The sequence below is a fragment of the Brachypodium distachyon genome, chromosome 1, assembly GCF_000005505.3.
Source record: "Brachypodium distachyon strain Bd21 chromosome 1, Brachypodium_distachyon_v3.0, whole genome shotgun sequence".
Lineage (NCBI taxonomy): Eukaryota > Viridiplantae > Streptophyta > Magnoliopsida > Poales > Poaceae > Brachypodium > Brachypodium distachyon.
The window spans coordinates 34,367,279-34,507,651 of record NC_016131.3 but is presented as its reverse complement, the minus strand read 5'-3'; the positions used below and the strand labels follow the sequence as shown (position 1 = coordinate 34,507,651).

The 140,373-nt window shown below is 45.8% G+C and overlaps 13 protein-coding genes, 5 long non-coding RNA genes, 2 other non-coding genes and 1 pseudogene across 28 annotated transcripts in view; 11 read left to right on the top strand and 10 right to left on the bottom strand.

The window, feature by feature from the left end:
* Positions 1–3,111, bottom strand: part of LOC106866548 — a 7,721-nt gene extending 4,610 nt beyond the window's left edge. For 2 of the 5 annotated variants that reach the window (XR_002965415.1, XR_002965422.1), the window contains exons 1-2: positions 1,343–3,110; positions 1–1,198 (exon numbers count right to left, since the gene is read on the bottom strand). The exon at positions 1–1,198 is cut by the window's left edge. This is a non-coding gene — a long non-coding RNA (uncharacterized LOC106866548). Of the gene's footprint in view, positions 1,199–1,342 lie in introns of all 5 variants that reach the window. The other 3 variants (XR_002965421.1, XR_001407082.2, XR_002965432.1) reach the window with 3 other exon arrangements.
* Positions 220–319, top strand: MIR399A (microRNA MIR399a). Its single transcript, NR_126832.1, has one exon. It is a non-coding gene; the product is annotated as a microRNA MIR399a (primary transcript).
* A 1,817-nt stretch (positions 3,112–4,928) lies between the features above and the next one.
* LOC100824781 (ras-related protein RIC2) lies at positions 4,929–7,588 on the bottom strand. The gene is made up of 2 exons (XM_003563728.4): positions 7,169–7,588; positions 4,929–5,633 (listed from the first exon to the last, which is right to left on the bottom strand). The coding sequence occupies exons 1-2, from the start codon at positions 7,390–7,392 to the stop codon at positions 5,204–5,206; spliced, it is 654 nt and encodes a 217-aa protein (XP_003563776.1). The 5' UTR covers positions 7,393–7,588; the 3' UTR covers positions 4,929–5,203.
* A 10,583-nt stretch (positions 7,589–18,171) lies between these two features.
* LOC106865774 lies at positions 18,172–19,167 on the top strand. Its single transcript, XM_014896566.2, has 2 exons — positions 18,172–18,772; positions 18,858–19,167. The coding sequence occupies exons 1-2, from the start codon at positions 18,479–18,481 to the stop codon at positions 18,876–18,878; spliced, it is 315 nt and encodes a 104-aa protein (XP_014752052.1). The 5' UTR covers positions 18,172–18,478; the 3' UTR covers positions 18,879–19,167.
* Positions 19,168–19,405: 238 nt separating this feature from the next.
* Positions 19,406–19,477, bottom strand: TRNAQ-CUG. Its single transcript has one exon. It is a non-coding gene; the product is annotated as a tRNA-Gln (tRNA).
* Positions 19,478–19,540: 63 nt separating this feature from the next.
* Positions 19,541–21,994, top strand: LOC106865796. Its single transcript, XR_002964957.1, has 2 exons — positions 19,541–20,040; positions 21,796–21,994. It is a non-coding gene; the product is annotated as an uncharacterized LOC106865796 (long non-coding RNA).
* A 276-nt stretch (positions 21,995–22,270) lies between these two features.
* Positions 22,271–25,117, top strand: LOC100824164 (annotated as a pseudogene).
* A 10,510-nt stretch (positions 25,118–35,627) lies between these two features.
* On the top strand, positions 35,628–39,059 carry LOC100823855 (protein BZR1 homolog 3). Its single transcript, XM_003563726.4, has 2 exons — positions 35,628–36,071; positions 37,766–39,059. The coding sequence occupies exons 1-2, from the start codon at positions 35,820–35,822 to the stop codon at positions 38,579–38,581; spliced, it is 1,068 nt and encodes a 355-aa protein (XP_003563774.1). The 5' UTR covers positions 35,628–35,819; the 3' UTR covers positions 38,582–39,059.
* An 834-nt stretch (positions 39,060–39,893) lies between these two features.
* Positions 39,894–44,895, bottom strand: LOC100823549. Its single transcript, XM_003563725.4, has 5 exons — positions 44,555–44,895; positions 43,033–43,896; positions 41,793–41,993; positions 41,506–41,701; positions 39,894–40,382 (listed from the first exon to the last, which is right to left on the bottom strand). Exons 1-5 carry the CDS (start codon positions 44,684–44,686, stop codon positions 40,201–40,203), a joined length of 1,575 nt encoding a protein of 524 aa, XP_003563773.1. The 5' UTR covers positions 44,687–44,895; the 3' UTR covers positions 39,894–40,200.
* Positions 44,896–47,776: 2,881 nt separating this feature from the next.
* Positions 47,777–49,282, top strand: LOC100840986 (aquaporin NIP1-4). The gene is made up of 4 exons (XM_003560625.3): positions 47,777–48,062; positions 48,164–48,388; positions 48,475–48,672; positions 48,749–49,282. Exons 1-4 carry the CDS (start codon positions 47,904–47,906, stop codon positions 49,013–49,015), a joined length of 849 nt encoding a protein of 282 aa, XP_003560673.2. The 5' UTR covers positions 47,777–47,903; the 3' UTR covers positions 49,016–49,282.
* Positions 49,283–52,147: 2,865 nt separating this feature from the next.
* On the top strand, positions 52,148–53,149 carry LOC112270085 (zinc finger CCCH domain-containing protein 43-like). The gene is made up of 2 exons (XM_024457766.1): positions 52,148–52,468; positions 52,568–53,149. The coding sequence occupies exons 1-2, from the start codon at positions 52,148–52,150 to the stop codon at positions 53,147–53,149; spliced, it is 903 nt and encodes a 300-aa protein (XP_024313534.1).
* Positions 53,150–55,265: 2,116 nt separating this feature from the next.
* Positions 55,266–57,554, bottom strand: LOC100823239 (protein FLOWERING LOCUS T). The gene is made up of 4 exons (XM_003563724.4): positions 57,359–57,554; positions 57,045–57,106; positions 56,850–56,890; positions 55,266–55,930 (listed from the first exon to the last, which is right to left on the bottom strand). The coding sequence occupies exons 1-4, from the start codon at positions 57,548–57,550 to the stop codon at positions 55,704–55,706; spliced, it is 522 nt and encodes a 173-aa protein (XP_003563772.1). The 5' UTR covers positions 57,551–57,554; the 3' UTR covers positions 55,266–55,703.
* Positions 57,555–61,571: 4,017 nt separating this feature from the next.
* Positions 61,572–66,071, top strand: LOC100840375. Of its 2 annotated transcripts, none has more exons than XR_001405989.2 (3): positions 61,572–62,084; positions 62,308–65,256; positions 65,330–66,071. It is a non-coding gene; the product is annotated as an uncharacterized LOC100840375 (long non-coding RNA). The 2 variants fall into 2 exon arrangements; XR_729526.3 differs by having other exon boundaries at positions 61,572–62,074; positions 65,330–66,070.
* Positions 66,072–75,869: 9,798 nt separating this feature from the next.
* LOC100822722 (heat stress transcription factor C-2b) lies at positions 75,870–77,180 on the bottom strand. Of its 2 annotated transcripts, none has more exons than XM_014900308.2 (2): positions 76,835–77,180; positions 75,870–76,745 (listed from the first exon to the last, which is right to left on the bottom strand). In XM_014900308.2, exons 1-2 carry the CDS (start codon positions 77,081–77,083, stop codon positions 76,200–76,202), a joined length of 795 nt encoding a protein of 264 aa, XP_014755794.1. In that variant the 5' UTR covers positions 77,084–77,180; the 3' UTR covers positions 75,870–76,199. The 2 variants fall into 2 exon arrangements, with proteins under 2 accessions (XP_014755794.1, XP_003563770.1); XM_003563722.4 differs by having other exon boundaries at positions 76,871–77,180.
* Positions 77,181–84,039: 6,859 nt separating this feature from the next.
* On the bottom strand, positions 84,040–85,372 carry LOC100822414 (protodermal factor 1). Its single transcript, XM_003563721.4, has 3 exons — positions 85,152–85,372; positions 84,865–85,012; positions 84,040–84,620 (listed from the first exon to the last, which is right to left on the bottom strand). The coding sequence occupies exons 1-3, from the start codon at positions 85,249–85,251 to the stop codon at positions 84,290–84,292; spliced, it is 579 nt and encodes a 192-aa protein (XP_003563769.1). The 5' UTR covers positions 85,252–85,372; the 3' UTR covers positions 84,040–84,289.
* Positions 85,373–99,727: 14,355 nt separating this feature from the next.
* Positions 99,728–100,677, bottom strand: LOC112270110. Its single transcript, XR_002962438.1, has 3 exons — positions 100,605–100,677; positions 100,008–100,117; positions 99,728–99,866 (listed from the first exon to the last, which is right to left on the bottom strand). It is a non-coding gene; the product is annotated as an uncharacterized LOC112270110 (long non-coding RNA).
* Positions 100,678–115,257: 14,580 nt separating this feature from the next.
* Positions 115,258–116,238, top strand: LOC112269916. The gene is made up of 2 exons (XR_002962173.1): positions 115,258–115,410; positions 115,601–116,238. It is a non-coding gene; the product is annotated as an uncharacterized LOC112269916 (long non-coding RNA).
* A 3,308-nt stretch (positions 116,239–119,546) lies between these two features.
* Positions 119,547–120,807, top strand: LOC100839772 (dehydration-responsive element-binding protein 3). Its single transcript, XM_003560622.3, has one exon. The coding sequence runs from the start codon at positions 119,695–119,697 to the stop codon at positions 120,637–120,639; it is 945 nt and encodes a 314-aa protein (XP_003560670.2). The 5' UTR covers positions 119,547–119,694; the 3' UTR covers positions 120,640–120,807.
* Positions 120,808–130,827: 10,020 nt separating this feature from the next.
* On the bottom strand, positions 130,828–131,849 carry LOC100839159 (cucumber peeling cupredoxin). The gene is made up of 2 exons (XM_010231519.3): positions 131,550–131,849; positions 130,828–131,433 (listed from the first exon to the last, which is right to left on the bottom strand). Exons 1-2 carry the CDS (start codon positions 131,746–131,748, stop codon positions 131,030–131,032), a joined length of 603 nt encoding a protein of 200 aa, XP_010229821.1. The 5' UTR covers positions 131,749–131,849; the 3' UTR covers positions 130,828–131,029.
* A 201-nt stretch (positions 131,850–132,050) lies between these two features.
* On the top strand, positions 132,051–136,638 carry LOC100822208 (mitogen-activated protein kinase kinase kinase 1). Of its 3 annotated transcripts, XM_024457348.1 has the most exons (4): positions 132,051–132,449; positions 132,933–132,965; positions 133,147–133,264; positions 134,213–136,638. In XM_024457348.1, exon 4 carries the CDS (start codon positions 135,631–135,633, stop codon positions 136,432–136,434), a length of 804 nt encoding a protein of 267 aa, XP_024313116.1. In that variant the 5' UTR covers positions 132,051–132,449; positions 132,933–132,965; positions 133,147–133,264; positions 134,213–135,630; the 3' UTR covers positions 136,435–136,638. The 3 variants fall into 3 exon arrangements, with proteins under 3 accessions (XP_024313116.1, XP_014755560.1, XP_024313115.1); XM_014900074.2 differs by lacking the exon at positions 132,933–132,965 and having other exon boundaries at positions 132,052–132,449; positions 135,008–136,638; XM_024457347.1 differs by lacking the exon at positions 132,933–132,965 and having other exon boundaries at positions 132,053–132,449.
* A 3,197-nt stretch (positions 136,639–139,835) lies between these two features.
* The window catches only part of LOC100821901, a 1,144-nt gene continuing 606 nt past the window's right edge, over positions 139,836–140,373 (bottom strand). The window contains exon 1 of the mRNA XM_003563720.3: positions 139,836–140,373. This exon is cut by the window's right edge and continues 606 nt beyond it. Coding sequence (XP_003563768.1) covers positions 140,181–140,373 — 193 coding nt within the window. The 3' untranslated portion in view covers positions 139,836–140,180.

Here is a 140,373-nt window from a genome sequence, read left to right as displayed (position 1 = left end):
CCTCTTGAAAGCATTCTCCTGATCTGAAAGCATATCCAGTAGAATATCCATATTTTTCTTGCCCATCTCTGCCCTTTATATATTTGCCACAGTAACATACAGTGCATAGCAAGAAACAGATTTCGCATGAAAGAGCAGTTAAAAACATACCAACTGTCTTCCTCCCACACCAAGAACAAAAGATCCATAAAGGCTATGGAGTGTTGAGGGTGAGAATCGCAGTGCAGTTCTCCTCTGGCATGGATGCTAATGTAGCAGGCCCTGCACAATGGACTATGCTATCACTGTCCCTGCCAAAGGAGAATTACCCTGCCAGTGCCATTCAGGATCAACCCTATACAAATGAGTGTTTGGTTGCAATGCCCTATTCTTAGGCTTGTAGAGAACTCAATCTATCAATGAAATGAGACACAAAGCTTGTGCACTTTCTGGAGAAAAGGGGGCTAAACTCTGCTTTGATATTCCTCTTTGTAAAAGCACAATGCCATTTGCAAATCCTCTGTGTGAATCAAATAATTACTATAAAATGTGTTCTTAATAGTACTGTATATGGTTCACCCAGGATTAGAATAATGGGGGCAGGGCAGGTGGGCAGCATTTCTTGAATATGACAGTTCGTACTAGAAATGGTATTAAGTTAAGCTAGTCGAAGTGAGTGCTCTAAAAGTGAGTGAAAATAATTTTAAATGGAAAGCTTAAGTAATCCCTTAAACAAAATAAAATAAAATAAAATAAAATTTTATTAGAGTAGTTTGCCATGTGTAGTGACACAAACAGAATCTCGTTTGTCCCGTTTAAATGACTTGCTAGTTCAATTTTTTGCTCTAGTAAATTTGAAGATTTACTTATATATGGGATAAACGAGATATCAACAAGCAAGAGGTTGGTGATGAGAATAATAGTCATAGGAAAAGGGCATTTGCCTTGCAAAATTTTGTTTTGATTCCCATCGAGTGCCTTCCATCTTCCTTATGTAGCCGGTGCAACAACACTCACTTGGGCCGCCGCCCATTGTTGCTCCAGGTTCATGGAGTAGCTCATCTCAAAGCATGCCCTGTAATTGTAAACATCGTCGGTTGCAGTCGTAGTCGTGGCATTTCCCCTTCTTTAAAAATCGGCTTGCCCCAAGCCGATCCAAAGATGTCACCAAGATCCCAGCATACTGACAATTCTCTGATGCCCTCAGTCATCACATATCCTGCAGAACCAGTATCCGGTAGCTTCATGAATGACCAGTGCAGTTAAGATCAGGCTCATCTTACATACTTAGTGTGCATGTTAACTACTAAGTACACAACTGGAAGTTCTAGAACAATCGAAAATCCAAGCCGGTGTGGTCTACCTGTAGTGGCAGCATAACTCCAGGAATCATCACAAACCCATCTTTGATATGCCCATGGTCCAGTGATAGCACAGCCTTCTCTCCAATATGCCCTTTATGCTTAGCCGTCATGTTCTTAGTGCTTCTTAGCTGCCAAGTATGGGCTGTATGAACACACCATGGCACCACCGATTTCCTTGACATCTCCCAGACCAACAGGTACTCATTGTGCACATTGTGTCAATGCACTAGAAAGTGTCGGAGCTCTTGCTTGATGAGGAGGCCATGGCAGGATCAGATGTAAACTACAAATCACTTCGGATATTGCCATCCAACAAGGCCAGATGGAAATTATAACATTGGCCTGCTCTACTCTAAGATTTGAGGTCAATACTCAATACCACCAAGCTTCTGGTACGGCCTGTTGCACATAGTTGCTTCCCAGACTGTACCCCTGGTTCTGATAAACACCCAATGCTCTAGAACATGCATAACATCTCTTCCTCGACGTGGACCGTGGTGAGCATGGTGTTGGTGTTCCTTGAGGTGTCAGAACAATAGTTAGGAGGATAAAAGGTGGCGGCCATGGCTCCCTCAATTGTCGGTTGCCCTGACAGTAACCAAATGATGGCCGTGGTGTTGGCCGGGGAAAATCTCCTTTGTCTGCCATCTGCAGTTGCGCAGCTGGCAGGCTTGGTTGTTGTTTGAGCATCTTTACATGCGAGGGCTGCAGCACAGATGTACTTCTGGCAAGCACATCGCCGAATACCTTGTATCTCCTGGCGGACATCAGCTTGACAAGCTTGGGGATGACAGGCCATGATGGTACGCGTCATAATGAGGGTACAGAGGGCATGGGAACAACCCGCGATACCTGGGAAGCACACACTCAGCGGCATGGCATCGAGTAGGTGGCACACTTCGCCATGTGAGGCTAGTAGTGTCATTGGCGACCATGTCTGGCTTGGTGTAGATGTTGCTGGGCGGCGTAATGGTCATGGTAGATACACCCAGCAGCTTATGGAGGTCACCCTGTTGGTGGAGTCGTCGGAGCATTCCGTTGAACATCTGGCAGGCGCCGCCGTGACAAGCTCGGGAACAACGAACGGCAGAGGCAAGTGAGTCTTCAGGGCCTCTGCTGGAGTTGTAGAAGCGAGGAACGTGCCAAGCTGGGACGCAGCGGCACCCTGGACGCGATCGGTGTGGCAGTCAGGGCCGGGAATCGAACACCTTATGGGCGCCGACAAATCCAACTCGGGGATGACGAACAGAGGCGACACAAGGCTTGTTGAGTTCTCCGTGGATCCTGGAGCAGTCGGGAGCCCGGGAACACGTCCCCTTGAAAGCAAGGAAGGAAGGATTCGCAACCATCAACATGGACGCCATAGATGTCGGGATCGAGGCCCGACGCCGAACACCTTGCGTGCGACTCTCTTTGACCGAGGTGGCGTCGACGCGAGCAGATAGGTTTGAAGAGATACAAATCAGCAGCAAGCAACTGGGAATTAGAGAACGGAGCCGAAAACTGGGACGAAGATATATAGGGCTTATTCGTCGACGCGAGCAGATAGGTTTGGAGAGATACAAATCAAAGAACTTGGGAATCAGGGAAGGGAGATTAAGATTTCTAAAATTCATAGATCACACAATAGTGTTAGTCATGATTTAGCAGTATTTGCTAGGTCAGGTCAAACGTACGGCTTGTTGGCTTTCGAGTAATCCGCTCGTGGATTCTCCTGATGTAACAGTTTTGTGATCAATGAAATCTACTTTTCTCGAGAAAAAAAGAGAATGGAGCGGGAAACTGGGACAAAAAAATATAGACCTCGTTCGGTTTGTATGATTTTCAGAGGATTTTTACACGATTTTAAACCTTAGATTTTTTTTTCTATGTGTAGAATTCATTTCACAGGAATTAAGATGCTAGATTTAAATTGATCTAATTTTAAAGGATTCTAAACCTTAGGTGAGATCTCATGAAAAATTCATAATCGAGGTGTCCATGACATCTCAATTCTTTATTTTTCATATTCTTACAATTTTAAAATTCTATAAAACTGAATAAGCTCATAATCTAGGATTGCGATACAACAAGAGGTTGAGAATGAGAAGATTGGTCATAAAAAGGTACCTTTCCGTTAGGCCACCGCGTAACGTCTCTCCAGGTTTATCCGTTCATTGTGTAGTCCCGCCCAAAGCCCTGTTGTTGCGAACATCGTCAGGATGTACTTGTGCAAAAGAAAACCTACAACTCGTTCGGTTTCCATCATCTGTGTTGAAATTCTGTAATGTATTTTAGATTCCAAGAACCGACATGTTATGCTGGCATGCAATTGGGTATAGGAGTTCAATAAAATTGTGTTCAGATTGACTTAATTCGTAAGTTTTCTTTAACTTAGATTCCCTCCATGGCAACCGTGAGCACAATCACTTGACTTTTAGTTGCTGACATGTGGATCACATGACAAACCGACCCACATGAATCCATTCAAAATCAGTTTACTTAAAGTTACTGAACCTGAGATCTTAGAAGACCCCTTATATGTGCATCCCTTAAAAGCCGTTTAATGTAGACCGAAGAGGTGTTATACGGTTTTGGAATGTGCTATCCGGGAAAAGAAACTAGAAATTCGTACTGCAAACTTTTAAAAAAGGAGTTCGCGAGATATTTTCAACATTGGGATCATATATAGACGATGTAGGGTGGGGTTGCCCGGCGGGCAGCAATGATGGGCTCGGAACCCTCCGCAAGCCTGACCTAGCGGTTTCTGGCGAGAGCGTCGCGTTTCCGCATGCCTTTCGACCAGACTTGCCGATGGCGCTCTTCTCCTTGATGACGGAGAGTGCTTCATGCCTGCGCGGCCATGGCGACGGGGAGCGACCTCCACGACCTCGCCTTGCACCGATAGAGCTGTTGATCGGCCACATCTTGCTACAGGGGCGCTAGATCTGGTGGTGGTGTTGGCCAGAGGTGGTTAGCGGTGTCGGATTTGGAAGAAATCGACACGACGAAGGAGGTGGAGGAAATGAAGATTTATCCTTAAAATCGCAGTCTATTTGCGGTGGCATATATAATTTGTACAAACTGTAACATCTCCCCCCCCTTCCCCGCCTCTTTTTTATATATTGGCTGGAACGATATAACGCACATACTACATCGGAATTGTCCAGCCGACGACCTGGACGCCCTCGCCAAAAACCTTGTGCGGCAGCATAGAACCCAATAAGGCCCAGTTCAGTTACTCCCATCCTAAGGCCATCCCCACCAGGATTGACAGGGATTGATGCAATTTTAGTTCAATTTTCCCCTAATCCCTGTCAATCCCTTCAGGGATTGTTGCAACCGAACTAGCCTAATGGGGATTGGAAGGGATTGACGAGATTTCAGCTCAAATTCCCTCCAATCCTCTCTAATCCTACAAGGATTTCACAGGACTAGGCCTAAGGGATTGTTCGGTTGCTGATCATTTCCCCTGATGGATGGGGATTTTAGGAATAGAGAAAAAGATGAACTACAATCCCTCTCACCCTGGATTGGAGGGAATAGGGTTCAAACAAACAGGCCCTAATACAGTTCCCTGGACGGGAATCGGCAATTGGCAAAGCATATTTCAATTTAGCTGAAAAGTTCAGCTTCTTTTTGCAGGTAAAGAGAAGTTCAAACATGGTTGCATAAGATTGACATGAAAAATAATACCATGCCGATTGCCCCAGAGACCATACAACAATAGAAACGTCTAAACTGATCTAGACAAACTTCTCGGTTCAGCAACAAACTTCTCTAGGTAACATAATAGTTGCTACTGCTACTAATAATTTCCGGTCGCTGGAAAGGCGATAGCACAAGCTAACATCACACGAGCCCAAAAAATACAGCGTGCCTCAGCTAGAGCAGCAGCCGCCCTTCTTCACTGCCGAAACATCATCCTTCATATTGATCTTTTCACCCTTACCAGGACCAGAAGCTGAGTCCTCACCTGCTTCAACTGCCCTCTTGCTCACAATTCGGTAAATCTGAGTCAAGACCTCGGCAAATGCGTCTTCCACATTAGTGGACTCGAGCGCAGAGGTCTCCATGAAATAAAGTGATTCCCTCTCAGCAAATGCTTTCCCTTCATCGGTTTGGACAGCTACAAGATGACGGAGATCAGACTTGTTGCCAACAAGCATAACAACTATGTTGGGATCCGTATGGTCCCTCAATTCCTTCAACCAGCGCTCAGCATTCTCAAAGGTTGCGTGCCGAGTGACATCATAGACGAGCAACGCTCCAACAGCACCACGATAATATGCACTAGTAATAGCACGGTATCTGCACCATCATTCAGATCAGAATTTCAATGTGGTAAGTTAAGACAGAAGTGAACCAAATACACAACACTCTCACAAGCAAGAACCCTAAAGAGTTCGCCAAAAATTATTGATAGGGTATATATGCAATGTTTGAGATAACTTTACACGCATGTATCTCCAGCATGGGATTCCAATTTTAATTAATGAGACAGTGTGTGTTCACTGGAGAAGATTGCTTATCTACATGTCCGAGCAACACAATTAACACTGTGACAGGCACAGAGCCGTACCAAGACATTTTTTGATGAAAAACACTGAACTGAAAGTTCAGAACTATCATCAAGTCGATCTAATTCATAACCCATATAGTTAAAAATCAACATCATTAAAGGCATTCATATAATCATATGTATAGAAGATAAAAAAATAATGAACAGCCAAGCATTACATCATTCTCATGCTTTATTCTTCACATAAGATCAAAGTGTAATGGGAAAAATAAGGAAAAACAAGCATAGGTTTACCAGAAATGGTTTTGTCAGAAATGTTGTATGTGTAAAGAAATGCATAGCAGAACTACTGCAACAAATATACTCCCTCTGCTCCAAAATAGATGACGTTTCAGATTTAGCAGTCTGCTTTCTAGTTAGCCATGCAATTTGAGAGGTTTATGTTTTTGGGATGCAGAAGACTATGACCAACAATAAGCATTTCTAAAAATAGCCTATCAGAGAGAGGAACGCTGGTGTGGAGGGATAAGACTCTGGAGGATTTGAGCCTGGGCATGCAAGCACACCAGCCGTGAATCTCGCCAGTAACCAATATGTGTACACGATCTACGATCACGGTAGACTACTATGCAAGTTATCTGGACTTCAGAACAGGAATCAAGTATGACAAAATTAACTACCGTTACTGTTGTGATGTCACTAACTCTGGATGTCAAAACTATGATCCTCATTGCAATTAGGAAGATGAACCCACAGAGCACCAAGTTCTATGCAGATTAGATGAGCATAATTTAGCTAACCAAGCGTATGCATGTCCTGGCCTAACTCTACGAGGGGCGCTAGGTCATTTCGCGCACCAAATCATTACCAACACCACCGGGAACAGATCAAGCGAGGCTAGTTCCGAAAGCCACCACATCGTACACCCACTTAACGGTAGGACCTCTAAATTTTTTGAGCACAAAGAGGCTAAAAAAGATTTAAACTTACTGAAGCAAGCAACTGATACCTGCAGTCAGATCTTATGATTAACAGGACCGAATCGCTGAACCCAGAACGGAAGAACCATTCTCAAACCCTACACCAGCTAGCTGCAGCGGCACGCACCATAATTCGGCGGCGAGATCGAACCCACAAAAGCCTGACAGCCAACACACTTACAGATGCGCACCATGCAGTGAGATCGGATGCTAGTAGACACCAAATTGAACACAGATCTGTATATCGCCGCGCAGATAGAGAGACCAGACATAGATCTACCAACTGCCGAGTAGGGATGCGGAAAGAGAGACAGGAGATTGAGGTGAGGGAGCTCGTGTCGTACCGTTCTTGGCCGGCGGTGTCCCAAATCTGGGCCTTGACGACCTTGCCGTCGACCTGGAGGGAGCGGGTGGCGAACTCGACCCCGATGGTGGACTTGGACTCGAGGCTGAACTCGTTGCGCGTGAAGCGGGAGAGCAGGTTGGACTTGCCGACGCCGGAGTCGCCGATCAGGACGACCTTGAAGAGGTAGTCGTAGTCGTCCTCCGCCCGGTAGCCCGACGCCATTGCTCCGGCTCGTCACGTCGCCTCGTCGATCTGGTGCTGGGGGTGGCGAGAGGGAGGGAGGGAGGGGGACGGGGGGGATGGAGAAGGTGGGGGAGGCGGTGTAAAAGAGGAGAGGGGGGAAAAGGAAGGAAGGAAGGGAGCACGGGCACGGCAACGAGCACGGGTGTCGCGGGGCGGTGCAGCGTGGTGACCGCGTCTGTCGCGGGGAGTGCGGCGGATTGGGGATTTTGGTCGGCTCGGGTCGAGCCCGCCTGCCGTTTTACGTTTTTGTTTGGCAGTTGCTGTAGTCCACTCCATAGTCAAAGATGGCCATGGATTGCTGTAAAAATAAAATAAAAATCCATTTTGAACCCTCAACTTGTATAACTTGTCTGAATCAAACCTTGACCTTTCAATTTCGAGTTTTAGCCCCTGACTTATCTAATCCCGGTCAATTTAAACCTTAGCCTGAAATTTCTTGTTTGACTAGGTCGGGATAATGATGTGTCTTTAGATAGCATTGTATGTGGGTCCCGCTACTTATTCTTATACGGTTATACCTGTGAAATTATCAAAAAAATTACCCACAACTTTTTTAAAAAAAAACTACCAGCCATTCGGTGAGAACATCAGCATTCTTTCCTCGAAGCGAGCCCTCCCGACCTGGAGAGCAGTGACCTGGGCAGCAGTAGCGGAGCATACGCGAAGAGAGTGCCAGTTCTGGTGAGCAGGGAGCCAAGCCGTCGCCCCGCCTAAGAAAATATATCAGAAGACCTTAGCCAACATAGTTAAAAATATACCAGAAGACGCTCTAAGTAAATTAGTAACGGTTATTCTCGTTAGTTATTTCCTAAACATAATTAAAAATATCAAAATTAAAAAAATAAGAGATACGAGCATCATTTGGGTCCTTCCTCTAGTCTTAGCCATCAATGCCGGTGTTACGTCAACAAAATCAGTCTGCCAAACACCATTTTCGACATTAAGGGGCTTAATTGACCGGGATCAGTAAGGTCAGGGTCTGAAATTCAGGAATTCAAATGTTAAGGTCTAATTCAGACTTTGTCTACAAGTGCATGGTTGAAAATAGATTTTTTCAAAAAAAAAAGATGGGCATGAACTCGGTTGAATCCAATACAATACATTTGCTTTTGGTGATAAAATTTTGGCACAATTTACGAGAGCAAGCAATTTATACACGACTCTTTGACATGGGTCATTTGAATCTAAAATTCCAAAATTTATTTTTATTTTGGGTTTCAGTAATTAACTTGTTTGGTCAACATGGGATTACTAAATGAATTCAATCAAAAAATTCATGAAATCACGCTGTAACTAACATATATTTCCTCCAATGTCCTCACTAAAAGCTCTATATTAGACAAATTGAATTAGTTAACGTTGAGTAGCTCTATAAGGTGCGGTAGCTCTGTTTGAAGCTGGCTCACATTTAGTGATGCTGGTATCCTTTTTGCATAGGCAGAGCACTGGAACAATGTTCTCTCTCACCTTGACAATTCCATTAATGATTAGGTCAATGGTTGCAATGCTCTAGGGAGCTTGAAAGCTGAACAAGGATAAACACAATGTAGTGAGGCACAGAAGACAAGCGGACGATGACCCGAAGACGGTGATAGGAGCGGACGACATGTTTATGTTAGAGTATAGACTTAGTCGGCCTGTTATTGTTCTGAACTGCCCACGTTCTGCACTTTTCCCACTATTGCAGTTGTTCTGCTGCACGTTCTGCTATTCTATATATACGTTTATAACCTGTACTCTCAACAATCAATCACAATTACTTTTCCTACATCAGCTTCCGCATACAAACTATCATGGTATTAGACGCCTAGGTTCCGATCCATGGCTCCGCCCACACCGCCGCCGCTGCCGACCTTCGGCGTCGTCACCAGCGCCGGCCAGGCCTCCGGCTCTGGATCTGGTCCTCCACCCTCTACCCAAGCCATCTCCGACTTTATCCAACCTCCCAACTCCTCTACCCCAATTCCTCTCGGTGATACAATTGCCGATGTTAGCCCGTTCATCTCTGTCGTCCTTGATCTGCCCGCCCACAACTATTATCACCGGCGCCATCTCTTCAATATCCACCTCGGCCGCTGCGGCCTTTGTCACCACATCACCGACGGCAAACTACCTTGTCCAAGCGACCCTAGATGGGTCAAAGATGACCTCACCATCATACAGTGGATCTACACCCGCATCTCCTCTGAGCTTTTCAGTTTGGTGGCTCGTGATGGTGCAACTGCTCAGGATCTCGGGGCCGATCTTCGTCAACTTTTTCAGGACAACAGCGATGCTCGGATTAATGCGCTGCACGTCGAACTGCGCACAATCTCGCAGGGCGACACCCCCGTCAGCGTCTACTGTCATCGCATCAAGGCCATCGGCGACGAACTGCACAAGCTCGGTGACCGCGTCGAGGACCGCACCCTGATCAACGCCCTCCTCATCGGCCTCAACGAGTGGTTCGACAAACAGCGCTCCTTCATCCCGATGATCAAGCCGCCGCCTTCTCCGTCCGAGGTTCGATCCATGCTGCAATCGGAGGATATGACACAAAGCTGCAAAGGAATTCGTCCTCAGCTGTACCACGCCGCCAGTCCGTATCCTGCGGCCCCGGCTCCACCACTAGCGGCTCCTCCTCCACCAGCAGCAGCTCCTTCCCCACCACCTGCGGCTCAACCTCCTCCTGGATGGCGCCCTAGTCCCAATTACAAGGGCAAAAATCCGACCTACAGGCCGCCCACTCCGCGCCAACCGACCACGACTACGACCACGCCGCCGTCTGCGCTACCACCTGCGCCACCAACTACTCCAGTGGCCGCTTGGTGCCCACCTGCCCACGATCCTTGGACTGGGCTGGTCCAAGCGTGGCCCATGCCGTGGACTGCTGCGGTGCCTCCTCCGGCGCCACCTCCGGCATGGGTCACTGCACCACGCCCCCATACTGGATCGCCAGATCTCCTCGGTCCATGGCCTCCGGCTCAAGCCTACACTGCCTACGCTCCGACGTATCAAGCTCCCTCGGCTACACCAGCGCTCCAGTACCAGCCGGCGCCCTCGTTCCAGTACCAGCCGGTGCTCCCGTACCAGTACCAGATGGCGCCTCCGTACCAATATCAGCCGACGCCCCTACTTCAGCCGTCACCACACCATGATCATGGATCCTCATCGGCTTCCACTACTGCTCCACCGTCAGCATCAACCTCCGCGGCACCTGCTTGGGACCAGGCTGCTTTCATCGCCGCCATGAACAACTATACTGCCCAGGGAGAAGGTACCGAGTGGATTTTTGATTCTGGTGCATCTCAGCATATGTTTGTTCATTCACGTGCGCTGTCTTCGTGTCATCCTCCTTCCATTTTCTCTTCAATCACATTAGGTGATGGTTCTACAATTCCTATTTACTCTGTTGGCCACTCCTTTCTTCCTTCAACCAGCAAACCTCTAGCTCTTCGTGATGTTCTTGTTGCCCCTCACCTAATAACAAACCTAATTTCTATTCGCAAACTTTCTACTGATAACCAAGTTTCTGTTGAGTTTGACCCCTTCGGTTTATCTGTGAAGGATCTTCTAACCATGGAGGAGATCGCCAGGTTCAATAGCTCCGGTGCCCTGTACTCTCTACCACGACCACCCACTGTCGACCCGCCCATCGCCCTCCACGCCTCCGTCGACACATGGCACAAGCAGCTTGGCCATCCCAACAACGCCACTCTATCTAGTTTGCTTCAGAATTTTAAAATTCCATGTGATAGGGATTCTCATGATCCCAGTCTTTGTACATCCTGCCAAAGGGGCAAACATGTTCGGCTTCCTTTTAGCGAGTCTGTAACCCAAACCTATTTCCCTTTCTCCTTGTTGCATTGTGATGTGTGGACCTCCCCTACACAAAGTATTTCTGGTTTCAAGTATTATCTTGTTGTGCTAGATGATTACACTCACTATATCTGGACTTTTTCTCTTCGCAACAAATCAGATGTGTCACTCATTTTTCAGAACTTCCAACGTTATGTGTCCACCCACTTCTCCCTCCCCATTCGCTTCATTCAATGTGACAACGGGCGTGAATTTGATAATTCTCAGAACCATGAATTCTTTCTTTGCCATGGCATTCTGCTTCGTTTTTCATGTCCCTATACTTCTCCTCAAAACGGCAAAGCTGAACGCTCCTTACGTACCATTAATGATATTATGCGAACCCTTCTTATCCAAGGCAATATGCCCTCTAGATTTTGGGTCGAAGCCCTTCGCCACGCCACTTATCTCCTTAACACTCGTCCCACCAAAACATGCCCCTCCTATACACCCTTCCACTCCCTTTTTCATGCTTCCCCAAACTATTCTGACCTTCGCACCATTGGATGCTTATGCTTTCCTAACACCTCTGCCACCTCACATGACAAATTGTCTCCCCGCTCCACTCCCTGCATCTTCCTTGGCTTATCAGACGATCACAAAGGTTTTCGCTACTTTGACCCAGTCTCCAGTGGTGTTCATATTTCTCGCCATGTCACATTTGATGAATCCATTTTTCCTTTCTCTATTCCAGCCAGCCCCTCCACTCCTCCTTCCAATTCATGTCGATCTGCTCTTCTCCCCGTCACGTTGCATGTTCCTGTAGACCACCCTGCTGATCAACCAAGCCTCCACCACTCACCACCTGCCACACGTCCATCGCCTCCACCACAACCAGCTAGCCCCACCACACGTTCACATCACGAGACATGCTCATTCTCCCCCGCTCACTCCACCAGCCAGGACTCCTCGTCTGACTCTTCACCTCAGCCTCAAAGCCCCTCTTCCACTGACACAAATTCGTCCCCAGCCTCCACCCCACCGAGTACACCACCAATTCCTGTTGACGCTGTTCCTGTACCAATTCCGACAAATGACCACACTATGAGAACTCGCGGCAAATCTGGTTTTCATCTCCCTGTCCGACGCCTCAACCTGCATGCTGCTGCAACCATTTCTCCTCTACCCAAATCCTACAAAACTGCGCTCCTTGATACTCACTGGCTCCAAGCCATGCGTGATGAACACCAAGCTCTCATCCAAAACCAAACCTGGACCCTAGTTCCCCGTCCTGCCGGCACAAATGTTGTCTCCGGCAAGTGGGTTTTCAGACACAAGTTTCATGCCGATGGCTCTCTATCTCGCTATAAGGCTCGTTAGGTTTGTCGAGGCTTCTCTCAGCAAGCTGGAATTGATTTTGAGGAGACATTCTCACCGGTGGTTAAACCTAGCACCATACGAGTTGTTCTTAGCATAGCTATCTCCTCTGCCTGGCCAATTCGACAGCTTGATGTCAAAAATGCCTTCCTCCATGGCTCCTTACAAGAGACTGTTTACTCTCAGCAGCCTAAGGGCTTCGAAGACCCCTCTAAACCTAACCACGTCTGCCTCCTTCAAAAATCCCTTTACGGCCTCAAACAAGCTCCTCGTGCTTGGTTTCACAGATTTGCCACTTTCATCAAAACAATCGGTTTTGTTCCTTCTCAATCCGACACCTCCCTTTTCATTTTTCACTCAGACGACCACATTGCCTATCTTCTTCTCTATGTTGACGACATTGTTCTTACAGCCAACTCCGACACCTTTTTATCTCACATTATTTCTTGGTTAGGCGATGAGTTCTCCATGACTGATCTCGGTGAGCTTCACCACTTTCTTTGCACTAATGTGTCTCGTTCCAACAATGGCCTGTTTCTCTCCCAACGTCAGTACACTCTTGACATCTTATCCAAAGCCGGCATGCTTGACTGCCATTCCTCTCGCACCCCAGCCGAAACTGGAACCAAATTATCTTCTACCGGCGATGTTATTCCAGATGCCACATTATATAGAAGTCTCACCGGCACTCTGCAATACCTGACCATCACCCGCCCTGAGCTTGCTTATTCTGTTCAACAAGCCTGTTTATTTATGCATGATCCTCGAATTCCACATCTCAATCATGCTAAACGCATTCTTCGTTATCTCAAAGGTACCCTTGATCACTGTCTCCACATAAATACCTCCAGTCCAAACACGTTGACAACGTATAGTGATGCAGACTGGGCTGGGTGCCCGGATACTCGAAGATCTACCTCTGGTTACTGTGTATTCCTGGGTGATAACCTTGTTTCTTGGTCGTCCAAGCGACAACTAACAGTTTCCAGGTCTTCTGCTGAGGCTGAATACAGATCGGTTGCACACACCGTTGCTGAAACTGTGGCTTCGACAGCTCCTAGCTGAACTTCATTGCCCAGTTGGACAAGCTACTTTGGTGTACTGCGACAACATCTCCGCCGTTTACATGGCGTCCAATCCAGTTCAGCATCGACGAACCAAACACATAGAGATCGACATACACTTTTTCGCGAGAAGGTTTCTTTGGGACAGGTCCGTGTGTTTCATGTTCCTACAAGTGCACAGTTTGCAGACATTTTCACCAAAGGACTCCCTCCATCAAGCTTCATTGACATACGATCCAGCCTCAACCTCGTCGAGCCTGACGTTGACACTACGGGGGGTGTTAGAGTATAGACTTAGTCGGCCTGTTGTTCTTCTGAACTGTCCACGTTTTGCACTTTCCCCACTATTGCAGTTGTTCTGCTGCACGTTCTGCTGTTCTATATATACGTTTATAACCTATACTCCCAACAATCAATCACAATTACTTTTCCTAAATCAGCTTCCGCATACAAACTATCAGTTTATATGCATACAAGTTGCAACCAGGAGATTCTAGGTTCAAACCTCGGAATAAACACTCAAGGAGCACTACTGTCATTGCTCACAACATAGATCTAAAGGAGGGACTCACATGAGCAGAAGTGTTGTAATATATAATGCACTCTTTCCGTTCACAAATAAATATACTTTTATGTTTGTCCAAGTCAAATTTTTAAAATTTGACCAGCTTTGTTGAGAAGAGTAGCAATACATATGACATTAAATCGGTATATTATGAAACTACATTTCAAAACGGATCTAATGATACTAGTTTCGTGTCATAAAATGTTGCTACTTTTTCAATAAAATCGGCTAAACTACAATATTTTTGACTTAGAACAAAACCTAAAAATACACTTATTTGTGGACGAAGGAAGTACCACCCTTTATCTCATCTTAAACTTTTGGACCAACGGACTTAATGCCTGATGTTCAATATTAAATTACCATTGGTTAGGGCAACCGTTGGCAGGGGCGGGCCCACCTTATGCAATGGTATTCAGTTGAATACCAATTATTTTTGGTATAAAAACTAGGTATATACGGTGTATGTAGTATATTATACATAACAAAGCGAAAAAAGTGAAATGAAAGGCAATAAAGTTCAGCGCAAAACTAAAAAAAAGTTATACGTAGTACAAAGCTTAATTAAGTACTCTTCAGGGTTGACTGTGGAAAAAGAATGCTAACTCAATTGGTTAAGTAAAGTTCGACCATGTACACCAACAATATATAGTTAGCTTATCACAAAACATATACTCGGTCCGGAAATAAGTGACGTGAAATCCAGATCACTTATTTTGAGATAGAGAGAGTACTATTATTCATTTTTTTCAAAAATCTTTTCAGTGATATAGATCGATTTTACGCCATTTAACCCACACATTGTTTTTACAGCTGATATTCAGAGTTAATTTCTAAAATGCGCGTCCCCCACAAAAAATAATACTCCCTCCGGCTTTTTTGCAAAGAAACCCCTATAAATTTCCGGAATAAACCTGCAGTCCACGTTCTATTGGAAGTTTTGCGAAAAAAAACCTGTAAATTTTTGAAATTAACGCGCAGTCCACATTTAATTGAAGATGTGGACTGCAGATTTATTTCGGAAATTTACAGGGGTTTCTTTGAAAATGGCCGGCGCCAATTAATTAGGAACGGAAGGTCTAAAACTCGTGTAAACCCCACGGTCAGGGGACGGAGGTGAAACCGTACTTGGATGAGTCAGGATGGCAACGGGGCGGGTCTGGACGGGTCGACCAAATCCATATCCATATCCATATCCATATCCATCACTAGACCAACTATCCATCCATAAAAATATCACTGGATGCAAAACAATATCCACATCCATATCAACCGGGTATCCAGGTATCCATGGACTATCCATATCCATGCAATATACTCCCTCCGTCCAATATTAAGTGACTCAAATTTATGGCGGACCCAGGATAAATTTTAAGGTGTGGCGGAGTTTACACGGCAAAAAATCATATCATAACTATGCGAAAGCTCATTGGATTACTAGATATATACTTATATTACTTTGTGTTCAACAAAAATAATAATAATCCAAAAATAAGATATTGCTGCTTTTTGTAGAATAAAAAAATAAGATATTGCCGCTCAAAATACCTCAATAGATGGCACTTACGTGGATGACCGATCACACGATTTATAATCTATATTAACCAAAAGACCATATAAATACTCCCTCCGTCCCGAAATAAGTAACGTGGATTTCTATAAGAATCTATACAAATCCACGTCACTTCTTTCGGGACAGAGAGAGTACTTTATTGCAGCAACAGAAGATACATCTATCGAGCAGTGGATCCACATATCAGTAATTTTTTTATTTTAATAAATACCGGCTATCCATGGATATCCATGGATCAAATATGATATTCGTGCCCGCTCCATGAGTTGGCGGGTATCCATTTGTGGATATCCATATCTGCGATCCATGGGCTGGATATCCATGGATATACACATTTTGACTATCCATTGCCATCTTGATGGATGAGCAACGCAATTACTCTTTTCTTGCGCAAATATTTAATTAACAACCAACGCCAGTCACATCTCCCTTTTTGGCAAAAAGTTACGGTTAATTCTAAAAAAAGCTGCAATTAATCGATGATCTCTTAAATTAGAGTAATTATCACAAAACACCTAGTTTCTTACGAACTATATCATAGAACTACATCTTTTGTTTTTTTGATCACTTAACCCGTATTCTTGGACTAAACCGTATCGCAAAACCCTAAATCTTGCTGTCAGCGACACTAACAGGAAAACTGACTCCGGGCCCCACCTGTCGATCTCTGTTACTTGGACTGGCTTAACCGGTCGGTTTTTAGACCGGTTCGGGACGGTTCGGGCTGGTTCGCTGCGCCTGTGTATGCCATGGCATGCATGGTCCACTTCACCGCCTGGGCGCTCGTCGCCGCCGTCCCATGCCCGGACCGCTCCAGCGGGGCGGCTCGGCGTAGTCCGCCGCTTCGAGCGCCTCGCCGACATCGCCGCATCCGTGCTGCTGGCGCCCGGGGAGATCCACGAGGGCTAGCTCCGCCGCGCGTGCAAGGCCATCTCCGACCTCTCCGTGCTCCTCGTCGACGAGACAGGGTCCTCGGCCAGCGGGGGCGTGGCTTCCTTCCTCGCGTCACCCCGCAACCGCTCCTTCGGTCACGCGCGCCTCCCCATCTCGCGCCAGCGGCTCCTCCTCCGCCTCCGCCTCCCATTTCCGCTCCCTCTCCTGGAGCGTGTCCCGCACATGGTCCGCGTCGTGCCAGCTCCAGGACATCGGCGCGCGGCTCACTGTGCCACGCGCGCACGAGGGCGGGCTCGCTGCGCCCGTGTACGCCATGGGATGCATACTCCACTTCACCACCTGGACGCTCGTCGCCGCCGTCCCGTGCCACTCCCGGGTCCCACTAGCCCGAACCGGCCTAAAAACCGACCGGTTAAGCCTGTCCAAGTAATAGAGACCGACAGGTGGAGTCCGGAGTCAGTTTCCGTGTTAGCGTCGTTGACAGCGTGATTTAGGGTTTTGCGATACGGTTTAGTCCAAGAATACGGGTTAGGTGATAAAAAAAACAAAAAGTGTAGTTCTGTGATACAGTTCATCAGAAACTAGGGGTTTTCTGATATTTACTCCTTAAATTAACTGGAGTGTGCGTGCAAATCTAACACGTCCTCACAAAGTGCCCACATCGCCCAGTGATCCGTGATCCCCACCACGATCGATCCCTCTAATATACTCCAGCGTCGAAAGACAGGCGCCGGGACGCGGACAGATCAGATTATCCGCCGAAAAGGAGCACGGAAATTAGCTGGAAACTTTCGCTGTTTAATTTCCCCCTCCAAACTGGTTAGATCTTGGATCTAAATGAGCCCCACCACAGATCGATCGACCTAATTAATCTCGAAAGACCAACCTGCGCAGATCGATTTGGGTAGGTAGTAGTTCACGATGCGTCGTTACCCCAACGTTGGCCTGCCGGCTGCTGTGCCGAGATCCCCCTCAACTTATACGGAAAAGCTCAGCTTGATTGCTCCATCTTTGGTGAGCCCTAGCTAGCTTGGCCAACAGAAGAGCCGGATCAAGATCCGTTCTAAAGCCGCTCATAATTGCCGGTGAATTATGTGAATCTAGTATGGGGAGCAACGTTGTCAGTAAAGACCAAACAGTAGTACTCCCTCCGTCCAACAAAAGATGTCTCAAGTTCGTCAAAATTTGGATGTATCTAGACACGACTTAGTGTATGGATGCATTCAAATTTAGTCAAAATTGAGACATTCTTTGTTGGACGGAGGGAGTACCACAGATGATCGGAGAGGTACTACGAGCGAGCACAAATTTTGTGGGTGTTGATTTGCTGTAGCTAATTAACGTGGCGTGGCACGTCGTTGCAATGAAAACCGTCTTTTGCATTGCATCCCGGTGCATGAATGGCTTGGTAGATCATACAAGACGCTTGAGGTTTCTGTCTATACAGAAGCATCGCCACATGATTTGGATGTGTATGGTCGGTCGGTTTCTAGAGAGGGAGGGATCATCAGCTCACTAGCTCAGCCGTGCTTGTTGCAAGAGGTGGGAGGAGAGAGGCCAGTCTACCATTAAAGAAAAAGAAAGGAAGAGGGGAGATGGCCTTGTCGTGGCCCCCCTCAACACAGCGATTCCGAACTTGCAGATGGAGGGGAGGGGGTCCAAACTGAAGTCATTTTCTCTCCCTCCAGCCTCAACTCAACGACGGCAAATTCTTTCTCCTTGTCAGCGCAAACAAGGAGGCACTGCAGCTCCTACAGCAGCCCACCAGTCATGCATCTCTCTGTTTGATTCATTGATCGACCCTAGCTAGCTAAAATGCCATCGTCACCATCTTCTGGGTCCCCGGAGATCACGAGCTTCTCGTCCGATTCAGAGGAATCGGCGCCCATGATGATGATCCACGGCGGGTTCCTCGTGCAGCTGGTCTCAAGGGATGTCTCTGACGGACTTCTGGGCAAGTTCGCGGACACCAGCGAGTTCGACTTCGACTACGAGAAGAGCGGCCTCTGGTCGCCGCTGGTGCTGCGGCCCGAGGTCCTGCTCCTCGCTCAGGCGGCGGCGTCGGCCCGGCGACGGCAGCGGCGGTGGCGCTGGCGGAAGCGGAGGAAGGTAATTAAGCTAGCACTGAACTGATTGATGATCCAAATTGGCAGTGGAGCGTGCAGGGATTTTATCTGTTTCTCTTCTGGTGCAGATGCTTTGCTGCTGCTTCTGAAGATGGTGATATTCGTCTCGTGCATGTGTTCATCTTCTGGAAAGGAAAAATTCCTTGTGGTTTCGTGTATCTCCGTGTGTACCTGACGATGATATCAACGTAGTTGCAGTACACGGCTTAATTTGTGTGGTTGATCATGAATTGATGATCCTGACTAGTACCCTGTGTCCGCTGTAATTACCATTTGGATTTTGTGGGATCTGTACTGTCGTTCCACCTGATATTGTTCATCTGCTGTATCTACTCATCCAAAACAAATCCACGGTCTCGTTTCCTTGTGATGGTATTATTCTGCAGATACCGTCCACTTTTTGGCGCAGGGAAAGTAAGACTAGCTTTATCATGGAATGCGGGAGAATGTTTTCGTCTTTTATTAATCCAGCGGAAACCAATTGCAAAGTGCCCAAAAGGGACCTCCGCACAGCAAATCAAGTCAAAAAACAATGATACGGAACATCACGAATTCGAACTTTTGAAGGATTTGTTTGGGATTTTAAGTACGGGGTACAGAAAAGAAAATAAATATTAGGTCCCACCGAGACTTGAACTCGGGTTACTGGATTCAGAGTCCAATGTCCTAACCACTAGACCATGGGACCTTTTACGTCTTATTTTCTCTTTTATTTATCTATCAACTAAGTAACCAAACGATTATTTTCCCATGCGACCTTCAGGGGCCGCGTTCCACTGTGAGATAACAGAACAAAAAAAAACAGACACCCAAACGAAGTTACAGTTGCCACGCGGAAGTGCTCTGGAGTCATCCAGGGCTAGCTCCGGCGGCCGGTCGGCCGGAACATTGGCAACGACTTGCGCTTTGAGTTGATGACTTCTAGCAATAGCAGGCATCCAGGATTCCAGGGAAACGTCTGCCTCCGCCGCTTGTCTGGCCTGCGATGCGGCAGGTGCCCAGAACCTGTTCGACGAAATGGGCCGGGAGAAATCCGGCAGCCTTTTGATTAAGTATCGTGATGCTATGCTCTCCTTATACCTGCATTTTTCATTGTTTTTGTTCTCTTGGTTCCAGTGGCATACACGCATTGCAATGCCATGGCCTGGCAGACAGGCGATGAAGAGTCAAAGGATTTTGGTGCATCTGAAATCGGGTGTTTGTTGTGGATAAGGTTATGCTAGTTTTGCATGCTAGCCATCAACTTGCTAGGTGACACCCCGGATTTTTCTAACCTCTTTAAATTTGCGAAATATAGTGAACAATGTACGTAGGGACTCTCAAATGTTATCCAAAAACATGGCCAGTGTTGATTGTGCAGAAAACAAAATATATAAGAGAATATACTGTATTGCAGTTTAAAGTGCTTGCCTCTTTTTGTTCGTGTGGCAAGAAATGGCCTCTTTTTTTTTAAAAATGCTTGCAGATTGATATGTTATACTATGCATTAATCCACAATTATTTTCATAAGTTTTGAAACATTCCCAAACACTTACTTCAGGATGCCTGAACCTAACCCTTACCCACGCTCATATAATCCGTTCTAGCTAATGAAACACTAACTAGTTGTGCTTCAAGACAATAATCCTACCACAACAGTCAATTCACTGCAGTATCTGTCACTCATTAGATTAGTCAAATACCTATAGTGGTGCTACTGCTAGAAATGTTGCCTAAGGACAATGCCGTCGGTGCCTGATAATGTCAAGTTTTCTCCATGCCTACTTTTCCTTGTATCTATCTGTCTTCAGAGCTTCTGACATGGCTCTCAGTGTCCTAGAGGGTTGTATCATCTGCACAATATCTAGATTATCTGCTCCGTAGGTGTGCCCTTTATATAGATTAATCAATTTCAGGTTTACCAATCTTCATGATATTCTTTTGTACTCCCTCCGTCCAACAAAAGATTTCTCAAGTTTGTCAAAATTTGGATGTATCTAGACATGACTTAGTGTATAGATGCATTCAAATTTAGTCAAAATTGAGATATCTTTTGTTGGACGGAGGAAGTAGTTTGGGACTCTTTCATATCTTTTGAGTTTAAATATGTTGCAGGTATCTAATAGTTATGGATTACCAATAATTAGGACTCACTAGATTGAGGCTCCATATTTTTTTCCTCCGTTTTTATAATTTCTAGCATATCTCTTTGGGAAATTAACCTTTTCATGCAAACTATTTGGGAGGGTTATTACTATCTTCATTTGAATTGTAGATGTATTTTCAGTCAGGGAGAAGGAATTTTTTATTACCGTTGCCACAACCCTTTGACCAAATTGCCGCCACAAGTTAGGCATATCTTTTAAAAAATTCGAATCTTTGTTGTGGCAGTGATCTAACCGTGTCTTAAGTATTTCTCTTCTAACTAAGGCCTGTTTAACACGCGGGAAAGGAAAACAAGAAACATGGAGACCGCAGTAAAAATAATGATTAACGTAGTATAAAACAAATGACTGGAAAGCACACAAAACCTGCAGTGTAGCCGTTTGAATCGGTGGTTGGAAAAGCACAGCAATTTTATGAGGCAGTAACAAGAACGGCAGTCTCACTTTGCTCCCTTAGTTGGCCTCCTTCGTTGAATTCAATTGTGATTTTATATAAATAGCAGCACAGCGACTTGTTGCCTCATCTCTAGGATCTTTTTTGCTTCACTCCACCTTTTTTTAAGTCGCCGGTGCACATTCTTCTCTGAATCATTTTGAAGTTCACGCGAATCGCAATACAATGGCTTGTTGGTTCCACTCATGAACTGAAATTTCTATGAAAGTACAAGCTGCAGAAACTTTCCTAAGGAATTTGAACTGCCATTATCTTTTTTCTTTCAGACGTCCCCCAAAAGCATTCCAAACCTATGTTTTCTGTTTTCTACAATTCCTTGATTAAAACCGGCTGATGTGTTCACCAGACTATATTAAATTACTACGGGTCAACAAAATCACAAAATATTTATTTTTATTTTCTGTGTAGGCAACTCATTGCGCCGTCGAGATCGGCATGCGGGTGCGGTGTCGTCGGTTGTAAGACGGAGTAGGAGAACTCGTGCGGGAGGAAGAAAAAAAAACAGGCAGTAGCATATTGGTTGTAATTTTAATGAAGTTAACCTACGTTGGCGACTGTATCACCACCACCAACTCCAATTTAATATATTGGTTATAGATTAACCAAACCCAGATTATTCAAAGCAATCAATGGACCTAGTTCTGTCTGGTCAATGAAGAAAAGAGGTTGGTTTCTGGGCCCAATGATTTAATGTAAAAATTTTAGGTGCAGAACAGGGAGCCTTCAGGAACCTGCACGGTTCTCATTTTTCTCATTTTCCTCATTGTGTCACTGTCATCTATCTTTTATGCTAGTGGTGTATACTATACAGCTCATCTCAAGTTCCCAACTCACAGACATAGTTTTAAAAGTTGCCTCTGCCAACATGAACCCATCTATCTCAACCATACCGCTCTTGTTCAACCAGTTCCTCTCCTTCTCTCCAATAATATTCTGTTCTTGCCCACCTTGTCTTCATCGTCCTGCTGCTTGCGCCAACAAGTGTGCCCAGGCCAGCATGGTGGCTGCGCCATGGTAGCATGCTTGGTGTCCATGGTCGGGGAGAATAGCAGTGACCAGAGCAGAGGGTGGCGCGGTTCTGTAATATAGAACCGACTGTGTGAGTTCAATTATTGGTGCGGCCATGTATCCTTCAAAATTCTTAATCCTCCTCTTTACTCTCCTTGTAAATTTGTCCAAACTTGCCATGAACAAATCATTTGCTCTGCATGTTGAGCTTGGCACCATATGGCGAAATAATCCCTCCCTTCCCCACAACAATTCTCCAGAACATAACTTTTCCTTGCGCATCATCCTCCTTAAGGCTGCCAGCACAACTTTTGGTATCAACACAGCTCTTGATAGCGTTCCTTCAATTGCATGTGGCTTCTTCTGTGCTGGACCGGCGTCTACCTGTGACGACTACACTTTTTCCATCTTTGTTGTCAGTGCCACGAGAATAGGTGCTTTTGTGTACTGGCACTCACCCCAGGTGATCTGGTCTGCTAACCGTGATCGCCCAGTCAGAGAGAATGCTCTTGTCCAACTTACTGAACTTGGGGACTTGGTGCTCTATGATGCTGATGGAACACTGGTTTGGTCTACCAATACTGCAGATAAATCTGTTGCTGGTATGAACCTTACCAGTACAGGCAATCTGGTGCTGTTAGATCATTCAAATACGGAGCTCTGGAGGTCCTTTGATCACCCAACGGACACACTTGTCACTGGGCAGATTCTACAAGAGGGGCAGAAGCTCATTGCAAGCACCTCATGGCAAATTGGGCTAGTGGAAAATTTTATCTCACCGTCCTCGCTGACGGCATGTATGCATTTGCAGGAACTGATACTCCTCTAGCATACTATCGGAGCCCCACTGGTGGAACTGTCATGACAAACAGGTCAGCATACGTGGCACTCAAGAATGGTAGCCTAGAGGTGTTCACTTATTTCCGGGGAACAGCTGCACCGGATTACGAGATCCAGTTTCCCAAGAATGATTATGGGCTAGTGTTTTCAGGTTAGATTTTGATGGGCACCTGAGGCTATATCAGTGGGGCAACAATAGCTGGGTGAGTTCAGATGTTTTTGATATAACTGGTCCTTGTTCTTACCCTCTAGCTTGTGGAGAATATGGTATTTGTTCGAATGGACAGTGCAGTTGTCCTGATGCTTCCATTGGGCAATCCGGATTATTTGAATTAATTGATCCAAGGGAGCTTAATCGTGGATGCTCACCAATAGGTTCAGTATCCTGTGATTCGGCACAGAAGCCTAGGCTTCTTTCCCTTCCAAACATCACTCATTTCAATGGTGTCTACAATTGGACAACAAGCAAAGAACGGTGCAAATTATCATGCTTGAATGATTGTTCATGCAAGGTTTCCTTTTTCAAGCATTACAGCACCTCTATTGGCTTCTGTTTTCTGGCATCTGACATCTTCTCCATGATAAGTGTAAGTGTGGGGAATTATGCAAGTAATTTTAGTTCTCTGGCATTTGTTAAGGTTCACGGATCTACCCACAATTTTGTTCTATCTAAAGGAAAAACAGCCATTGTCTCAGCCGTTGGGTCTTCAAGTTTGGTTGCTTTAGTTGCTGTTGCCGTGCTTATAGTTTTACGAAGAAAGAGAGCAGAAACATTAGAAAATGAGGACATTATGGATCAGTTACCAGGGCTACCCACAAGATTTTTGTTTGTGGAACTGAAATTAGCAACTGAAGAATTTTCGAAAGTGATCGGGATAGGAGGGTCTGGTTCAGTTTTTGAAGGACAGATTTGTGATAAGCGGGTTGCTGTGAAACGATTGGATGGCATTTATCAAGGGAAAGGGGAATTTTTAGCAGAGGTCCAGACCATTGGAAGCATCAACCACATACATTTGGTGAGGCTAATTGGATTTTGTGCTGAAAAATCACATAGGCTTCTTGTCTATGAGTACATGCCCAATGGATCTTTGGATAAGTGGATTTTTCAAAAGCACCAAGAAGCCCCACTTGATTGGAAAACCAGATCGAGGATCATCACTGATGTAGCAAAGGGACTAGCTTACCTTCACAATGACTGCCGGCAAACAATCGTTCATCTAGACATCAAACCACAAAATATCCTTTTGGATGAGCAATTCACTGCCAAGGTATCTGACTTTGGTCTTGCCAAGCTAATAGATCGCGACCAGAGCAGTGTCATGACTAGATTGAGAGGCACACCAGGTTACTTAGCTCCTGAGTGGTTGACATCTGTGATCAATAAAAAAGCTGATGTGTATAGCTTTGGAATTGTTGTCATGGAAATTCTTTGCGGTAGAAGTAATTTGGATTACTCGCAGCCTGAAGAAAGCCGTCATCTTGTCAGCATGCTGCAAGACAAGGCTAAAAATGACCAGTAGATGGACCTTATTGATCCACGCTCCACTGATATGCAACATCATTTGGATAAAGTGTCGCATATGATGAATTTGGCAATTTGGTGTTTGCAGGTTGATAGCCGTCGAAGGCCTTCCATGACTGCAGCTGTCAAAATCCTGGATGGTACAATGGATGTTGACACCGAGCTTGACTTGGACCTTGTAAATATAGACCTAATGGTGGCAAATAGAGCAATTCGTGGGGAGATTGCTGCAACTCTGCAGATAGACTCTGTACTTTCAGGACCAAGGTGAAGCTCAAGCTCAAGATTTTGAACATGAAGTCGCTATGTCCTGTGCAAACATCATTTAGAGCCTAAAGCTTTCATATAGTGATTTCAAAAGTTTCTTTCTCCAGTCAAATGATCTTATATTAGTTACTTATAATGGCAAAATCTTGTACGTCCAGATTAAATTACTTTTTCTTTTAACACCGGAAGTGCCTGAAGTTTGATCTCTCTATATTTGCACTCAATTTCCAATCATTTCAATGAACATAGGAAGTGTCTCAAGTTTCTTTCTCCAGTCAGGTGATCTTATATTCGCACTTATGTTGCAAGTTCCTCTTGAATAATTCTTTTGTTGCATGCTAGTGTCTCCCCAGTCTCTTATTCTACATGTAAACTTGCTCCAGGTTAACACATCATTGGTATCAATGAATCTATGTGAGCAAGCCTGAAATCTGTAGCATTTGCTTTTCTTCGAGATTTTATTGACGGTTTTGTTATATCTAAGTTGTCTGATTTTAGTTAGAGATAAGTTGATTCCTCAGCCATTAGATATGCTGTGTGCTTTAAGATTCGGGACAAATGATGGAAAGAAGAGGGTAGAAGGACATTTACTTCCTCCGATCCTAAATTCTTGTCTCAAATTTGCTCAAATATGGATGTATCTATTCATAAAAAGTGTCTAGATACATGTAATATTTCGACAACAATTTAGGATCAGAGGTAGTAGATATTAATCCAACGGTTCCGATACGTTAACTTAAATTTAAGCCTTTTTCTTAAAAACAACAACGTATAGGAATCAACTTTATCTCCGCCACGAGCTGACTTGTAGGTTGTTGTTCTTGACATCTAGCTGCAACGATCACTGGAATCTGGATTGTTCATGTATTTCTTCTTCTTTTTCTTTCGTCAAAACGTGATCGGTGAAAATGGAGCACGAGACACGCCTTCTGCGATGGAAAAGATCGAGGAAATTTCTTGTGAAGTTTTGATTAAGGGGCTGTTTGGCCAAATTGTGTCCAACCAATTTTTTGATCATGACCAAATAGTTGGTCTTTATTTGAATTGTTGCCAATTATTTGGCATGCCAATACTTCCTTTGCCATTCTAGTTCATTTTTCTTGCAGATGTTGGCCAAATCTTGGGCAAACAAAAGCATGACCAAAAAATTGACTAGCCAACTTTTGGTAGGGCAAACCTATGGTAAATCCAAGCAGCCCTTAACTGATGACTACGGCCTATGGGGGTCGCCTCTTTGTTTGTATTAAGCAAAAAGAAAATGAGACGATTTTGTTTCACTGATTTATTGAAGCGCGCCGAGCTAGCTCAACTCTCAAGAAAGGCGTCCAGCCCATTCTAGTGCATGCTAACTCTTGAGAAAATGAGTAATAACACTGTACATAGGGATGGCAGCCACAGGTTATGGGTACGGGTTGAGCCTTCCCATACCCTTACCCGTACTCTTTGAGCTTACCCGTTACCTGTACCCATACCCGGCAACGGGTATAACTTTTTTCCATACCCGTCACCCGTCAGGGTAGACGGGTACCCATGGATAAAAATACGCTTAATAAAATTTGATCAACAAGAACATGTTCCTTAGAAACAGCATCATATTTCTCAAAACCACAACAATTTTGTCATCAACAATACTATATTAACACATTATAAATAACAACAACACATAAAAAGATAATACTATATCGTTTAAAACTGTAAATGGCAACACATCGCACATGTATGAGTTTATTATACAGGCAAAAGGTTATGGGTTATGCATTCCCATACCCGTACCCGCTCTACCCGATGGGTATGAAGTATTTCCCATTTGCGTACCCGCGGGTTAAAATTCTATCCCAAACCCGTATCCTAATGGGGATTTACTAGCCGGGTATGCGGGTAATGGGTACCCATTGCCATCCCTATATGTACAAGAACTTGTCTCGCGCAATCAATTTAATACAACAACTTGCAAAATGAGGTCAGGTGGTACAAAACCTTGACTTGCCGGTGCATTTTTGTCAGATTAGCCACGTCAGTGTTACGTGAAGTTCAGACTGGTTTGTACATTTGCGTATAAACCTTTCCCTATGCTTTTTAGGTACTTTGTTTCTTAGACAAGTTGTATTTTTGCAAAAGAAACACACATTATAAGATTAATTTCTCTCGTTTCGCTCCCAGTCCCTTGGATTACTTCCTCTACCCCTTCGTACCTCTCCCCCGCGTGACGTGGTTATGACCAATCGGGTCCTCACCTTGAGGATACCCACTACGGCCTGGCTAGAGGTCCATACAGAAGTCCACAACATCACTAGAAGCCCGGGTACCTGAACGTGTGGCTCGAGACAAGAACAGATAAGAAAACCGACTTAGGGTTTAAAGACAAACTGTAACCTACCCGGATTAGGTACCCTGAGACCTAGCCTCCTATATAAAGACTAGGAGGGGGCATCGAGGCGGAATAGCCAATCTCTCATAGAGGATCAATCTCATACACAGCACGCCAGATCTCATCTGCACACCCTAGCCTCTACGGGAAACTTGTAATCTCTCCATCAATGCCATATCAAACGAGCAGGACGTAGGGGTATTACCTTTCGAGGGCCCTGAATCTAGGTAAATCCTTGCTCCTGTTACTTGTTAGTCGACGGAATCGTCAACACACACATACATTGCTCTCATAAAACACAAGCCCCTCAACATCGCATTGCCAAAGTACAACTTCGTCACCGCACACGAACCAAACCGTTCCATCTTCCACCACCGGCCTCGAGGCCGTCGCGGGCGATCACTATGGAATCGGCGGCGGCACAACAGTGACGATGGGCTTTTTGCAAAAGTGAATAAGCATGGGGGCCTTTCCGTGAAACGAACAAGTCATCCGGCGTATGCCAAATCTAGCGTGACAAGCTAAGTGTGCCCTCCCCCCCCCCCCCCCCCGCCCCCACCACCATCATTGGTTCTGAACAAAAATGCACCCGCAAGTCAAGTTCTTGTAGGTTCCATTTTGCATGCTGTTGTACTAAACTGCTCACGCTGGACAAGTTCTTGTACCCGTGTTATTACCTCGAATTACCGGTATGCGTGAAATTTCGTCCAAAGCAATGTAACGCCTCAGCGTCACTCCTGTCAGCTCTCTAGGCTTCAAGACTGGTTCCACAAACCAACACATGTCTTTCCAGCGCACTTTGTCCTCACTCATGCACTCCCGGAAGAAACTTTCCGGTCGGTCACCAATCCTCAAAGTGCTCTCAACCAAGCACGCTTAACTTTTGAGGTTCCTTTCGGATGGCCTCCTAGAAAAAAAGGTATATCTGATTGATATGAGTATTTTATCAATCCTATTAAGCCGTCACAAGCAAAAGATACAACTCCGTAGCAGACTACTAGTACTACTCCCTCTGTCTGCTTTTATGAGGCGTGATTCATAATTCATTTTGCTAGTAGTCCACAAATATCAGGCGCATAGTGAAGCCATCGAATCAAAAAGATATGAATGCAAAAGTGGTACAATCAATACAAGAGCAGGAGCTTTCTTTGTTTTGGTACCGGTGAAAACACTATTCACGTCGGTAAGGACTGAGAGAGTAGTACTGCAGTACACTGCCACGGTAAAAAAGGGCTAAAGGCAAACGCGGAACAGTCACATGTGACATGACTCCATCCTGGTAAAATTTCGTAGTCGCAACTAAAAATAAAAACATACTCCGTATAGCGCGAAAAGACGTATCCCAACATGCGGATTATAGCAGTGACAAGGCGAATAAAACAGGCAGTAAACGCAGACATGGGTGTCGTCGCCAAATCCCCAGGATAGCCAGCCGGCCCAGCCCCAGGGCCTCTACTCTTGACCGAAGGTGCGCGAACAAGCGTTGCTGGCGTCGCCCGAGTCCCGCGGGTTCACCGTCGTCTCACGCACGCGATCGCTTTTCCTCCCTTGGAGAGTTGAGACGGAAGGGGGGGACGTACTACGGGGTGGATCGGCCGCCAAAGTCCGTGCCCGTGCCACCGTCTGTGCGTGCATTCTGCTCTGCGCATCGGTCGTGCCAACCCGCCGACAAAGATCGGACTTCCAAGCAAAATCACAGTGCAAATCACCCCATCTGCATTCAGAGGAGCGAGTACTAATGGAGCACGTACGTACCCCTCTCCCCTGAACCAACTGGAGTACCTCTCATTTTTCTCGGCGGGGGCCCAACTTGTCAGAGATAACCAACATTTGTTCTAAGGGCCTCCACAGTGTGTGCCAAATAAAGGTGCCAAATTGCAAATTTGACTTTTGGCACCGCATCCCTCCACCGTGAAACCGGTGCCAAATTCAAAAAGTTTGGAACCGGAACAAGTAGCTGCTCCGATGCTAAATTTCGTTGGAGAATAAACAAATCGACCGAGACTACACCACCTCGCGCCATGGCCACGGAATCGCTGCCCGACGACGCGAGGCGCTGGGCAGAGGCGTGCGGAGGCGCCACTCGACGGGGCGCTGGGTGCAGGAGGAGGCCGTGCGGAGGAGGTGCTGGGCAGACGAGCTGGACCGGAGGTGCTGGGCCGGAGGAGGCGCTCATCTTGCCCATGTCCACTTCTCTTTCTCCAATCCCTTGAGCCCCCGATTTAGCTCGAGACTAGACGCATGCTGATGAAACTTGAATGGTCGCGGAGCTCGTCAAATGGTGGTTCCATTTTTATGACATGCAGGAGGAGATTTTGAATGCTTGGAGTCGATTTGAAAAGAGATCTGGAAGAGAAGTTCTACAGAGCTGCTGTATTGAGGGGAGAAGATGGACGACGTTCTGTCACTACGGCAGTTGACTGGAGAGAGGAAGAAGAGAGGACAATATAATTTTTTACTAGCATTGTGGGTCCCATCAGAACAGATATTTGGCACCAGTCACATTGGAGTAAAAATAGTAATTTGGCATTGATGCCAAATACTGCTTTGTTGGCACATTTGCATTTGACACACTGCGAAGTGAAGGCCCTGACCATGCATGGCCTTGCCACGAACACTCACATGGGCGTGCCGCCTCTCCGTAGACCCGGACGGCGGACATGTTTGGTGGCACTTATAATTTCTCTTGGCTACCGATCATGCATGCATACGAATTGCGAGGGCCAACCGTAGTCGGGCCAGAGGGAACAACTGCACTTTAAAGGTAAAACAGTCCAGGCTAGGACATAAACTGGCCGTTCATTCCATCAACTCGATTGACAATTATAGGAGTACTAATAAATTAGCCGGTCGTCTCCCGGAACAATAAAAAGACAATGGAGCAGCAGCGCGATGCGGCGAGTTGGTACCTGCCCCTGTGGCCCGACCAGCATTGCATTGCAAATCCATCTGCTCTCACGCTGCTCGCTGTCATGTATGGTTTGTTAATTTAAATTTGGCCAAGATCTTGGATTGGTGTTCCGTGGAGTATATACATTTGACGGGCAACGGGCATCGTATCGTTTCTGCGCTCCTTGCCTGGCCTGCTCGTGCATGTGCGCTAGCTACCTAGCACCAGGTCGCCTCCTAACATGTGGGCGCAAATGATGTGTTGGTACTTCAGTCGTACCACCTTGGCCCTTGGGTTTTTGTTATGATTGGGATTTGAGGTCTCTGAAAATCCAAGAATATACGGTGTGGATATGATGCAACGCATCACCATGCCAAGGATCGACCAAGCAGCATCAATTTTAGTACTATATCAAGAAACACCGTATCATCCGGAGGAAATCAGGAAAAGGAACATACAGATCGAGTAGCATGTGCATGATGAATTTTGAGGGATGCAGTTCTCCAGTAATCTCTATCATGGCTCGTGAGCACAACCACACATTACAGAACGTACTAGTACTGTTCATGCACCACCACCCTCGTGATCTGTTCCTTTGCTGTTACCAGATGAAGCTGATGGCAGGGGCAACAGAAAAAGAGAACTGGCCATGCAAGACAAGTCCCCAGTGGGCCTCGAGAGAGAGAGGAGCAAGTGAGCAACGGGCAACGGCAAAGGAAACAAGAGAGCATCCCGTTGTTCCATGGGTTGGAATCCGAAGGAGCAAAGCGTGCGGGCTTTGGACCATCGTGGTCGGGGAACGACAACGATGTTTCATTTCCGCGATTGAATCTGCGGTGGTACCGAAAGCTCGTCGATTTATCAACATGTTCTGCGAACCTGCTTTTACGTTGCATGGCGTGTCTGGTTCTTGGAGTACCCGAGTACGTGGTCGACGAGTCGAGGGAAGGACAGTGATGCGGTTCTGGCTTCACAGGATGATGGCGTTCACAAGCAGTTTTGGCTTGTCATTAACTCGAATTGATCTCGCAAACATGCATGCCCGAATTGCAGTTCTTAGATTCCCAGATTACAAAGGCGTACATATAGCTGCGGCAGGTTCTGAGAATGATGTTTATGTCACTAAAATTTTGGTGTTTAGTTTAAAACTTGAACTAAATACCCAAATTTTATAGGGAGTGTTTATTTTCCGGTCGACAATCGTAACCATTCAATGAAGATTTTTTATCCATCTAACCTACATTAATCTTACACCATTCTCAAAGGTTGTTATTATTAACTTAGAATAGTTATTTCTCACCCACTTAAGAAATAACAAAACCGAATGGAGGGAGTATAAAACTCTCTCTTGCGGACAGGACATTAAGAATTTCCAACAAGGAGTTTACAACAAAAGGAGATAAATACAGAAATGTATCTTCATCCACTTAAGTACAGAGGATGCAACAACAGCTTAACTAAGGGAATTACTGCACAGGGAATTGAGTCTGTGTGATCGCATCAGACAAAGATATAAATGACTTTTTGCAACAGCTTTTACTCATTCAAAGGAGTAGTAGGAAGAAATCCATTAACTAGTGAGTAGTCTCCATTAGCTTCATCATAGCGAGGATTAGGCTGGTAAGTGTTTGTCCTGTTTTGCTTGTCAGCACCTGAGCCTTGACAAATGGACACTCACACTGAGCTAGCTAGGCGGCGGCTGCATAGAAGAACGCGGAGGTGGTGCACCTCCATATTTGGTTCTTACCTTCTTTTTTCCTGTTAGTTAATTTATCACACTTTAAATTTAACGGGGATTAGAAGTCTTACCGGCTGACAAGTTTTGATTCTCTCTCTTCTCTCTCTTTCACTTTTAAGTACATTATGGTACACGACATGTTTATAAGTACAAATTTTGGTACATTAAGGTATGTGTATTGTACCTTCACAGATTTTAAGTACAAATTATTGTGCGTGACATGTACCTTATCAGTTTTTAAGTATTTCGTGTACATGAGATTATGATACAAATACATCATGTGGTACATCACATGTACCTTAACAGTTTTTAGGTACCTGGACAGATCAAATTATGTACATCATGTACCAAGACAAAATTACAACATAAACATTTATTAAAAACTAGCACCTCGTCATGTACCCATGGTAGATGATGGTACTCAAAATCACGGTACCTCGTCAATCACAGTACCTTTCTAAGTACCTCATCAATCATCTCATTAATCAAAGTACCTCATGGATCAATCAAAGTACATGCACCTCTCAATTCGAAGAGAAACCGCAGGGCGCCGCCATCCTTGAGGGATTCGGCCTCCCAAAGCGCTCCTGCTTCTTCTGTCCGGCGTCCGCGAGGAAGCAAAACAGCGGTACAGCAGCGGCGGAGCGCTCCGAGGCACGCAGGGGCGGGGTGAGGAAACAGCGGCCAGCGGGGGCGGGGCAGCAGGCGGTCGGACCGGTAAGGTGCAGCAGCCATGCCGGCGGCAACGCTGAAACAGTGGATTCGCGTTAGACTGAAAGGAAGCGAGAGAGAGAGAGAGGAACCTGGAACCAACCACCCATCTGCGGAGTACTAATCAGATGGGCAGAGGATTAAGAAAAAACAGTGTACACGTGGTTGGTGAATACGATAGGTGTACATAGTGTGGGTGGTATCAGGAGGTTTGGCCTACATAGAAGAAGAGATAGCTAGTACAGTATAGACAGTGAAGTGGAGTAACTAGACTACTAGAGTAGCATGCAGACGAAGAGGTCCTTGAATTCATCAACCTGTCTGAATCATCACGTAACTGCTTGTCTTATTTACTCCGTAGTGCATATGCAGTTGGATATTCAGATTAATTTGACATGGTAAATTTGTAGGGCTATTAACATTGGTCTGAACCCTTTATTTATTTTTTCCTACTCAGAAGTTGCTCAAATGCTCAAATATGCCATAACCCTGAATGCACTAAAATTGACAATAATCACAGAACGTTTTTTCTCCTTCAAATTGTACATTTCCGAATCAATGAAAGGGTGTTACCTTTTGGGTACACCCCATTTTTTGGTAAGATAACGAAGACAGCACAGATGAACAGACACGACACCTCTACTCGCAAAAGGCTAATCCCCCTTTGTACACACAAAGGCCTATCTTCGTTAATGGCTCAATCAGCAGAGATCATCCCATTAAAAACCCACGGGGCGTTAACCATCGCTGAAAGAGTGAAAAAAGAAAAGAAAAGATTGCATACCAACAACGAAAAGGAAGGACGGAAAGCGGAAAACATGAGCACCCAGGAGCACTACGATGTCCGTCACGCAACTGAAAAGTCAAAACCACGGGCCGAGAGCACCGAGACCCGGCCAGAGCCAGGCCACAAAGATTTCCGCTCCAAGTCCCAACACGACAGAAAGCCGAGAAACAGAAAAGAAAGAAGAGAAATTTGAAGCAAACGCGTATACACGGGCGTCACACCGAGCCGCGTCCGCCGCGCTCGATGCCCAGAAATCGCGCACGAAACGCCCCGAGACGGACGGACGGACAGACAGACGTGTATCCCATTCATTCTGCCCTGGACGAGCGAGGGGAAGGAAACGAACATCACCTAGCAAGCAGGCTAGCCGCGGGAGGCAAAGGCGAGCTAGTCAGTCCAGCCGGCAGCGTGACTGTGCGAGCTACACTGCCGCTGCGGTCTGCGGCACGCACTGCACTGCAGTGTTGCCTGGCCGAGTGACGACGGGCCGTACGTACTAGGCCTGTGCCGCCGCGAATCCCAAAGCCGTTGCAGCCGCCGGGTGGTCCCCCTCCCCATGCACGCAAGAATTCTCTGGGACCGTTTCATGCTTAACCGCGATGGAAATCAACAGGCCGTGGAATACCGTGCCTGCCCGTCGCGACGTGGCAGGCCGCGGACACAAAGGACGGAACGGCAGCCGGAGGAATGGGACGACATCGAGGGCTCCGGTTTGTAGGAATTTTAAAGGATGTTATCGTAGAAATTGAGTTGCTAGATTTTTAAGAATTGTCGTCAAATGTGTCGGATTTCTAAGGATTCTAAATAATAGGTGGTGAGATCTCATGAAAATACTAAAGATTGAAGTGTGTTTGACATCCTAATTCACTAATTTTCCTATTCTTATGCTCCAAAATCCGACAAACCGGAAAAAAACTCACTGTACTCAAATAAGAAGAAAAAACAATGTACTAAAGATTGTGCGCGAGAGAGGGAGTAGTGAAGAAAAAACGACTTTTGATGAGGAGTCAGACTCTTACCAAAGAATTACATCCGCGAAGGTCCACTCTCAGAGGACTCTTATATAAAAGAATGTTGATGTGAAAGAGAGACAAAAGAAATTCAACTTTTTTACGAAGAGTAATTAGGGTTATTACCCCAATCCACCATCAAAATTGTAATGCCAACTAGTCATGTAGATTTAGCTTAAGACACAACCAATTGTACGGGTGAATTTACCGTTGTCGGGATACTCAGCTACCTTTATGAATGCCCTTAGAATTGAGAAAAGTAAGTGACAAAGCTTGCACACCGAAAGCATATACTCACTATAGATTCTAACATAATTGATTAGAGACGATGTAAGGGCATGTAGAATGGTAGAGAATGATGCTTTCTTTTATGTGTTCCACGATATTTAGAGAAGAAGATAAAACATACTCACAGTAGATTATATTTTAATGTCATATCTTGCAACTAATGCTTGAATATATAAAGTGAATTAGAGTAATTAAATAAATATGAGGAAAAGTTTAAATCAACTACAATGGAGAATTTTTTTATCTTTCTTACAAAAAGATTATTTCTTAGTTAAGAAAAGGCTCACATCGTGAATAAGACTAATTAAATAAATAGGCAAAATAGTTTAAATCTACAACAGTGGAAAAACAGTCTTATCTTTCTTAATTAAGAAAAAGCTCACATCCTTGTTTTGATTTTTTTTTCTCTTCCACATCATGAATCATCCTATGTGGCATTGTTACAAAAATACTAACGTCACCGTACAAGTCTTAAGTATTACATATTTTTTGTCTCTTAAATTTGAACATGGATAGCTCTAGCAACTTAGGTATTTTAATTTGTTATGTGTTAAACTCCAAACTTATAAAAAGTTTAACAACACCTATGATACTGAATCAATACATAGTAAAAATATTTATAATCAATCTTCTTTTTTGCGGGGGATAATCAATCTAATTATATTGATTTGGTATTGCAGGTTTCGATATAGCGATCATGCAGAATCCAGAATTACTGTAACGCAGGGTGGGGGGTAAAACGGGAAGACGCTGGTGGTAAACGGTAACTCTCGAAGCGTGACATTTCCCACTCGCGAGCTGAGCAGCGGCAGTAGCAGCAGCTGCGTTCAGACTGCTAATTCCTCCTTCCTCTTCTTCCTTCTCACAAATACTAAACAAACCCAGGAAACAATCCAGCGAGAGAGAAAGCAGCGGCCGCAAGAAACAGCGAAGCAAACACATCAATCAAATCCCGAGCCCCTCGCAGATCCAGCGCCGGCGGGGGTCTCCGGCGGGCGTGCCGATGACACACGGGGCCGGGGGAGAGAGTGGCGGCGGCGGCCTTGGGGGCACGAGGGTGCCGACGTGGAGGGAGCGGGAGAACAACCGGCGGAGGGAGCGGCGGCGCCGGGCAATCGCCGCCAAGATCTACACCGGCCTCAGGGCCTACGGCAACTACAACCTCCCCAAGCACTGCGACAACAACGAGGTCCTCAAGGCGCTCTGCAACGAGGCGGGGTGGGTCGTCGAGCCCGACGGCACCACTTATCGCAAGGTAATCCGATCTAGCTGGCTCTTCTCAATGGCTTCGATCGATTCACTCCGGCGGCCGATCTCTGCGTGATCCTGTAGATGGTCCAGAGCGTCAGCCAGAGGTGGTGTGCTGGTTGCTGCGCAGGAGCAGGAGCAAAATCTTGCCTCGACTGCGATTCGCGTTTCTATTAAGCGCGTTCGTTTATTTGCTCCGACTGCTTTTTTTTTTCCTTTGGAAAATCATACTCGGTTTTGCTGGGATTTGGGCGGTTCTCATCGGAGCTCAGGGACTCCGCTTGGTTGAGGAATGAGAATGCAATATGGGATTCTGCTTCTTTTAGAGGATTGTTCTTGCATGCGCCATGTGCAATGAGCAACCCATCAAGGCTGATGGTTCTGGAGCTAGTTCTTCTTAGCTTTGGGATGCGTTGTTCCTTGGTCGACGCTCAGTTTATTTGGGATTTGGCCTGTTCTGTTGCCCAGTCAGGGCATTAGAACGATTGTAGAATGGGGAATGTAAATTGGCTGTGTGCATCGCTTCGATGCAGAGGCCGGGGAGCTCCCCTTTTTCGGAAAAAAAGAATGGGGAATGTAATATGGCTTCCTTGGTTTAGCAACTTCTAGGCTCCGGGTTTCTCAAAAAGGTAGATAGAAGAAAAAGCCTTGAACTGTATTGCTCCATGAGATATGCTTGGTTTTGTTGCCAAGTCAGGGGAATGGAAGCTAGATTTAGGAATGGGGAATGCGATGTGGCTTCCTCAGTTGGCAACCTCTCGAGTTAGGATTTCGCCACAAAAAGGAGCAAGAGAATGTTCTAGAACTAGAACTAGGAGACTGAAAAGATTGTGTTTTTTTTTTGCCCCCAACATTTCAATGTAGGGGCGGAGGTGGTTTTCTTGGGATGCCCTGTTTTGCTCGCTCAGAACATTTTCGCCAGTAGAAGTATTTTACAGTTTCCTGCAAATTTTAGGAAGTTACACTTCATAAGTTTTTCGTGGAAATTGCCACATTTCTGTTGGATAGTTCAAACTTCAAAGCTGCTATGTCAGTTGTTAAGGTTAATTTTAGTGGTTTGGTAGACAAACAACATTTTTTTAGGAGAGTGTGATAGACAAACATGACCATGCCGGATTACTACATACTTACATCCTGGTAAATCGATGTAGAAGAAAAGTTTCACATTTGAAAACCACAGATCACAGTACAAGATGTACACAGTTAATCTGAAAATTGATGTTCTCGCGTCATCTTTCTGCCTTGTGCATGTGCGGTAACCATTGCTTTCAGCAACAAAATCAGATATTTCACGAATTCTTTGATTAACAGATAGTGTAGTCCATCAAGGCCGTAATCCATTAATGTTAAAAAAAGGTCAAAATGTGAGAAGCGTGAAACCACATAATGCTATTACAAAGTTTCTTTGAAGTTGCTTCTGTATAGATTTCAGTGTTTCTTTGAAGTTGCTTCCGTATAGCGTGTTGTTTACAAACAACGAAATAATTGATCGTATATGCACTCATCATGTGTTATGGTTCGAAGTTGGCACATTGTTCAATTTGTGCTCATATTTCTGGATAAGAAACTACCTGGATTCTGGAAATTCCCGTTCTGGTAAAAAAATAAATCATTCTCAGCTTTATAGTTGTTGTCCACTGGCACGTATATCTTTTAATGGAAGGAATTGCATACTTAACTGTCTATTTGTTCATATTTCAGGGATGTAAACCACCTCCACAAGCACGCCATGATCCACTTGGAAGGTCTGCTTCGCCAAGCCCCTGCTCTTCATATCAACCTAGTCCACGGGCCTCATACAATCCAAGCCCTGCATCCTCCTCCTTTCCGAGCTCTGGATCATCTTCGCATATCACTCTTGGTGGAAACAACTTGATTGGTGGTGTCGAGGGGAGCTCCCTTATCCCTTGGCTGAAGAATCTTTCGTCAAATCCTTCATTTGCATCCTCTTCGAAGTTCCCACAGCTTCACCATCTCTATTTCAATGGAGGTTCCATTAGTGCTCCAGTCACACCTCCATCCAGCTCCCCAACTCATACGCCTCGCATCAAGACTGATTGGGAGAACCAAAGTGTTCAGCCACCATGGGCCGGAGCAAATTATACCTCTCTTCCGAACTCCACACCGCCAAGTCCTGGTCACCACATTGCTCCAGATCCAGCATGGCTAGCAGGGTTCCAAATATCATCTGCTGGACCCTCGTCACCAACATACAACCTTGTTTCACATAATCCTTTTGGGATTTTCAAAGAGGCTCTTGCCAGTACCTCAAGAGTGTGCACCCCTGGACAGAGCGGAACATGTTCCCCAGTAATGGGTGGCGCACCGACTCATCACGATGTTCAGATGGCTGATGGTGCCACGGATGATTTTGCCTTTGGGAGCAGCAGCAATGGCAATAATGAATCACCTGGACTGGTGAAGGCATGGGAAGGGGAACGGATACACGAGGAATGTGCCTCGGACGAGCTTGAGCTGACCCTTGGGAGCTCAATGACTCGTGGAGATCCCTCCTGACTCCTGATCATACTACTACCTTATCTGTTGTTCGCCTGGGTTTATTCTTCATATTTATTTGGGCGGTGCTCTTCTGTTTTATCAGTTCAGGGTTTGTAGAAAGAGAGAAGGGAGTTCAGGGCACGTATCGGGGTCCTCTGCCGATGATATCCATCCTCTTTCAAGGCTCTGGACTTATTTTAGCTTGTGCAACTTGTTGGCTTCTTTTTATATTTCTTTATTTCCTTTTTTTCTTAAGAAATGGAAAGATGAAAATTGGCAAAGAAAATGTATGCTTGCTGGACACCTTAGGCATGTTGAAATTGTGGGGATCAGTTAACATCTAGCTGCACGTCTTGTTGCATTCATGTGCTCTTATAAACAGGTTCAGCTGTCCTTGATATGACTGTTGTCCCTGTACTTCTGACAGAAGTGTATGTACATTGTACGTGGATCATTCATTGGTTTGTTGTGCCTCCGCTCATTAAAGTTTCGACAAGTTCCTTTTGTTCACCCATTTCAGAATCAGCGAAACAATGAACTTATGCGGTTATAGTTTTTCTCCTAACGACTATGATTCAATTCGGTTGATTCTTAACAAGTTATTATTTGCAATTTATGAGGGCGTCAGTTAGTCATTGCTCTTCACGTCCACTAAGTTGTATCTTAAGATAACTATACAGGTATTGTCAGAATTATACGATGCTCGGAAGCTCTAGAGTGATTTGCTTTGAGATGAAGAAACAACGATAAAACAATATGCTAACTTTTGCGGAGTGTGAGTGGCGTTTGTGATAATACGACCAACTTGATCCCAGTACATGGAATCAAAATCTGGGTAGCAAACTAGCGTCCATGCTCCATGCCTCATGATGGAGCAGATATTTGCACAAAATTGGTCAGCAGCAGTGAACTTAAAAAGGCCCGCAAGAAAGGTCTCATGTAGAATATGCAGCATATGGTTTGTTGCCGTCATATTAAAGTTTGGTCGGAAAATGACATTCGCACACTGAATATTGTACGGTACCACCGCCAGAACAAAATAATTACTTCATCACAGGTTTCACAATGGTACAAAAGATAGTCACTTTCAATTAAGCTTTAGAGCCTTTTGTTATACTTCCTATGATCTGTACAAATGGTCCACAACCCCTCAGGCAGGAACATAAAGAACAATCATCCAAGGAGATGACATTTACATATTAATAAGTACTCCCTCAGTCCCATAATTCTTGCCGCTGTTTTAGTTCAATTTTGTACTAAAACAGTGACAAGAATTATGGGCCGGAGGGAGTATATATACATAAAAAACTGAGCTGCGGCAAGCTGGCAATTTGCAGAAGTTCTAGGTGAAAATAGGGCAGAGTTTTGACTCACGTTACAATGATATATGATGCCAGACAAGGTTCAAAGGTAAACTTTAAGAACATGTTTTTTCTGCTCATTTCTCGTGCAATGGCAATTATATATACAACATTTACAAAGTAGTTTGTGATGTACCAATGAATGGCAAACTGTACAATTGCTTAACTGCCATCCAGGAATAAGCAAAGAATGCAGAGCAAATTACCTAGAGGTACCGAAGCCCGAAGTGTACTGAACAGGTGACACAATGTGTGCCAGAAACATAAAGACAATGATTAAATTTTTATTTTCTCAAATAGTATGGACAGAGCTTTATAGAGAGTGGCGGCGGCAGGTGGCTTTGCCAGTGAACCAAGAAGGATTTCTGATGCCTTAATTGGACCACCATAAAATCGGGCATTTTCTGAGTTTCGAGTTGATACCAGGCTTCCATTGAGCGCACATCCGACAAAGGCACCTGTCAGAGGAAGTACAAATTTCAAAAAATGGAAGCCAGTGAAACAGTAATTGCAGATGACTGATTAAGAGTTTAACAGGTCCCACAAAATAGAGCAGAGTACCATCATTGATATTGATGGTATATAACTTAACATTCCAAACAGACATTAGAAAGAAAAAAAGAACTTCGCTCGGATGGACATCAATATACATCTAACTGAGACCATAAGAGGTGATATATGCTGCAGTATGCTCAATGGTTCTACAACTGTTTTCAGTAGGATCTTGTTATACACTTGGTACTAATAATGTGACTCAGAATTTAATTGCATCTTTTTCGTTTAACATGTCAGATATGAGCAACGTAAAGATACACAAACACACTTGATCAGTAATGCTTTTACTCCTAAGAGTCTCAGACACTTCACTACCACATGTTGATTTTATCAAATTATCTAGACGCAACACTACGAAGCTAGTAACTCCAGCTGCAATAACTGACCATCACGATTTTACTCTATTTACCTGCCCAGAAGTACAACTTGGAAATTCTAGTATATATATGGTCATAGGAGTTATCCATAACCAGGCATGAGACCACGGCATATCACTTCATGGCTAAATCAAGAATACCATAGCTAGCAAGAGTATTTACAAATGCTGGGTATATGTGTTTAAAAAGCAAACTACTTCCACAACCAGAAGATATTCATGCCAAATCATAATAATCTTAGAACTCAGAGTAGAGTACAGAATGTGACTAGTCCCTGAGTTCTGAAAGTTAGCTGTCACAACAGCACAGATGTGGCAACGACTGCTTGACCCAAAACTAACCAGGTAACCTATTAGAACTGGCTGGAAACATGCCAACCTGGTGGAATAAAAAATTCAAAGTTTAATGTGAAATAAGGAGATCAGTCAATAATGAGACACGCCGAGATTAATGTGAATCATTCAAAAGTCAGAATAACTGGACCTAGCATCTATTCCACTAACTGTCTGGTACTTATTTATCCCCACCACTCCCACCCCACCCCTGACTGCTGAACAGAATCAAGAAATTTGAATAATATTCTATGCAACAAATATGAAGAGGTAATGGAAAGAAAGAAGTTGAATCCTGTTTAGCTCTCAAACCATACCTTTACTACAACTGTATGTGTAACAGGCAGCATAACCACCATCACCAGCACGAAAATCAGCCTCCGCCACCCGTCCAAGATGAGCAGCAGAAGCACCAATACCAGCTCCAACTGACAGATGTGCATTTCCACTGAATGTTTTGATGGCATCAGTGTTCCTCAGAACAATAATGAAGTCAGCTAACTCCCCTCCAGCCTGAAAGGTATAGTATGAGAATAATTTCATGTGTTATCAGGTCTTAAACAAGCTTCTTTCATGAAAATAGAACACTTGAGAGGTCACTGACCTGAGCTCCATATCCAATACCACAAGTAGATATGGCTGAAGGAGGGGACCAGGAACCATCAGCTCTGCGAGCAATAACAAGCCCAGTGCCAATTTTGTATGTGATCATCACTCCAACCTTCACCACAGTAATTATAGCAAGCCCTTTTGCTTGTCTAAGAATCGAATCAGGGATCGACTTCTCTGGATTCAGCTTTCCAATCTGAACATTACATTGAAAGATAGAAACTATGATGAGTAGTGCTCTAGTTGATCCCATATGACTGACTGAACAAGCAGTTGGCACAAACAAGTTCTAAAACCATAATGCAGACGCAAATTTTATGAACATATTATCAGCTAATGTAACCTAAATTCTACAAACAGTAAACACTGGAAAGATATATTTGATACTTTAGCAGTAGCATTTGGTGCAACTTAGTTTAGTCTATAAAGAAGAATGGTTTACAATTAATGCTACAAAATAATGAAAGGAATGGATACATTTCATATCACAAAGGGCTTCGACAAAAATAGGTGGGTTCAACAAAAAAAAAAAGGGGGGGGGGGGGGGGCTTCGACAAAGTGGTGTACATGCGACATGTCATATCTCTGACTAACACTAGGTAAGCATGAATGTAGAAACTTTTACCTTGTGGATACACAATTTTATCATAAATACACTCACACAGGACAGGCTAGGCCAATGAAACCAATATTGTTTAGTGTAACAGGAAAGGAAGTGAGCCTAGCTCACTCGGTTTGGGGCAGTAGATGTAAGATCCCACTACCTGGGTTCAAGTCTTCAGGGACACACATTCCTGTTCTTATTTATACTGTCACGGCTTCCCTTACAGTTTCCTTTGAAATAACGTGACTGGGTTGGCAAGAACTTGGGCTATATATTACTGTGGCACAGATACTAACATAGAGTCAAAATGGAACAAACCCACAGGGCTAATACCTAGTAATTGCTATTATCTCGACCCCAACTGTTGAAATGGGTTGGATTATAAAACCATGGTTCACTTTTGGATGCTTCAAGTTCCTAGAGAGCTAGACATTAGCAGGGTGGACTGATGTAAGATGTAACAGGATATATAGTGTGTAAACTGGCATTTGGTATTTGAAAAGAAAACAAAGGCACATTACATAACTATGGTTTCTTAGAAGAAGTTGATACAAGAGAACACAGACAAAAAGGAATAATGAGCAATCAATTATTGAATATTAGAAGGTACTAAAACAGTGACTAGGCATACCTTACAATACCCATGTATGGAATTTGCAGCCTTGTATATCTCATACTCCATTGTGTGTGCCCACGGGATGTTTATCCACGACCTCAAAGTGCTGAGATCTGTCAAATCCTTGGTCGGAAGTTGACAAGCACGGCTGATCTTGTTCATCAAACGAGGCTGAATACACTCAAGACGTACTCCACAAACATCACAGACCCTCTGAGGATCTGAAGTTCCGAATTTTGGAGGCATCAAGCTTCTACCCTTTGAACAGCCACCACAAAATATCCCACCACAAAATCGACAGTGATGGCGTGTGCAGATTATGGGATGAAAACGTGCTCCACAAAGCATGCAAGAGGAAGCAGCACTATCAGGCAACCACTTTGTCGGTTCTGCCTCAAGGAGAGCATGTTCAGAGCCAGCACTGGCCTCTGCAAGTGTTCGAGCTTCATCCTCCAAAGCCGCTTGAAGAAGAAAATGTGAAATTAGGGACATGCTATGCCTCCCAAAATCATATGATGCAATAGATATTAATTTATCCTTGCCAGCGACAGCCATCTCGGCAAACACATCCCACATTGTCATCTCTCTAATTTCTTCATCTATATCCCATTGATATTCTTCTTCTGGGAAGTAACCACCGTTTGAGCCAAAGCCCTTTTGCCACTCCTCATGGTCATGTTTTATCATCGGTGGAACAGAAGGAGGTATCCAGATGCCAATTTGTTCACGAAGTGTGCAATCAGGAGAGATGTCTTCTCCATATTCCTTCATGGTAATTGTTTCATCATTGCACTCATAAATATCGACACCACCAAGGCAATCTTCCACATTATTTGTGTCAGGATTATCTTTTGTTCCTTGCTCAAATAGGTGGGTTCCCTGATTTTCAGAAGAAATCACAGCCAAAAATATGTTGGATAAGTGCACGATAACACTTAGATAAGAAATAAATTTTGCACATAAATTCGAGAAAGTAATTGTAAGAAAATTCTACTCATTGATCATGGTAAGGCATGCATTTCCAAAGTATGCATCTCATGCTTCTAAACATAGAAGATAATAAGTTTATCTCCCTAAGTTTCCTTGTAAAGTGGCATATGCATTTAATATACTGCTCACCAGCGCATACTAACACACATACACAACCGTCTGTAAAGTGCTTGGAAAAGACGCATTTTGTGTGTCTGTCCAGATGGTAACCTTTCATACTACAGTCAACACAGAATTCGGACAAAAAACGGAGGTGCAAAGGTGAGAATTTCTTGAACTGCAATCCTCTAAACCGGCAACAGTATGCAAAACAGCTACCCTCCTAAAAACTCCCCAGCATTCCACGGCGTGTTCTGACCCTTGATCCTAAGCACCCAAACGCAATAATCCTTACAGGCATTAATGTGCCAATAGCTACTGCTAATCAGAAAAGAAATTCTCCAATTATCTAAATACAATATAATTTCCATAACGCAGCTCAGCTATTCCAATCTACGGACAAAGAGAACTCAACATAGGATGAATCGAAGAGGGGAAGCTCAATTACCTCCTTCGGCTCCTCGTCCCACCTCACCGTCTGGTCGCAAACCCTAGTCTCGCCGGCGGCGGCGATGCCGACCTGCGGGGGCTCGAGGTCGTACGGCTCGATCGAAGGGTACAGGTGATCGGCCCCCTCCATACCGCGGAGGATCAGCGTCTTGGGGATGGATCGATGGCGTGGGTGTTCGGTAGGATTCCGGCGAAGGCTTACGAGTTACGAGTTGGGGCTTTTTGGATTTCGTGAGGAAGATGACGAGTTGGAAGCTGGAAGGAAGACGGGAGGCACAAGTTAAATTCTGCGGGAACGTGTAAACTACAACAATTGTCTATGCGTGTCATGTCAAAAGCCAAAAACAATTGTGTATGTGCCTATTGCGTCAAGCCCTCTCATTATGGTGTTTTTATTTATTTATTTATTTCTGATGGGTGCGGGGTATTTTCTTTCCTGTACGGTGTCAATCATTGGTGGACTCAAATGAGACGGAGAATCTACAGGCATAATAACCGTACCTTTCCTGATAGTTCAAACTTTTGTTCAAATGTGATCTAGTATTAGAATTCTTGTGTCATCCCCCTCCGTATCTCTAAAAGAAGAATTCTTGTGTGATTTATATTCTTGTGAACCGGACACCGAGGGCTATAAAATTCACGGGTTCTTCACAGGTTCTCTTCTATCTTATTTATCTCTATATTTTTTTTCTATTTCTACATTTTTGAGAAGTCTTGGAATCAAATAGATATGGATTTGCAAATGGATCTTGCATTTACATAGGCAAAGAGAAAGGAAGAATGGCAAATAATGAGTGGATTGCAGATAGCGCAAAATAGGACATGGTCCTTACAGCAAAGGCGATTAGAGTTCTTCGCAAAAAAAAAGCAAAGGCGATTAGAGAATGCTTGCAAAAGGAGTATAATTTGAAACTGTAGTGTAGTAATCTCCGGAAAGGGAGAGATTGTGCAAAAAGACAATTGGGTGGTATGCATAAAGAGCATTTTCAAATGGAACTATAAGACATAATTGTTGGCAGCCAATGCCGAAAGTGTATGTGAAATCGACATCAAGACACAATGCACACTTCAATCGACTGTTCAAGCCGTAGACCACATTTAAGTGGATTGAAGGTTTATGGCAGGCTGTAGACCACATTTAAGTGGATTGAAGGTTTATGGCAGGCCGTAGACCACATGTAAGTGTCGGTTCAAGATTTCTTACTCAAGGCGGTGACAAGTGTTGATGCGGCCGATGGAAATAGTAGAACAAGACCATGTCATAGATTGGAGTTTGGGGTAATGATATGATGGTACGTGCCGTAATTTGTCGAGTATTTCGCAGGCAACGTGGGTGATTCTGTGTAGTAGCCAACCTGCACACCGGTCGTTGGGATGATTACATGCATGCTCGTCGCAGAGGGTGGCAGCACCGATGGGGTTGTCGTCACATGAAGCGCCACTCCGGCCAACATTGTTCTTGAGGACGAGTCAAGTGGTGACCTCACCACAGGCCATGGACATTGTCAGTGCGGCTACTGGGGTGCCTGTGGTTGTCGGTATGCTAGCGATGTGATCATGGTATCCCATAAAACAATGGTGGGCGTCACCACTTCGAGGTTGGTACTGCTCACCACGAGGGCAGCCATAGTCGCTTGAAGTCGGATGGAGATATCCAGGTCCTCTGACAGAGTTGTGATGTCTCCACGTTCCTCATCAGAGGAGGTGGAGGGCATATTTTCCATCCTTGCCAACATTTTCACGGAACATGGCATCCCACCCTAGTGTCGTAGCTTCCAATTCAGGAACAACTTCCCGCTAGGTGTTGGTGTTGTCTGCGGTGGAAAGAGGCAGTGGCATATTGTCGTTGCCCATCACAATGGGATAGCAAACTCATGGGAGGCACCCGGAGCGAGTGCGTTGTGGATGGGGGAGTTGAAGAGGGTGGAGGGCGTCGATGATATGCAGTTGAAGTGGCAGGCATGGCTGCAGTAAAGGTTGGGTTTGCCACGTCCGTCAAATCTCTCTAGAAACTCAGTCAACAACATCTTTAGTAGATGAAGCGACCGTCCTAGTCTGTAAAGCTTGCGCTATCACACACCTTGAACCGAACCTCACATCTGTGGCAACACATGGTTCTCTAAATATCCTCCTGCTCCACGCCATAGGGATGATGAGATGGTGTAAGAGAGCATCTAGGCAAATCGCGCTACTAACAACATACTAAGAACTAGAGCTAAGAACCCCGGTTGCATGGACATTTTATCAAACAGGGGTGGATGATGGGTGGGTGGAATTTTGGGGGCGGAAGGGTGACTCTGGTACTTAACAATCCAAACACCAATGACTCACTAGATAGAATAATTGATCATCACAAAAGCAAGAATCAGAGGTGGAAGAGAAGATAGAAAGTCCCATTCAAGCCTTTTTTTAACATGGCTAGTTATTTTTGTTGGGCCAGGCCCATGACTGCTGGCCCGTTGTAGCAATCCCAAGGGCCCTAACAATAGCAATTACTACAATATCTAAAAAAGAAGACGAAGCAATTACTACGATAAAAGTTACAAGAAAACAAATTATCGGTTCGTATTTTTCTAACGTGACAATCAGTAACATTCAAGATAGATTCTATAGCTTCATAGAAAAAATAATCCCTGGTGTTAAAGAATTGTCCAATAGTGGACTGTAGAATAGCAAAAGCGCAAAAGAAACCTAAGCTTACTATCGTCCCATTGCTACATTTCGTATCATCGATCCCTTGGTGACTTGGATAAGCACAACGAGGTTGTCCAACGACCAACATAGGAGATGCATGGCCTGAAATATTCCGTTGGCACGCGTACGTGGTAACGCTGAGACATTACGCGCGTCTCCATCAACTGTCGCGTAAACCTAAGAAGTAAGAACTGTATGTCTGCATGTCTTTGCCGATCTTGATGATGCACCAGCTGATGGTGGCTTCTCGGAGTTCTCGGTTGTGTCCTTTCAATTTGTCCGATGCAAATCTAATAATCTAGGTACCACCTTCTTCACCTCGACCGACGTCGATCTCGGGTGAATCTTCTACAGTTTTTATCTGCAAAACTGTTCTGAAACTAATACCTAGAATAGCAACGTAACTCTTGTATATTATCAGTCTCGGCAAATCCGAGACGAAGGGGAAGGAAGAGACATATCATGGTGGAGCAAAACAAGCCGATGGTTATAATAGTATATGAAGAATTGATCAGAACGCCGGTTGACTGCTGATTGTGTGTATATATACCGGTGTTGCTCAGTGTCCTAACTACCCGGCCCCTCTTGCCATTTCTCTGTTTCTGCCTGGATTTGTCACTTGGAGTGTGTACCAGGGAACGATCTAGGGAGAAATGGCACGGAGGGAAGACGATTCTTACACGAACGGGTCAGTGTCGATGAATGATTTCTCCGTGGAGGATGGGAGGAAGGAGAAAGAGGTGTATGACCACGACGAGCCTGAGCAGGACGGGCTTTGTGGCATGCCCGTTTCTGTTCCTTTCCTGCAGATGGTACGTGAGCTTATAGTTGTTTCGCGTGGTATCTATACATTCATGCTCTGTTCTTGTGTGTTTGGTTATGATCCATATATGCATGTTGGTGCGACGTGTAGCTCCTCGCCGAGTTTTTCTCGACATACTTCTTGTTGTTCGCCGGAATGGGCGCCATCGTGGTGAACAACGAGAAGGACGGCGCGCTGACGTTCCCTGGGATCACCATGGTGTGGGGGTTGGCAGTCATGGTCATGATCTACACCGTCGGCCACATCTCCGGCGCACACATGAACCCCGCCGTCTCCCTCGGCTTCGCCATCGCCGGCCGGATGCCCTGGAAGCGGGTAAGTAACAATTATCCGATCTTACATATAAGCATCGTCAAGATTCGCCAAGTAATTACGTACGTTTGTTGGATGCATACATGCAGGTGCCGGCGTACATGCTGGTGCAGGTGTTCGCGGCGATAATCGTGAGCGTGGTGCTGCGGCTGATGTTCGGCGGGCGGCACGAGTTCGTCCCGGTCACGGCGCCCACGGGCTCCAACATCCAGTCGCTCGTCACGGAGTTCACCACCACTTTCTACCTCGTCTTCGTCGTCATGGCAGTCGCAACAGACGACAGAGCGGTACGTACATGGATCCGCCCAGGTTTTGCTCGATCTGCACGTACTTACACCGTATATGTCGATTTTGCGCATGCAGGTGGGATCCATGGCCGGGGTGGCCGTGGGCGCAACCATCACGCTTAACGCGCTCTTCTCCGGTCCGGTGACGGGAGCATCGATGAACCCGGCGAGGAGCATCGGGCCGGCGCTGGTGGGGGGCAAGTACACGTCGCTGTGGGTGTACATCCTGGGGCCATTCGCCGGCGGGGCGGCTGGGGCGTGGGCTTACAACCTCATGCGCTACACCGACAAGCCTGCTGCAGTACTAAGCGACGTCGCCAAGAGCACGGACAGGGCAGCCTAGGAAAGAACTGTACCTGCGGACCGATCGACCCGTCCAAGAAATTAAGGAGAAAATAATTGGACCATGCATTTCCTAGCCTATCTAGCCTTAGATATTATCGATCTACGTACTTACGGAGGAAGTATATATGGATACTTAATTATGTGTATGTAGTGATTATTAATTAGTGAGATGATATATATAGCTGACATGTATGTAGCCGGTCCTGTACTGTTTTACGGCTAGCTGGGCTGTAAACGGTTTATATATGTACTGGTTTAAACAACTCTGCTTTACACGAATTTGAGCTTTTGTAGCCACATGGAGAAATCTACTTTAATTTGTTTGATGAGCTACATGAAAACCCCTGCATGCCTACAGATTTCTCCATGGCAAGTCGGTGCGTAAATTTCAACATCGGACATCCACTAGCTAGCAGAAACATCTATCATGTTGCAGAGCACCATCAGATCGATATGTGTTGTCGACACCTCACGAGGCAGAATCACACACACATAACTCGTGCTTCTTAACTATAGTTTCTTGTACTTCAGAGATGTGAGCCTGATTCTCCAGCCAAAATGGCAACATTGTGCACAAGCTATCCATCGGAGAAAGGTCGATCATGTGGGATTGCACGAACATCTCAAAAGCTACCAAGTTTCAAGTGGGACTACAAATATCGATGTGGTCAGGACTCAGGAACATTTCCTGTCCAATTCAAATATGCGCTAATTAACGAGCGACACGCGGAACCGCAAGTTGACTAGGAGGAGAAACTGAAGGGAACCTGTCACAATATTTGACAGCAAGTTATTCTACGCACGCAGTCAAAGATGCAGCAATGCATGCTGCAGCTAGCGCAAGAAGAGCACCATACGAGGTAGGCCACCACAGAAAGAATACGTCCAATGCCTTTGGGCTTGAGATTGTGCTTCGTTCGACTCCTTGATTGGATAGAAGCTGTAACAAACAATCAACTCATCGCAACGCATCGAATGGAAGAAGACGGATACCTTTTTTGTCATCTCTGTCAGATGGCAACTTTTCCAAAATTCGTAAGCAAAAATCGTAGGGACTGATCAGGGGAGTATGGTGTCAAGGGGGATATCAAACACAAGAATTTTCCATGAGCGCAAATACCCAAAACATACACATTTTTCTTTCAATGAGTACCCAGGTTCTGGGACCGTTATCGGTTACTGGTGCCTCGGGTAAATGATCACACCTTTCACTACATATGTTTGTGTTGTTGACTCGAAAGCAAATTGCAAGAACCCAAGCATGTTTATACATGCGAGAAACCTACATATTTTGTAATACATTATGTTACATTGACATTGGTCATCTTTCACTATATCTTTGTGTGTTATTGACTCAAAGCAAATTGCTTATTTTTTTTATTCCACCTCTTATTATGGTTGAATTTCATGCATAAATCAAACTACTAATTTAGTCATTTTTTTAGTCCAAGCTAAATTGCCACTTCCTTTTATTGTTTATTCTTAATTGTACATTAGTTTTTCTTATGAAATTTAGCTAATTTTGAACTTCAATACAGTCCTTATGAAAACTAAATTGTTGATTTTATTTTCTTACTTTTAGTCCGCGTTTTTTTTTTGTAAAATTGAGTTGTAGATGCACATTGTATATATAATTGGTGTGAATTTTTTGTTGCTATTTTCTTAAGGACAAGTCGATCGAGTTGTAATAACTTTCAATTGATAAGTGTCAATATAGTCTTCATCCATGTAGTAACTTATCAAGGGTTGTATGTACAAAGGAAATGATCAGATTTTCTATCACCCATAAATCTGGACCCATCACAATCAGAGGCAAAATATTAGGTGAAAACCACTTTAATTTTATGATGCACTCTGTGCAAATTTTATAAAAAACATGTTTAGAAGTTTTAATGGTTTTAGAAAAAGATCATATAATGGAGATGTGATGTTCTATGAACATGGAAAATTTCAAGTCAAAACTCAGTTACGTCCAGAAAGAATTAAAAGAGGAATATACAGCGAATAATGTCAAACAGTGAAGCACAACTGCTAATGCTGAATTTGTTTTTTTTTTCTCACTGCCGCTAGACTGGATTGAGTTTGGACTTACAATTGTACGTATATATAAAACATCAGTTCCTTAACATATATATGCAATTATTTTGAGAAATTTTTGGAACATTTTATAATAGTTTTTACGGAGTTTTCACCGGCCGGATACGCCCCCCTTCTTTTGGGCTTCTAGCCCAGCTTCCAGGTCCCAGGCAGCCGAAGCCCAAAAGAAGGCAAAACTTCTACCCAGCTCTTCCTAGAAGCCCTTCCAAATCGTAGTGCAAATTGGGCTGTGGGAAGAAACTGCTCCGGACCAGTTTCCCAAGCTTCTCCCCCAAGGGCGAACCGTTATTACTCCTAAAAGGCCACCGCGCGACCCATCGAAAGAGGCAGACCCGACCCGAGCGCCCGTCTTCTCCACAGGATCTGCCCGTCGCCCCTCACCTCTCGTCTTCTCCACAGGATCCGCCGCCCCTCACCCCTCCACCGGGATCTGCCGCCGCCCCTCACCCCTTCACCGGATCCGCCGCTCACCCTCCTCTTCCCCTGTCGCAACCGTCATCACCCCGACCTGACCGCTTCCCCTGCTGCCGCCGCCACTCACCCTCGTCTTCTCCACCGGAGCCGCCGCCCCTCACCCCTCCACCGGAGCCGCCGCCCCTCACCCCTCCACCGGATCCGCCGCCGCCCCTCACCCCTCTTCCCCTGCTGCATACTCCCCTGCCCTGCCTGCATACTCCCCTCTTCCCCTGCCACATACTCCCCTGTCTGCATACTCCCCTCGCAGCGCCTGCAAGGATCTCGTCGCCGGTGTTGACTCCCCTCGCAAGGTGAGAACAAATCACTGTTACTGTTTTTGCATGGTGTGAATGGTTGATGCATGTGATAAATGATGGATTTGGTATGAGACTGCTTGTGTTTTGATATCCATTTTGCTGTGTTTGGTCATTTTGCTGTGAAAATTAGAGATTGTAGCTACCATACTTGGTCATTTTGCTGTGAAACTAGAGATTTTAGCTATTGTTTTTGGTCATTTTGCTGTGCAAATTAGAGTAGAATTACTCATTGTTGATGTTAAGTCGTGTGTACATTATAGATGGAAAAAGGGAAAACTGGCAAAGCTACATGGGATGCTGTAGCTCATAGAGCTTTCCTTGATGTGTGCATCGAGGAAGTGGAAGCTAATAACCGTCCAACTCAATGTTTGAATGCTGTTGGATATGCCAATTTGATATCCAAGTTCAACGAGCGTATGAAGCGAAACTACGACCGCAAACAAATGAAAAATAGGTGGGAGACACTAAAAAATGACTACAATACATGGAAAACATTGACCCAACGTGCATCTAGTATAGGCAGAGATCCCAACACCCATACCATTGCGGCCAGCGACGAGTGGTGGGAGAAAGAGATACATGTACTATCCTTTTCATCTAATTTACATGGCTGGTCATTTTTCCAAAACTTATGAACTGTCAAACTGATGTGTTGCTGTGATTTTATTATGTTATTTCAGAGAGTTCCTGAAGCAAGCAAGTTTAGAAATGCTCCACTTCAAGATGAGGAGAAGATGTCCATTATCTTTGATAAGCATTGTGTGACAAATGAGCATGCTCGAGTGCCTGTTCCATCAGCTCATGCTGGACCTTCTGAAGATGCACACATTGTGATTGACGGTGATGAGAATGATTTGGGTTGTGAGGGGGATGATCCTGTCACAAAGAAGGGGGAGGGGAAGGGTAAGCCGAAGAGAGCATGTCCATATTCACCTAGCCCAGCAACAAAGGCAGCAAAGGTGGCAAAGGAAGATAGCCCAACTGATGTTCAGTGTCTCTTGAGCATTATGGAATCAAGGTCCAGGAGCAAGCACTCCGCAACATCTCAAGTGTCAATTAATCCTGCAAGACAGGAACTTAGGGATATGGTGGCGCAAGTGGTTCGAGATGGAGGTATAGCAGGGAGTGACGAGCACTTCTGTACCACCCAACTATTCATGCAACAAGAATATCGTGATGCATTCTCAACTTTTGGTTATGAAACTCCTGACAAGAGGCTTGAATGGCTAAGGAGGACGTGGGCACATCACAATAAGAAGTAGGCTACATTTTTAATTGTCATGGCTGCACCTATGTGTGCATTTTTAATTGTCGTTCGCATTCAGAATACATTTTTAATTGTCCTGGCTGCACCTGTGTGTGCAATTGATGCCTATGTGTGTTATTGTTTAATCACTTGTGTACTATTTTAATTAGCAGCTGAACCTGTGTGCTTGCTGTCTATTTAAATTATTGGATGATTGAATAATTGTGTGTGCTTGCTGCCTGTGTGTGCATGCTGCCTATTTAACCTGTGTGTGTTTGCTGCCTGTGTGTGCTTGCTGCCTGTGTGTACTTGTTGTGCAATTTGTCTCATATGGTTTATCTTTCTTGTTGAACAGTGAGTGATGGATGAAGCTATAGATTCGTCGGATGAAGAATTTGACATGGCTGCGGTTACATTATTTTGTATTATGCAAAAGAAAAAGAGAATTCCGTATGCATCGAGGAGACTGCCATTCATGACAGGGATCCAATGGGTTGAGGAGCAGTTGAAGGTACCAAAAAATTTCTATGACATGTTTAGGATGAGAAGGTCAGTGTTCCACCCTTTACATGATATCCTTGTTGAGAAATATGGTTTGCGGTCGAGCTCTAACATGTCATCTAAAGAAGCATTAGCATTGTTTTTATGGACCTTGGGAGCACCTCAATCAAACATTCAAGTTGCAAATCGATTTGAACACAGCCCATCTACAATTAGCAGGAAGTTTGAGGAAGTTTTGAATTGTTTGGACCGAATGGCTGGTGATCAGTTGGCACCTATTGATCCTACCTTCACACATGTTCATGAAAAATTAAGAAAGCCTAGATTTTGGCCTCATTTTAAAGATGCTATTGGAGCAATTGATGGAACACACATTCCTGTCATAGTGCCGGCTGAACTGAAAGTGATTCATACCAATAGGAAGGGATACACAAGTCAAAATGTCATGGCAATGTGTGACTTTGATATGAGATTCATTTTTGTTGTTCCTGGGTGGCCCGGATCTGTCCATGACACTCGTGTATGAAATGATGCTAGGATCGAATATGGTCATTTCCCACACCCCCCACAAGGTAAATATTTTGTACCAACATTGTTATAACTATGTTAAATCTTTTCACATTTTATTGTCGTTCTAATGTTCACTTTTATCTCCAATTGATTATAGGGAAATACTATCTTGTTGATTCTCGATATCCAAACAGAGTTGGGTACTTAGCTCCATACAAAGGGCAACGGTACCATGTACCTGGATTTGAAGATGCTCCTCCTGTTGGGATGCAAGAGACGTTCAACCATTGCCATTCATCTCTACGAAATGTCATCGAAAGAGCATTTGGTGTACTCAAGATGAAGTGGCGAATTCTTCTAGGCATACCGGCCTACCCACCGTTGAAGCAGAAGAAGATAATTACTGCATGCATGTGTTTGCATAACTACATTCGTGACAGTAAGCTACATGATGAGCACTTTGACCGATTTGAGATGGGGGCCTATGTACAGGAGGATGGCCCGACTGGCGTTGACACTTTATTGGACCCGATGATGGCACCATGGGGACGATACGTGATGGTATTGCAGCGAGTTTGGTAACTTGAGTGATGCTAATGAACGACCTTTTGTGTATGATCAAACTCCTTTTGTGTAGGATAAGATAATTGTGAGACCTTTTCGTTTGTTAGACTCGTAATATGTACCACTTTATTATGTTCAACTTTTATTTTAATTTTCATTTATGCGGAAAAACAGTCTAAAATATTCATATTGAGAACCAAACAAGTCACAACGACATCTCAGGGGCAACACAGTCCTTTTATACAAACATCAGACAACATGCTGCATTTTCAGAAGCTGAAAAGAAGGGAATAGAATAACTTCTCAGGGCTTCTTGTGGCAGCCATTTCTCCCAGAAATTAAGCTGAAGCCGGCTTCCAGAGAAGCTCCAGCCGAAAAGAAGGGGGCCTACATCCCAACGATCAAATGGTGCAAGCCTTTTAGTCCATTTTTATGAAATTGAAAGCCTTTTAGTTCTTTTACCATTTAATATAATAGATTTCAAAATATGTAGTTTCTTGTCCTGCCAAAATCTTCCCTAATCATGCATACCAGCAAATTGGAGCTATCAATCTTGCTCAAACTGTAGAACTGAAAGAACCGCACATATCTCAATATATCTCATTACCATGACGTGACAAAATGTCACGTCCCTTATCGCAAAGCAGCTACGCATCCTTGTCAAGGCACATTACTTCTGAGCCTACAAACTAGTGCCACAGGTACATTTATTCCAACTTTCTAGCTAAGTACCGTGTGATGCGGCTATATGCATTAGTGTATATAAGCACGCACATATGGGTACTGCTAAGCTCGAGCTTAACTTTTATGCCCACGAGCTGAACATGGCTGATCGATCAATTTGATAGATCAGATAAACCTTGTTCCAGTACGTTTATTCAAGCTTTTCTAGCTATCTATTGGTAGGTATACCCGTGTGATGCGGCTATATGATGTATATGGACCTTAGAGCTTAAGCTTTGCCTTGGATCGACTGGCCGGAATGGCCAAATCGATCAGGTGAACCTTCTACCTCCTGTGCCCGTCGGGCGCTGGCAGTTGAAGTAGATGGCGGCGACGGGCTTGCCGAGGTTGAAGCGGCGTGCGAAGCTGCGGGAGTTGAAGTTGTGGCGCACTTGCGGCGCAAACACCGTCCCCCTCCCCAGCTGCTGGTACAGCACCAGCACCATCCGGTGGATGCCCATGGTGGGGTTTGGGCTCTCGTATGTTACGATCTCCCGCCCTGCCATTTTCATTAATTGATCAACAATAGAGGTTATTAAGGTAACATGCATGCATGTGCTTTATTTTTCTTTTCCGTCAAGAAAATGTATTTTGCACAACTATCTTCACTGGTTTGCAGAAATGTGTGAGCTAGGTGAGGAAATTAAAATAAAAAACTGTAAACCTGTATTGTATCAGTACCATTTTCACTTAGCGACCATCTCTATTTCTAAAGGAAGTTGCATTACCATTTATGCGCACATCCATTGTTTAAACATTAAATTTGGCAGTACTTATATTCAGGCAACAATGTGCTTCCATAGCCAATTGTTATTCGGTGACTTTTAAATTTTCAACAATTCTTGAAACAACATGAAGAAAAGGGTGAAGAGAATTATAGTTGTACATAATAAACACATAATGAAAACATAAAGCTTTAGTTATGGCAATGTGTTGCAGCTGAATAAAGATTTTGTTTATTCACACAATCTCGACATGATTATATGATGTATTAAATATTATACCGATATATTATACCGTTACATGGAAAGAGGTCGATCTAGGCTAGCTATGGCAAATACGAGTACTTAACCACACAGCATGAAAGAAAAGTCCTCGCATGAGATAAGTAAATTACTTTTTACCAAATATATATAGTATACAAAGTAATACAATTGATTCATATCATATATTCCTAAATCTTCAAATTAAGCACTAAGCTAGTGTGTTTAAGTTAGTTCATGACTAAGAAGCCCCGCCAGAAATAGTATCTTCTGTGAACCTTTTGACCAGAAACATGAATCAACCCTGAGGGACTTAATATGAAGGTTTGGGTTGTTTAGATTTGCAGAGGCAGAGGATTTCCCTTCTTTTCCAAATAAGTGGTTTAGATGAATGAAAGCCAGTGTATATGTATGCTTGCATGTAGATATACTCACCAAAGCTATCATTTGTCGATGCTGGGACATCAGTCACCATCCTGTAAACAACAAATAAAAAAAGCAATTAGAGCAGTTAATCAATATATGTGGCAGGAAAAGAAGAAATGTGCATGCAACACAATGCTCTTTTTTAGATAATAAGGCATGCAGTGGAATATTAGAACACATAAGAGATATATATGTATATATTACCAATGCAGGTATTCCCTCAGGGTTGGGTTGCTTGGATTAGGCGCGTCAGGATCCATCATAACCTAATTGATTTGCAATTAACAGAAGCATATGGTCAACATGTTAGGGGATAAAAATCAACCTGATTATATTTGGGCTGGACTAGCAACAAACTAGTCGAGGCTAGGAGGCCAAGCTTAAGCTTGGCTATGCGAAGCCATGTTGTTACTCCCAAGCTCTCTGGGATTCACACCCATCGCTCCCATGACCACACATATAAGTGGCCTACCATCAATGGAATAGTACTCTTTCGGGTGCAAAGGGGATGGGCTTACTAGGGTATAGGCCACTCGAAAATCATCACCTCCAATCTCAACTCTAGGTTTCAGGGAAACCGCCGGTGAGCGAAACTCCATGCCATTAAACACAGGCCTCCCATCATACATCACAGTTAGAGGCACCGAGCTAGTAAATGGGTCTAGAACATCTCCAATTATCTGCGCCCTTGTCAAGGAGTCATTAGCCATGATATACCTTGAGCCCGAGCTAGCAAGAGTATAATTAACAAACTACAGAAGCTTGGGGAGAATACATGGGTTCGTGGTGCTATTTATAGTCATCGAGAGGACTCTAACATTGTGCCCGAACACGTGTGATTCGCGTTCTAATAATTCGAAAAGTAGCTCACATATAGTTTGATCTTTTCTCCATAATATGCTCTTCTACTTGTTTGATGGCATGTTAGACATTATTCGTTGTTTGCAGGCTACCGTTTTATTAATTAGGATATATATCCCTCTTTCTTGCGACAAGAGCATAACAATGTTTGGGAATCGCATATATCCTTTCTATATCAGTTATGTGCAGTTATATCTTGGATGCTTCCATGCATCAAATTCCACGAGGAGGCATATGGAAAGTCTCTACTTCTGACTTTACTTGGAATCTTCCGGTCTTTTGTCGCAATTAGCTATATATGTTCGTTCTCCTTGAGTGATTGATTGGGAGTGAGATAGCTAGTCCTCTCCTGTTTTTTTTTCCTGAGAAATAATGTCGATATTACATTGTATGTAGAGCCTGCACGTCACACGAGACGTCAAGCCAGTGGTTTGATACCTGGTGGGTTGGGGTACAACCACCCCCTAACCATCCAACACAGGTAAGTGTAATATGTTTGTAAGATTTTGTGCACTATTCTTCTGAAGACTTACGAAGTGTGCAAAGTATGTGTAACCATATCTGGCATCAAGCCTCCGAGCCAACAACCTTTGCCTTTTATTGCGAAGAGGACAAATCTATTGAAAAAGTTCACTAGAAGTAAAGGAAACATCAAGCATAACAAAAATTAGAGTAAATTCACAAAACCACAGGTTTTGAGGGGCAGGCTTCTCAAAGAGCCACCACTTTTGCTAATTTGTCCGCAAAATCACACTTTTTGTGTCCAATTGTATCACTTCACCCAAAACAATGGTTTAAGCGCAGTTGACGCATTTCTTACATGTGGGTCCCGCATGTCAGATGTCACGCTTTTTTCATTGGACCCCTTGCCTTTTTTTTCTTTTTTTGCCTCGTCCTCTCTTCTTCTTCTACCAATGGGAGGCAGCACCTCCTTGTCTCACATTACTTCCTTGGGCAGCAGGGTGGCGGGCGGCTGCCGGCGCAGCCGGGCAGCAGGGCGACGGGGCGGCGGCGTGACAGGGCAGGCAGCAGGGCAGGGCGGGGCGGCGGGGCGGTGCTGCCGGCCATTGGTAGAAGAAGAAGAGAGCACGAGGCAAAAAAAAGTCAAGGGGTCCGATGAAAAAAGCGTGGCGTTTGACATGCAGGACCCACATGTAAGAAATACCGTCAACTGTGCTTAAACCGTTGTTTTGGGTGAAGTGGGACAATTGGACAAACGTGTGGTTTTGCAGACAAATTAACAAAAGTGGGGGCTCATTGTAAAAATTATATAGAGGTCCCTAAACCACCGGACGACCACCCGCCATCAGAGCAAGCTGATGATGCGTTGTTGTCGCTGCTCCCCTACTGGATCCGGACTGACCTTGTCGATGACAGTCGAGAAGTCCTTGTGCACGTGCCCCCGAGGACGAGCGTCCTAGAGTCACAGTTGTCATTGTCAAACCGTTGAATCGATTTGAAGAACCTGACACCAGACCTTGAGGGTGACTCACGTAAAAAAACCATAACCTCGCCGCCCCAAGGGGGCATCATAAATCTACTCCGGAGCTCAGGCGATTCCGTCCTGACGGTCAAACTTGAGGGGTATCGGAGCCCGGAAGAAAATCTCAATATCGAAGCGCCGCCTCCATGAAGACCACACCATCTTCCACACGCCTCCCGATGGTAAGAAGCATCACCGAAATGCCGATGCCGCCGCCCAGACTTGACAAACGGAGACCTATGAAAGTCCCTAGACGAGGTAGACTACAACTCCCACCATAGAAGGCCTTCTTACAAACCCTCACCGGCGGAGCAGGTGGGGGACAAGGCCGACAATCTACCGGTGCAAAAGGGGTAAAGGCTGAGGTATAACCCTAGATGGGTCTTTTGGAGAGCAAAAATGGCTTAGGTTTCTACCGATAACGTTGAGTGATCTTGACGGAAGTGGCAACCTTTGGCTTGACGTTTTTATCGAACCGTTAGTACTACACTAGCTATGTACTAGAAGTAATGGTTTGCATGTCATTCCTGTCTAGAAGTATATGTATCCAGGGAGATGTATCTATTGTATTATTTAAATTTAATTTTTTTTTCTCGATTTAGAAATAGTTATTTTTCAGTTAACCCTTATATATGACCAAGATGTTTTCACCTTTTAATTGGATGGCTCTTAGCAGTGAACTAATAATTACTTCTCAGTCACCTAATTAAGAACTATCAAAGACGTAAAAGAAAGATAGCACGCTTCTAACTTCCATTGCAAGTGAAATATGGACTTCGTTAATTTGGTTAGAGTGAATTCCATTTTTTACTCCCAAGTTTCACTTTTTTGACACAATTTACCCCGTTTAACAGAATTTCTACAAATTTACCTCATGTAAGAAACTTTGTGACACAAATTATCCCATTTAACAAAACTTGTGACACCAATCATATAGCTGACTGATAGCGCTATCAAAGTAATGTTTAGCATGCATTGACAGCAAAAAAGAATCAGTTGTCGAGAATAGATTCCGCAAGGTATGTGCACATGAGCACATGCAGCTTTGAAAGTGGCATGTACAGTTGATGCATGCTTCAATGCCTTCTTCGAATAATTCTCCAATTGGCCGCTAATTACCGTAGGGAGAAGATGGACCATTCTTGAAAAAAAAGGGGGAGTGCTAATGAATAAAACTAGGTGGAAAAAAATCGAACACTAATTCGATTATAGGTCAATTAATAATCTCCACCTTGAGGTTTAATCATAAACTCCACAATCTCCATAGTAAGGTGCTAGAATTCATTTATGTGGTTAAAACAAGAGTCGCAAATCTCCTCAAATCGTAATTCGCCACAGGAGAACCATGTGTGCCAAAAGTCTCATGGACGAGCGAATCTGTTAGTAAGATCGAAAAAGTGAAACATGCTATGTCTTCATCGACGCATAGCCCCCGGCAAAGTCTGAATTCCTGCAATTAACCTAGCTTCAGATTTATAATATTGATAAATTTTCTGCTAACAAAGGAATGAGGTATGACTCCTTGACATTTAATCCCATCTCCACTCCGTGTGCAAAACGTTTTTAGACTTTCTGGAGTTCACTTGTAGCCGGCACTTTGCGATATAACACACGGACGTCGACATACGGAGAAAGCGGGGTATACACACATACGGAGACACACCAGCAACTGGGGATATAGTCTCACGTCTGGCCCAAATACTGGTTATTCACTCTAGTACTAGCTAGTTTATTAATTTTTATAGCCCAGCAAGACATAGTTCTAGTGTCCAGGTACAGTTTAATTAGCTTTATCTTAGTTGTAGTTCCAGGCTTTTGGAACGTTCATGGCCGTTAATCACTACTAATCCCCTGAGTTAACTCACTGGTAATTGCAACCATCAAAACCGAATCAAGTTGGATGTTTGAATCATATAATAAAAGAGAGAGCCATTGCAGTCTTAACAAAAATATAAGACCGTCCTTTATCGGTGCCGGCATATCTTCAAGGGAGAGCTTAATCTTGTTTTTCATAGGGACAAAAGAAAGACTTACTCTATTTTCAAAGATTGGATTGATAGATTTAGATGACATTTCACTGCTGCACTACACAATGGACCAAACATGGGGGCAATTAACTGCCGGAAAAAGTCAAATTTAGGTGGCAATTTGACTGCCGGGAAAAATTAACTGCCGGCAAATCTATTGGGAGGCACCCCAACTGCCGGGGAAAAGTAAAGAATCTAGGGCAGACGAACTGCCAAGGAAACTTCGAGCTTTAATGGCAGGTGAACTGCCGGCAGAACATATGGCCGGCAGCTTATCTGCCGGCATAATCGGAATGACAGGTGGGGCCGATTCAACCGTAGCTATATCCCGTGCTCACAAACCCAAGCCCAAGTCCAAGTCTATTCTCATATCAGTCCCAATCTCGATCCCAACCAACACCGCCGCACCTGCATGTCGCCCTACCCATTGCCGCTGCACTGCAACCTCCGCCTCCGTCCCTGCGCCACCGCACCAGCGAAATCCATGGCGGCCGCAGCTGCCCTGGTCTCCCTCCTGTCTGCCCGTCCTGCATTCTCCCTCCTAATCCCCCTCCGGCACTACCTCTGCCACACCCCCAAACCCTAGATCTGGTCGGTCGGGAGACCAAGATGGCAGCGGCGGCACCGGCGCCATTCCCCTCGCGCTTCAAGCCGGCCAGCAAGGAGATAAAGACGGCGGCGGGCAAGAGGTTCTCTAACCCAAAGCTGTGGTGGCGCCTCCTCCTACTGTCCCCATCCAGTCGAGCTCCGGGGCGACGATACCTCCTCACAGCGGCCCCCATCCCGTCGAGCTCCGGCGCGACGATACCTCCTCACGGCGGCCCCCATCCCGTCGATCTCCAGCACGACGGCGCCTCCATCAGGTATGTGCAGGTGCGGCTTCTTCCTCCCCTCTAGAGTTATCCCCTTCCCAAATAGGAAAGTGTGCAGAATGCCTTGCCCCCTGCCTTCCCCTGTTCTCCCTCCCCTATCTCTTATCTCTGCCTTGTGTTCTTCTTTCTTACATATGTTTGGCTACTACTGCGTATATTTGCTCCCGATTCCATCCAGATTTGTTAGTGCAGCAGTTACTTATATTTGTTCCTTGCTGATGCAGTCAATTGGAATTATAGGCAGCTCTGATTGTTGCTTTTTCACATTGATTAATGATTAGTGCTTGTGTTGCACTCCCATCCATGCCCAAGAAGAGCCACGTGAGTATCTAATTTCTTATGCCATATTCTGATTTGGGAGCAGGGACATGCATGCATAGGTAGTTATCTTGGTAGATAAGAGTCATGTGTAAATGTGTGAATTAATGTGTGATGCACAGTTCAGTTTGTTTGAATGCTTACCAGTTATCAGTAATCTCATAAATTCAGTTTGTATGAGTATATATAATGGAAGTTAATTGCCTCAGAGGTTCAATGAATCAGTTACTACGAATCAGTCTGCCAGGAAAATAATAGAACTGCCGGGAAAACTAGCACTAGCAGGGCAGGTAGACCGCCGGGGAAAATAAAACTGCAGGCAAAGACATTTGCCGGCGGCAGTATAGAGGGCAGGCAAAACTGCCGGCAGTTTATTTGCCCTACATCACTTTTGGCGGCAGTTAGGGTGCCCTCATGCTTGGTCCATCATGTAGTGCTGGCTCGATAATTTTTCATCTCACTGTTTTCCCTAAAAAAAGGTGTTATTAGTGCTAATAGACGCATTACATCCCGGCATGGTCACTAATTAAGACTAAGTTGGAATTTTCAGAACTTCAGAAAATATGCCTCATGCACACATAGGCCTGCCTATATTGGGCTAACATTCTAAAATATACATAAGTCGACACAAGTTGCATAAATCAAGGTTTTTATAACAAGCTGATTTACTCCTAAATGCCGTTCTAAATATTAATTAAAACAAGGGGCCGGGATGGTGTTAGGGGTTTAAGATATAATGTTATATAGTCAATCTTCTATTTCAGAATAAATGCATGATATACGGTATGTTTATTAGGATGGGAAACAATTTGTGCGCCATAAAGCAGAGGACTTAGAAATATGTTGGCTAACTAAAAGAATATTAATTACAAACCCTGTAACAAACATATGACGATGTCTACGTGAACTGGTAGCGATCTGTGTATCAATCAATCCCTAAACGCCGCAAACAAATTTTTCTGTGGTATTTTTCTCGGAACATATAAACAAGTCGTAAAAACAATTCAGCGCGTTTATATAACCCTGCTAGGCGTTTATACTGTACTCCTCCAAGTTCTAGATAATCTGTAGCCGGCAGGCCTAAAATGTTCCAACTTTCGTGCAGACAATGTGCCAGTTAAATATTGCTGTTTATTTTTGCCTTTGTGAGCCTTTTGCCCTTGCTTTATGATTGAAGTAGACAGGACCGTACCTCACACAAAAGAACCGAAGAACGTCCTCTCAAATTCTCAATGATTGGCTCTTTTCCCGCACTTTCTTGTATTTTGTTTAGACGCTCTAGGCCAAAGTGTCTTAACCTTAGATACCCAAATCTTACATCGGATTATAAGTGTTTACAAAAAAGAAGAAAGGAGGAGGATTATAGGTTGATCTGGTCAGGTGTACCTTGAACGCCTACGACCTACAGCGTCCAGTATCTTTACTATAATTTGCATTGCAGCACACGCGCGATGTTCTAGACCACAAAAAACTGACAACGCCAACCGAAAGAAGGAATCAACAGACTGCTCCCGTGCAGATCGACACGTCATGCACGTTACTAAAGGCCTAGTATTAACGCTATGAACGAAAATTATTCCTATATACTGTACGATCAAAGCAGGGTACATGCATGTAGTTTTCTGTCCACGTCTCTTTCATGTTATCTCTATGCATGTGACAAAATTCTGTAAAACAAGCTGACGAAACGTATCTACCTCCTGTGGAGGCCGCGTGTATTTTTAGGAGAAATAACAAGATTACAAGAGTTTGAATACACCAAGATCAATCTATCTCTACACGGTTTAAACCAAATCGGCAACATCTACAACTACCTATATAATCCATCTATTCGGTAGGTATAAGTACTGTTTTAACAATCCTCAATCAAAACCTCTATCAAGGTTGAGATTCTGTCTAAAAGCCATTAACTGCCGCATTGACAGGGGTTTGGTAAATCCATCAGCCACTTGATCACCCGTGTGTACAAACCGGATGTTTAGAAGCTTTTGTGCTACACTTTCATGAACAAAGTGGTAATCCACATCCATGTGCTTTGTCCTAGCATGAAAAACAGGATTAATAGATAAATATGTAGCACTAAGATTATCGCACCAAAAGAATGCCAGTCGAAGCATTTTTATCCTGAGTTCCTTCAACAAAGTCCGAAGCTAAGGACTTATATTCTGCCTCACTACTTGAGCCAAAAAATGTGGCCTGCTTTCCGGTACTCTAGGCTATAAGATTGGAGCCGAAGAGCACTACACAACCACCGGTAAAACGTACCCCTATGTCCAACAAAAGATATCTAAAGTTTGTCAAAATTTGAATGTATATAGACATGACTTAGGGCATAGATGCATTCAAATTTAGCCAAAATTGAGACATCCTTTGTTGGACGAAGGGAGTATGTCATTTGATAATATTGGCTGCTGGACCAAAGGAGGTGCTACGGTGGCTATATATTGCTTAATCTAGTACTTTCTCCGGCAATATCCTGCGACTATCCTCCTTCTTGAATGCTTTGCGCAGAAGTTATCTTTCTTTTCATTTGTTCTGGTTCGGCTTAGCTTTTGATAATATATGATTGTATAGATGAGTCGATGCAGAGATTTGGCAGTGTGTTGCTTCTCTTTCCATTATTTAAGCAGATGTCATGAATGCGATGCAATTTGTTTCCGGTGATTCACAAAAGAACTGGCTGGACGGTTTGGCTCCCAATGTCATCGCACCTACCATTTTTGCCATCACTACGAGGAAGAACCGTTCTGTGCACGATGATATTACCGAGGGGGCTTGGGTCTGTGCTTTAAGAGGCAAGATCTCCAATGCGGTTCAACTCGATGAGTTTGTCTCCCTTTGGTTGAGACTTCAAGGTGTGGTCTTGAACCCCGACTCCCTCGATTCCATCACTTGACGTTGGATCTCACATGGCTCCTATACCTCCAGCTCGGCGTATAAGGCTCAATTCCTCGGCTCCATCCATGCCCAACACGCAAACACTGTCTGGAAAACCAATGCCGAAAACAAGTGCAAATTCTTCGCCTGGCTTCTTGTGCAGAACAAGATCCTCACCGCCGACAATCTCGCCGTCAGGGGCTGGCCGCACACTCCTGGATGTTCCCTTTGCACTGATCCTCATGAGACCGGGACACACCTTTTCCTTCGATGCCCCTTTGCCCGTCAGGTGTGGGATAAAGTCCTCGACCACTACAACTTCAACATCCTTCAGCGGGTCAAGCCTTCTAACTACAGGGACACTTGTGCCTGGTGGATTCAAGCCTCCAAGACGATTGACAAAGAAAGAAGACAATATTTCAATGGGGTGATCATTTACATTATGTGGAACATTTGGAAGGAGCGCAACCGCCATATCTTTCAGACCGTGGCAGCTCCTGCTTTTGTTGTCACGTCGCTTGCCCGTGACGCAATTGATACTCATAGGCTTGCTTTCCATTGTGTGACCGTGCCGTGAAGTTTTTTGTGGTTCTTCGGTTTTTTCTGTCCGTCCTACCGGCCAGCTGCGTTTGGTCTGTTGGGATAGTCCTTTTCTGTCTCGTCTTTGATTTTTCTTCTTCTTTCGACCTCGGTCGCATGTACATATATTTGGTTTTCCCCTTCTAATATTGCATGGCAGATCTCCTGCCCTTCACGGCAAAAAAGATTCACGAAAGAAAGTATAGTAGGTCCTAAGAAATTTAACGTGGCCAGGCTTCGAAACTGGGAACTCGCTATCACGTCTTGTAGTTTCATTCTTTCTTTCTTTTTTGAGAAAACGTCTAGTACCTAAATTCTCCATTATTTGGATAATAAAGAAGATTAATTCTTTATGTAGTCAACGACTTTTGGCAGCCCAACAGAGAAGTGATTGATGTTTGGCTTCACCTGGCCCAAATAGACAGAGAAGAGGCCCGTTGTTAGTCCGCGGCGGCCGAGGCTATGGCCCAGGACTGCAGGAAACATAAAAGGAAGACGATTTTTTCTCCTCTAAAAAAAGGAAGATGATTTTCTTTAAAAAATTTCTTAATAACTCATGATAGTTCAGAAAAATATTAAAAGACCCTCCAAACTATCCAATAAAGTTCAGATGTGCATAATTTAGCATATTGTGCTATGATGAAGCCAATAAAAATACAGTAAAACCAAGAAAGCAAATAAAAAGCAAGTTTAAGTAGTCGACGTCAGTCCAGCAGTCTTCAGGACGATCCTCTATTCCTCTTAACCTTAGCCTCCGAGCAAGCCTTGAGGCCAGCTGAGATTCAGAATCACGGAAGAGACTGAAGGTGTTGGAAAATTAAGCAATTTCGAGAATAACAATTCAATCAATAATTTCAGAATATAAATCATGACGACAGTAGCAACTAATAGATGCATCTTAAAAATACTAGAGGTATTAAACAGCCCAACGAACAACAATATGAAATCGCAGTTCGTAACTAAACAAATGTACGTACTGTTGCGGTGGAGAGGAAGTCGTTGCTGTTACGTTCGCTTGACGAAGTTGTTGACGAAGAAGACGGCGACGTGTCACGCACCCGCCGGTTCGAGGAGGTAGACGACCCGTGGTTGCAGGGAAGCGAGCAGTCGCGCGGAGCGCTTCTCAGAAACCTTATTCGCCCTCTCCCGTACAGGATCGCAAAGGCGAAAGGTTCCGGAGACCTGCTCTCCCGATCGCTGGTGCACGCCGGCGCTCGAGATGGAGTAGACTACGACGACGGCGCAAAAGTGAGAGACAGGCAAAACCCTAACTCGGTTGTGTTGCGTACCGATCGGAGTGACGGGACGGCTGTATATATAGTCACGCAGGTATAGGTCGGTTCGGTTTAGGAAACCTGAACCGACTCCACAAAATCTGCACGCGTCCGTAACAGATTCAAAAAAATAGCTCGCGCGCGTGACAAAAAAGATAAGAAGCCCGGCCCCGCACGGCTCCGGCTCGATCCACGAAACGCGGCGCGCGCGTCGTGACGAGGCGAGCGGAGGAGGAGGAGGAGGAGCGCGTGTGGGGATTTCTCTTGCTCACTTTCTCAATAGGTGAGAAGCAACATCCCTAATATGTTGGTCTCACTCATTCTAAACTAGCAAGGTGGGCTATTTCCATTCCCACTCCCCTCATCTCACTTCATGAATGGGCCTTTGATATTTTCAGAATTTATTAAAAATTGGGCTTGGACTGATCAGGCCCACCAAATTATAACAATCCCCACTAGATCTCAAATACCCATTTAGAGATTTACCTGTTCTCGCTACTTGTTTATATACTAGTGTTTCAGCAGAGACTGTTAAATTGAACTTCTGCCTAGAACTTTAAGTTACATCCATCCACACTCACAATGGACTAAGCCTTAAACTGCAAGCTGGCGTGAAATAGATTTCACTCAAAAGTCAACCAGTACTAGGCTATCAGTAGTTTACCCCGCAGGTGGAGCATATGCGTTGTACTTCGTGGTCTCTTCATGAGTTACTAGAGACCACCCAAATCTCATAGACTGCGACGTTAGACAGTCGGACTCATGTAGGTGTGTTCTTTCAAGAATACTCTGTAAGACAGCATTTTTCGCTACTTATGGCCGCAATGAACACATTAAGGCATGTCGCCAACCTGCCTTACAGCAATTTGAGAGTCGCACATCTTCACATAGAGAGGGTTATAACATACTCTCTTCTGTTATACCAATAGCTTCGTTCTTCCCAAATCCTATTTCACGGGATCTCCGATCATATAGGTTGGGTTACCACTATGGCACAACATTCATGGGTCTCAACCCTATCTCCCTCGATGCACTCTCTATCACATTACGTGATAGTCCCTTGGTAAAGGGATCTGCTAGGTTTTTCTCTGTTTGAATATATGTAACAGTTATCACTCCGGAGTTTTTCAATTTCCTAACAAACTGCACACGTCTCCTCACGTGTTTTGACGACTTCGTGTTATCCTTCGAACTGTTCACTTTTGTAATAACCGTGTAATTATCATAGTTCATCAGAATAGCCGGCACTAGTTTTTCAACCACCAACAAGTCCATCAAAAGATCTCTCAGCCATTCTGCCTCAAAGGTGGCTGTATCTAAAGCAGCAAGCTCTGCTTACATAGTTGACCTCGTCAATATGGTCTGTTTGCAAGATCTCCATGATACTACACCACCACCAAGTATGAAGGCATACCCGGTTGTGGCGTAGAGATCATCTGCTTCAGAGATCCGGTTCGAATCACAATATCCCTCAAGCACAGCTGGATGCCCTGAATAATGTATTCCATAACTCATTGTACCTTTTAGATAGTGCAATATCCTTTCTAGTGCACGCCAATGATCTATACCCGAGTTTGACGTGAACCTACTCAATTTGCTCACAGCAAAAGAGATATCAGGCGTCGTAACGCTAGCTAAGTACATAAGTGAACCGATTATTTGAGAGTATCTCAATTGATCTTTCCCTTCTCCAATGTTCTTTCTGAGTATCACGCTGGGGTCATACGCTGTTGGTGAAGGTTTGCTGTCAGTAAAACTGAAGCGACTCAAGACCTTCTCAACATAGTGAGATTGCAACAAAGTAATTCCACTCTCATCTTTAACCAGCTTAATGTTAAGAATAACATCAGGCTCTCCCAAATCTTTAATATCAAAGCAATTTGATAGAAACGATTTGACCTCATTTATCACTTTTATGTTTGTACCAAAAATCAGAATATCATCCACGTACAAACACAAAATAACACCTTCACCCCCACCATGGCAATAGTACAGACATTTATCAGCCTCATTAATGACAAAGCCTGCAGAAGTTAAAGTTCTGTCAAACTTCTCGTACCATTGCTTAGGTGCTTGTTTTAGTCCATACAAAGATTTTAGTAATTTGCACACTTTTCTCTTTTCACCTTTTACCACAAATCCATCTGGCTGATCCATGTAAATTTCCTCTTCCAACTATCCGTTAAGGAAAGCTGTCTTTACGTCCATTTGATAAACGACAAGACCATAGGAGGCAGCCATGGATAGTAGTACTCGAATGGTAGTAATTCTAGCAACGGGTGAATAGGTGTCAAAGTAATCTTCACCTTCTTTCTGAGTGTAGCCTTTCACCACATGCCGTGCCTTATACTTTTCAATAGTACCGTCAGTCCTTAGCTTCTTCTTGAGCACCCACTTGCAGCCTACTGGCTTACAACCGTGGGGTCGTTCAGATAGCTCCCAAGTCCCATTAGAAAGAATGTAGTCAATCTCACTCTGAACAGCTTCTTTCCAGTCATCTGCATCCGGAGATGCATATGCCTCTGCAATAGTTTTGGGAGTATCCTCCACAAGGTACACAATGAAGTCATCACCGAAGGATTTTGCAATCCTTCGTCTCTTACTCTTGGAAGGAGCTTCATTGTCATTCTTCTCAACATCATCCTCAAGATGTTCAGATTCATTATTAGATGTATTAGATTCAGGCATGCTAGACTCAGGTAATATTTTAGAAAAAATTCTAGCAATGCTATGCATATCTTTCATAGGAAAAATATTCGCAAAAAATGTTGCATCGTGAGATTCCATAATAGTGTCAACATGCATATCTGGTGCCTCGGATTTAACTACTAAGAATCTATAGCCCACGCTCCGCTGAGCATAGCCTAGAAAGATACAATCCACTGTTTTCGGTCCGAGCTTGCGTTTCTTGGGAATCAGAACGTTGATCTTCGCCAAACATCCCCAAGTGCGCAAGTAAGAAAATGATGGCTTTCTTCCAATCCACTCCTCGTAGGGAGTCTTCTCTTTATTTTTGTTTGGAACTTTATTCAAGACATGACATGAAGTCAGTAGCGCCTCTCCCCTCCATGCCTTAGATAAACCGGCAGTGCCTAACATGGAATTCACCAAGTCAGTCAGCGAGCGGTTTTTCCTCTCGGCGACCCCGTTTGATTGGAGAGAATAGGGAGGCATCCTCTCATGAACAATACCATGTTCCGCACAAAACTCATCAAATACATTGGAGAAATACTCGCCACCACGATCCGACCTAAAACGTTTGATCTTTCTCTCCAATTGATTTTCAACTTCAGCATTATAGATTTTAAAGTAGTCTAAAGCCTCATCTTTAGTTCGCAGCAAATAAACATAGCAGAATCTAATAGTATCATCAATTAACGTCATGAAATATTTCTTTCCACATTTTGTCAACACACCATTCATCTCACAAAGATCAGAATGTATGAGTTCTAGAGGTGCCAGATTTCTCTCCTCGGCCGCCGTGTGGGGCTTTCGAAGTTTCTTTGATTGCACACAACTATGACACTTAGAACCTTTGGTAATGGTGAAAGTAGGAATTAAACTCATAGTGGATAGCCGAGACATTAAACCAAAATTAACATGACATAAACAAGAGTGCCAAGCACTTGCATCATCATCAACAGTGCCACAAATATGGTTCACTGACATGTCACTAAAATCAGAAAGGAAAAAACGGAACAAGACTCCGCACTCATAGCCTTTACCAATAAATTGTCCATGTTTGGACACAACCACTTTATTAGACTCTAAAACTACCTTAAAACCATCTCTGCATAAAACGGAACCGCTAACGAGATTCTTGTTAATGGAGGGGACATGCATCATGTTCCTTAGCCGCACGATCTTCCCCGAAGTAAACTTCAGACCGACCGTAACAACACCACGAACAGCTGCATGCGACCCGTTCCCCATCAAGATGGTTGAATCCCTTCCATGCTAGTAAGAAGTAAACAAAGAGATGTGAGAACATACATGAACATTAGCACCTGTATCAATCCACCAACATGGAGATTGAAATACGAAAAGAACAATAGGTAAAATACCGTACATGTCAGTGTTGCTAGCGGTCACGACGTTGATAGTCTTCTATCCCTTTTTCCCTCTCCGATCTGCACGATCAGAACAGTCTCTGGAAAAGTGGCCGAGCTCTCTACAGGTGAAATAATTCATCTCGCCTTTGTTTACTTTCTTCTTCTTCTTGAAGGTAGTAGTCTGCGCAGGCTTGTTGTTGTTAACAACAGCGGACTTCTTCCATTTGTTCTTTCTGCTGGCACGAAAATTCCTCTGTACCATATTGGCGTTAGACGGAAAATCAGCAGCCTTCTCAATGGTGTCCTTAGCCCGAGCTTTCTCTTCAACATCAAGGGACGCTATCAATTGTTCAACTGATATCTCCTGCCTCTTGTGTTTCAGAGACGTGGCGAAGCTCCTCCATGCAGGAGGTAACTTTGCAATAATGCACCTAGCCACGTACTTGTCGGGCAATTCACACTTGAGAAGCTTGAGCTCTCTCACAATGATCTGTATCTCATGCGCCTATTCAACTACAGAACGGTTATCCACCATCTTGTAGTCGTTCGACGACTCCATGGTATACAGTTCACTGCCTGCATCGGTTGCACCGAATTTAGCATCCAGTGCATCCCACAGCTCCTTCCTGTCTTCTATGTGCATATAAACATCACAAAGACGGTCAAAAAGAACACTCAGAATGCATCCTCTAAAGGCAACATTGGCATCTTGGAAATTTTTCTGAGCTTCCTCAGATAAATTACCAAAGCAGATAAATTACCCTTTGGTTTGTCGTCTGTCACCCAGAATATTTTCAGAGTCAGCAACCAGAGCATGGCTTTTAATTGCCATCTCTTGAAATACATCCCGGAAAATTTATCCGGCTTCAATGCATCGGCTAAACCCATGTTTTTGGATTGTTGGAAAATTAAGCAATTTCAAGAATAACAATTCAATGAATAATTCTAGAATATAGATCATGACGACAGTAGCAACTAACAGATGCATCTCAAAAATACTAGAAGTATGAAACAGCCCAACGAACATCAATATGAACTCGCAGATCATAACTAAACAACAGATCGAATCACAATGTACGTACTGTTGCGGTGGAGACTATTCCCATTCCCACTCCCCTCATCACACTTCATGAATGGGCCTTTGAGATTTTCAGAATTTATTAAAACTTTGGGTTGGGCTGATCAGGCCCACCAAATTCTAACAGAAGACACCACGATGACCCTCTTAACCTTGGTCTCTGAGCTCCGAGCAAGTCTTGGGCCTCGCTTGGGAGGTTTGTAAAAACTTCCAGCCGTGAATGCTTACAGGTGTAAATCTCCGGGTACCAATGAAACTCCTATAATTTCAATCCCGGTGTAAAACTGATGTTTGGGAGATAATGGTAGAACAGGAGCTGCGCGCCGCGCGGCCGTATGGCGTCGATTTGCTTCGGCCTTCGTCAACACCAGCAGGAGCTCTACGGATCCGCACGGCAGCAGCAGGAAGCTCCATCGGAGGAGCTTCCACGCACCATTTGAAGAACCCACCAGCCGGTGGCGGACAGCTCTGCCAGCGCACATCGCGTGCGGCGGCGATGGCAGGCATCACTAGCGGGGGACAGAACTAGCTAGGCAAGGAGAGCAGCAGCTCCCGACGGAGGCGGGGACAGATCTGCCTCGCCAACGACGCGCGCCGCCACCTCGCACAAGCCTCCATGATTTCTAGGGTTCTTCCGTATTTCCTTCCGGGCCTGAGGAGGTCTGCAATCTTTCTCGGGCATCTCAGGGAAATACGAGCGGAAAAGGATTCTTGAAACGACGAACCAATCATCGTTTTGGATCACCATCGGAAATTTTCTGGGCTTCGTAAGTTACACTGGTAATGAGCCCAAAAAGGGCCATCCAAGCAGGCCCTGAGGACACTCATATTGTACCGGTCAAAGCAGGAGCAAGTAGATCGTCGCTAGGTTTTCAGGAGCACTGCCTTAGCTGCCGCCACCGGAGATTTTTAGTTCCCCTCGCCTCCGGCCGCCGCCTTGGCGCTGCGAGGTGGGGGGAACCTCGGTTTCTTCTAAGATTATCCAGAAGTTTTTGCTTATATCAATTGTTTGGTTCTGATCGGCAACGCCATGGAGGAGGGTGCGATGCCGTCACGAATAAAGGTACTCTGGTTCTTCCTATGCTGTGGTGGTGTCTCAACGGGCGTTGCCGCGGAACCAGAGATTTTTAATCCCCGTGGATTTAGTATACCCGATCTTGTGGATCTTGGATTTGTGTACTCACAGATCCGTTTACACGTATCTGTTAAGTTTTTGTTAGTGTGTCATGGTGTTTTTGTTGGTTTTATGTTTTGTAATTTTGGAATACTTCTCTGGCGTTCTGATGAAGATCTTGCGGTTCGACGACCTGCACGTTTAGGGGATCATCCCCGGCCTAAGTACGTTCAACGCTCGTGGCTTCTCATCTTTTTGGATAAGCGACTCTAGGGGCTTTTCGAAACCCTTGAAGGTAGTCAAGTTCGTGCAGTGATACCAGTAATGATGTTGCTGCTATAGTCTGATTGCAGTCTCTTTGTTGAATCCTCCGCAGAATTTCATGTTGCAAAGTATGAAATCACGGAGAAGATTTCTTTAAGAAATTTCATTATAATTCTTAGTTATAGCAGTTATCTTATTGTTTTTAAAGTCTATGATTCAAAGCATTGTACCTGTAATGGTTCTATTGTTTGAATAAATTACGGGTTATTCTAAAAAAAAAGCAGGAGCAAGTATCAGAACCTGCATCAACATGGAGGTATTATTTTGATCCATGAAAGCTAACCACAAGAAGGTACGGAACAATTAAGGATGAGCAACAGAGCTTCATTAATTACATGCAAGCAGGATGTATCTATGAATCTATCCACTTGTTGAAGCATTATTCTCTACCATGCTCTATTTTTTCATGCCATGTCGAAGCTGGCGTCCTGGAAGAATTCATTACTTCAGTTCCTTTCAATACAAAGTTATGTTCCCTGTCAAAAAAACCAGCTGTGTAGTTGTCTCTATTTTCTTTTACAATTCCATATATACCTTCTTTTCGAAAAGGGGAAATTTTCCGGCCTCTGCATCGATCAATGCACACAGCCACATGTACAAACGTATCCTGTGTCATGTTTGTTGTAAGATCAACCCCAAATTAAATATAAGATCAACTCTGCCAGTTACCGAATCCGGGCAATCCGAACTTGGCTAGTTCGGTTGAGCTGAATTTCGGAATTCAGTACAGAAGAACGCCGGGCAGAACAGAAACCAAACTTAGATCCGAACATTTCGAACCAAATCTTCACGCGACGAATCTCGTCTAAATTCGCGAGTGGATTCTTGTCAAGCAACACAAATTCATACGCAGAAACATCTTAAATAACTAAATTCATACAAACAGCATCCGACAAGTTTATACATTAACTAAACCTAAGATAGTCCGCGTAAAGGGCCTGTCGCCGGTGCCGCCGCGGCCTTGTCGAGGGGATTTACCTCTTGGCCCTGGAGCGACGGATGGCCTCGGCGAGGTCGGCCTCAAACTCTTCCTCACGGCGAGCATCCTCTTCTTCCGCCCGTCCTCTCTGACTTGGCGATGGCCTCGTTGAAGGCCGCCTCCTCCTTGTCCTCCTCGACGGCTGCCAGGATGCAACTACGGGAAGCAGAGGTGGGGCTCTCCGCCTCGTCCTCCTCCCGAGCGCGGCGGCGGGAAGAAGATCTCTTCGCGCCGAACTCCGCCTCACGAGCGTGACGCGCACGCCCGGCGTGGATTTGGGCCTCGACCTCCGCTTGCCAGGCTAGGGTTTCCGGCAAGCGGCGGTCGAGGCCCGCCAAATTGGCTTTAAAGCGGCCCGCAAGCTTGCGAGCCCCCTCAGACCGTATGCACGCGCGACGAGCCTCCTCGCTCTTTGGGGGGCTTCCACGGCCGCCTGACGAGCCCGACCTGCCGGATTGCCACCTCCACGACCGCCGCGACGCCCCCTGAACCCAAGCTGCTAATGCGCTACATACTTTTGGACTTGCCGCTTGGCGCGGTCGCCAGAGAAGAACGCTAATGCGGCGGCGTTGGTGGAAATGCGGCGGTGGAAGGGGCGGTGCATGGCGAGTTGGGATCTGGATCCGAACAATCCCCTCCGAGCCGTAGATATATGCGAGGAGGAGGGCGCGATTCAGATCACCAAACTAATTTTTCCAGGACGGACCCGTTTACGGTATCTTCTCGGGCCATTTTGGGGCCGAAAACGAAGAACCGAGTTCGGACCACCCTGATTCAATATCTACTAGAGTTGTTCTCAGCCTTTTATTTCTTAAATCCAATGGTTGATATTAAGACTTTGTTTGGAATTATTGAACTATTTTGAATTTATAGAATCCGCTGTTGGAAAATACACAAGAAAAAAAAATGTTAGCCAAACACGAAAATAGCCAAAAACATTATCATAATCCACCTAAATACCAAACGGGAGTGCTACGGTAGAAAACCAGAGAGTACCACCTCAATGCCAAACCAGGTACTCAACGCAAATGGGAGGAGTGCCATCGTAGAAAACCAGAGTACCTCGGCTTAAAGGGTAAAAAGGTAATTTGGATGTGTTTTTTTGTGTTAATTTTTTTCCTCCTATCTACATCATCTATGGGACGAGATGGGTAAAAGAAAGAAAGAAAAAGAAACTAAAAACAATCGCTGTTGATAACTGAAAGTAGCACTACTAATTGGAACAACCACAATTGTCAGAGCAGCTTGGCTCACACTTGAGTCCAGAGCGGAGAGATGTGCAGCGCATGCCATGCGAGGCCAAAAAGAGGTCGAGAAGAGGAGTGAGTGGCTGTGGACTGTGGTGAGGAGACACCGTCAAAACGAACGGACGAAACACCCAAGCAGATACTGTAAATTTTATTGGCACATGGCAAAATGGAACCTTGCCGGTCGGTCAAAAACGGCAGTGACGCGAAGCCAAGAATTCAGCTAAACCCAAAACGATAGCACGCGAGGGGCACATCTGAGTCAAGCGAGACGTCAGTACCCACTGTCCCCTCCGAAACCAAACGAGGAACCAGCAGCACCCCCAACCGACGACCCGGCGCCGGCGGCAACATCCACCGCCAGCTGATTAACAAACGCGTCGCCGCCCACGCCGTAGAACCCCGCGAAGTCGGCGGCTTCCGGCCCGTCAAGCCGCAGCCTGGCCCTCTTCTCACCGCCCTCCACCGGCTCTTCGTCCCCAGCGCCGTCGTTGCCGCTGACGAGGCGCAGCAGCGTGTCGCGGTCGCCGACGACGGTGAGGAGGAAGGCTAGCATCTGCTTGGGCCGGCGCTCCGTCTCCTGCACGCGGCGCCACATGGCGGCCACCCTGTCGTCGATGGTCCTCTGCTCCTTCTTCAGCCGCACCACTTCCGTGGCCACCATCGTCATGTCTTGGTCGGTGGCGTCTGCGGCCGCCGCGTCCTTGCGCTTGCTGCCGCCGCCGCCGCCGCGGACGATGTTGCGCAGCAGGTGGGTCTGGCCGCGGAGGAACGAGCCGTGGGCGAACTCCCACCGGTCCGGATCCACCTTGCGAAAGCCCTGAATATCAAGTCGAGTTGTAGTATGTTCAGGCCAGGATTAAGATGCAGGGCGAGCTCCGGGGAACGAACTCAAATTAATGTGACAACCTCAGATTTCAGAAGAAAATGGAGTAACTGACTGACATAGGTGTTGAGCTGGCGGACGAAGCTGGAGAAGTTGTTGTGCTTGAAGTGCGTGGGGAGGAGCGTCTGCGAGAAGACGAAGGGGTCAGCGACGACGAAGCTGTTGTTTGCCGGCCCCCACCCAATGACCCCGTCCGTCCCCGGGTCCTCCACCATCCGGTACGTCTTCCACACGAACGGCGCCGCCGCGGCTCCTCCGCCCCCCACGCTCATCTAGATCGATCAAATATCTAAATGCGGTAATGTGTGTGAGGAGGGCAAAGAAGGCAAGATCTGTTGGGCCGGGACTTAACGTGGTGGTCTGGTCGCGGGTGGCTTATATGCACTTTTTTAACCAAGTGACGTGCCGCCTGTACGCGGGGAGAAAGCGATGGCGAGGAGAGGTGACGACAGGCGAGTCGTGGTGAGACGCGTGCGGACACGGGGGCTCGGGAGGCTTCCGCCGGTGGTCACACACGTACCCCAGCCCCAGCGTGCCGCATGGGGTCCGGCACACAGCAAAAGGATAGCGCGGGTGGGGAAAAAGCGCTTGCCGCTTGGCCTCGGCTTGGGGTCGTTGTCGCCAACGCGGATGCTGGAGGACACCTGCTCTGCTCTAGGGACCGTGTCTGGTCTGATGTGTCTACTAGCGTAACTTTGACAAGAGTGATTACTTTTAAAATTCGGCTAAAAAAGATCCGACCATAGACTTTTAACAAAAAATGGCGCCTTTTGTTCACCGTGAATCTTTATTCATGACGTTGAATATGATTATTTTTCGCTGAACTGCCAGGTATGAACTGAATTGAAAAAAAAAATGACATTCTCCAAGAACGCAATGCACGACAAAGGCTTGCGGAAAGCCAAGACACGAAACGTGTCACTTTTCGTCGTCTGAAACCAGTTGGCTGAATGGGTTTGCCACCAATTCAAATGGCGGAAAGGCTTTGTTAGCTGGCGGAAGGCAAGATAGGTGTCGTCCGAGCCAACGTGCTGCAACACTCATTCAGCAAATGGCGCATTGGATTCACATACGTCCAATTGATCAAAAATCAGAAAAGAATGGATTCTTCTCCTTCGGAATGAATTCGCGGCTTCCTGCCGATTCAGATGGCGGAAAGGACGAACACCACATGCAATGACGCCGACCGTTCGAAATGTCGATCCTCCCTCCCTCTCATCTCCACAAAGTTACGCCATGGGTGTGGCCCCTAGAACATCGATATATTAAGTCATGTACAATATAGAGAATGCTAACTTATTTTATGCATTCTACCTCATTTAAAGGAGACAATAAAACATGCTATGGTTGTTGTAGTGTTTCATCCTAATTAATTGTTAAATGAATCAAATTAATTAAATTAATGTTAAGAAATAAATCTTGTACAGTACAATGACAAAAAAATTTTATCTTATCTTCCTTATTAAGAAATCATCTCTCAGTTTTAAAAAATCCCACATCTTTTTTCCGTTTTATTTTCACATTAGTAACCGTTCATCCTATTGTAAATGCCGTTTGCCCTCGCCGGGCACGAGTTTCAACGCCCAAGTCTTGGCAGTCTTGGAATGCGGCCATCTTAGCAAGTCGGGTGGTAGTTAACGTGTTGCCGATAAAATAGCATGCGACTCTCCAATTTGGCCCACGCGCACACATTCCCTGGCACGGTCACGAGCAAGGGAAACTCGTGCGACCTCCACGACGGTGTACAGTGTACTCCAGGCTGCAGCCTGCAGGCAACACCGCACACCACACGTTTCTCCCGAACTCGGCGGTTGTTTCTTCTTCCGATGCCTGCGAGTGTCCCGATCACGCTAGGAATTGTGGTGCTGGGGAGTGGGACTGGGACTAGATTACGTGATCTTATCCTTATAGGACCCTGACCACGACCTTGCCTACAAACCGGCAGACAGCAATTGAGAGTGCCATGCTATGTATTCTGCATCGTAGTAGTAGTAAAATAGACTGAAGTTCATGAATAGCTCACTCGAGTCACTCAACACAGGAAACGTTTAGCCGTGGTCCCTGATACCGGCTCACGTACGGTAGCTGGTTCGGTTTCTCTCTTTTTGCGGAAAAGCTGGTTCGGTTTCTTTGTATAGGTAACGTGTAGGGGCGGGCATAAAAAATGATGTACCAGACCCGAATTAAGAGTCCTGAATTTAAAACCGACCGTATAAACTGAAGAATCATAAAAACTGAAGAAGCTCCGTCATCTCTGTTCTACAATCAGCTTACTCTTCTAAAAAAAAAAGGAAAAAAGAAGAAGAATCAGCTTCCTCGGTTCGATCGAGCTAACCGATATAAGTATATCGGGCCAAGATCTGTGTGACTGTCCAAAGCCCATGTAAACCTTCCAGCTTATAGTCGAATCCCCCACCAATTATTAGTCGGCTGCGTATCCGATGAAAATCTTCATTCGGTGTAAACCGCGCAAACTTCATAAAAAACATGTTTAAAAGTTTCAAAAAATTTCTACAGAAATACCATATGTTGGGAGTGTGATGTTCTACAAACCTGCAAAATTTCAAGTTCAAAGTCAAAATCATTCGGAAGGGATTAAAAAGAGAAATTTACGATGAATAGTGTCAGATATTAAAAGATCACTATTCATGCAGAATTTGTTTTTTTCGCTGCTACCAAATGCCATTGAGTTTGGACGTGAAATTTTGCACATATATAAAACATCACTTTTCTAACATATGTAATTTTTTCAAGAATTTTTTGAACCTTTTTCAATGTAGTTTTCACAGTTTGCACCGTAGAGGTGGTTTTCACCGGATATTTTGCCTTATTAGTCTACTACTAGCGCTTTAGCCACCAGCGAAATAAGAAAAAACAAAGGCCACTTTACAAGGATGTTGATATACAGTACTAGCACGAAGTGTACTAACTCAAACTTTTTTTTTAACAGCAAAGACCTCTTTTATTTTATGGAAACAACCAAGAATTAACAGGATTATACTTGGCTAATTGCGCCAGGTCGTGAGCAACCGAATTGGACTCCCGGCAAGAATGGCTGATCTCAAAGCGAGCCAGATCATCCATCAGACTGAAGCAATCTTCATATATCGCTGCAGCAGCGCCCATCGGCTGAGTTCCCGACCCGAGAACTTCGACAACGTCCATTGAGTCAGAATTAATGCTAACTCGGGAACATCCAGTAAGAACAGCGAGCTCCAGGCCGATACGGACACCATGAGCCTCGGCAGCCTCCACATCCGCAACAAGGTCCGTCTTCCAGATGGTGGCAGAGATGAAATTACCATGGTGATCTCGGATGACTGCTCCCGTGGTAGCACGGAGCGAATCTACATCAAAGGCCGCATCAACATTAAGCGTTACCCAGTCTGTCGGAGGTTTTTGCCATCCATGCTTTTTCAGTCCAGCATTGGATGGGGAGGCGGCATAGAAATTCGCCGATAAGGCTCTGATGGCGAACGCAGACTGGGCCGGCGTCTGGACAGGTTCATCATGAACTATCTTGCGCCGTTCCCACCACAAGTACCAATAGGCGGTGACCACCAATTCACGGAAATTATCAGGAACAGGCCCCGAGCAGAACGAAGAACATAACAGAAATTCAAGAACCGTTGAACCCGCCCGGTCATACTCACACACCTCGGAGATGAACTATTGGCACTCGAGTAGACTCCAAATTTCAGCAGCCCGAGGGCACTTGAACAGCATATGGAAGATGTCCTCAGCCCCCGAGATGCAAAGGGGACATTGGCCACTGATCTTCATATGACGATTAGCAAGAACAACTCGGCAGGGCAGAGCACCATGTAATGTTTTCTAGGCAAATCAACTTTTGCAGGTACCCGGAGCTTCCACAAAGTTTTCCAGGCCGGGTGGGTAGTAGATGACTCCATATTACCTGTGTGTTGCAGCTTCTGGCTGTGCACATGCATCCAATCAGCATGATACGCTGATTTAACTGAAAATGTGCTGGATTTGGTCAGGTTCCAGGCAACAAAATCCTCCTCAATGCGACTGGATAGAGGGATGGAAAGAATACGCTGCACATCAACTCCACAGAAGGTTTGATTAACCAGGTCAACATCCCAATCTCTAGTTGCAGGATTAATTAGTTCACTAACATTGGACAGTAGGTGCTGTCCGCGGCGAGAGATGACTCGCCTGTATGGGGTATTGGGAATCCACGCATCCTCCCATATGTCAATCTTCTCTCCATTTGCAATACGCCAAACATGCCCAAGTTTGAAAGTTTTTAGGCCTGACATAATGCTCTGCCATGTGAAGGAAGAGCCCTTCTTCAGTTGGGCGTTAAGGAGATCTCCATCCGGATAATACTTGGCTCGCAAAACAGTAGCGCAGAAAGAATTCGGTTCCGCAATAAGGCACCCCACTTGCTTGGCTAAGATTGCTTGGTTGTAACAGATAATGTCTCGAAAACCCATGCCTACCTTGGCTTTAGGGACACACATCTTCCACCAGGCGAACCAGTGCATCCTCCTCCGGTTTTGTTCATCACCCCACTAGTAACGCGACATAGTGTCAGAGATCCCTTTACAAATTTGCTTTGGGATTTTAAAAACAGACATCACATATGATGGAATAGCTTGGGCGACCGATTTAAAGAGCACCTCTTTACCTCCTGCCGAGAGCATCTTTTCCTTCCACCCCATCGTGCATTTCTTCGCTCGATCAACGAGGAATTGGAAACAGTCCGAGCGGTCAGCACCAACAATCGGTGGTAGACCGAGATACTTGTCGAAAAGAGCTTCTGTCTTTGAATAACATCTGTGTTCGGGCTAAAAAAAGATCCTCGATATGTCAACACTAACAAGCTGACCCAAAGCAGTGCAATATTCGTCCAAGATGCGTTTGATACACGTTGCATTTGTCTCATCCGCGTCCATAAGGATTAGTGAATCATCCGCAAATAGCAAGTTAGTCACCGCCGGGGCATCCTTATAGACACGAACACCCTTCAGCTCGCCCAGATTCTCAGCATGGCGTATTTCTGCCAAAAGTCCTTCAGAACACAGCAGAAACAAGTAGGGCGACAAAGGATTTCCTTGGCGTAGACCGCTAGTCGGGATAAAAGAATCCGTCTCGCTGGAGCTGAAGCGCACCTTGTAACCAACTGAAGAGACACAGGACATTACCAACTTGATCCAATCAGCATGGAAACCCAACCGACTAAGCATGCCTTCCAGGAAACTCCACTCCACACGATCGTATGCCTCGTGCATATCTAGCTTCACGGCACAGATCCCTTTCTTCCCTTGCTTCTTGGACTTGATCGTGTGGTAGCATTCATAAGCCACAAGGAAATTATCGATAATCAAGCGCCCTGGCACAAATGCACTTTGTGATGGGCTGATAATATCCGGTAAAAAGCCTTTCAATCTTGCAGCAATCATCTTGGATATAACTTTGTAGACCACATTGCACAAGCTAATAGGACGAAATTGGATGATTTCTCAGGCATATCAATTTTAGGAATGAGCACAATGACCGTGTCGTTCCAACCATCCGGGATATATCCAGAGTTTGGCCGCAGCCAACACTTTATTCACCAAATCATCATCACGCATCGGCCAAAAGCGCTTGTAAAAAACAGCGTGTAGACCATCCGGCCCTGGGGCTTTTAAGATCACCAATATCAAAAAGAGCATTTTTCACCTCTTCTGCCGTATAGGGGGCAGTAAGGACATCATTCATGGCCGTGGACACCCTGCGCTGGACCTTATCGAGCACACTAGAGTGTTGGTCTGAAACACCACGCGTAAAGAGAGATGAGAAATAATTAGTAATTAAATTATTCAAATCCTCCGTACCTTCCTTCCATACACCAGTATCATCCAAGAGTTTCTTGATCTGATTTCGTTTCTTCCGAGCAGTGGCTGAATTGTGAAAGATATTAGTATTTCGATCACCATGGAGCAGCCAATTTGCACGACCACGTTGACACCACGTGATTTCTTCTTGGTCCATCAAGTTCTCAATGAGCACTTGCAGCTCCTTCATACGCCCAAGGATGTCTGGGGTTGTCGTCTCCCGCCTGAGCTTCTCCAACTCTTTCTTTAGATTATTGATTCGATTCTTGGGTCCTTTCAACACCGATCTATCCCAATGATGGAGATCGGCATGTACTGCAGCAGTGCGTCTAGCTAATTCGGGGGCAGCTCCCGAATTGACTGCCCGAGCCCAAGCCGTTCGTACTATCTCTTCCACACCTTCTTCAGATAACCAACGGGCCTCAAATTTCCGGCCGCCAGACCGAGCCTTGATTAGAGAAGCATCATACTGGTCAGTATTCACCAAAATCGGCCTGTGAACAGACCGATGATGTTCCTCGTTGACAACACCAAAATATGGGTACAAATTCATCCAGTGGCAGGAGCGATTTGTTTTAAAAACGAGAGGTTTGCCGCAACGTGGCACTGTGGCAGGAGCGATTTGTTTTTCGTGAACAGCAAGTGGACCGGCCGGTTTGACCGAAACCGCCCGGTTCGCCGGTTTGAACAAAAGCCAGCCGGTTCAGCCCGGTTTACCTGGTTCGCCTGCCCGAGCGGTCCTGTGCGCTTAACAGACCAGCGCGGTCTACGGTTCGACCAGCGGTCCGGTTTGCAAAACTAGGTGTGGCAGGAGCCAGTGCAATCTAGCATAGTAGCATGGGCTTTGCCGAGAACCCGAGTCAGGCACTCACCAAACGCTTAGGGTTTGTCGAGTGCTGCGGGCTCACACATAACGAGCCGCTGCCATGTGGATTTCCCCCTGTCATGGACTTGCTGGCACTCGCGCGGCAGACAACTATGCTTCGCCAAGAGCTATGGGCACGACACTTGGGTAAAATAGAGGCTCGTGCCAGTAGGCTCCGAGGATTTGCCGAGAGTGCTTGTCGGGAACACTCGGCAACTGATTGGGAGTTCGTGTCAGCGTCACGGGATCCAGATCTAGGCCACGGGCGCTGGCACGGACAAAAGCCACAAAAGATAGATGCTGGGTGTTGAGTGTCAACTGTCAAGTTCAGACTGGCGATCTCAGCAGGAAAGTTTGTGTTTTCGTTTGATTCTGGATTGTAATAACGTAGGGCTCACGAACCCAATTTTTCTCGCTTTGTACTCTGTTTTGTCGTTCTTGTAGTGTTGTTATGGATATTTGAACTTTGTGCTTCGTTTATGCTTTGAAACGAAGTTCTGCCGCTGTGAGCGAGCTCTTAGAAAAAAGAAACTTTGAAATCATATTATTGAATTGTATTACATCAGCAAACAACGACAAGAAAAGCAAGTAAGCATCACTAGGTGCGCCCGGACAACGATGTGGCATGGCATGCATCATCAAATGGAAAGAAAACACACAAATTCTAGCTGAGGAAATTATACGCGCATGTACGCATGACGCATGTATGGTATACATGACTTATTTAACCAGCGCTAGCTACCAGGTAGCAGGTAGAGGTGGCTTAATTAGTAGTGGCAAGCTTGGTTGGCCTTCTTGAACAAGGCGGCCTGCGCGGCGGCGGCGACCTCAGAGGTGAGCGCCAGGGCGATGCAGTCCTTGACCTGGTGGGTGGTGTAGGCGAAGTGGGCCTTCTTGGCGGCGATGGAGTTGATGTACGCGGCGGCGCCCTCGCGCAGAAGGTCGCCGTAGCAGTCGGTCCGGGTGCTGCACAGGGCGTCCTTGAGGGTCTGTATCTTGGTCCCGTAGAAGGAGCTGCACACGTCGCCGAACGAGCCCACGATGCTGCCCAGGGAGCCCACGCACGAGATGATTTTGTCCGGGTGGCTCTTCCAGTAGCTGCACATACACACATGCAGATTACTCATCCAGTCGTTCCTTTTTTTCAGTAAACCTTCAGACTCAGACGTACGTGGCATGTAATCCCTCCGTTTCTAAGTACCTGTAGTGGTTTTAGTGCAAATCTGCACTAAAACCACGACAAGTATTTAGGAACGGAGTAAGTATAATTCAGTCCAAATTCCTGCTCCTTAATTATGTGCGTCGTGGTGATGTCATGTGTGATCTGTTGGGTGAGCCTTACTCGCAGGTTCCAGTGTAGCTGGGCGTCGTCGGTGTTGGAGTCGGTGTGTAACCGCCGCCTCCTCCTCCGTAGCCACCGCCGCCGCCGCCTCCTCCATAGCCACCGCCACCGCCGCTTCCGTAGCCCCCACCACCGCCTCCGTACCCGGCTGGTGAAGACATTATCGACAGCCAATTTGCCACATAATCAGCAAAGTAGCTAGGTAGCACATTGTATGCATTGCAACTTCCAAGATCGTAAGTGCACGAGAAGATTATGAGATCGTTCTATGCAAAATGAATACATACACTTCTGCTCAGACAGGTGATTTGCCTCCAGGCTCCTGGCAGAGCTCCGAGACGCTATGCCCACCAATAGAAGGGTGACCAGAAGAACCTTGCAACCCATCTTAATCTCACTCGGTGCCTTTGCTTCTAAAATTAAGAGGGACAAAGAGAACAGTAGCCAGTAGCAGCAGGCAGTAGAGATGGTTGGGCTTGAATGAGTGCCTTGAGACACTACACCTGCAGGTATATATATACACAAGCGCACAGCACCCACCGTTGAATTGCCGGTATGCTAGCTGCATACTAGAACCGGGTGATCATGCAATGTATTGATGGTGTAGTTGGCCACCATTAAATGCTTCCATTGGTCCATCCAACTCAGTACCATGGTGATCTCATGGGGCCTTGCCACACAGTCGATTATGGTTTACATCCACACCACGTTTTGATCGAGTTCCAGTGTCATATGTGTTTGTTCTTTTCGGAACGGGACGGAAGTCAGTACTCACTACTCAGTCTTGTGTTTGTCAGGTGTCGCTCTTCCTTATAGCATCATAGTTCAGTAAATTAATGTGCGTGCAAAATTGACATGTGCACTACAGTAGTTGCCTAGTTGGAGCTGAGACTTGGCCGAACAAGCCTTTTACATGCATAGATTGATCGGTATGTTAACAGCTGCAGAATGCCAGAGAGGCAGCTTGCGTGCGAAAAAGGACATGCCACTATCAGCACTAAACGGGTGTCGTTCCGATGGAGTGCGCGCGTCAAAATAAATTGGATTCGGTGCTTGCCACCTACTCGCTCCCAACTTAACTTCATGTATGGAATGTGCCCTTAATTTTCTTTTTCTGGTCTTCGATTGCCGATGCAAGCGAAGTTGCGTCGTCGCCGAGGATTTCGGATCATATATGGGATGTCCTTTTGTCCAAGTTGGACCCTCGTCGCCGTGGATTTCGGATCATATCCAGTGTGATTTCCGTTTAGTTTTCTTTCGGAAACAAATTGTCTCGAGAGATGCTGGCGGAGCTGGCGGTGCTTGTGCTGCAGTTTGTCGGGATGAGTCTGGATGACTGGATGTACTTAGGTGCCTCAGCCATCACTGTTGCGGGCTTGACTGATCCCACAGCCTTGGAGGCAATGGCATGTAACGACGCTCTGTCATTGGCTCAGGATCTCCAGTTATCCAACTTCGTGGTGGCGTCTGACTGCTTGAGCGTAATCAAAGATCTGAAAGAAGTTAACTTATGCTATTACAGTGCTAACCTCAGAGAGATTGTAGGAAGTTATTTGCCGATGTGCTTTTTCAGCATGAGAAGCATACTTTTAATCTAGATGCTCATAATTTAGCTAAAGCGGCTTCATCGCTGTCTTTCCGTCGCCGTTTGTGGCTTCTTGGAACCCCACATATCGCTTGTATCCCTTACCAATCGGCCTGGACGTTCGGGCCGAGCTTCTGGGCTCAGGCTCGGCTTGGTAAGGCTCGGATGGGCTCGGGCTCGGCCTGCTAGTTTACCAAGCCTGGGCCGAACTGCAGAAATGGACTCGTTTCGTTGTCGGGCCGAGCCTAGACTCGGCTAAGGCTGCTCGAAAAAGCCCGAAAAAATAACAGGCCAGAAACGTTGTCGGCCGACCCAGTGAGTCCAGTCCTTGCCCTAGTCGAAGAAGACATCGAGTCGAGTCGTGCCTTCTCTCGTTCCCATTTGAGCCCTCTCTCTCGTTCCCCTCTGCCTAGCCGCTGCCGCCCGCCTCTTCTGCCCTAGCCGCCGCCTCCGCCCAAGGTTGCACGCGACCCCGCTCCCGCTCTCTTGATGGAGATGGACGATGATGAATCGGGTGACGGCCGTGAGAGGTCTTTGTCCTCGATTTTGAAGGACAAGGGCAAGACGAAGGGCACGAATGAGCCTGCTGTATCCTATATTCATGTGTGTTGTCAATTTCATATATGCTGTCATTTTGTGGTTGATCTGCATGTTCTGCAGATTGATCTGCATCATGTATTTACAAGTTTTTGATGTTCTACAGCGATTTGTGCTTACAAAATGGTCTAATTCCTTCGTCATGATAAAAAACTGCATGTTCTGGACACAATTTCTACTGGGCTCATCGAGCTCCCAGGCTCGGCCCGAGCTTCAACCAGGCCCGAGCCGAGCATCAGATTCAGGCTTGAAACAGTTTCGGGCCGAGCCAGGCTCGGCTCGCAATCTTCGGGCTTTCGGCGAACTTGACCCGAGCCAGGTTCGGCTCGGCTCGCGTCCAGGCCGTCTTACCAAGTCAGAGTTGAATAAATCTGGGTTTTCTCCTTTTTTTTGTCTTGAGAGATAAAACAGAAAGTGATGCCAATTTGACAGACTAACGTTACAACTCTTAGGCCAAAACCACGATATGATGACACTAATACCGTTTTGGATCGGACAAGAGACCATTGGTGTCCGGTTTCAACAGTTAGAGGATACAAAACACCCTAAAAAGATTCCAGAGACCATTTGCAGATTTTTCGACTAGAGAACCAGTCAAGTTTTAGATGGAGACGGAACACACATGCGTTCTGGAGCAATGTGAACAACTATCTGCGGCAGCCGACGGATGCATATCGGACGGGCATTAGATATAGGCTTGGATCGGCTGGGTTAGAAGGTCATGCGTATTGCGTGAGGAGGTAAGACCGAGAAGAAAAATGAGTAAATTTCACAAAACCACTACTCTAGAGGCTAGAGTTTTACGGAGCTACCACCTCAGTGGTTCGCATCAGTTTGCCACTACTTCAGGGACAATAACTATCAGTTTTCCCAAATCTCGTGGATTAGTGCATTTGATAGCAGAATTGACAAGGTGGACCCACGTGTAAGGTCTTTGCCATTTTCAAAAAAGACCCTGACTTTTTTCTTTTTTCTTCTTGACCCATCGTGTTCCTTAGGGAGCAGCAGCTCCACGGGGGGCCGCGCGGGCCGTCGGTGTGGGCGCAGGGATGCGGCACGGGCCGGTGGCACGGGCATGGGGAGGCGGTGCGGCGGCGCAGGCGCGAGCAGGGGGCATGGGCGCGGGAAGGCGGCGCGGGCAGGTGGCAGCCGGGCACTGGCACGAGAAGGTGGCATGGCGGCGCAGGCGCGAGCAAGGGGCACGGGCCGGGCGCGGGGAGGCGGGCAGGCGGCGCGAGCGCGGGCAGGGGCCTCGTCAGCACTGGCGAGGTGGCCGGAGAAGGGGAAGAAAGGGGAAAAGAAAATTAATGAAAATAACAGGAGCTAAATGGATAAATTGAATGCCACAGAGGATCTTACAAGTGATCCCAACTTGTCAGTTCTACTGTCAAATGCACTAATCTGTAAGATTTGGGCAAACTGATAGTTAATGTCCCTAGAGTAGTGGCAAACTGATGAAAGCCTGAGATGGTAGCTCCATGAAATCCTAACCCCTATAGTAGAGGTTTTGTGAAATTTACTCAAAAAAACAACATTGTAATTTTGTCGTATCGAAATCGTCGTAAGTGAAGTGTTTCCGTTATGTCAAAAGCTCAAGTTAATTCAATAGAGTTCCACGATTTACATTTCTAATGGAATTGATTTCTCTCATGTCTTTCTGCTCACTGTGTTGTCGTAGGGTGTTTCATCTTTGTCATGTTTGTTTCGATCAAGCTGATCTCTGCAGCTACATCCTGTACTCTGTACTACTTTCAGGAGCAGGGTATCTAACTTGTGACTGCCTTCTCTAGCTTCAAAGCTGCTATGCCTATGCGTACGACGGTCTACGTAGTTTCGCTCTAGCTCAGTGTTTGCGTTGGTAATTTTTCCGTTCCATAATTCTTGTCGAAATATTACATGTATCTAGTTGGTTTTTAGAAATAGATACATTCATTTTTGAACAAATTTGAAAAAAAAATTATGAAACTGAGGAAGTGCTCCCGCCAAATTTGTTTTCAGGTTGAAGAGAAAAAACCCATCGAGACTTTGCTTCACCTGTTGAACTGAATCCGTCAAAGGAACATACAGTATGTCTCTTTCTATATATGAATTATACATTGGCCACACGTCGCTATCGTGTTAAATCGTATTAAAGGATCTAATTTTCACTGACGATTTACATGTGTAATTTGGGCTTCAAGACGGTGCTACCATCATCATCGTCAGCTCAAAGCGACGGCTAACAGCAGAGTGGCGGCGCATAAATACAAGCTAGTGATGACATGATGTGATCTGCACTTATTTCGGTAAGTCGATCTGAAGGGAGGGGGCTGGAGAGCGATCATACTTCATTGCCGATTTGCCGTTGCCGCGCGCGAGAGGATTCATGAGAACTAAAGCTAGGTCCAACCTTGACGGGTGCGGGCCACCACGCGATATCAGATTAAACGCTGATCTGCAAGTTCAAATTAAAAATATGTTCTGATTCATCCATGCGTTAGTTTCTTTAGTATACGAGACTACTAGTACGTACCATCATCAATTCTTTTCTTTTTTAAGGCAGTTTGGCTAGGCAAGGCTAATTTGAGTTTGCGTGGACACACTTTGAACTGAAATTATTGTCGTTATATAACGTACTAGTGCAACATACTCTCTCTGTTGCATATTAGTTATACATACCGCTTTTTTAAAGACAAAATAAGCTAAAAAGACAAATTACTACTCGCTCCGATCCATAATAACTGTCTCAGGTGTAGTACTACTCAGTTAGTACAAAAATCTGAGATACTTATTATGGATCCGAGGGAATACTTAATTTTTTTTTCATATTTTGATGCAGTATTGGATCATGCAGCTCAGTCTTCCTCCGGTGTCTATTTAGCCTCACCTCCCTTCATCCAATAGAATTGTAGCATTGAAATTGTTTGCGTAGGATTGAAAGTCTAAATGTAAAGTATTTTGAGAAAACTTTGCAAACTACATTTACAAACTAACTTGAAACGAAAGGAAGTAGCTATCGAGCTATGGATCCGGTCTCTCCTGCCTTATTTGGAAGAGGATCTCGTGTGGTCACGGACATGTAGGCATCCACATGTCGATGGCCACACGTTATCTTAAAGCACATAGTGATAAAATGTTCTGTACTAGTGAGACTTGTCTGATTTAGTTTGCTTCTACCTTTTTTCATTTCTCTAGTGCATATGTAACTCTCAGCTCAGCTGTAAGTTCTCGACTAAGTGGCATTCTCCCTGCATGATCCTATAGACCATCATGAACTCACATGTTAGGGATGTCGTGCGCAAGCATGTTAGATACTCTTCTTCACATGTCGATGCGTAGAAACTTCTCCATGAAAAGATTGTTCACAAAAATTGTTAGAACAAAATTCATTAGTTGACTCTTAATATTTGATGCCATATGCATTAATATTAAGTATGCAAAGGCCAAAAACTACTATCGTTGCATATATCTAATATATCCAAGCTGGCTGAACGTCCAATAGATTTACCTATCCAAGATCGATCTAAAGGAGCATCTCCAATCCAAGGAGCATCTCCAATCCAAAGTCTTAAGTGAAGGGGCGCGTAGAGATAAACAAAAACTTTTCCTACGCGAACTCCCAAGATCTAGCCGAGGTAGAAGGCCACGAGGATTACCACTAGACGCGCAGTTGCAGATTATTGATGCGGCGCCTTGATGCAGTGCAGTCCCTCGATCCGATCCAGCCGATCCAATCCCGCGATCGTCGAAGTGCTGAACGTACAGCACCTCTGCCGGTATCCACACGTGCGAGGAGGAGCTCCGGCGGCGGACTGCTAGGTCCGGTGCGACGGTTGAACTGAATCGGGCTAGGGTTCTCAACGCATGAGAGTGGAAAAACCGTGTCCCTTAGGCATCCCACGCCCCTGCTTATATATCGAGTGGAAGTGGGCTCCAAGCCTTGTGGCCCATCCACCCTGCGAGTCCAACTCGCATTGTCAGCCCAATTCCAGTTCGGGTCCAACCCGACCAAATACTTGCTCCCGCTCTTAAGTGTGTGACCCCGCAGGCTCATGGCGACTTGGACACGATTGGAGTCCGACTCACAATCGATCAATCGGTAGCGGCTCCTAGCAGAACGTGCCGACTCCCAAGTACCATCGAGTCATGGCGACGTACCTTCCAATGTGACATACGTCTTAGTCCCTTTTGCCTCACGATATACCTTGTCGAACTATAGGCGATTAATCGTCATCCCTTTAATAGTTCAACTCTCTTCTCGATCTGTGATATACGATTCATCCGACTAACTCTTAGTCGATCGATCCGGTTAACAGTTAACCAAGTCACGCATGGCCATGCTTCCCGAATCATATCACTCGAGAGGGCCCAGAGAATATCTCTCCAGTCGGAGGGGCAAAATCCCATCTTGGTTATCCACATCACACAGCTTGATTCTCAGTCAACCCGAACTCTGCCTTTATAACTGCCCTGTTACGAAACAACGTTTGACAGAATCTAAGTTGGTGATCCACAACTCGGATTGTGCGATAACCTCAGGTCTAAGGATTACATTGATTGAGACATGCAAATGACGACCTACTCGTTGCATCTCAATATGGGTCAGTCCGACTCGCTAAACTCTTTAGCCGAGTCCGTGTAAGCTGGAATGACATCACCATGCCCATGACAAGTGGAACCGAGTCATCAGCCAACTTTCACATTAGTCTAGGTTATGTGTCCAGCACAACCTCAATGACTAAGGACAATTTAGTATGAACAACATGAATACATAGTTCCACAATCAAATCACATATTCAATGATACATATCAGATGTTTAAACAAGGACAACTTAATAATATTTATGAATACATTGGGAATTACATCATACATGATTGCCTCTAGGGCATATTCCCAACATTAAGGACATCCGCAAATGATGATTCTTAATTGATTCTTATATGAAATTTGCTGATGTGAAGGAAAATGAAATAGGAAAGAGAAGTGAACTGACTCTCGTGAGGAGTCAGATTCTTATGGCAAGAATCGACTAAGAGTCAGCTGAGATTTAACTTTTTTACATTGTATATGTGTTATTTTACCTTTAACGTCGTCATCTAGAGTTAGTTTAAAGGCACAAACCATTATATGCGTTATTTTACTGTTGACTACAAATGATGGAGAGAATAAATATTAACTCTACAATTGTGGATACTCTAAGAGAGATGGCACATTTTTTTGCTATACTCTACTATTGTGAATAAATACTAACTTTTTTATGTTGGCGTCATGTGATCTGACGCACTCCCATGCTTGCACCTCTGTATGGATCCGTTATTTCAGGACTAACTTTTTCCAGGACCAACTGCTAGCATGTCGACTACCCCGTCATTTCTCCGTTTTTAGTTTTATATCCCAGCCATACACATCAACACATGATTAATATTTAATAGAGCAGATTATTGCCCATGTAAATAAACACTGGCCTTTTCTCCTCTCTCTCCTTTTGAGGAGGAGTGGCCTTTTTTTTTCCTATCATTTAATTAGAGAAAGAAGTTCATATTTCACCCTTAAATGTATCTCTCGGGACGCATAACCCCACTTAGCGGTTTCGGGGCTGATGTGGCACATTTAGGACGGTTTAGGGTGTGATTAGGCGAGTGGACTTTTTTTATCGTGCTGATGTGACCATCTTAGCCCCTGTCGTGCCCGGTGCCGCTGCACAAAATCTCGCCGGCATTGACCCACATGCCGCCGTGCTGCAAGCCCCTTCTGCACGCCGCCGTGCTGCTCGCTCTGCTGTACCTGCCGCGCGCCCCTGCGGTACCTGCCCCACGCTGCCGCTGCCTCTCGTGCCTCGGCTGTGCACAAGTGCTGCTGGTGCTGCCTGTCCTGCAGAGTTTTTTTTTTCAAGAATACAACCTAGCGGGTGCATCATCGTTTAAAGAAGGGAAGCCAGAAGGCTAGTACAATGCCAGATCGCAAACAACGCCACAAGTGGCAAGGAAAAATAAAAACAACAACTCGCTATCTATCCAACCAACCGCCGCGGGGATCACAACAGCCACCCTCCCCCTAATGAGACCTGCATGCTTCCAGCGTCCAAGCTCCTCCCGAATGCACTGTAGGATCTTCGCCACCGAAGGGACCGCGCCATTGAAGACCACGTCATTGCGGTGCCGCCAGATGGTCCAGAAGAACAAAATGATCGCCGTCCGGAGGTCCTTCCAGGCCCGATGAGGTAGCGGAAGGGAGGACCACCAGTCACGAAGCCGCGAATCTGCCACCGGAACCCAGTTAGCATGACCCCAGTCGGCAAGCAGGCTCGTCTACACTTGTCTCACCGTGATGCACCCCAAGAGCAAATGGGAAATGGTCTCCATCTCCTGGTCACAAAGGGGGCAGCGAGGGGAGTGTTGCAGGCCACGACTCGCAAGTCGGTCCACTGTCCGGCATCGGTTCCTTGCCGCAAGCCAAGCAAAGAATCTACACCTTTCCGGGGCTCGTGACTCCCACACCACCTTCTCCAGTGGGTCCACAGTACGGCCGGCGAAGAGGTTCGTGTAAGCCGATTTGGCCGAGTAACATCCGTCCTTCGACCAATTCCAAGTCAGAGAGTCTGGCGCACCATCCTCGAGCTGGATCCCACGAGACCAGTCCCAAAGAGTAAGGAACTCCTGGAGAGCAGCCCCCCACAAGTTGGGCCCCATGTTGGCCAACCAAGTGCCGTTAAGAGCCTCCCGCACCGTGCGTGGCTTCACGTGTTTGGGGCGGACACACGCCACAAGCGCCGGGAAGGCATCCTTGAGGCGGATACCATGCAGCCGACGATTAGTCCAAAAGAGTGTGTGCCTCCCATCACCCACCCGAAAAGAGGTGGCCGCCTCGAAGATGGCATCAACCTCCCTCGGAGTCTCCATCGTAAACACCCTGCAGGGCTTAGTGTCGTCAGTGCGCTCAATCCATCGCCATGGAACCCTCAAAGCCAAATTGAGGAGCTATAGATTGGGGATGCCAAGGCCACCAAAAGGTTTAGGGGAGCAAACCGCATTCCACGCCACTAGGCAGTGCCCTTTGGCCTCCTTTTGCCCACGCCAAAGGAAGCCATGGCAAGTCCTATCGATCCCCTTAATGGTCTTGTCGGGGAGGTCCAGGGACATCATCGAGTAGACCGGCATCGCCGTTAGGGTCGATTTAACCAACGCGAGCCTCCCACCCTTGGAGAGCAGGGGGGGCCTTCCATGAGGCGAGGCGGCCCTCGACCTTGTCCACCAAAGGCCTAAGGTGACGGGCTGTCTGTTCCCTAAGGCCCAACGGAAGAGCCCATTACGCACACAGAAAGCCCCGAACCTCGCAACGGAGCAAGCTGCCCACCATCAAGTGCTGGTCCTCGGAACAGCGAATGAGGTGGGCGGAACTCTTGGCGAAGTTGGTGCAGAGGCCCGAAGCGGCCCCAAAGTCGGCAAGGATTGCCGAGCAACACACCATTAACCACGAGGCGCCACTCTCGACAGAAGCCCCACGTCCGTGGCCTTCTTTATCATGCAGTGGAGGATGTCCATAACCACGATAAAGAGCATGGGCGATAAAGGATCCCCCTGCCGGAGCCCCCTGCTATGCACGATGGACTCGCCGGCAATGCCATTAAGGAGCACCCGCGTCGAAGCTAAGGAGAGGAGACCACAAATCCACGCCCGGAACCTTGGGCCAAATCCACGCCTCTCCAAAGTCTCGAGAAGAAAGGCCCAGTCCACCGTGTCAAAAGCCTTGGTAATGTCAACTTTGAGGAGGACCGCCTCAATCTTGGACCGATGGAGCTTCCGAGCCGTGCTCTGGACCAACATGAAGTTATCATGGAGGCAACGACCTTTCACAAAGGCGATCTGATGCGGCCCCACCAGCCGGGGCAGGGCTGGCGCCACCCTCATTGCCGGCACCTTAGCAAAAAGCTTGGCGGCACTATGGATCAGACTGACTGGCCGAAAATCACGGACCTCCGGCGCATCCAGCTTCTTTGGCAATAAGGCGATGAGAGCCGTGTTGATGGCCCGCATCCCACGCGCGTCAAGCCGCGCCATGGCCTTAAAGACCCCAACCACGTCCTTCTTGATGATTTCCCAGCAGGATACATTAAATCTGCCCGTGAACCATCCGGCCCAGGAGCTTTGTCAAGCTCCTGGGCCTTAACCACGGCCCAAATCTCCTCCTCCGAGAAATCAACCTCTAAAGCCTCCAAGTTTCAACTTGGAACACCCAAAAAATCAAGGTCGAGCGAGAAGTTCCGATTGGGCACCGAGCCCAGCAACTCGGCAAAGAAATCATCCACCGCTGTGGCCTTCGTCTCATGATCCGAAACCAAGACACCATCCACGAGAAGCCGCGTGACTAAGTTCTTCCACCTCCGATGGCTTGCATGGAGGTGAAAGAATCTAGTGCACGCATCGCCTTCCCGAAGACACAGAACGCGAGACCGTTGTCTCGCAATCGTGCGCTCCAACGACACAAGGCCAAGCAACTTCCTCTTGAGAGTTCTACGAAGACCCCTCTCCTCCGACAAGAGAAGCCGCGACTCCATCGCCACGTCAAGACGAAGTATGACCTCAGTCGCCACAAAGATTTGGAGCTTGGTGTTACCAATGAAATGGTCGCTCCAACTATGAAGTCTCCTCGCCGTACGCCTGAGTTTTGAATCAAGGCGCTTGAAGGGGTTGTGAATGAAATCCCCGGTGTTTCACGCCTCCTGCACCACGCCCATAAAGCCCTCCACCTTGGGCCAAAAGCTCTCAAAGTGAAAGCGCCTCCCTCTCTCGAGACGGGCGTCCAAGTCCGCCAAAAGCGGACAGTGATCGGATGGCGCCGTGCTAAGCGCGGAAAAGAACGCATTGGGAAAGGAGGTTTCCCAATCCACAGAGGAGAAAGCGCGGTCGAGCTTCTCGAGAGTAGCGTGCTCCCGCTCGTTCGACCACGTGTATCGCCATTTAGATAAAGCTCCTTCAACCCGACAACCCGAGGTCCCGGAGGGCTCTTCGGAATTTCCCCATCATCCTCCGATTGACAATCTCATTGCTTTTCTCACTCGGGTGCACGGTGAGGTTGAAGTCACCGGTAAGGAACCACGGCCTAGCATGAAGGTCATGGATATCTCGCAATTCCTGAAGGAAGAGTAGCGTGTCCACATCTCTTGCGGCCCATAAACGATCGTGATCCACCACGGCCCACCCGAGTCCCCGGACACACTCGCCGTGACCGCACCACAAGAAACGTGCGGGTTGGAAAGCCTCACAGAAGCCCCCTTCCATGCAAGGATGATCCCACCACGAGTACCGGTCGCCGGCAAGTAGAAGAACGAGTCGAACTCCGGACCCAAGCACTCATCAAGCAAATACTGGGAAACCAAGCTTAATTTAGTCTCTTCAAGTCCAACAATACAAGCTCCCGAAGAAGCAACCATCTGACGAACAGCAATGCGTTTGGCCCTAGAATTCAAGCCACGCACATTCCACACTAGAATACTAACATTTGTGGCAGCCATAAGAAATCCCACCATCCACCACGGCCGAAGGCCAACCGGCTATCCCAGCACCTCCGCACCATTCAACTCCTCAAGAGGAAGGGCCATACTCTCCCAGCCGAAGAGCGAGAGTATCGCAGTGATGTGCTCCACGAGAGGGGCCGATCGAAGAGCCGAATATAGGCCTGCAACGCCTCATCACCAATCCGATCACCCTCCCGCGCGACCCCCAACCGATGCATCAACACCCTTTGCTGCCTTTTTGCGCCCACCGAAGCAGCCCCTTGCCCGGCCAGACGCTTGCTGCGTCGCGGTGAGCAGCGCTGCACCACCTTCTTCCTAGGCCGCCGCGACACAGTTCGGGCAAGCACAGGAGAGGACCGACGCCGCACCATTGAGCGGAAGGCCTCCACCTGGCGGGCCGACTCGGCTGAAGGCCCCGCCGTAGGAGAACGCGCTGCCGGAGGGGACGGAGCGACGTCTGACAAGCTAACTAAGAAGGTGCTCATCACAGACCCCTCTGCCACCACCGGGGACGACACCGGCGAGCTGACCACCTCCGGAAAGGACACCTCGTCGTATTTGATCGGCGGCAGATCAAGCGAAGTCCCCATGGAGGGGCTGGACGGAGGTGAATCCGCCTCCAGCCGCATCGGGTCGCACTCATCCACAGTCCAAGGTAACGAGGGCATCCACTCCAACAGGGGATCCGGCGCCAGGGAGAAGCCACGGTGCACAGGGCGGAACTCCGGTGCCTCCGCCGAAAGGGGCACCAGGCCGCACTGCTACGACGCCTCTACCGGCAAAGTGCCGGCGGAAGCCACCTGAGTGGTTGCCGAAATCGTCTTCATCCACGCGACCTCGGGAGCAGCTAAAGAAGTTCTGCCTCGTGCCCCTCGCAGGCCGCCGATCACCATAGCCCCTATCTAGGTCACCATTGTGACCACGGTCACCATCGTCAGACAGGGCCACTCATCCGAGGATGGCCTATCCGTCGACGCCGTCGTGTCTTCCACCCGAAGGAGGTGAATGAGAACATCGTACTCCAGGAGGTTGACCTCCGACGGGATCAACATCTCCGGCGGCACTAGCAAGTCATCCTCCTCGTCGTCCTCAACCACCGGCGCCTCCGGGATTTGGAGCCGCTTCCCACGGGGGATGAGGCAAGGATCCGACGTCCACACGTAGACGCTGAGCCGCCCCATATCCTCCCTATTGACGGTGTTAGTGCCCAATCGCTCCACAGCACAGGCCGGCCCAAGAAGCGCCGCAGCCGTGCTGGAACTCCACGTGTGCGGCGGCATGCCTTCAATCTCCAAGTGCACACGGTAAGAAGCCGTGCGCCCCACCGCCTGCCGGAACCGATTCCAAGCAGAGAACCTCAGCGGAAACCCGCGACCATCGATCGACCCGGTGGTCAGAACAGCGTCGCGCACCCCTCTCGAGTCGAAGATCACCAAGAAATCATCCGGCCAAAATCTGTGAGTAGTGTAGCAGCCATCTAGCTCAGGAAAGCGGGCGGAGAGCACCCTGCCCACAGCCGGCAAGGAGATCCGCGACCGAACACCGGTGACGGAAACCACCGCACTCCATTGAAGGGCGCGCTCCTCCACCTCAAGCTTCGGGCTTTCCGGAATGATGCAGAGCTCCATCCGAGGCCAAAGAGATGCCGCACCCAGAGGCAGAGAGTCCACAATTAGCGGCGGCGAAGGCAGCGGCGGCGCCACCGTGGACAAACCCGAGGGCGGCGTAGGTAAAGGCGCCAGACCCGGCGTCGGAGCCGGAGCCTGCGGCTCCAGAGTCTCCTCAACCGCGGTCCCAGACGGGCGAGGAGGGCGGGCCCGGGTCTGGGGTTGATCGCAGCAGGCTGCCGGCCAGCGGGTGCCACGCTAGAAGCCAGCGGCGCGTGCTGAGGAGCAGTACGGGCCTGAGGTGCAGGGACGGGAGCAGCACGGGGCGCCGAGGCCGGGGCCGCGCAGGAGGCAGGTGCCGCGCCGGCCGCCCGGGAAGGCGCCACGCCGACCGCCCGCTGCCCCGCCTTGCCGGCCACACCCTGCCCACCGTGCCGGCCGCACGGGTAGGCGCCATTCACACGTCCCAGTCGACTCACGGGGATCGTCGTTCACACGAGGACCCAACCTCGCAGCCACCGGCCCTGCACGCCGCCCAGCCGCCGGAGCAGGACCACCGGAAGGACTGCGTCTCGAGCGGCACAGCTGCGCTACATGCCCCTCACCGCCACAGCGGAGGCACTTCGTCAGGTTGGGGCACAGAGCAGCCACGTGATCCTCGCGGAGGCAGTTGAAGCAGCGCCCGACAAGGTCGGTGAGCTCCTCCCTGACCACCGTCGCCGCGAGCGGTGCCAAGTTGTGGTGGCGCTTGCGCGGCTTGCGCTGGCTCAGCCACGGCCCCCCATCATGGTCGGCCTGACCCCCCTCGGCCGCAGCAGCCGGAACGATGACCGAAGCCAACCGTCGAACACCTTGCGGGCGTGGGGAGGCTGCAGGGTCTATCTCCATGGAATCCTCGGACGGAGTCCCGCAGCGCAGCACCTCACAGTAGGAACGAGGCTACTCCTTGCCGTCGGAAGAGGGCGCCGGCGACTCCCGCCAGCGCAGCTCCTTCGTCGACGGCCGGGAAGGGGCCCCTGGCGAGATCTCCATCGAGCGAGAATCAGAGAACATGGGAAGAGAGAGGGGCGAGAGGGAGACGGAGGGAGGCCGAGAGAGGGTGGTCGCCGACGCCGGAGTGGCGGTGGCGGTGGTTGCAGCCCTAGCCGCCTAACCCGTCGCGAGAGCTATTTTCAGAAAACCCCCTCATGTACCTTCTCCTGCAGAGTCAATTGGACCAGCTCTGGGTTTTTCAGGTTTAATCTGATCACTAGCAGCCTGTCTGCGCCCCTGGGCGGACGGGCCAAAGCGGGGATCTTGTGTATAAAATGCACCACACTAAGTAATAGCCGACATAATTCTAAAACATGTTAACTGGGCACAAAATTTGTTTTACTCAGCTTGTATTGCACAAAAGGAATCCCAGGGTCTTGGAGAAGCAAGAAGCCATACACCCGGGGTACTAAGCACAACGATGTACAAATCCATACATAGTTCAACAACTCATAGAATAAAACAAAACATCGTCAGACATAGGAGTTGAAATTGTGAGGAAGGTTACAGAGGAAACTGAGAGCCCCATAGTTAGATTTGAAGCTCCTAAAAAATATATGGAAAACTCAAGAATAATGTGAACATCTTATACATGTATGCATTTCATCAAATAGGTTGCCTGCGGTAACTCATCAACTTGGTCTGGGCGCTTGCTCCAGAATATCTAGCCGTTGCTCCTTGTAAATGCTACCAATTCATAGTTCACAAATCGTGAGAAGAACCAAAGAAAGAAACAAAGTCTAGCTTCTCAGTCACCCAATTTCATCTCACAAAAACATACCATTTGCATATTGTACAATATAACGTGTTTAATCTTCTAACACTGACCTTCCTTCATATTGCGACAACCATCCCAAGTAAGCTGCTCCAACATTGATGCAAAAGGATTGTAGAGATCATCCACAGAGTTGACTGTGTACGCCTTATAGGAACAATCTCTGCATAGCCAAATTCAAACTGCAAGTGAGGACAACCTCATGGAAGCTGTAAATCGACCCATAGCACTGGCAATGCAGCTTCTGATAGCATATGCAACTAATTGTCCCTAACACAGTTAGATTCAGATCATTAGATTAATATTATGCTACTACTGAATATTACATGATTGTCTGAAGTAACAGAAAGCAGCAGTCCAAAATATATCATGTATTACATGTCATTCTTAGACCACCCTAAGTGTGTTATGTATGCAACATTATTGGTCAAAATTGTAATTTATAGCTATCCTGTGTAAGGAGAACATATTTTTGGGTAAAATGTACTGTTTCCGTAATCAGCTTGTCACAAGGGTTCAGAATGAATAGTATCATTCGAATTGTTAAGGTCCTACTCAGATCCCATAATCTGCTCGTTAAAAATGTTTGGGTAAAATGTACAGCTTCATGACTAGTGAAAGCAGAATGGTAAACTCAATGTTGCGCTTACTTGTAAAGCCATGCAGCAGAAGGGTAACCTATTCCCATCAATCCTGTCCTCGAACGCACTCCATGGACAAAGCGCATACTGCACACCTCTGCGAAAGCAGTTACAGCTTCCTGCACAAATATAAACCAGAATAGAGGATTCAACAAATGATCAGGATGTGCTCATAAAACTGGCTATAAAATATCCTAAAAATAGAATTATTGCTACTGGAACAGGCACCTACACAGGTCATTACCACTGGAATTTCAACTAAAACTATCTCTATTTACCAATTTTATTTACAAGGGCATAGATGCTAAAGCGATTGTGGAGATTTATACGATTTTCATTTTTTTCACATAAAAAGGAGAAACAAAGGAAATGTTATGATAATTTAAATAAAGCAACTCCTGCTCAAAAGTACAAACACATCAATGTATTTAAACTGATCGAGCCATTGTTTAAATAGATAGATGATACATAGAAACGGATCAAGGCATTATCAGTTTTTTCTATCATTTGATTCTCATTCTCTCCTTGCAGAAGCACATGTGTAAGATCCGTCACACATATCCGAGCTATATGAAAACCCACGACCTATAACTTAATTTAGGATATACTGCTACATGTGAGATTCTCAAGTTTACGGACCGGAGTTGCATATCTGTTCAAATTCAAAGACAGTAATGCCAGTCTGTGTGGTTGATAATTGTTTTATGCACAGAACTGTGACATCTAAGTAATTAGAAAATATTCGCAAACTCCAGTAAAACTCATAGTTCCTAGGCAGCAGCATTATGTAGTAATCCTCCCACGAAACCCGGCCATAGTAAAAGTTCCTCTGATCAAATTTCCCCAAGTACAATGCAGATCGATCGAATCTTCGAAACCAATTAAATGGCACAATGCATCAGTAGCAATTATCAAAACCTAAACCTGATGGGTTCGTTGCATGGAAAACAAAAAATTTCCTACGAGATGTGCGGAAGAAACCCAAGATCATATCTAGTAGATGTAAGTAACGAGAGTGATAATGAGCATCATACCCTCGTAGACCACAAAGCGTTACGATCACGGGATCGTTGTTGGCGTAGTGGTACTGTCGATGAGATCAATCTCAATGCCGAAGGTATGGCACCTCCTTGGTATCCACACGTACGGCTTGATGTCGTCTCCTCCTTCTTGATCCAGCAAGATGATGGAGAGGTTGACGAGATCCTGGCAGCACGACGGTGTGGTGTAGGATATGGTGGAGAACTCCGCGGGCAGAGCTTCGCTGCGCACGGGAGAGAAGGAGAGGGGTTCAGGAGAGAGAGATCCAGCTGAGGGCTTTGTGTTCAAGGTTTGTCCCTCCTCCAAGAAGAGGCTAGGGCCGGCTAGGGGAGTCCCAGAAAGATTCCTCCTTCTGCCCGGCCTCCCCCCACGTACGTGACTTCCACCGTACGGTGGAGAGTCCCCGGGTTTCCTCTCTTTCCCCTAACGGGCCTAGGCCCATTAGAAGATAACTAATTAGATTGCTCTAATTAATTACTATAGAGGCCCAATTAAATTCTCAGGAATATTCTGGAAAATTGCAGAACCTTTTGAGAACTTCCGGAACCTTCTAGAACATTCCAGGTCCATACCGGAAAATATCCCGAAATTTTCCAAAACCCTGAAACAACTTTCCCATATATAATTATTTATCTCTGGACCATTCCGAAGCTCCTCGTGATGTCCTGGATCCCATCCGAGACTCCGAATCATAATTCGATATCACCATCTTTTATCTCATCAAACCCTAGCGACATTAAGCGTTAAGTGTGTGACCCTACGGGTTCGAGAACATGTGGACATGACCAAGACACCTCTCCGTTCCATAACCAATAGCGGGACCTGGATGTCCATAATGGTTTCCACATATTCCACGAAGATCTCATCGGTTGAACCACGATGTCGAGGATTCAATTAATCCGGTATCCAATTCCCTTTGTCTCGCGATATATTACTTGCCTGAGATTTGATCGTCGGTATCACCATACCTAGTTCGATCTCGTTACCGGCAAGTTCTCTTTACTCGTACCGCAATATAATATCCCCGTGACTAAACACATTAGTCACATGCTTGCAAGCTCATTAGAATGTTATATTACCGAGATGGCCCAGAGATATCTCTCCGTCACATGGAGTGACAAATCACAGTCTTGATCCATACAACCCAACAAGCACCCTCTGAGATACCTGAAGAACACCTTTATGATCACCCAGTGACGAGATGACGGTTGATGTCCACAAAGTATTCTTCCGGTACTAGGCAGTGGCATGATCTCATGGTCTAAGGAAATGATACTTGACACAGTAAAAGCATTAGCAATTTAAACTTAAGTGACACGATCAAAAGGTATGCTTAGGTTTGGGTTATTTCATCACATCATTCTCCTAATGATATGACCTCGTTAATAAATGACAACACATGTCTATGGTTAGGAAACGTTAACCATCTTTTAATCAACGAGCTAATCTAGTAGAGACGTATTAGGGACACGATATTTGTTTATTTATCCACACGTGTATTTAGTTTTCTGTTAATACAATTATAGCATGAATAATAAACATTTATCAAGAACAAAGAAATCTGATAATAACAAATTTATTACTGACTCTAGGGCTTATTTCCAACAAAACCTTGCAATCGTAAGATAAAATCTGTATAACAAGAACAAGAACGTCAGTACGTGAACACAGAGCAATAAAAAATATTAAAGGGAGCCAGAGGTATTGTGATCTTTGTGACCACCGCTAACCTCGCTGATAATCATTTACTAATTCAATATTTCCCAATTAAACTCCATAGGCTAAAACGTAATGACTTCGTCTGTTTATACTCCTATACTTCATCCGTCCAACCAAGGATGTCTCAATTTTGACTAAATTTGAATGCATCTATACACTAAGTCATGTTTAGATACATTCAAATTTTGACAAACTTAAGACATCTTTTGTTGTACGAAGGGAGTATATGAATATTAATTTCTTCTGCAGGTTTAAGCATAGGCCTGATTAGCGGTGGGTCAATTCTTTTGCTTCTGGCGCTTGCTCCTCCTTTCATAACACGCAAAATCAAGCTGGTCAGAGTAAACAAACTGAAAGAAAGATGTTTCAAGCAAAACCATAGGCTGTTGCTGCAAAAATAAATATCACAAGATACAGATTTTGGTGAAAGGATGATCATTCCTTTGTTCGATCTAGAGAAGGCCACAAACAATTTTGATAGAACTCATGAGGCTGCCAGGACACAGAAGTACAAAGCAGAAACTCCAATGCAAGTTACCTTAACTGCCTGCAAGGCCAGCACTTTTGAGTTTGTTGTCAAGTCACCCTCAGTTTCGTGGTTTCTCAAGAAAGCTGCAAGCAGTCGGCCAGGCCACAACGTGGTGTCGTCTCTGTCGCTCCGTCATGTTTATGAGATTGCAAAGCTGAAGCAGTCTGATCCATTTTGCAAGCACGTGTCGCTCGAGGCCTTGTGCAAATTAATCACCGATGCTCGTGGCGCGTGCCGCCGCTGCCCCACGCCGCCGCGCAACTGGCCGGAGGGAGGAAGTAGGGGAGAGGGAGAGCGGAGGGAGATAGAGGGACCCGGGTGGAGGAGGAGGTCGCGGCGACCTCGAGGAGGAGGTGGCCGCTGCTGCCTCGCCGTCAGGCTATGGAGGTATGTAGATTTGTGAGCTGAAGTACATCGGGCTATCGGAGGCGAGCCCAGACACCGTCAGGCGCAACAGTTCCCTGCCTAGTGCCTACGATGGCCACGTCAGCGGTCAAACAAAGGTCAAACTTGCATAATCAGGTTTAAACTGTCCTAAATGTGCCAGGTCAGACCCGAAATCGCTAAGTCGGGAGATTTATCTGGTATTAGGAATTTCAAGGTTAAAAATAAACGGTTTTTGACTTTAAGTGGCTATGCGTCCCAAGAGATACATTTGAGGGTGAAATATGAACTTCTTTCTTAATGAAATTCATTAGGAAGAACAGGCCAACAGTTATTCCAGGCCCATCTAACATTTTTCGTGGTCAGCGGCTGGCGGGGTAGGCGACATGCTAGCAGTTGCTCCTGGAAAATCAGCCTATTCCAGCTATCGGCTTCCACACCGCAGCCCGGCCGGGGGTAGTCGACATGCATTTGGTCCTGGAAAATCATCCCAGATTTCGGCCCGCATGTCCAGAATGTGGGCCTTCCACCAGCGAGGCCTCGGCCTGCTGCACCCGGAGCCGTTCAGTGGTAGCTGTGTACTCTGTTCTAAAAAAAACTGTACTCCGGTGTACGTGAAAAATTAAGCAATTTCGAGAATAACAAATCAATGATTAATTCCATAATATAGATCATGACGACAGTAGCAACTAGAAGATGCATCTCGAATATACTAGAGGTATTCAATAGCACAATCAACAATAGTATAATCTCGCAGATCATAGCTAAGCAGTAGATCGAAGCGTCGTGCACCCGCCGATTCGAGGAGGTAGACGACCCGTTGTTGCTGGGAACTGAGCAGTCGCGTGGAGCGCTTCTCAAAAACATTATTCTCCCTCCCCCGTACAGGATCACAAAGGCGAAAGATTCTGGAGACCTGCTCTCCCGATCGCTGGTGCACGCCGGCGCTCGGGATGGAATAGACTATGACGACAGCGCAAAAGCGAGAGACAAGCAAAACCCTAACTCGGTTGTGTTGCGTACCGATCGGAGGGACAGGGCGGCTGTATATATAGTCGCACATGTATAGGTTGGTTCGGTTTAGGAAACCTGAACTGACCACAAAATCTGCACGCGTCCGTAACAGATTCCAAAAATATCTCGCGTGCGTGAAAAAAAGATAGGAAGCTCAGCCCCGCGCCGCACCGATCCGGCACGGCTCGGCCTCGAACTCGAACTCGATCCACAAAATGCGGCGCACGCCCACATCGTGACGAGGCGAGGCGAGGCGAGCAGAGGAGGAGCGCGCGTGGGGTTTTCCTTGCTCACTTGCTCAATAGGTGAGAAGCAACATTCCTTATATGTTGGTCTCATTCACTCTAAACTAGTAAGGTGGGACTATTCTCATTTCCATTCCCCCCATCCCACTTCATGAATGGGGCTTTGAGATTTTTCAGAATTATTAAACTTGGGCTTGGGCTGATCAGGCCTACCAAATTCTAACAATCTTCCACCAGATCTCAAATACCCATTTAGAGATTTCCCCGTTCCTGCTATTTGTTTATATACTAGTGTTTCATCAAAGACCGTTAAGTTGAACTTCTGCCTGCAACTTTAAGTTATATCCATCCACACTCACAATGAACTAAGCCTTGAATTGCTAGCTGGCGTGAAATAGATTTCATTCAAAATCAACCAATACTGGGCTATTAGTAGTCTACCCCGGGGGTGGAGCATATGCGTCGTACGCTGAGGTCTTTTCATGAGTTACTAGAGATCACCCAAATCTCATAGACTGCGACGTTAGACGGTCGGACTCATATAGGTATGTTCTTTCAAAAATACTCTGTACGACAGCATCTTTCGCTACTCATAACCGCAATGAACACATTAAGTCATGTCGCCAACCTGCCTTACAGCAATTTGAGAGTCGCACATTTTCACATAGAGAGGGTTACAATATACTCTCTTCTGTTATATCGATAGCTTCGTTCTTCCCAGATTCTACTTCACGGGATCTCCAATCACATAGGTTGGGTTACCACTATGGCACAACGTTCATGAGTCTTAACCCCATCTCCCTTGATGCACTCTCTATCACATTACGTGATAGTCCCTTGGTAAAAGGATCTGCCAGGTTTTTCTCTGTCTGAATATATGTAACAGTTATCGCTCCGGAGTTTTTCAATTTCCTGACAGACTGCACACGTCTCCTCACGTGTTTTGATGACTTCGCATTTTCCTTTGAACTGTTCACTTTAGTAATAACCGTTTGATTATCACAGTTCATCAGAATGGCTGGTACTGGTTTTTCAACCACCGGCAAGTCCATCAAAAGATCTCTCAGCCACTCTACCTCAAAAGTGGCTGTATCTAAAGCAGCAAGCTCTGCTTCCATAGTTGACCTCGTCAATATGGTCTGTTTACAAGATCTCCATGATAGTACACCACCACCAAGTATGAAGGCATACCCGATTGTGGTGTAGAGGTCATATGCTTCAGAGATCCAGTTCGAATCACAATATCCCTCGAGCACAGCTGGATGCCCTGAATAATGTATTCCATAACTTATCGTCCTTTTAGATAGCGCAATATCATTTCTAGTGCACGTCAATGATCTATGCCCGGGTTTGACGTGAACCTACTCAATTTGCTCACAGCAAAAGAGATATCAGGACTCGTAGCTCTAGCTAAGTACATAAGGGAACCGATTATTTGAGAGTATCTCAATTGATCTTTCCCTTCTCCATTGTTCTTTCTGAGTATCATGCTGGAGTCATACAGTGTTGGTGAAGTTTTGCTGTCTGTAAAAGCGAAGCGACTCAAAACCTTCTCAACATAGTGGGATTGCAATAAAATAATTCCACTCTCATGCTTAACCAGCTTAATGTTGGAAAATTGCCTACAATAAGGTTTTTGGAATGTTGGAAAATTAAGTAATTTCTAGAATAACAAATTAATCATTAATTCCATAATATAGATCATGACGAGAGTACCAACTAGCACATGCATCTCGAATATACTAGAGGTTTTCAACAGCACAATCAACAATAGTATAATCTCGCAGATCATAGCTAAGCAGTAGATCGAATCACGGTGTACGTACTGTTGCGGTGGAGAGGAAGCCGTTGCTGTTGTGTTCGCTTGACGAAGTTGTTGACAAAAAAGAAGAAGGCGCGTCACGCACAGGATCACAAAGGCGAAAGGTTCCGGAGACCTGCTCTCCTCGCTGGTGCACGCCGACGCTTGGGATGGAGTAGACTACGACGACGGCACAAAAGCGAGAGACAGGCGAAACCCTAACTCAGTTGTGTTGCGTATCGATCGGAGGGACGGGGCGGCTGTATACATAGTCACGCAGGTATATGTCGGTTCGGTTAGGGAACCTGAACCGACTCCACAAAATCTGCACGCGTCCGTAACAGATTTTCCAAAAATACCTCGCGCGCGTGACAAAAAGATAGGAAGCCCAACCCGCACCGACTCAGCACGGCTCGGCCTCGAACTCGATCCACGAGCAGCGCGCGTGTCGTGGCGAGGCGAGCGGAGGAGGAGGAGCAGGCGTGGAGATTTCTCTTACTCACTTGTTCAATAGGTGAGAAGAAACATACCTTATATGTTGGTTTTACTCACTCTAAACTAGCAATGTGGGACTATTTTCTTTTCCACTCCCGTCATCACACTTCATGAATGGATTTTTGATATTTTCAGAATTATTAAAACTTGGGCTTGGACCATGAAGCCTACCAAATTCTAACATTGTATCGTGAGTTTGTGACCCGCAAAAGTGATCTCCATCCCGGATATCGGGAACGATGAATCAGCTGAGAGAAGGATCTGAACCAGCAGTAAACACCGTCAGCAAGGACACGACACGCCACCGAGTACCCCTCCTCTCTGTCTTCGCAATAAGAAATTCTGTGCTAGCCCCGTAACCACCTTTTTGGCGTGTGCATGTGTTCCCATGGTCAAAAAATGATCAAGGTTGTTACGTTCCGTTACGTTACGATTACCATGCATGCACTTTCCATCTTTCCTTTTTGACCAGCTGGGCCAATGAAAAGCGGCTCTCTTTTTGACTGGCTCCATGACGACCGAGTACGGCGCTTTGTCCCGTGACGATTGGTCGAGGCTCGTCGAGGTGCTGCGCTTTCTGCCAACACCCTAGTGTGCCCGTGTCAGACGGGTGTCGTCGATCTCTCGATCCATCGGCTACTGGTCAAGTGTGTGGCTGCCTGCACAAGCTTTGCAGTGCAGCCATGCATGCCACACGCCTCGCCTGTCGCTAGCCAATGCCGCAAGGATTATGTTTCCTTTGTCGTTTTCCACAATGTTAATTTTGCTTCCCGTTTCTTTTTTTTTGTCGATTCGAAATAGTACGTAGGGTAAACTTTTGATTGTCGGCATGCAGGATTTTTCTTACTCTCTTATGCCTAAATTACTTGTCGAAATACTACATGTATCTAGACGCTTTTACATATAGATACATTTATATTTGGACAAATTTGAGACAAGTAATAACGGTCGGAGGGAGTAAGTTACTATTAACACTAAGTGCAAGGAATTTGAAGAACTTGGCATGTCTACTTTAACTTTTGAATCAATGCCTACCTCTGACTTGAGGATGTTTAGCGGGTATAAACTAAAACCACGAAAAGAATTGAGGATCGGACTGACGAGTCTGACAGTGTTGCCGTTCGTCAATAACAAATTCAGTGGAAATCACCCACTTACGGACTTCTTCGATAGCTAGGGTGCCGGTTTCATAGACAGTGTCAATGACTCCATTCACATACAAACAACAATGTGAAATTGATTCTGATTCTGATAGAGCTATCAGCGGTGACGCATGCCATCAACTCGTGTCGGTGAAAGAAACGCTGATCAGGTTCTCTAAAACTTAATTTATCTTTTTGGTTAGACTTCTCTGTAATGTTGTAGTCCTTGTTCTTTCTGGAGAGAAAAATCGTTCAAGTAGATGTACCCTACCAGCTGGGCAGCGTAGGCACAGAAAAGAACGCTTGACTGTTGACCTTAAGGCTTAGGTCCCATTGAATCGCTCGATGGTCTCTATGGATCCTTCTACTTTAACTGTATTTTCCACAGAGCTAGAATAAAGAAATACTCTCATTTTCATAGCTGGATAAACAAATTTAGATAGAGTGGCCTGATAATTTTTGGTTATCAGCCTTATAATTACCTTTTTTATTAATTAATAAAATTTGCAGTAGATCATCTACTGTTTGTCCTCAAAAAACTTTAACTGTATTTGTTTCCATCTCAACTCAAGTCATTTTTGCATCACTATATATAGGCAGGACTAAACAGGAACCTACCTTAAGAGTTCCTGTCTAACTTAAACAGGAACTATTCCCCTGTTTAGAGCATCCCCGACTCGACCACTCCCGATCCTGAGAAACAGACCACCCCGATCCCAACCACCTCCTTCCCCACCCGACGCGGGCGAGCGAGCAGCGGCGGAGGCCGATGCGAGGGAGCCCGCGGCGGCCGCCCCGCGCCGCCCACCTCCTTCCCGCCGGTGCGGCCGAGCGAGCGAATGATGCAATCTAAAAAGGACGGACAATATTTTTACAATTGTGTTTGAACCGCTTGTCGGAATGATGCAAGTAATACGGCGTTGTAAAGCTATGAACCAGGCGCACCTTTTTCGTATATAATGTTTTTGCTAATTCTTAACGGTTTAAGAGCAGTTTGCAAATTACCGTCCGCCGGATTACGACCAAACAAAAACCAGCGGACGGTATTTCTACGATATATTTTGAAGCACTTGTCGGAATGATGCAAATGATACGGCGTTGGAAAGCTATGAACTAGGCACAACTTTTTCGTGTATAAAGGTTTTGCTAATTCCTTACGGTTTAAGAGCAGATTTCGAATTATCGTCCGCTGTTCGAAACCGTCAGGAAGTTCATAGGGTATAAACGAGGAAGATATAAGCGGCGGAGGTTCAGAGACCGCCGGAAAGTTCACAGTCTATAAAAGGAAGTTCACTCGTGTATCGATGGAAGTTCAGAACGTTCACGCCCGTCGACCTCCTTGTTCTCTAACGTGGGCAAAAATTACAGTCGGCGGAGCTTCAGAGACTGTCAGGAAGTTCACTCGTGTGTCACAGTTTATAAAATGGAAGTTCACTCGTGTGGTCGATATAACTTCAGAACGTTCACGCCCGTAGACCACAGTTATAGGCATGGTACGCTGGGAAGTTCACATTGGCTTTTAGGGACGTTCACGTATGCAGATTGAGAAGTTCACTAGCTAATTTTCATGAGAGTTTACTTGTACAGAAGTTCAGATGCCCTATCATGGGAGTTCGCTCGTACAAACCGAGAAGTTCACTAGCTAGTTTTCATGGGAGTTCACTTGTTTAGACTGAGAAGTTCAGATGCCCTTTCATGGAAGTTTCGTTTGTTTAGACTGAGAAGTTCACTAGTTAGTTTCATGGGAGTTCGCAAGTTTTATTTGGGAAGTTCACTAGCTGGCACGCTGCAAAAACAGGGGTGTAGTAGCCTTGTTAATCTGAATTTGCAAAACTTCCTCACCAAAAATCTTGTACTAGGGAAGTTCACGGTCTATAAAATAAGAAGTTCACACTTGTATTTAGGAAAGTTCAGTACATTCACGTCCGGACACCTCCTCCTTCTCCGGCACGGGCAAAATATTACAGCCGACGGAGGTTCAGACACCGTCATGAAGTTCACGGTCTATAAAATGAAAGTTCACTCGTGTATCGATGGAAGTTCAGAACATGCACGTCGTGTTGCCGCGTAGGATGTACTGATTTTTCTTCGTGTTTCTCAAACTTTTTCGGATTTGCACAAACGATATACCATTGGAAAGCTATTGAAAATCCGCAGCTTTTTCATATGTAATGTTTTCCAAATTCCCCACGGTTTAGGAATAATTTCAAAAATACCAAAATCGGATCAATCTAAAAAGGACGGACAGTATTTTTTACGATTGTATTTGAACCGCTTGTCGGAATGATGCAGGTAATACGGCGTTGGAAAGCTATGAACCAGGCGCACCTTTTTTGTATATACCGTTTTTGCTAATTCTGTACGGTTTAAGATCAGATTTTAAATTACCGTCCGCACAGACCACCCATACTACGTGCGCGTGCAGAGTATAGCGCAGCGAGGGAAAGTTCACATCCGCATAAGCGGAAGTTCAGTCGTGCGGGCGTGAGGGTTCGCTTTGTTCCCCACACACATATATATACATATATACACATATGTCTATATATGAATATGTGTATATATATGTGTGTGTGTATATGTATATATATGTGTGTATATATGTATATATATGTGTCTATGTATATATCTACGTATATATATATATCTATGTATATATACATATGTATATATGTATGTATGTATATATATATATGTATGTATGTATATATATATGTATGTATGTATGCATATGTATGTATATGTATATGTATGTATATGTATATGTATGTATATGTATATATATATATATATATGTATAGGTATATATATGTATATGTATATGTATATGTATATGTATATGTATATAGATATATATGTATATGTATATACATATGTATATGTGTGTGTATATATACATATGTATATGTATGTATATATATACATATGTATATATATATACTCTAAGCGAGGCCATCCAAGATAAGTTGACTCGTCGTAAATGGGTGCGCCAGTAAACACGCTCACAATAATCCAATAAACATCGTCATCGTGTGCTAGACTGCGAGCTCACCGTTTTTTCTGCGTTCGTTTTCAGTGTAAAGACAGCAATATTAAGTGCTGACTCTGTTTCTAATTATAAGAAGTTCTAGATTTATACAAGTCAAACTTCATTAAGTTTCAAACAAGTTTATAATTTTTTTTACCAACATCTAGAACTGGAAATTAGCTTTAGTAAATTTATCATTATATGTTTTGATAGTATACCCATTTGATATTGTTTCATAGATTTTTTTTTTATAAACTTGTATTTAGGAACGGAGAGAATACTTTTTTAAAAAAAAAGGGGGAGCACCCCGGCCTCTGCATCAATCGATGCACACAACCATTTTATTACGAAGTTATAAAAGTCTCACACTCACATATCAGAGAACGTAGATACAAAAATGAGCCAACGGAATAAGATCAACATAGCGAGTCTATACATCTAAAAGTCGACTAATACACCTCCAACCAGCCCGGCTGAAGATATCCTGAGATAGCAGCTCCAAACGGTTGCATCCAATATCTAAAGGTTCCCGTTGATGTGCAGGTAGTAGGAATGACCAGAGACGAATCCAGTCGGTGGCTTTGAAGATGACCTGCAAAAAATGAGGAACTCTGGATCGATCAAAAAAAATATTATTTCTGCAGTTCCAAATAGCCCAACAGAAAGCCGAAACTCTCATTAGAATATGAGCTTTAGTACTTTTCTCAACCCCGTTTAGCCAATTCCCAAACATATTAGTAATCGATGTCGGTGGAGGGATATTAAACGCAATAAAATAATGCGCCAGACAATACGAGCAAAAGGACATGAAAGAAAAAGATGTTGAATTGTCTCATCAAAGTCGTAGAAACAACATTTTAAACTCCTTTCCCAATTTCTCTTAGCAAGATTATCTTTCGCCAAAATAACCTTACGATCAAGAAACCACATGAAAATCTTCACTTTTAGCAGTATTTTTAATCTCCACAAGTATTTCCGATGAAAAGCCGTGTGGCCCTCCATAAAATCTGCGTACATGGACTTTACCGAAACAATACCTGAAGGGGAGAGATTCCAGACAAATCTATCATTATCCCTAGTAAAATGAACCAGCATAAGGCGTTGTACCAAATGTAACCAACGCAACCATCTATCACCCGATAAGTTCCGTCTGAAACTAATTTTCAAAGGAACCGTCGTGAAGACTGTGGCAATAGTAACGTTTTTGTGCTGCACAATCCGGTAACTAGATGGGTATTGAAAAGCAAGAGGTGAATCGTCTAACCAGTTATCTTTCCAGAAACAAATTCCGGTCCCATCGCCAAGGACAAACATACATGATTAAAGAATTCATCCTTAACTTTCATGAGTCCTTTCCAGAAATGAGAGTCCGTTGAGGCGGCTTGGGACAGAATGGTAAAGTGCAAATATTTGTTTTGAATCAACTCTTGTCACATCCCATCTTCATTAAATAGTTTGAACTACCATTTGCTGAGAACCATTTGCTGAGAAGACACTTATTTTTAACCTCCAGTAGTGAATCCTGACAAGTTCCCTTTTCGTGGAGAGTGGAACAAGTTAATCAACAACTACTAGCACGTACGCCCATCTGGGAGAAAATATAGGTAAACATGGTTAGCTAGCTCAAGCCGGAAAAGAAAAACCGGGAGAAATAGAAGCGATCGATCAACCCCATCTCGCAAATTATTGCAATCTCAAGGGAGGTGATGATTTGCAGCAGTAACTAGAATGGCCTCATGGTAGGCCATTTGTTATTCGATCACCGAAATTTCAGCAGTTTTCGATCTTGGCTGTGAGCTCTGTTTTATCGACGGAAGCAGTAAAGAAAAGTTAAAACGTGGGATACTGTGAGGTTTCGAGCAGGCTCGTACTTCCGATGGAGACGTTGCTTCTGAGGTGCCGGCACAGAGAGCTGTCATCTAGCTAGACCTGTCGATCGAGCTTGTTCTCGGTCCTGTAGACTTGCTCGTGGATTGAACGATCTCAGACGAATAACCAGGTAATATTCGAGAAACATTGTACTAAGCGGCAACTGCTCTAAAATGAGCATATCTCGGTTCCTCGTTCTGCTCGTTCTCGTGTGCGGTCCAGGACGTGGGGGCACCTAGCAGGCCTCTTTGTTCGGCATGATTTTCACAGCGTTGTAATAGAAAAAAGGGTTAAATCGTTAAAGTCATTTCGAATATTACTGCAAAATTGACTGAATGTTTAATTATACATAAAAAGGAACACAGAAATATTACCAAGAGGATGGAGTGGAAGGAACTTTTTTTCTATTAGATCTATTGCAAATGAATCTAATGAAAAATAACTATTTGCGCGCATTCTCACGAATCAAAGCCACATAGGAGAAATTCTTAAGGATTAGAATTTTCCAAAATTTCCGAATACAAAATTTGGTGATCATAGGTTTAAAATTTGAATTATTCTCCAGGGTTTTCCAAATCTAGAAAATCATGTATATTGATTATTTGAGGGCTTACATAAAAGTCATATATCATGAAAATTTGCATAGGCTCGTAATATATATAAATGAGATTTCCAAAAAGAATTCATGGTCATTGGAGAAGTATTTATAGCCGTTGCTTCAAAAGGTCTAAAATTCAGGGTTTATAAGGCGTTTATAAAAAAATCTTAGCCATTTTTATATGCAAAATTAATTTAATGAAATGTTAGTGATTCTTAATTAAGATTTACAATCCTTACAGTTAACTAGGTTGACGATATCGACAAAACTTAGCAGGATTAGCTGCGGTAATATGGTTAGGGTATGTACAATGAGGTGATGCCAGTTTTTTCTTAGCAAAGACATGTCCATATATGATAAACTTTCATATACATGCAAGGGCTCTAATTGAAAAGACGTGACGTCTGACATGCGGGACCCACATGTAAGAAATGATGTCAAATGTGCTTAGACCGTTATTTTGGATGAAGTGAGACAATTGGACACAAAACGTGTGTTTTGCGGACAAGTTAGCAAAAATGGAGGCTCGTTAAGAAGCCTACCTCAAAACCGGTGGTTATAACCACAGTTATTGAGACTTCTTTTCCACGGAGTCACAACTTTTGCTAATTTGTCCGCAAAACCACATGTCTTATGTCTAATTGTCTCATCTCGCCCAAAATGAATGCTTACATGATTTTGACAGTTTTTCTTATTTAAGTGGGTCCCGTCTGTCAGGCCCCACGTCAGCCAAGAGCAGACCCGACCCGTTAGCCACATCTTTTTCATTCCACCCTCGCCTTTTTCTTTTGTTACTCATCCCCTCGTCTTCTTCTACAAACTCATGAACTACAGCCGTTATAATACTCCTGGATTAATTAGGTGGCATGCATCCCCCTGCAGAGTAGCTCATGCCTCTCTGTCGTGCCGGCGTCGAGGCGAAGGAACGCGGAACGCCAGCGAGCAGAAATCAGGTCAGTTGTGTGTGCCTTCAGATTTTTTGCTGTGTGTGCCACCGCAGCACCGGACGCCCACCACCTATTCGGCGTAATGCGGCACTAGCCCGAACATGAAAACGTCCATGGCCACCCGCGCCGACCGTATGAGCACGGTCCTAGAGGAGGCTCTCCTGCACGTGCTGACCTTCCAGCTGCTCTCCTGCAGGGGATGTAGCCGGCACGGCGGGCGGCGCGGCGAAGGCGGGTGTTCGGGCGCGGGCGGGATGCGCAGGCGGGGCAGCGGCGGCGAGGTCCGGGTCGAGGACACGCCGCCGGAGACGGAGACGACGACCTGCTTCCTGCGCCTGAACCGGCACCCACCGGCTTCGGCAGGCCATGGCGTGCTGGGGCTGTGCGGGCACACGGACACTGACTTCCTGACAATCCTCCGGCAGGACTACCGCGTCGGCGGGCTGCTGCTGCTGCTGCGGGGCGGGCGGTGGCGGACGGTGAAGCCCAGCCCCGGGGCGCTCATCGTTCGTCAACGTCGGCAACCTACTCCAGGCCTGGACCGACTAAGTGACCTCGGCCGGCTTGGACGTCTTGTAGAAGAAGACGAGTGAATCATGAAAAAAAACAGAAAAAGATAAAGGGTCCAAATGAAAAAGACGTGGCTAACGGGTCAGGTCGGGTATTGGTTGACGTGGGGCCTGACAGGCGGGATCCACTTGTAAGAAAAACTGTCAAAATTGTGTAAGTATTCGAGATGAGACAATTAGACGCAAGACCCGTCGTTTTATCGACAAATTAGCAAAAGTTGTGGTTTTGTGAGAAGAAAGCTCCAATAAATATGGTTATGTGAAATTTACTCTAAAACTAATTTCGAGTTGATATGTTTTTTGTTGATATGTGACTCTGATCACCCTAGGCTTCTAGATCATCACGGATGTTCTGAAGAAGGATCTTCTGATGTCTTGAGATATTACTGAACACATGGGCATCATGTTCGCCACCTGAGCATGGTGATGGCGCTCAAACCTTCTGGACAAGAACATTGCATAGCTATCCTCCCACCATTGCCGCGCAGTTGGGGTTGCTGGGTTTAGAGTAAGGAATTGGTGTAGGGTAACTGTTAATCGAGCAGGAGGCCCATAACCGGGCAATGATATGAAGCAGTGAGCGAAGATGCATACGTAGCATGTTCAACTGGCTATTTGCACCATGTTCTGACTTCTGATGACGATGTACGGGTACAATAGGAGTGGAATGCCCCAGTATAGGCTTGCAGTGTATGGAGTATCCCACAGCAAAGTGTACTTGGTATGTAAATGATGAAAGATATGACCTGAAAATGAGGTCGTGTGTCTGTAAGCATGTAACTTCCAACCCGAGGTACGCCGTCATGGCACTTCATGATCTCAACCCGTTAAAACAGTGTCGAACTACACGGACAAATAATGATTGAGATATATAGTCCGAGAAAAAGTACATATGTTCAGTCACCATCAATTAAGTTTGGCAGAGTATACCGAAGGGAGTGGATCTGGTGAAACAAGGTATGATCTATCGGATCGGTAAAGGAAATATGGTTAAAATATGGGAGGATCCCTGGCTGCCAAGAGGCATTACGCGGCGTGTGAGTACTAGTAGGGGTCACATCGTTCTCACCTTGGTGTCGGATTTGATCGACCAGGAGTCTGCAACATGGGACGAAGTTTTGGTTAGGGGCATTCTTCCTGCCGCTGATGCTGAAATCGTACTGAAGATACCAATTTTTGAGGAGTCCGACGATTTTATTGCATGGCATTATGATTCCAAGGGCAGTTTCTCTGTCAAATCTGCGTATAAAGTTCATCTCTATAGCTCTTTGAGGAATGAAAGAGCTGAGTGTTCTGGTGATAATTTGTGGAGGGAGGAAATCTGGATGAAGATCTGGCAATTGGCTTGCCCACCGAAAGTGCATCACTTCTTGTGGAGATTCTGTAAAAACTCCCATCCAATGCGTATGAGGAGTGGAACTTGACACTAGATGTGCTGTATGCCGGAAATATTTTGAGAATGGAAATCATTTGTTCTTCAGTTGCCCAGAAGTGAAGAATCGCTGGAGGGCACTGGAATTGGAAGAGGCTCGTTTGCAGCTTTGTGCTTGTCCATCAGCGATGGAAGTTGGCAGAGTTATCACTCAGCTTCAAAAGGACAAAGCTATTCCTATCGTTGCCTTTTTGTGGTGCTGGTGGAATGAAAGGAACAAGGCAAATAAAGGTGAAGTTTTTTGCTCGGTGGATGAGTTTCAGTTCAAGGTTAGGCACTTTGCCCAAGTGTGGTCTGCTGCATTTTTTAAGGAACATAGTACCGGTGTACACCATGTCAGTTCCTGGCAACGTCCACCGGAGGACTTCATCAAAATAAATATTGATGGGGCGTTTCATGCAAATTCTGGAAGAGGAGGATGGGGCTGGATAGCTCGCGATGGAGAAGGGGACATAATTTTTGCGGCATCTGGTGCTATTGTCCGGGCCTCTGAAGCTCTACAGACGGAGGCGGAAGCACTGATTCGTGGCATATTGACTGCCAAGTTCTACAACGTGCCTTGACTTCGTCGGATTACGACGCGGCTGCGTTGGGTGCAATGTTTAGAGAGGCTAAGTATCTTCTTACTGTAGGCTTTATGGAGTATCGTGTTGTCTTTTGTAACCGAGATTGTAATAAACCAGCGCATGTGCTGGCGACGGTTGGCCCGGCGGGTGTTCAGGCTGGACATAACTTTTGGCTTGACTCGTTCACGAGTGATGTAATCCGTCTCGCGGACGGAGATATTACTATGCCCAGGTTAACGGAAATGCCTGCGTTTCCTAAAAAAAAAAGCTACCATGTTTCATACGGGCTGGACAACAGTTGAGTGTTGTTTCATTCTTCAGATCTTCAGCGACCCTGCAACAATAACTTGAAAAATGTTTGTACTTTCTCCGTCCAACAAAAGATGTCTCAACTTTAACCAAATTTGAATGCATCTATATATAAATCATGTCTACATACATTCAAATTTTGACAAACTTTAGACATATTTTGTTGGACGGAGGAAGTAAGATTCTTTTTTCTCTCCATGCATGGTGTGCATGCCATCTTTCAGAGCTGATTAAAAAAAACCAGGGTCCATCTGTTACCGTAAATCTCGCAATTACTTGCAGGTCATTCTTTTGGCAGACCATTGGATTCGTAACGGCAGGTCTAATGTTTGTAGGATTCTTTTTTCTTATGCATGGTGTGCATCCCATATTTCAGAGCTAATACACAAAAACCAGGGTCCATCTCTAACTGAGTAAATCTCGCAAGTACTTGCATGCCATTCTTTTGGCAGACCATTGGATTCGTAACGACATGTCTATAGTATGCAATGGCACGAAAGCCTTTTTTCTTTCTTTCTAGAATACACCTTCGTTTAAAGTAGAAGTTACCACGACGCAGTTACAAGCTCATAGGGCGGTTACAACTCGGCTACGAGTTATCTCTCCACTCTCTCGGCAATGTGGCAAAGGCGTTCTCTCGAAACAGCCCGGCCCTAGACCAGGCCTCCGCTTCAGTGCCAATAAAACGTAAAAGCTGGACCACATCTACCCTAGCATGATTGAACACAAACCTATTCATGTGCTTCCAGATAGACCAGAAGACGAGCGACGAAGACGTCGCGAAGTCCTTCCGATCCTTGCCGACAAGCAGAATTGATGGCCACTACAATCACGAACGCCTTTTGATACTAGATACAAACTTTTAGAGATGAGAAACAACTCTTAGTGTGGTGGTGGAGTTGTGACTTGTGAGTGCATTACTCTATCCACCAGGGCTCAAATCTTGATGCTCACAGTTATGCTGGTAAGAATTTCCCTTACAATCTTTCCATAAAAAAAATATGTTTAGAGATGGTCGGATGGTCGTTCGGAATTTCTTCAAGCAGTTTGGATGGCATGTTAGCAACCGGCTTTGTGATACATGAGATTATCTACACATGGTTACGATTGTTGGTTGTGTGTATCATTCCAGGCAGAGGAGGCCGAGGGTGCAGGAGAACAACAGCTTTTGAATCGACACTCTTCTCTCTAAAATCCATATATGCGTCACTTAATGTTTATAAATAATTTTATCCTGCTCATTGGTTTGCAACGGTCATTTTGAAATTTATCCGTTATGGTAGCATTCTTCCCGTTACACTCCAGATTAGAGATTAGGAGATGGTAGATATATCTAGAGAAAGAGAGATGGACGAATGAACGTTAGTGATAAGACGGCCGTGACAAGGACGTCGTCAGTTGAGCCGTCGGCGTCATGCATGGCGCTCCCACTACAAAAAAACGTCTTCTGCTTCCCGCTAGCTTCAAACACCCATCGATCCATCTCCACGACTCTGGTATCGGACGACTAAATCACAATCGCTTGGGCGCGCACTCTCTTGTCATCTGCATTTGGCATCTTGCAATGGCGCCTGAGTACTACGAGGTCACCAGCCCGGCGTCTTCGTCCGCCTCGCCACCGCCCTCGCCGGCCGGAGCTAGCCGCGGCGGAGGCAGCAGGGAGAAGAGGGGAAGAAGAAGCCGCGGAGGTGCCAACAATGGCGCGGCGGGCGGGCGGCACCCGACGTACCGCGGCGTGCGGATGCGGGCGTGGGGGAAATGGGTGTCCGAGATCAGGGAGCCGCGGAAGAAGTCACGCATCTGGCTGGGCACGTTCCCGACGCCGGAGATGGCCGCGCGCGCGCACGACGCCGCCGCGCTCGTCGTGAAGGGCCCCGCGGCCGTGCTCAACTTCCCGGAGCTGGCCGCGTCGCTTCCGCCCCCGGCCTCCGCGGCTCCCCACGACGTGCAGGCCGCGGCCGCGCGCGCCGCGGCCATGGACGACCCAGCGCCAATGCCGGCCGCGTCGCACTTGCCCGTCTGCCATAATCCAGGGCCGTCGTCGTCGATGCTGGGCCATGTCGATGACGAGCAGCTGGAGGAGATCATCGATCTACCGTGCATCAGCGACTACGACGATACCGCGGCGGAGGTCGTCTTCGGGGGCGAGTTCTTCCGTGACCCCATTGCCGATGAGGCGTGGTACGAGTACGAGCCAGCTGCGGCGTGGCTGGAGCCGGACAACTACGCCGGCAACGGCATTGCCGCGCACGACGACGAGATGGCCATGTCAGGGCTCGGGATCGAGCCGTGTCAGTGCTGGGTGCAGCCGGATGGCATCGTCGCGTCCGGGTTCGATGCGCTTCTGGGGAACCTGTGATGAGCTTTACTTAAATCCGTCACTCCCCCCTCTTTTCTGGCTTGTGAATAGTTCTCTCCTGTTTTCATCTCCTTTTGGCAGCAGGCCACGCCCGCTCCAGCTTCTGAATTTCGTTTATCCTCTCCTTTTGTTCGACTATGACGTGATTGATACTAATACGTCCATTAATACCGGCCAGTGAGCTTGCACGTGCGTACTCCACGGTACGTGTTTTTTAAATTTAATTTTTCTAATGTCTCCGTTAAACAACGAAGGATGTCTCAAGTTTGATCATATTTGAATGCATCTATACACTAAGTCATATCAAAATACATTCAAATTTTGACAAATTTGAGACATCTTTTGTTGGACGGAGGGAGTATAAGTTATTTATTATTACTGTTTTTCTCGTTGAACCATTATTAAAATAGTTGTGATTATGTAGCAATGTACCTATAAAATCCATGAGCGCATAAATATATTACAATTAGGTACCGGACTCAAAAAGTACGGACTTAGAAATTAAATGGCATCGGCAGAGTAAATTAACTTTGAACCAACTCAAAAGCAAGACATTAAGAGCACACGAATGAAAAAAAAAGAGTTTCTTACTTCCATCCGGTGGCTGACTATAGGTCAAATCTACATCAACAAAAAAGAGATACGAATGATCAGTGTCCAACTCTAAAGCAGCCCTCGTATCAACGGAATATTGTTATTGGTTTTCAGATAATCGTATGAACACAACATTTGAAAGAATGTTCTAGTTGCATACAAGAGAATGTCACATTGCTTTCAAAAAAAACTCTACATAGCTCATTCTCCTTGAGCCTCCAGATAGAGCACATAGCTCATTCTCCTGGAGTCCTTGAGGCCGGGCTCTAAGCATGTGCCATGGAAGACATTGGCATAGAGCACCCTGGCCAAACATCGAGGTCGCTCTGGAGCAGCTTGGAGCAAATGAGAATGAGAATAAACAAAGTGTATCTGCAACATTAGGAATCGGACCAACAAGCAAGCATCGCACAGTACGATGCAAAAAAAACACATCTTATCAATAGTAATCTTGCCTTGAGGTAAGACCTTCCTGGTTGCCTCTGTCACCAACACTTGCGTATACAGGAGCAGAATTGTCTAGCACTGGATATTATTCACGGTGTTATGTTGTAGTTGACATTATTAAATATAAAATACTGCAAGTAGTTCATTCATATAGAAAGTTGTCGATGAGAAATTAACATATTCAGCACTCTTAAGACTGGAAGCAACAGACTTGAATAATTTCAGCTGAATCGCCTCTTTAAAGATCAGATTTAAATTTCAGACAAAATCCAACAATTTAGTCATAAAAGAGCATGTGGTCAAGAAGAACTTACCCGGCCATCTCTAAGCATGAACTTGCCCTGCAAAGAGAAAATTACTTAAAACCACTACAATTGGGGCAACTATCTAAGAAAACCACCTTTTTTATTTTTTTTGCAAATTACCACCACTATCGGGGCAGCGAGTACTCCCGCGCACTGATCACCCGGTTGATCCCATTTTGATGGAAAAACTGACAGTGGGGCCCGCAGGTCAGGTCCACGTGGCTCCACGCTGGCCAAGGCGTCCACCGTGGCTGGACCCGACCCTGACCTGGTTCGACCCCGACCGGACCCGACCTTGACCAGACCCGAACCCCGACCGCAAGCCTGAAGTACCCAACCCGACCCGTCGTTGACTCAGACCGTAACCCTAGATTCTCCCCCGCATCTCTCTGGTTGGCGACGGCGGAAGCGATGACGCCGTCGAAGGTCGCCGACGATGGTGGCGGCGAAGAGGACGGAGATGCGACGGTCCAGCACGGGGAAGGAACCAACGAGTTTGCGGCGCTGCTTACCCAGGCCAGCGTGGCGGAGGCTAGCGGCGGAGGTGGGCCGGAACGGTCAGTTCCTCCTGTGCCGGCGCCGGCGGCGACGAGCCAGAGCACGCACTGGACAGAGTTAATCAATTTGACACAGTAAGTTTCTATCTTTGCGCCTTTATGTATTAGATCTTTCATATCCTCCTGTAGGGTTCCCTGCTAGGGTTAATCGAAATTTGGTCGATGGGTTGTTCGATTCTTTCCTTATAGGCAGTGTTAGTGTCTCTGTTCGTCCATTGTAGTGTATAGTATCTTTGTTTTATCAATTTTTTAGTTTTGGTAATTTCTGGTAAGGTTGGACGATGAGATATGGCACATAAGGATGAATTTAGTTGGCTGTCCTACGGTGGAGAGGTATTTGGGAAGGTCAGATGTGAGATATTTGAACCTCGTTGGATTGATGGAGAGTGGAGGGTTTGGGAAGTCTTGCTACATGTATGATGTCAAAGAGGAAGGGGTGGGTTTGAGAGGCTTGGCGTTGATCGAGGGAAATGAGCAGGTTAATGAGATGATGAAGCTGTATCAGTCATCAACACAAATGTAAATTGCCTATGTGAAATTCATTTTGCAAGCAAATAGAGCAGTACCAGACTAGGTTGAGCAGCCACAGTCACCAAGTGATGAATCTCCAAGGCAAGTACATGCTACTTCTGCTCCACCACCAAGGACATCACCAAAGCAAGCACCTGCTGCTTCTGCTCCACAACCAAGGAGATCACTAAGGCAAGCACCAAGTGCAGAAGCTGCACCACCAAGAAGATCACCAAGGAAAGCACAGGCTGCTGCCAAAAGGACTACATCTGCTCTAGCACCAGCTGCTGCCACTCCTGTTCCAGCCCCTGCCACAACAAGATCAGTAGCTGCAAGAAGTGCCACTGCTGCCCTAGCTCCTGCCCCAAGAAGGTCACCAAGGCAAGCTTCAAGGGTTCCATTTATAGCTCCAAGGTACAATGCTCCAAGGTATGAACAACAAGCTGGTCCAAGCCAGCCTAAAAGGCAGAAAAGAAACAGGATGATGGAATACTTCACTGCCGGAAACGACAGGTATGAGTAATGTGTACTGAACTGTCTTAAGCTGGAAAACAGTTATTTTGGGAACCTGTGGTTGGTTTCGATGATGAACTTCTGTAATGGATGATGTAGGATGAACCTGTGATGTAGGAAGAACCTGTGATGTGTGAACTGGCTGATGTGAACTTGATGGTCTGTGATGTAGGATGAAACACTTATTTTGTTGAATTTTATGGTTTGTAAGATGATATTTGCCTGATGAAGTTGTGCTATTTATGTGCTATATGCCTGCTATTTAGCTGCTATGGTTGATCTCAGCTATTTATGTTCATGTTCTCTCACAACATTCACACGAGCTATATGCCTGCTACTTATGTTCAAACTGGAAATTTCAAACTTAAATAGATAGCAGCTTGAAATGACAACATTCATACGAGTTCAACACAACATTCGCCATTCAAAACCTACAGACAACTAACTTGCCACATGTTCATGTTCTCTCACAACAACATACATCAGCCATGTTACAGATAGTTCAGCTAACTTGCAAGTCGTGCACCTACAACTGCAAGCACAAAACCTACTAAAATCAAGACTACATCACCAACATACATCAACCATTTTTCCTTCTCTAGTACCAGCTGTCTCAGCCTCCTAACTTTCAGTTTTGCTTCAGTATCAATGTCAGCTAGCTGAAGCTCTAAGTGCATCTTCATCTCCACTGCCTTTTTCCTTTCTTCCTCAACTTTCATCAGTGCAAATTCAGCTTGCTTCTTCTCTTCAATAGCTTTGAAATACATTTGTTCTGCCTTCATGTTCTCTTCCATGGCCTTTCTCCTTTCAGCATCCGAGATACCAACATTCTCAATCTCTCTCTAGCAATTCTGCCCCAATTCGTAGTTGCTGCACAGGTGAAGCAGCCTCTTCTTCATTGGGTTTGGCCACTCCGGGTCAACCCAGTGCACAAACCCACGGTCCTGAATCTACACATGAAGAAGCGACTCCATGAAGAAATAATAATCAATCGCTAAGCTAAACATTCAAACTGCAATCAGAGGCTTACAATGTTGGAGCACCCGATATAGCGTCTCCCTGTCTGTTCCCCGCGAATAGCCACTCGCCTTGAGCCGCGAAGCCCATGATGGCAACGGATCTCTTCATCCTCTCCAGGGAAATCTGAATCATACATCCAATCAGGACACTAGAAATCCATTCGGAGGAGAGAAATCAAAACAAAGAACCCCCAATTCGGCTAACCCCAACCCGAGCAGTGGAGGATACTTACCACGTCTGAATAATCACGGGGGAGCGAGTTGTCACTTGAGGATGCATGGGGGCGTCGGCGGCGTCGCAGGTCGGACCCTCTGCGCCCTCTGCCTCGCGAGCGAGTGGTCTGGCTCCGGCTCGAGGATGGTCGGGTCCAGCCAGATCATAAGAGTCGGGGCTCCGGTCAGGGTCGGGTCCGGCCACGGTGGACGCCTTGGCCAGCGTGGAGCCACCGTGGACCTGACCTACGTGCCCCACTGTCAGTTTTTCCATCAAAAATGGGATCAACCGGGTGATCAGTGCGCGGGAGTACTCGCTACCCTGATAGTGGTGGTAATTTGCAAAAAAATTAAAAAAAGGTGGTTTTCCTAGACTGTTGCCCCAATTGTGGTGGTTTTAAGTAATTTTCTCCCCTGCAAATACCAAGTCGACCTTGTACTTGACAGACCATTTCTCTAAAGCAGCCCTCATATCAAAGGAATATTGTTATTGGTTTTCAGATAATCGTATGAACACAACATTTGAATGAATTGAGTTGCATAAAAATGTGCTGCCACTTTTGCAAGCCTAAATAATCCACGGAGAAATGTCAATAAGCTGTCATGAACAATTTGAAGATGTTGTCAATAAAATCGATTTCCGATTGTGATGTCTATCTAATCATCAGGCCTACATATTAATTATACCAAATTATTCTATTTTTAATCATCCATTCAACTCCAACGGAGACACACGAAAAACAGGGAGCAACCTCTTACTACGATGTCTGTGAGCGGCTCGGCGGCATCAGCTTGGGACGGTGGTGGAAGGGCGTGTTGCTGTAAGGGCTGGACTAAATACGTTATTTAACTCGAGAATGATTATCAGAAAAATACATTATGATCATGTGCTGAAAATTCCTAGGTTACCCATACTTGTATGATGACCAGTCTCTTGAGATACTATATGTGTAAATTTGCTCCAGAGAGGCAGAGACCTTAATCTTACCTATATATGGAGCTTTAACTCTGAGCATATTATTTTGACCTATATTCTAATACTTGGACAGTGGGTTGTGTTTACGAATCTAGATGAACGGTGCCTCATTGATCTATAGACCATAGTGTTCTAATGTACGTTCAATCCTATCACTTAGGTGCTTATATTCAGATAATTGCCTCTTTCTTTAAAGAAAATGTTGATGATCCAAATGCTTGGCTGAACAGATTTAATTTGAGAATGATACAGGTAGTCTACCTTCAATTTGATTTTCCATTCAAATATATTGTTTGGACATTACATCCTCTCTTAAATTTTCAGGTAGTATCCCCTGGATTTGGTTTTCTGTCTCAACGTCAGTACGATAAACACTTCACTTTCTATTAGACAAGATGGGGACTAATCCACTAAAGTTGCTGTAAGAACGTCAAAAGGTCTATGACAGTAAGTCGCCTTGCACTACAGATTCAAAAGATTCTTAGGGAACAATATTTCAATCTCATGTTGCGTCTATTGCCCGATGAAATCAATGCAGCAATCAGTAATTTGAATTAGTTAGATGGTTATAGCTCACCTTGGACCGATGAGAGGAAGTCTGATGCTCCTTGGCTGTCGCCTATTACAGCAACACGATTGGGGCGTGAGGGCAGCGGCGGGGCGTGCGTGAGGGCGGCAGGACTTGAGGACCACCGAGGCAGGACTTAGTCCGATGCTCCTTGGCTGCGTCGCTAGCTCCTACAGGCTGCAGCAATCGGATCCTTACCAACAGTGCAGCACCGCCGTCCCTTCCGCGAAGGACACCAGGAGGAACAAATCCACAAAACTATTTTTCTTCAATTTCGGGATGAGGAGAGGTCGCCGGCAGGCAGAAAGGAATAAGAGGCGTATATGCCGCTGCTTCTCACGCGCGAGGGGCGCCGCCATCATCTCCGTGGAGTACCACCTCACTATCGAGAAGGGGCGGTGGGCCACGGCGCAATCGAGAGGGAGGGCAGAGTCAGGGTGGGAGTGGGGTGGGGGCGGACAAGGCCGGCTGAAGAAGGTTTCTGCAGCGGCGCATTTTAGGCCGCGGGGGGCAGCGGGCGGCTGGTCACCGAGCCTGCGCAGGCAGCGGCGCCCCGCAGGGGAAGGGAAGGAGGAGGAGGCGGCGTCCGCGGCTAGGGAATGCAATGCGGGGCTGGTGGGGTGAGTAGAAAAAAAAGAAGAAAAAACGTTTCGGGAAGGCTGAAAGATTCTCCTGCGGGGTGAAATTTCAGCCTCAATAGCTAATCACTAAGTGCACACGGTTTGGGAGTAATCTGTGTTTAGTGAGTCTGGTTGTGGGGCTATTAGTACTCTGTGTACGTTAAGTGGGGTAGACCTTAGAATGAACATGTTGGTGCATTTATAAATAATAGAGATAGAGATAGAGATGACTAGGCAGTTAGCACCCGTCAGTAAAACAAAGTACGTACATGTGGTAAATGCATGCAATGCAAGTCATGTGCTACTCGTTTTGTTTTAAAGGAAGTCATATGCTACTTGTAGAATCCCTTTCTACCTGCCATACTATGTGTCTATGCCCGATCAAACTAAATCACCAACACTTATCATGCATAGGAGGAATTACTATACAGCGGGGTCATATACATACATGTGCACCTACCGGCATAGGCGGAGCCAGCGCCCGGCCAACCCAGGCAATTGCCCAGGCTCCCCCAATTGAACTTACTTAACTAAAAGAAGCAAGATGATTATGTTAGCAAATTATATGGGCAAATTTCAGTTTAGAAAGATATCTTGCCCAGGCTCCAATTGTCGGCTAGCTTTGCCACTGCCTATCGGATTTAAGAGAGACGCCCCATTCGGTGTCCAATAGCTAAATTTGGGAATATGCCTTTAGAAAGAGCTCCAACAGCTTACCCAATGCCCTCCCCATATTGAGTCATGTTCCAAATCGTGGTCGGGATTCCCCATCCCAAGTAGCAAGCGCGGGATTCCCTATCCGGAAACCGCCTCACCTCGAGCCTCCCTGCCCACTCCTTCCCTAGCCGCCCTCTTCTCCCTCCTCTGTTGCATCTTTCTTCTCCCCATCCCTTTCTTGTAGTCGCTCGTACCGAAATGCTGTGCCGGCGCGGCTCCAAGTTCTGGTGCCCGCAGCAGCGTAGCTTGAGGATCTAACCGCTGCCGGATCTTGGACTGGCCACGGTTCGAAGCTTCGCCGCCCGCTGCTTGAGGCGCCTTCCGCCTTTTGCCTTCCGCCTTCCACCGCCAAATCTTGGACGGATCGCGGCTCTTAGCTCTACCGTCGGATCTTAAGGAGGTGACGGTGGTTGATGTCGTGGTGTTGGACGTAGGTGGCGGCGATACTTGAGGGAGGAGGGAGTGGCGAAAAGGCAGGTGGCAGCGACTATTGCCAAAAGGGGCAAATGATAGAATGAAGAGAGAAATATAAGTCGGAGCAAAAATGGTTGCAATATATGATTAGAATATATGCGAAAGGATGGGAATGAAATTTAGAAAATCTACTAGGAGTTGAGTAATTTGGGTAGAACATCTATTTTAGGTATGTCCGTATTGTAATTTGGGGAGCCAAAAATAGAAAATCTGCTCGAGTTGCTCTAAATTGGTTAGAATTGACCCGAACGAACACTAAGGGGCTGTTTGGTCGTCTGCATCACGCCTGGCCCGCATCCGCAATGCAAAAGTCAGGATGTTTGGGTTCCTGGGCCTTGTTTCGTACCTGCAGCCCAGATGCAAAAAGAGGTCCCTCAGCCTGCATGCAGGCTATGGCCGATTTGGGCGTTTTTCTTGTGAAGCCTTCTCCTTCCCTGTCGCCACCTCCTTTCCCCCATCGATCCCTTCCCCGATCGCCGCTTCCTTCTCCCATGATCACTTTCCCCGTCGGCGCCTCCTTTCCCCATGGATGGCTCCCTTCCCCACCGTTCTCTTCCCTCGTGCCCGTCTCCCTTCCCCCATCAACTCCTCTCCTCCGCCGCATCAACATCCCGCTCCAGCCCGACGACACGCGGTTTGGTATTCCTCCGGTGAGGGCAACGTGCGGTGCAGTTCGGGATTCACCTAGGCGACGGGCGTTGGGATTCCTCTCGGCGAGGGCGACGACGAGGTGCAATTCGGCTCGGCGAGGGCGGCAAGGACAACACTTGGAGGAATCCGGTGGCTGTGCGGCGACGAGTGTGGCCGACGGCGAGGGGCGTGGCCGGAGGTGAAGAAGAAGAAGTGGGCCAACACCCGCTCATGCAAGATTCACCAAACAGCGGGCTGCAGCTGCACTTTGCATCCGCCGTGCTTGCTGCCCGGCTGCTGCATCCTCTCCGCAATCCGAGCTGTGGGCATCAGCCCATCCAAACCCGCCTTAATTAACAACGCATGTACAGCCAGCAGTACTTGGCATTATTCGGACCATAAACGTGTAGTACTCCAGAATCTCTTATTTTAATTGCTTGATGGGATCGATCGACGATACAGGCGCCTGGATAGCTATCAGCTCAGCATCAACTGCAGTACCGACGCTATTTCCGGGGATCAGATTTTATTTTTTCAGGATGGCAACCGCCCGGGCGGGTCTGTCCTGGCAGGCAGGGCTCTTCTATCTGAATTCACGGTAAAACTCATTACACTGCTCATTGTCCACCCAGAGAATATTCATGCATGGGGCGTGATTTCTATCCACGTCATACCCTGGCCAATGTAAATTATGGAGTGATTCTAATAAGAAAAGATTTGTGTGATAAATATAACTGATTAGAATTATGGGTTTTAATTTCTTCTTTTATACGGTGTATGGGTCTCAAAGGAAGTAGCCTGTTTATTATTGACTAGTGTATTGTGTACACTAGATTGTTGATCGATCATGCATGTGTATAAGCAGAGCAAGCATTGAACGGATGCATTGCAGCGATAGGACCTACTGCATGCAGCCGTTGCGATTAACGAAGGGGATTGGACGCGGGCCATTAAACGCACGAGGACATCTCAGACAGAGGCGCCTTATCGTTTTGGAGCGCTGCGTCTGTTTGGCGAGAGACGCGACTGCTCGGTCAGGAGACGCCTTCTCAGTTCAAATAAAAGGTTTGGTCCCTCCGTTGTTTAATCGTCCGTACGCAGTGCCGTCGCTCATAACACTCACTCACGGAGATCAATTAAGACGCTGACAGGATGCATCACCGCAGAAAACGGCACATACACCGTAAGGCTGTTCTTTGTCCATTGGAGGAACACGTGACGGGAAGAGGTGGAGAGAAGAAGAACGTACGCACGACCATGGCTTTAATCTCTCAAGGACTCGCAATGGAGCAAGGTACACTAGGATCATCATTGGGTATCATTGGGTATCGGCGTATTGCAAAGATCCGCAAATAAAAGTCTATTCCGTTTACACTCGATACCCGGAACCCATGCGTGGATCCGGATGATGAAAACACTGTTGCTAGAAACACAATCAAACATCAGCACATCAATAAAAAACGTGCATCATGTGTTCTTCGCACAAACACGTACGCATGTACACTGTAGTTTTTACATTTCACAGCAACCAACAGACACTCGACATAAAAAGCTTAATTGTCCATGGAAAATTGAAGCAAAAATTAACATTTATAGGGTTCGAAGATTAACATATATAGTTTTTGAATTAATTATTCGGGTATTCATGGATATCCATATATCATGAGCAATATTCATGTTTGCTCCACTGGATATCCATTCACCAATACAAATGGAACAATAATTCCCTTTCTACGCATGGTTCATTGACGAATTACCGTGAAAGTCGAGCTCCGTGGATACAAACTTCTTTATATAGGTTCTTAAAGGTTTCCATTTTAGATCCAGTTGCACATTCCAAAAACATCTAAGGGGGTCCTGACGGATGCGTTAGAGTGCTGTAATTTTTTTAAGAACGACCGGCCGCCCTAATTAGAGTCATGTTCATGTGAAACGGGATCAACTCAGAAAACATAGACAAATATCTGCCACAGTTATTTAGAGTCATGTTCTAGTATGTGAAACGGGATCAACTCAGAAAAAATAGACAAATACCTGCCACAGTGTGCACGATCTAACTTTGATTAATTAATCTTGTAGTGAGAACTCTAATTGTCACCAAAAAGTTATTGGGATCGATCGCCGATAAGAAACACAAACTAGACACACTGTGACACAATGTTCTGACCTAAGAACTAACTAGCCACGCTAAAACTCTGAACTAGACAACGAACGCCCGACGACGCTGCTAGATAACGTACTCCTATATCATGCCCGAATCAGACCCATCAAGGCGAGTGCTGCGAGAAACACCAAGGCGCGAGAAGACGTTGAGGCCAGAGCGGCGGCGCCGTTCTCCATTACCGGCCGTCGTGGCGCCGGCGCCGGTGAAGACGGCAGCGGCGCAGGGGCAGGAGGGGTTGGGATTTCTTCGGTCTCCGGGGCCAGGGCCGGGGCCGGTGCCTGCCTGGCCTTGACGTTGAGCATGAGCCGCTGGCCCTTCTTGCAGTGCTTGGCGTCGGCGCTGGCGAAGTAAGCGTAGCCGGGAGTGTCGAGGAGGAAGAGTGAGCTGCCGTCCTTAGCGGGCGACGTGCCGGCCGGAGCCGTTGAGTTGCAGTGGTAGTACGCGTACTTGTCCACCTTGGCGACCGAGTCGTTCTTGTACATGAACTCTTCTCAATCACAACAAGGAAATGAATTTGAAGGAATTAATTTATCGATGAACAACGTAAGCGTCATCCCAAACATATAATGCAGGTTGATTGAATGATCAATCGGACGATTATACCGATGGAGTCCTCGACGTAGAACTGGATGCCAGCGGCCCACTTTATGTACATGTCCTTGTTTCGCGGCACGCGCCATCCGTTCGCGCCGCCGACGATGTACCTCTGACCAATGGGCACCGGTGAAACGAGCGGAGCGTCTCGCGCGGCGACAGCGGTGACGGTGAGGAGGAAGAAGAAGACGAGCGCCGGCTGAGCCATGAATCGATTGTAATTTGTGAGCAAAGTAGCTAAGTATGTTACCTTGGAAATTGGAATTGAATTGATCGGATCACGTATGCTGTTGTTCACTGACGTGCTGCAAACGTGCACAGTGCCATGGGGCTTTTATAGAGGAAGAAGATGAGTGAAATGGGGGCAGGAACGAGACTCGGATGGATGGGGCGAGTTTGTTACCTCAACGATAAGTGGACAGCTGGCGCTTGGACTGGGCTCCCGAGGCAGTTACGGCTGGTATGTGGTAACTTCTTTTTTACTCCTTTTGCGCATCCCCCCGGTCGCCACGGACGGTTTTGTGAGCGTGCATTATGTAAGTAGGTTTTTTTCTCCTGTGTCCGGTCCTTATCCCCAATTCCCCATTCCCACGTTCTCATCCCTAGGTCTCGCCGTCACCGGTAGGAGGCATCCCGGCGGCTTGCCCTCGTCACCGTGCACCTCCGTCCACAGCCCGTCCCCCTCAACTCTCCCACCGCCACCGCCATCGCCATCGTCTATAGCACGCCTCCGCCTTTGGATCTGACGGGGCAAACGAAAGCAGCGCTCCCCCCTCCGTAATGGCCTACACCGATGTCCAAGCAGCCTACGCCCTTGCCGCAAGCACCGGACGGCCACCTCCAACTCAGCATATGTTCCTCTAGCGGCTGCTGCCGGCCTGGCCGCCGATGCCACTTTTTACCTGCCAGGTTAGCTTCGGGTTCTCCATCTTGTGTGTTCTATAGGGGTTTGTCCATCCTGAATGGCCTCCCAATGTATGTACAATCCTGTGTTTGTCCATTTCTACCGTAGTTTGTTATCATCTGCGACATGAGTTATGTATGTGTATAAGATTTGCAGTACTTACTTTCCGGGAAATAAGAGTTACTTTATGATTTAGCTAGATGTAGTTGTACTAGTTTTAAAAGAATCGCTTCACATATTAAATTGAATGTAGTTTTACTTCTGCTGGTTGTAACTTTCCTTCTACTATCCAAATAAGAATTACTTTTAACAATTATATAGATGTAGTTCTAACATTTGTTGCAAGATAGTGAGCAACAGCATAGTAGCTCTCAGTGTTATCACCTATCATTGCACATGTTTGATTTGCATGTTTTTAACTCTTGACGTGGTTTTGTGTTTTCGCTCACTATCTTATTTATCCATGATTTGTTATTTGAATTTTCCAGATGTCTCAACCTGCAACTGATTGCAAGTTAACAGTAGGTGCTCTGCAAAATAAAAGAATTAACCAGTTGTTGCGAATCTTGACTGCTACTTGTCTCGTAATTTGAATTTGAATTTGAAACATAGCTTGTGGAATTCAACCAGTATGCTCTGGCAATGTCTAAAGTCTCAACATGTAGCGGAGTTCCTCACTGTTTTTCTTTTCTGGATAAAAAGGAATATATTAAGCTGAGACCTCAATAAAATCTTGGAGAACCCGAGCTGACTTTGGCCAAGCTGAGCAGCGTATGGACACGGACAGGAATCGCTGTTATTTGGTTAAACATTCTTCAAGGTATGTCAACAAACTTGTTCCTTTCTTCCCCTTCATGAGCCTGTATAAAATGATACTCAAAATGAAACTTAAAAGACTATTGTCCTGATTGTTTGAGTGGTATCCCCATTATTTTGGAGGTAAGTTTTTTGCATCGGATGTAATATACTCCCTCCGTCCGGAAATAAGTGACTTGGAGTTGAATCTGTACAAATCCAAGTCACTTATTTCCGGACTGAGGGAGTACTACTTTGTACATCCAAAATGATGGAGGACGTGACATTTTTAATTTTTTTAACTACCCAGGATGTAACATTTTAAATCTCGAAGTAACTTTTACCACTGGATTTTCTTACATTCGGAATAATGGAAGGAATGCTAGTTTAATCTGGGATGTAACTTTCTGAGTACGTTTTACTGATGCACCAAAAGAAACACCACCTAGTTACTAATTCTCATTGCTGCCTATTTTCTTACATCTCAAAACTACGTGGGATGTAAGTTTGCACGATATATAAGTAATATTCAACTTCATTAGGTCAGTCCCATCAGGTGACAAATTGAAATCCATAACTAGACATAACACAAAATACATCCATTTTTATTAGCTTATTCGAGTGTAATAAAACATGAAGCAAAAAGTAAGTATTTCCATACCTGAAGGGAAGGCACATTATAAATGTTGTTTTCCAATACCCACAACAGATTCTTTGTTTTTAACATCCTGATACTATAGAGCTATGTTCTAAAAAGATCATTCACAAAAATATGGTTGGGGTTAAGTATCCATTGCATAACTTTAATATTTGTACTTCCCCATGCATTCGCTCAAATAGTTTTTTTTAAAAACAGGCAGGTGGGGCCCCTAATTAATAGTAGGAAATTCCCTCAAATAGTTCAGCTGGACAATTTAGACTTAACTCTACATCTTGGTGATATTAATTTTTGGGGACTCTGTTTATTTAACAGGGTGGGACTATCCAAGCGGGTGTACAAAGGTGGGCTGCAGCATAGCTATATATGCAGAGTTTCCATAGGAAGAATAATAATTTTAGAGATTATTTGCTTTGAATTCTGCACAATCCTGATATTGCTCTACGACTAGTATATTTGGTTTTCCCAAGGTTTACATCAACTAGTTGATTATTTGTGTTCTGGACCATGTAAGCTGCATGGGGGCAAAAAAATTTCCCGATCTTGTGGCACATGATTTTGCTCTGAGATCTGCATCATTTTATTTTTGCAATTGTGTCTTGTGTTGGTGTAAATCTACATGGAAAACTTGGAGAACTTTGTATTTGTGTGACGTAGAAAGAAATTTATGCAAAGTGTTCCATTTAGTGGGAATCCAAACTAAAGTTACTTTCTGCCGACTTTTCTGGGCAGTAAGTTTGTCAAATGAATCGCAAGGAGTATGGAGTAGAAATATTAGAGTTGGACCACAACGCATAAGAAAATCAAAAGTAAAAAAGAATAAGAATATGCAAGTTACGATAGAAGACGGGAAAAAACAGAAGTATCCTAGAAAAACAGGAGATTTTGAAAAATTGTAAATAATTAAAAAAATCGTGAAAAGTAAATATGTTCAATGCAATTAACAGTTAAAACCACCACATTTTGCCTTAAATTTCCTTTGCTTTGCATGCCTTCAGGTTTTTTTAGGGGGGGGAATGGACTGTTTGTTCGCTGTTTTTATGTGAATTCAGATTTATATTCTAATAAGGACTCTGGAATTCAGATTTATATCTAAAATTGTCCTTGCAGATCATCCGTTCTAGTTGCAAAACTTGCAGTGTAAACCAAATCTTTCTGGTCCAGAATTTTCATTTCCAAAATCTCCTATTGCTTGCCTGCTAACTGTTTGCCAAACAGTTTCTTTGGCTGCAACTGCAGTTCTGCATTACTGCCTAAAACTCGTTCTTTTACCGAGATAGGTCTGACCATCACATTCACCCGCACGCCCATAGACATACTCCTGTTAGGTGTTCTACCAGAATCTTCAAACACCCGCTTCAGAATATTCTCAACCAGTTTGGTCAAACTATATAGCTTGTATCCATTGTCCAGCTCCCAAGCTGACCTTGTAAAGTTCAACATTGCTAGCTTCTGGTTCAGATAACCCATGATTTGGTAACAGTACTACCGTTACCTGGGTGTCCTGGTTATCGAGACTTGGAAGGATTGCCATGTGAGCTTACCCAAAGAATGAGCCCAAAGTTAACTTGCCGGAGCTGCCTCCTGTTACCTCTCTGGCGATCGAGCTTGCTTCCGTCCCCCGCAACAATTCTCATCGCCGCAGAGTCTTCTCCCACGGCACTCAACGAATCCCAAAGGCATGTTGCGCCCCGGCCTTACATATCCGATTGCTCCCAGACTCTCTCCATCTCATGCCAGAAACCGGAAACATGTCGATGGAGTCGGTCGGGTCGAGCTACGCGGCGAGTGCGGACGAGGAGGCCTCGACGCGTCGCGTGGCCAACCGCATCATCCGCGCGCTGCAACACCAGCTCCGGCTGCTGCACCGCGCCGGCCCGGACTTCTTCGTGTTGGGCGCGACGGGCAACGTGTACACGGTGACGCTGGCGGTGTCCCCCGCGTGCACGTGCCCCGACCCGGGCGCGCCGTGCAAGCACATCCTCTTCGTGCTGCTGCGCGTCCTGGGGCTGTCGCTCGACGAGGCCTGCGTGTGGCGGCACTCGCTGCGCCCGTGCCAGGTCGCGCGCCTCGTGGCCGCGCCGACGCGCGCCGACGCGCTCGCCGGCCCGCGCGCCAGGGAGCGGTTCCACCAGCTGTGGCCGTCGGCGGCGGCGGCTGTCAAGGCAACCGCCGACCAGCGGCGGAACGAGGCCGCGACGTCGTCCGGGTGGCCACTCGACGGCGCGGCCTGCCCGGTGTGCCTGGAGGAGATGGCGGCGGCTCCGGAGGATGCGCAAGGCGGCGTGGCGGGGCAGCAGGTGCTGCTGACGTGCGGCACGTGCCGGAACTCGGTGCACGCCGAGTGCTTCGCGCGGTGGAAGCGAAGCCGGGCGCGGCGGGCGGCGACGTGCGTCGTGTGCCGGGCGCGGTGGCGGAAGCCGAGCAGGGACCGGGAGCAGGACCAGCAGCGGTACATCAACCTGTCGGCGTACATGAACGAGGAGAACGACGTGGTGGATATGCAGATCGAAGATGGGGGCCTATGCGCTGGGTAGAACTAGAAGTTGATATTTTAACTCGTTTAAGGGGACTTGTTCATATGGACGTGAAGTAAACATGTGTACATAGCAGTAACATTGATCTCAATTCGTTGGTCATTGTATTTCTTTCTAGTTCTTTCTTAGGATCTGACTTGACTTATACTCATGTACAGAATTCCTATGTTAATAAAGCATCGATTGTGTGGTACTCTGAAGAAATGATCATCTGTTGGGATTTGGCAGTGCGATATTAATGTGACATACTACAATGTTGACCACTAAATCTTTTTTTGGTGTATGATTCCAAAAAAAAAAATTCTACTCAGATTTTTTGTCACCCAGGTGGGTTGAGCCGTCATCAAGGGTTTTGTTACCTGGCGGTAACCGCACTTACCGACCTCCACAGTAAATGTACTTACCGAGCCTGAGCAAAAAAAACCGAACTTTTTAAAAAATGAATTTAAATGTCTATTAATAAGGGAATATATTGGGTAGAGTATTCAAATTGCAGCTATTTGCTGCATGAAAATTTTGAATTCAATTTCTTAATTTGAATTTTCCCGACAAAATAACACAGCATGACCTTCCCTATCTATCTCTCACAATTAGGCAGACGTACCTATGGCTACAATCGAGACCTTGAGCAGCTCAAACCTCAAACTCGACTCATGTTTTAGTCCAACTCGAGGCTGGGAACAAAATGAACCTAGAATGAGCATTTTTTTTTTCCAGCTCATATGGAAAAAAAAGCCAAATTTGAGCCAAGGCCAGCTCACTCGACTTTGACTCAACGAAGCTTGAATTAAGAAAGCTGCCATGTTATTTTCTAGTTCTCTCGTCCGTGACATGTATGACTTACGACATGGCAATAAAGATAAATGTGTGCATCAATTGATGCAGAGGCCGGAGTCTTTCTTTTTTGAAAAAAATAATAATAATGATCCATTACATTTTTGTTTTTAAAAGAAATGATTCACTACCCTCGTGGTCTAATGTGAGACCCTTTTAGTTTTCTACATGGAAACACAAATATGAAAGTGGAACACAATTCTTTTGTGTTAAATTGTGTTCCATGTGAGTGGATCATAAAATATTTCAATTTTTTCTATGGCTTGAAAGTGGTTCAAGATTGTAACAAACCGAGTACAAACGAACTCTACAACTGGACCTCTAAGTCAGGTCAAATTAAGCACTCATTTTTCAATACAACCTGAGTCGAGTTTAATCTAGCTCACTCCAAAGACTAATTTGCAGCTCTACTCACACCCACACCCGAAAATGATTTTTGGGACCGTGGTACGGCTGCACCACCCCCATGCAGCCGTTGCATCCAGGCATCGGGATCGGAGCCAGGTTCAGGTTGCAGTGCGATTACCGGCCGCAGTGTTAATTATGGAACATGATCGCGCTATGGATGATGTACCTGTGGGCCCTCATCATGGCAGAGCGTTGTCAGTTTTTTGTCCACAGACACGATACAGTGCACAAGCGGTCCAGTCAGGAAATTCCTGTTTCTGCCCATGGACGGTGACCAATTTAATATTTCATATATGAACTTTTTTTCGACACAATTGGTCAGAGTTGACTGCACAACCTCCAATGTATAATATTTTGAAAGAGAGTTGTTTGTTTGTGTTTTGTGTTGTTTGAGTAAGAAGACCATTTTCTTTGCACTTTCAAATCTATGTCGTCGCTAAAAACAAGAGAAGTATGCCACGCATATCCAAATGCATGTCAATCCTAATATTTTGTCGCATTTTAATTTGAGTATCGCTTTGTATAAATTGGTCATGGAGGTACGTTGACTACGCCCTCATGCATGCCTGGATAGACGAAGGGAGGGGAATGATAGGAATTATTGCTGGCCTGCTAGAAGAAAAAAAATAACATCAACTTGTTGGCCCTTGGCAGAAAGCGGTCAGGTGTCAGGTTGTCAGCGCATAGCGAGCCCAGAAATTCAAAAAATGTTTTCCCCGCCCGCTCCCAAAACAAGATTTGTTTATGTCGTAAGCACAGTTAGCACGCATCCATAGATTGCACGTTCTTTTCTTGAATCCTCATCGGACGGACACATGAGGGTGGTGCAGCGGTACCACTGAGCTAAAAATCCACTCCCCACCCACCCCACTTGGCTTGACCTAGACTAGAAAAGAGGGGCACGACCGCCTGCACACATGATACTTAACTTGCCAAATTTGTAATGTAATTTTCATGCCAAAAACAAAGGCGTAAGGTCATTGCATCTTTGACCTATTTGTATTTTTCTTTCTAGAATGCAACCAAGCGGTTACATCATCGTTTATAGAAGGCGGCCAAGAGGCCGATACAACACCGTCTAGCGGTAGCAACGCCAAAGTGTCCAGAAGACAAAGGGACTCTCTATCTCGCTACAAGCAACCCACTCACCCTAAGGGTCGAAAAGGAAAACCTATCCCTAATGTAATTTCACTAATTTTGAACTTATAATCTTGTGAGACTTATATATATTGATATTACAAAAAACTTTGTAAGTGTGACCACTCAACGAAAAAAATCCTAGGCATGCCACTGACTTTAAGTGTACTTTACTCTATACAATGTTAGTTCTATATGTATGTTATGAAACTGTAACTAGAAAGTACTTAATAAAAACTAGGACCAAGTGGTAATTCTCTGTGACAACAATTAATGGTTTGAGGTCGACAGTTCCAATTGGATATCAACAATAGTCAATTTTAGCTTGAATTGTTTGGAGGAGAAGTCTGTCCTTTTTTATGCATTCCATACGCAATTTATTTTCCTCTATTTTTAAATAGTCCTTATATCTACTTCTTCTAGTTGATTCAATGAATTATTTATTTTTTGCTTTTCAGAATGAAGCTCAATCTTTTAATTGAAAAGTTGTTATACATTCCACAAGAATCTTAGGTTGTCCATAACTTCTTGAACTTTATATATAGAAATATTAAGTCTGCTTCCTAATCCATCTTCTACTAAATCCTTCTTACTCCCTCCGTCCCTCTATATGAGTCACACATGTATTTTTAGATCATCAGTTTGATTAATTAAATATGTATTATATTGTATTAAAAGTACATCATTAGATTCGTCATTGAAAGAACTTTTTTTTATGATATAGATGTTTAATCATGTTATTTACATTTTGTTAAATTGATGATATAGGAATATGTGTGTGGCTCATATAGTGGGACAGAGGTAGCAACCATTTTGAATATAGAAACTCAAATAGATGTTTAATCATGTTATTTACATTTTGTTAAATTGATGATATAGGTGTGTGCCTCGTATAGTGGGACGGAGGTAGCAACCATTTTGAATATAGAACTCAAATTAGTTAATCCAGACATGATGATCAACCATATACTAGTCAGTTAGTAATATAGCATGGTCCATGCACGCGACTTTGGATGGAATAATCAAGAGTCCCAATAATCAATTGAAGACAGGGCTGATATTAATGCTCAAACGGAAGTACTTAACAACACCAAAGTAAGGGTTGTCCGTCCACCAAATCCTAGACAGACTTCACCCTGAAAAACAGAACATGAGTGACTGGTTGACTACAAGTTATACCCAGAACGCTGCTGAATTGCTTCTAGATAAGGTAGAGGAGCAACAAAAAAACACCTTAAAAGGCGTGTAACTTATGCACCCCAAGCCCAAAAACATGCATCAAGCAGGCGTTATGGCATCTTGATGTCATGCTCAAAGTTAGTAAACGAAACAACTCTGAGAATTCCCCGGCTCCTGTGCCTCTCTGTCTAGTTGATGGACACCCCGTTGAACTCGTCGGTGATGAACGGCATGCAGCTTGAGCTGCGAGCGATGCCGCCGACGCCACCGCCCGCCTTCGCCTTGGCCGCAGCGCTTTCCCTGACCTCCCGGGGATTGATGCTGGACCTGGACCTGGGGCCGAGCTTGGACCGCTTCCTCAGGATCTCCCTCATGGCCTCG

Bases quoted from the DNA above. Each gene is read 5' to 3' on its own strand.
- LOC100822722 (XM_014900308.2), bottom strand. From the start codon at position 77,083: ATGAGCGTGGGGGGCGGAGGAGCCGCGGCGGCGCCGTTCGTGTGGAAG. The intron at 76,746-76,834 runs GTTGTCACATTA...CTTGATATTCAG, and splicing joins ATTTTCTTCTGAAATCTGAG to GGCTTTCGCAAGGTGGATCC.
- LOC100839772 (XM_003560622.3), top strand. From the start codon at position 119,695: ATGCATGGCGCTCCCACTACAAAAAAACGTCTTCTGCTTCCCGCTAGC.
- LOC100822414 (XM_003563721.4), bottom strand. From the start codon at position 85,251: ATGGGTTGCAAGGTTCTTCTGGTCACCCTTCTATTGGTGGGCATAGCG. The intron at 85,013-85,151 runs GTATGTATTCAT...TGTCTTCACCAG, and splicing joins TCACCTGTCTGAGCAGAAGT to CCGGGTACGGAGGCGGTGGT. The intron at 84,621-84,864 runs GTAAGGCTCACC...GTGTATGTGCAG, and splicing joins AGCTACACTGGAACCTGCGA to CTACTGGAAGAGCCACCCGG.
- LOC100840986 (XM_003560625.3), top strand. From the start codon at position 47,904: ATGGCACGGAGGGAAGACGATTCTTACACGAACGGGTCAGTGTCGATG. The intron at 48,063-48,163 runs GTACGTGAGCTT...TGCGACGTGTAG, and splicing joins CTGTTCCTTTCCTGCAGATG to CTCCTCGCCGAGTTTTTCTC. The intron at 48,673-48,748 runs GTACGTACATGG...TTGCGCATGCAG, and splicing joins TCGCAACAGACGACAGAGCG to GTGGGATCCATGGCCGGGGT.
- LOC100839159 (XM_010231519.3), bottom strand. From the start codon at position 131,748: ATGGCTCAGCCGGCGCTCGTCTTCTTCTTCCTCCTCACCGTCACCGCT. The intron at 131,434-131,549 runs GTATAATCGTCC...GTGATTGAGAAG, and splicing joins CTACGTCGAGGACTCCATCG to AGTTCATGTACAAGAACGAC.
- LOC100822208 (XM_024457348.1), top strand. From the start codon at position 135,631: ATGCCAGAAACCGGAAACATGTCGATGGAGTCGGTCGGGTCGAGCTAC.
- LOC100823549 (XM_003563725.4), bottom strand. From the start codon at position 44,686: ATGGAGGGGGCCGATCACCTGTACCCTTCGATCGAGCCGTACGACCTC. The intron at 41,702-41,792 runs GTCAGTGACCTC...TATACCTTTCAG, and splicing joins GTATTGGATATGGAGCTCAG to GCTGGAGGGGAGTTAGCTGA. The intron at 40,383-41,505 runs GTATGGTTTGAG...TTCCTCTGACAG, and splicing joins CACATACAGTTGTAGTAAAG to GTGCCTTTGTCGGATGTGCG.
- LOC106865774 (XM_014896566.2), top strand. From the start codon at position 18,479: ATGCCATCGTCACCATCTTCTGGGTCCCCGGAGATCACGAGCTTCTCG. The intron at 18,773-18,857 runs GTAATTAAGCTA...CTTCTGGTGCAG, and splicing joins GCTGGCGGAAGCGGAGGAAG to ATGCTTTGCTGCTGCTTCTG.
- LOC100823855 (XM_003563726.4), top strand. From the start codon at position 35,820: ATGACACACGGGGCCGGGGGAGAGAGTGGCGGCGGCGGCCTTGGGGGC. The intron at 36,072-37,765 runs GTAATCCGATCT...TTCATATTTCAG, and splicing joins ACGGCACCACTTATCGCAAG to GGATGTAAACCACCTCCACA.
- LOC100824781 (XM_003563728.4), bottom strand. From the start codon at position 7,392: ATGGCGTCGGGCTACCGGGCGGAGGACGACTACGACTACCTCTTCAAG. The intron at 5,634-7,168 runs GTACGACACGAG...ATGATGGTGCAG, and splicing joins GACACCGCCGGCCAAGAACG to ATACCGTGCTATTACTAGTG.
- LOC100823239 (XM_003563724.4), bottom strand. From the start codon at position 57,550: ATGGCTAATGACTCCTTGACAAGGGCGCAGATAATTGGAGATGTTCTA. The intron at 57,107-57,358 runs GTAAGCCCATCC...CAAATCAATTAG, and splicing joins TTCGAGTGGCCTATACCCTA to GTTATGATGGATCCTGACGC. The intron at 55,931-56,849 runs GTGAGTATATCT...TGAAAATGGCAG, and splicing joins ATCGACAAATGATAGCTTTG to GGCGGGAGATCGTAACATAC.
- LOC112270085 (XM_024457766.1), top strand. From the start codon at position 52,148: ATGGAAAAAGGGAAAACTGGCAAAGCTACATGGGATGCTGTAGCTCAT. The intron at 52,469-52,567 runs GTACTATCCTTT...ATGTTATTTCAG, and splicing joins GGTGGGAGAAAGAGATACAT to AGAGTTCCTGAAGCAAGCAA.